Genomic DNA, 144179 nt, shown 5'->3' with positions numbered 1-144179 from the left:
TGGTAATGGAGCACCCAAAATCCCCATCCTTTTAAGACAACAGCCCTTTATTAGTAACAATGAACTTTCCTCTGTCAAACCTTTCAAATTAACATTAGTCACAATTATGTCGATTATTTATTAGCAATGCACTGGGAACCAGAGATTGTTGCATTATAATTTATCAACAGCTACTTCTGCTAGAGAAAGGGAAGAATCACTTATAGAGCTGGACACTGTGACATCTGGGCTGGCAGGGGACAGTCTGGCTGCCTCTTGCTTAAGGTTGAGCTGACTGATCAAGTGTCACAGCCAAGGTGACCCTGCAAACCCATGGCTTAGGAGGGATTACAGCACAGCAAGATCCTTAGCGATAGTCGCTCTTGCCCTCTGAACCCTAGACCCTATGGCTCCTCATCAAAATGTGACCTGCTTAGATAAAAATATCCAGTATTTTTTCACTCTGGAGCAACTGGCTTAAAAAATTACTAGAGCCTGGTCTTGTTCTGTTTCCAGTGAGCAGCACAATTTTCCTCCTCTGCCTGTGTTACTTTCAACATGCTGCTACTGTTAAAACTAAATAGCTAACTTGCTAGCCAAGGCCACTGGAAATGAGAATGTGCCCAATCAGCACATAGTGACATGAGCACATATCATCATACAATCAGCACATTTGGCAAAACCAAACCAGTCAGTCCCTTAAGCTGCATCCAGAAAAATCACCCTCTCCCTGAGAGCATAGTAGGAGCAGGCAGCACACCGGGCTCACCAGAGCCAGTGTCTCTCAAAAAGTACTGCCTGTGCATCACAACCCACGTGCACGTGTGGTGAACAAACCAAGGTTTGTGAGCAAGCAGCTCAAGGGTTCAGACACACAGCTTGCGTGCGGGACTTACGGAGTTGCTATATGTCAGTCAAACCTTTGTAATTGTCCATGTCTGTGTTTTCAATTTGTTTCAGTTCAAGCTTCTTTCAGCAAGTTTTCAGCCAAACTATATTACCTCACATCTAGGGCAGACCAAAACCATCCATGGCAAACAGCTACCAAGTTTGCCACAGCTCAGCTGACACATGGCTTGTGTACAAGGGCACTACGCAGAGGAGGCTCACACGATCAGGTGAAAACAAAGAATGGTGGTGGTGAAGAGTACCTCAGTACTTTAACATTTTCTTTCTGAAATCCAGAAGACTCAGGAGGTTGCATGATTAATCTGATGCCACTGAGACATATTCTCAATATGAAGTCTTTCACCGGAAGTTTTGGTGCCCGGAACTAGAGAAACCTAGGAGCTGGGCATGGAGTAGTAAAGTATTCTCTGCTTCAAAGCAACGCACTGTTTGTGGAGTCCTTAATGATGTAGTCGGCAATCCTTACTATGAAATCATAAACCTGACACCACTGAATGCTGGGGCTGCACAGGATCTGAGTTCTCAAGATGTACCCATGGTGATTACGAAAAAGAGCTGATGTCATAACATTTCCAAATTTCTCAATAAGATGTTGAATATGCTCAGTTTTGATTAAGGCTGTAATACAACCTATGCATCATCAGTGACTTCCTGCACGTGAGGAATATTCATGGCAATTCAAAGCTAAAAAAAAAAAGCCCATCACTCTGCCAAGAGGAATTGCATAGGGAAATACTGCTATCTGAGGACAACGGAGCTGAGAGATCCCATTTAAGCTGGAAGGAGATTGACCACATTTCCACCATGAAATGCCTAGGGCACCCAGACTTGGAAGTCTGTTTCAGTTTCACTTCCCATCAGAGATCACTGCAATCACAACTCCACACCGCAACTTTAAGCATTTTACTTTCTTTCTGTATCTTGACATCCTTTCTCTAAAGAAAAGAAGTAACTCTAGAATTCCTCACTGGAGGTCTGCTGAAATTTGTTTCATGCCTGCTCAGCAACATAAGGCCCTCAGAAGGAAGGTGAAAAGAAATGCAAGGGAGGATTAACAAGGATTGTCCGTGGAGTGAGAGTATCTCTTGCTACAAAAAAAAATCTCTGCACTTTCCAGCTGTTACTTGAACTTGTGACGTAGAGTGGAGCTGCTGGCTTTCTCAGCAATTAAAGCTCAGCTGTTATTAAGGATGTTTCCCAACACATTTCCACAATGGGAAGACAAACACAAATACTCAGTATCTTACCAGCAGCAAAGGAAGAATTTGCAAGCAAAGCTTAGCACACCAGGCTGAAAGTCTACTTGATTACACCAATACATAGTGGTGTGATAAAGGCAGTCCTGTGCTCTTCAGTAATTGAAACAAAAGGGGTTTTCCTATCCAGATCGTTGCAGTCAGCAACCTCAGGATCTTGTCCAGAGAAGCTGCAGGATTCTGGGGACCAGCATGAAACACCAACGAGCCGCGCTCCCGGTTCATGAAACCATTCATTCAGCACGGGAACAAACTCAAGTCCAGAACAGAGACCCCCAAACAGAGGCACCGCAGGGGTTTTTGAGAGACAGAACTTTTGAGCGTTTCTACCCTTGAGGGTGGAGTTCAGGGTCAGGGACCATTAGAAACACACCAAGGGAGAACCCCCCAGGGACTCAAACCCAATCAGAACTCCTGGGCCGCCCTTCACACTGGGTTTGGGGCGGGACAATGTAACTCTTTGCCTCCCCTGAGGCATGCAGCCACACCAGATCTGCCCATTCCAGTGACAATTAAGTCATCTGGGGTGAAAAGTGTCATAACTGGGCCTTCATTAGCTTTGGGTTGCTGACAGAACTTCCCTCTTTCATGTTCTATCACTCTTACTCTTCCCTAAGAGAGCAGTGGGGAACCACTGCAGACAAAAAGCAATCCTTCATCAAAGCACCTGGTTAGCAGACAGGTGAACTACTTTAATTCCTCAAAAAAGAGCACTTGAACACTGACTCAAGTTATCCAAAAGTAGGTTTCTGTTTGGAAATGAGATCACAGTTTCTTTATATCTCATCAAAAAACTGGCCTCGTGCCACCAACACTGTCAACCACCCCTATCACTTTGACCAGGATGGGCTAAAGTATGCAAGGAACCTCTATTCAGCTACTCTCTCTGCCTCTCTCTGCAGTGGTCACCCACCTTTTCAAGCATTTCAGGAACACATTAAGTCATTCTAGACAAGCTTTGCTATGCAGCTAAACAAATGACCCTTTCTGAGCATCAAGCAAAATAAGAGCTTGGGAACAATTGGAGGAAGTGAACCAAGCAGACGCTCCTGCAGTAATTATCATCATTCACTTAGGAAAGAGGGGGAGCAGGGGAGCACCCTAGCTAGGACCACCCTCTCCTCTGAGCCTGGGGTCTGCTCCCATTGTTCTCACCAGGAGCCATACCACCGCCTCCAGCGGGAGCAGGACCAGGTCCTTTAATCCCCATTTCCTCTTGGCCGAATGAACCGCAGTGTATGCCAGTGACAGCTAAATGAAGGATTCCTTTTTCCAGAGGACCGGCAACAGCTCTTAACTCATAAACTCAAGGTAATTGACATTACAAACAAGCCTTACCCAGAGGGACCCCAAAGCAGTCAACAATTGTGCTTTAATGAGTAGGAAGGGAGAAGGGGGGAAGTCTTTATATGCTGCAGTAGGACATTCTAAGAAAAGCTCTTTCCCTTTTCCAGGCAAGGCAATGATTAAAGTCTGTGCATGAAACCCAGCAAGGAGAGAGGCCTTGCTGAAAACGCCTTTCTTCCTGGCTTTCCTGTGGAAAAACAAGGGGGTTGAAAAATGGTTGTTGGGACTTGAGAAGGACAACAGCAGCCAGTTAACAAACCCAAACAATAAAAGAGGAAGCCAAGCTCAGACGAACAAAGTTGAAGATCCCAGCACTCTGGAGTTTTGCACATAAACAGAATTCAAATACTAGTATAAACTGCCATAGAAGGGCAGAGTGGGGTGGAAGTAGCTGAGGCTGATGTAACACCACTACCTTGCTGGCATTGTTCTTTAAATACTGTAAACCTGTGCAAGGCAAACCAGAGGCAAATTCACAGCGTGCAGACTGTTGTATACAATTGACTGTGAATTTCCTAGAACAGTAATATCATTTTGCTTGAGACCTCAAACTGAACCCAAACCACGTTCCCAACTTTGAAAGGCCAGTGCATTATCTGCTAAGCCATCCATCCTACTGGAAAATCTTCTCCATGTTCATACAAAAGGAAAATAAAACCCAGGCTGCTCTGGGCTCTAAGCCAAGTCTGAACACAACATACAGACTCCCCAACAGGCAGGGAAAGTGTTGCACCAGGGTTTGGCAATTATGAACTGGCACCAATATTTGCAAACTAGGCTTTGCCACAGAAGTCTTCATGCTGACAGCCTTGACTATGCTATACCAGTTGTTTGTATGCTGCAGGTATATTTCTTTGCTAGTGCTATTGCATTCCTCCTGGAAGGGAAGGCAAAGCTGGGGTATGCTAACCCTCAGTAGAGGAGAGCTATGTACAAAGAGACTCTTGAAATGCAGGGCATCATCTTGTTTGTTCTTTTCTTCTGTGCCCTTCTAGACTGTGCCTTTATTTTACCAGGGCAGGTGCAGAGGCACTCAGAACAACATTTTCTCCTATCTTGTTCTTTGCTTTGAAATCTCTGGTCACTGCAGTCTCCTGTGAAACCTATGTCCTACATTCCACGGTGGAAGCTTTCACCTAGCTGGCACGCAGTTATTCTTCAAGAACATACACCATGTGAGGCTCTGTCACAGTATAGGTCTATTGCTACTTACATTTTAACAATTTATTGGTTTGTTCCATATCAAAGCAAGGCACTGTTTATTACTCTTTATCTACATGCCAAACTCCCCTTGAGGTGACTGACAATGTGCCCATATTCAGCTGTTATATTGCAAATAAGATGCAGCACCAATGGTTTATGGTTTGGTTATTGGTTAATAGTGCTCGGCTGGCACTCACAGTTTCCACGAGAACAGTGACAGCTTGCCAGCAGATGTGAGAAAGCCCACTTCCAGGGGATACTACTGGACATTAATAAGTGATTTCTCCAACTTCTGCTCCAGAAAAACCAGCCCTGTTGCTCTTTCTAGTGTTACGTTCAAGGAAAACCACCGCAGTGCTGAGGGGTGGTAACACTCCTGCAGGACTCTGCAGTGTGTGGCACTAGGCTGAAGGCAGAGCTCTGCAAATGAACATCTCCACTGGCACTAGGGAATACTCTCTTCAAGGTCACACAACTACTTCTGGAATATTTTTATGGTGGAAAGGATTTTCAAAAAAAGTAAGTGAGATGTATACGCAGTGCTGGAAGTGACCTGACAGCATTACAAAAGACAGGACAGAGGGGTTATTTTTGAATATATGAATAAAGTCCAATAGAGACATGGAAAGAGCAGGAGCTATCCATGTCTTTGAAAAAAAGTGTAAGGGGAAAAAAGTGTAAGGCTATTTTGAATTTATTGTATTTATACAGCACAGGCATCTTGTGCTGCTTGAAAATTCATGTACAACATTGCACATTGCATATCAAGAAAGCTAAGGAGCTGAAGTGTGTGCAGCCAGCAAGCCTGATTCAGAGAAAAGGAAATTTATTCAGAGTCCTTCTGAGTAAACCCCTACTTTTATAAGAAACACCATGAACTGCATGGCTTAGCCACTTCTGCATAACAAACTGTTTATCAGTTTCAAAGTGGCTTAAGGCAGTATCAGTTTTACCTAGATTTGTATCTACAGTTCCAAAGTACAGAGATAAAATAATCTTATGTTTAGACCACAAAGTCAAAACCCCTACTCCCTCAGTAGGGTTCTTTTTATGGATCTTTTACTGTTTAGGTATTGCATGAAAGAGATAAATGGATACTAGTTCACAGAATCACAGAGTGGGTCAGGTTGGAAGGCACCACAGGAGATCATCTGGCCCAACCTCCCCACTCGAGCACGGTCATTCTAGAGCACCTGGCGCAGGATTGTGTCCAGACAGTTCTTGAATATATCCAGTGAAGGACACTCCACAAACACAATGGTTCAGAGGCCATTAAAATTCACATTAGTAAACATTAGTGAGCATTATCACTGAGGCCTTAATTGTGGACTCCTTGGTGATATCCCCACACAATGTGGTGCTTTAAAACTTGTCAGGTGATGTGAAGTGTTTTCCAGCCACCAGTGCCTGAAAGGAGAATGAGTCTGCATTTGACAGTGAAAACCTTCCTAAGCTTTGGCATTTGGAAACACTGACCCCTAACCAGATTTTTGCTACTCACTGAAAATCATTCCTAGCCATGGGAAATGCCACAAAATTCTGCCCTGAAGCTCAGTTACCATGGGGAATGACTTCAAGTACTAACTTATTTGAATTTCTTGCCTCCTTGGAGACAAAATGTCCTATGAATGAAACTCACCTGGCTTTCCTCGAGCTACCAAATCTGCTTGGGCTGGGCACAGGTCCAACATGGATGCCCCTGGAGTTTGAAAGAGCCTAAAGCCCTTTGCCCTTGCCAAATCCCCAGTCAGTGCCTCCCTCTGATGCCTGGAGAAGGCTGACCTAGAACAGAGGCTACACAGAGTTAAGAATAAATTAGGTATTTATTGAAAGGCCCTAAAGGACACACCTTGGGCACTACAAGAGCCTGGCCAGGGCTACATCCAAGATGAACCCAAAAAGGTCACAAAATGGATGGCTGGTCACGAGGTCTAACACTTTTACAAGTTTTTATTCATCCGCATATTGGAATTAATTGTCCAGTTACAGCTTCAGGTTACAAAGTGCCATCCTCCTTGTTTTCTCTCTTCAGTCCACCATTGTTTATGCTTTTGGGCCTGAAACTTGTAACAATTGTCCTTGGTATTAAGCTGGAAAGGGAATTGCTTTGTCTACCTACTCTGTGAAGAGAGCTCACTAACACTTAATATGAAACTCAGAACTACACACCCAGGCAGTGCAGAATCTGAAAAATATAAAAGCTAAAACTTAAGGCATCAGCTCAGCTGGGCCAAGCTGCCATCCTGATCCTGCAGGAAACAGCAAGTGTTGCAAGCTGCTATGCCACTTGCATGTGCCTCCAGCCAGGCTTGCAAACAGTCCCAACCCTACTGTGATGGAGCAACAGACTGCTTTAGATGGACATGCCTGCAAGAGAGGGTTCCCCTCTTTCTCCAAAATACGGCTTGTTCCATGAGACCACAGACAGGCTCACAAGACCACACATGAGACCACAAAGCAAGTTCCTCATCTTCCTAAGTGATTCTGTGGCTTCGTTTTCCCAGACCCACTGAATAGGTCCAGTGTCTGCTCCGAGTAATGGGAGTTGTAGGCACTCAGCATCTGAAACACGTGGATTTAGGAACCTTTATTTCTCATGATCAATCATTTTAAACCCTCCACAGTGTTCGGAGACTTAGCTGGAGGTGCACAGAGCAACCAGGGATCAGACTTCTGGGGACTGTAACCACGTAAAGGTCTCATCAGCAAGGCAGCTGTATAAAACTGATAGAGGCATCTGCAGAGAAAGAGAGCTGTTTGGAAAGAGCCTCTTGCACCCGCCCGGCTGGCCCAGCGCAGCGCCAGTGCGCAGCCCAGCAGCCACGAGACGCACACGCCGCCCGCAGCAGCAACTGCTATTCACAGAGATGGAAGGAGCCATTTTTTTGTCATTAACAAAAGGCAGTGTCTATTAAAAAATAAAAGGCATCACAAAACAAACAAAATGATTCATTGGGATTTTAGAACTCACCTCCAGACACAGCGGGAGGGGAAGAGCTTGCCATTACCCATTCTGGCTGCAGAATGGGATCAGCCCAAGAAAAAGCATGTTCCCACAGTAGACAGTTTGAGCTTGTTTTGTCAGACACTGAGGTTCAAATGACCTTTCTTTTTTGGCACAAGGATTTTGGCAGCCTGGAGAATGGTGGTGCTAAATAACAGTAACACCAGCTTTTTCCTGGTACCACACAGAGTAAACAATGCAAACAGTGTTTCAGGGACTTGGTGGGGCTGAGCTGCTGATTCGGATGCAGAGACGGATCAAACTTTGGTTAGAGAATGAATAGCTCTTATTTAGTTGTAATCTCCACCTTGGTAGGAGACACAGACGTGCATGTGAGAGAAACTCCTTCTTCAAAAAGATTTTTCACCTTTCTTGTCTCTGTGCTCTGCTTCTTCTAGTGTCTTCTTGGATGTCATCTTGTCAGCTAATGTGTCATGCATGAAAAGTGCGTGGTACCCGGTCACAGGAACATTATTGAGAAGCAAATGTACAGCATTCACAGCTACAGAAAATGAAAACATAATCCTGCACTGTGAGTTTTCTACCTCAAGTTACCTTTTAATTCACCTAGTTGTGACTTTATGTCTATTTTTTGTTTAAAAGCTTTTGAATTCATAGGAAAATTTCAATGAATTTTGTCAGAGGGATATTTTGTACTTCAGCTTCTCAAAAGGTTTGTGAAAGGCTTTGTGAGAAAAGAGTCCCTCTTAAGCTCTGATACAGAAAGACACTGCTCCCTGGAGTCTCTCAGTCATTATTAGACATCAAAGAATCCAAGCAGAAGCCAGATTCCTTCTCCAGACCTGTTTGGTCTGCATCTTGCTAAACTGCACTCCACTCTTAAATTGAGTATGCAGGCATCTACAGCTCCCTGCAGCTTTCTACCAGGAGCAGACTTCTCAGAAGGCCAATAGAAGGCATTTCAGTTGGGGAAAAAAAAACCAAAACAACACAATCCAAAAGGTAAGTGTCATTATCTTTTGATCGGTTTAGCTTTAGATTCACGCAAGGCAGCAGGGCAGAAGGCTTGCTGGGAACTCTCAAAGACACAAGACATTGCATGGCTCAGTATTACCTGGAAATGTTTGATTTATGTCCTGAAGACATTGACCTTCTTGAATGCTCCAACAGCTTTACTTTCTGTCCAGCTGTTTTTCCACTGTTCCACTCTTGACCTCGCTGCTAAAATTCCAGTTCTTCCAAATTAGGCATTTTACACATTATTACAACATTGAAATTAATCCAGGTGGTAGTTTTCAAAGGAGCTGAAGGTAGAAAGTCAGCACCTCACTTCCTTTTAGAACCTTTGACAATCCCATCTTCAATCCCAGCTCCCTGCAGCAGTGGGCACAGCAGTTCACGCAGGAAGGACAGGCAGGGAGGATGCAGTCAACCACCACTCAAAAGAAGGAGGTCATCAGTCTCTTGGAAGGAGCTCAGCTGTGGTACCCACTTGGCAGGGAGCAGTGCAGGAAAGGATGCGGTGGTGCAGACTAAGCTCCCACAAAAACACAAAGCTGTCCAGGTCTCAGGCTGCAGGGAGTGCCAGAGCCTGGCACTGGATGACAGCAGAGACAACAGCTGTGTGAAATGTGACCAGGCAGATGATCTGCTCATCATGGTGGCAGCACTTAGGGAGGAGGTGGAAAGGTTAAGAAGCATCAGGGACCCTGAGGAGGAGATTGGCTGGTGGAGCCACTCTACACCATCGCTGTGGCAAATGCACCAGCTGCTGCATCACGAGAAGCAGAGGATCCCCTACTGTGTCACCACATCAGGCAGAAGAAGGGGACCTCATAGATGGGGGGCAGGATGGAAATAGATCTCTGCTAGAGGCAGCAGGTGAATCCCCTCCCACAGGGAAATCTGGTGTAAAAGTTCTTTGAAAGTGAAATTGCTTTTTGTATTGACCTCAAATATACTGAAAAACATCAGGAGGTATTTTTCTTCCTCTGGAAACTGATAATACTATTATTTTTTTTTCACAGAAAGAACGTAAATGTCTTACTGCTTTTGCTCTGTTCAAGTATAACAAATACTTTACTAACATTATGGCAGCAAAAAAGTTAAGACTGAATGAAGAAATCTTTGCACAGAAACAAACCCTACTACAGGCCAATTAACATCTACTCCTAAGGAAGGTACTTATCTTGCAATATTAAACCATTGCTCCTTTATGTAACAAAAACTTATTTTTCTGAAAATAGTGGGTACTTCTTTCTAATCTGACCATAGATTATTCTTCTGTATATCTTTCTGTCTGTCCATCTACTTCTGTTCTCCCCACAGAGTTACCTGTAATACCTCAAATGTAAAGAAGTTCAGACTCCAGAAAGGTGAGAACAACTCAAGTTTTTTGTGAGGAATACCCCTTTCTCATCAAGGAGGTGAGGTGGAACACTGAGCAGAAGCATCCAGGGGTCCCACTGTCAGTAGGAAGAAGAGAGCTACATTAAAGGAAATAATTACATGTTTTCCTATTTGTCCAAAAGAATGCAGGAAAAGGAAAGGCCAGAGGGTATCTACAGGAGCAGCATGGATCAATACTGCTAACAACAGGAATCTGATCACCTTAAGTAGAAATAAATCATTCATATTTAGAAACATATGCAATGTTCCAAAAAGTCCACACATATGTCAGTGGCACAAATTCTGTTTGCTTGCGTCTGGTCAGATTAGTCAGAAGTATAAACAGCAGATTTTCAGGACCAAAGGCATCTTGAAGGTGGATTGATCAGCAACCTGGGTATTAAGCCACAGCCCATCCAAATGCCAAGAGAGCTGTTAAATATTTCTTCCATTAAACTCAACCAATGCTACCTCTGCTTTCCCCATGGGCAGATGGCCCAAACCCAGCCTGATTCCTCCTGCAGCCATTATACTGAGCCCTGTCCCCAGATCCCAGGCCTTGCCTTCCCTCCAAAATTAGGATTCTGTCTCTCTGCTTCAGCCTCTGCCTGAGGCACACTGCCTGGCTGCTGCCAGTGAAGCTCTGAAACTGGAGTGGATGGCAACCAGAGCTCCCTTCTGCTTCTGCACTCCTGGGATGAAATGCCCCATTTTCAAACTCAGACAATGAAGTTCAGCACCCTGACCCTGCAACACATTCCTCAAGTGTCTTTTAGATTAGTAAAACAGGTATTTAGGGACCAGTGCACTCATTTGAATGTTCAGACACAGTAATTTAGCACCTGGTCCTGATTTGGAAACTGGGTCAACTGTTATTTTCTCCTCTGATCTGCCTCCTTTCACCGGTGACAGTCAGCAAAAACTACTTTTCTAATCCGAGTCAGTCTTGCAGATTAATATGGCAGAACATCAGCACTTTTATCAGAGAATTACTATGAGGCAACAAAACTATGTGGTTCATCCTATTGAAAAGGTAGTATCTCAGCAGCCTTTGCAGAATTACATCCTGAGACATACGACAATTCTCCCAACAAACAGATGTGTCCAGTGTGAGAGAGCTTTAATATGTCCCTGAAAAACCTTCATAGGCTGGTGTTGTGAATGTGGTCAACAGGCATAATTTGCCGTGTCCCCTGAGCAGATGCTCAGGTAAAAAAACTATACAGAGGGCAGGTGGAAAGACTGAAAAGGGGATTGATTGTGAAAAACATATTCTATAGTCTGAATGCATATTGAGTTTATATCGGTTTCACTTCTGGTCATCTGTGTGCTGACACAGTGGCTTGCTGCCTACTTCTCAGTTTTATTATTTTTTTGTGTCAATCCTGTACACAGAACTGCCCACAACCAGAAAGTTTGGGGTGCTACCCATTTTGATTTAGAAACTGCCAAATGGAGAGCTGTTGACCTCAAGCTTTCTGTTCACTAGAACAAAACCAAAAGTCTGCAAATCCATGTTAACTCACCTTGATCAACTACACAGAAAAACCATGATCAGGCTGGGCTCAGTGCTTGACTAGGATGTGCCAATTCTGAACCCCAGCCCACTCCATGGAGCCTGTGAGAAGGGACAACTGAGGCAGGAAAGCAAATCACAGAATCAGAATCTCAATGCCTTTGCACTGGAGAGACCTTGGTACCCCCAACCCAGCTTGTCTCACCTGAAGGTGCCACAGTCCTGGGTGAACACACAAACACCATCACTAAGCCCAAGTGAGGTTTTCAACACAGAGACTACTTGGGAACTCAAGAGGCAGCCTAGTATCATCTTTTTAGCCTGATTCACAAATCACAGCTTCCTATACATAATTGGTGGGAGTGATATAATTGTACCCAGCCCCTCTGGATACAATTACAGGTTGCTGTCTCTAGCCAATCATTCCCTCTGTGTCATCCTGTGTGAACTTCTGCCAGCTGACCTTCATCCCAGCCCAAACCTTCTGTAAATATGAGATCGTCTTTTCCACCACACCATCAACACCAACTGTGGTGAAAACATCCCACTAGGTTTCAGAACCATGCTGCAGACACCACTCTTGGTGTTTGCTGGTTCACCCTCAGGAACTGGACACTTGAAGCCTCTGGGATCTCCCAAAGGAAAATGATGGAGGTGACCGGCACTTGACTGGCTTGATTGTAGCTTTGGGTGTTGCCATGATCTGCTTGCAGTGCCCTTGCCCTGGCCTCTGTTACTCTCAGCATGCTGGACACACTTTAATTCAGATTTTCATTTATGCCTGGTGTTTCAGTATAACCCTGCAAAATTCAAGTTCCTGTTTTGAGCAGCACGCTGCATGTTTATGGTGATAAGTCCCAAGACACTCATCAACAGATGCTTGTTGCTTAGGCTGACAAGTGATGTCTGAGATCATATACTGTGTTTTGGCTGTGGTTTTTTTTAAGTCTCAATTCAAGACAATTTTTTTGCCAATTTCAAAGCACAGCTGAACTACCAGAAGCACTCATGCTTGGCTTGGATGTATTTACTATAAAGTGTATTATTACAGCTCTCCTTTTTCTAAATTGACTGACCTTGCGCATTTCCATTGCAACTATTTTGGAAAGAGATGCTCAGGCGAACAGGAGTTCCTCAGTGCTCTCGTAAGACTGATCCATCTCCAAGCCCTATTTAAGAAAAGTTACCTGAAGACTCATGGTATTGGCAGAGGCTGTGTCCAGCAGTGTGTCATCCCAGCCATCCTCTCCCAATGACAGGGCCAAAGCAGGGAGCTGTGACGGCCAGCTGCATGGCCAAGGACTTTCAGCTAGTCACATCAGGATTTCTCCAGCCACACACAACTGGAAAAGCAACAAAACACTGTGTCAGCATAGCGAATGTTTAAGTCTTCCAGAAGGTTTGTTTAATTTTATGATTCTGCTAATAAAACATGGGGAGGTGACCTATTTCACATTGTTTCTTCTTTTCTTTACTGCTTCTTCTATATTTTTCTTATCAGCTGTTCTTCCCATAAACACTTTTGCTGTGAAGCAGTGAAGTTTTTCCATTAAAAAAAAAAAGAAAAAAAATCATTATAATTTCTATCATTGACCAGGCTCTTGTTTGTTATGCTGTGCTCTACTAGGAACTGGGAGGATGAGCTCCATGGCCAGACCCCCACTTTGAAAGCACCGGGATGCGCGTGTGCATGAGCATGTGCGTGTGTACAGAAAGGGAATGCAAGAGGGATAGAATGTGTGTGTCCCCAGTTTAATTAGAAAATTTAATTGGATGGAGTTTGGGTCATTTTTTCCTCCCCCTTTAGAGCTGGCTGCAATAAACAGACTTTTCTCTTTCCCTTTCATCCTTCAGTGGTTTGTAGTTCTGCATCTGCTCTGCTGGCATTGTCTCTGCTAACGGCCATACCGATCAGGAAGCCAGAGCCAGGAGGCAAATGAAGGGACTGCATTGATACCGCTGATCACTGAGCCCCACATAACTGGCAACTGTTTCTGTCTTTTACCTCTGGAGATGAGCTGAACAGATTGTGCAAAATTTGGTGGCTTCCAAAAAAGAAAGGGGGGTGGGGGAAAGAGGGACATCTTACTGCCCTCGGCCCTCTTGCTACCTGGTACCCAGGGGTCTGTTCAAACAACATCCTCAGCACAGGAAGCAAAAGTGAAAAATTCGTGGAAGTGAGCAAATCCGCTGATTTCAGGGAATGTTTGTACAAAAGAGTGGGAGACTAAACACACTGCTCCTTTTTCTCTGGGGATGGGTGCTAGAGGCTTAGGTCCTGCCACAGAACCCTCCACCTCTCAGCTTTGGCTCTGCTGTGGCAAGAGAGCAGGCAAAGCCTTGGACCACACGCTTGGGAAAGTGCTGAGCTCAGACATGGAAGAACCAGTGCCAGGAACAGTGACTAACATTCAAGAGTCTGAGCATGTGGGACACTTCTCACAGATGCTGTTTTCCATTTCTCAGCAGCATCTCATCACACAGGATATGGGCCACAGTCATACGGTGAGATGGATATTTGTCATCTCTACCCAGAAAATATAACCAAGTGGTGGCTTTCTTGTTTTCTTCAGTTTGACTTCCAAGCAAGATAGCAAAGATCTTCTCCCTCACCATGTTCTGACACCTTTCTGCACATGTTAGCAGCTCTCCTGATGTTTGCTGTGTGTTTGAGAATGCGGATGATTTACATGGAAGTGTCTAGCACAGACAAGGATTATGACAAAATAAACCTCTAATAGAGGACAAATTTTGATGCACACAGTTCCTTTCTCCGAATTTTAAGACAAAAGGGACAAGGTGGGCCCCTACCATATCATCCTGCTGGTTCCTCAGGTGGATCAAGTTCAAACACAAGCATTATATGGTCCACACACCCCATAATCTCTCTCTCTTTTTTGTCTTGCTTTCCCTGCCCCACCCCCTACCCCCCCAACCACATTACACAGTCAAGCTGGGATCAAATTCAGCTTACTTGAATGTATATCATTTCCAAGTTGAAGTCTAATCTGCAGCCTTGTCCCCAGTGAGATACTCAATTTACCACTCCTGTAACTAAAGCTCATTGTTACGGCTATAATAATCAAATGTATCACTTTCCTAAAGGATACTTCTGGTCAACATTTTGCATTTTTTAGAAAGTTCTCTATAAAACTCTTCTCTTTGTTATGGCACACACAGGCTTCCTGCTCCATTCAAACTTTTTCTTTCTGGGTCCTATTCATTACACCAATCTAGAGGCAAAAAAAAAAAAAAAAAAAAAATTATATTTCCCTTGGAAGAATCAAAACCGTTCATGTCTACGAAAGAATAATAGCATGATCAGGGGACTACAGATCAATGTTATCCAGATCAGCACTTAAATGGAAATCACTCTGCATGAAAAATTCACGATGCCCTCTATCCTCTACGTGGATAATGGGGACATCTGGTTACAGCAGACAGAATCATTTTACTTATATATATGTGATATACAGAACTGTGGGCTTTCAGCGTAATTCAGACAATGATTGACATTGCCAGAATTAGTTATTTTGTAACTATTTTGAGGGCACTGATACACCTTCCTCTAATGAAGACAAGTTCCTACTACTAGTATTATCAAGATAGGAGAATGGGCTAGATAAGATCACTGATGAGATCCTATGATACCTGCAGGTTTTACTTGCTTCTATTTTTTAACTGAAATTTTTCATACTGATAAAAGGAATGGTGGCCAATCTTCTCATTCATTCATTTCTCCTTCTTTGGCCTCAGCCCCAATGAGGTTTCTGCAGCCCTTGGATTATTGGCAATACCTGCATTAAGAAGGAGGTAGAGCCCCTTCAGAGCTCCCCACACCCCAGGCACTTCGCACACTTTTTGCCCACAGGTGTCCGAAATTTATTTAGATTATGCCATGATGGACTCATAGAGCAGCTAGGGAAAAACTGTGCCTTAAATCTCTGACCACAGTACTGAGGATTGCACAAACCACACACTTACCTACCACCCTGCCCTCCTAAAGACTAATGCCTCAATGCTTTATGTCCCAGGACTGAACAGGACCTTCTTACCCTTTAAACACAGCTGGAGGATAAATGTCAGCAGCTCCTCTGGCCTTCTGATGTGGTGTACTTGGGCTAGGAACATCCCTCAAGAAAGTGGAAAACCCAGCTTGTTCCCTTCCCTGCTCCCACAGGATTTGATCCCATGCTCTCAGTAGTCTGAGGAGAGAAAGCCTTGAAGAAGAGGCTGGGCAAAGAGGCAATGCCTCCACCTTTCCTCCCACAAGAGGCCACTGCATGAAGGCTTCAAGGGCTAGAAGGAGAAGCAGTGTCAAACAGAGCCCTGTGCTGCAGTCTTCACATTTAAAGGCATAAATGAGGTTCAGTTTCTCAGCCTTACCCCTCTGTGGATTTATACTTAACATGATCCAGTCTTTGGACAGAAGTTGCTCGTTTTGATTTGTAATGGGGATATCCCTGTCTTTAGTTAGGCTTTTGAAAAGAACATTAAGCCTATATTGTATTTCCTCTCACAGAACTCTCACAGCTGCTTCAGTTTTGCCTGAAAACACATCACAAGTTTAAAGAAATTGGTGAGCTTCCCTCCTCTTTCTCAGGAAAGTCAAGGGTCAGTGTGCAGTGTTGCACAGCACGCCAGAGCCCACAGGGTGCATCTCCTGCCTTTGCCCACTGGCAGCCAAGAGCAGAGGACAGGAGGTCAAGTCTGGAGTTCAGGAAGGGACACAGCAGCACCTCATCAGTGTGCAGTAACATGGAGGGATGAAAAGTGGGCAGCAGTGGCACTTTTAACTGTTGAGCATGAAATGTAAAGGCAGAGGCCAGCATGGAGAGAAGACCAACCCAAATGGCTTCAGGATATATTATATATATAAAGGTGCACACATGTTAGCATTTGAGATTAATACTTGGAGATTAATACCTTGTCTTATACCTGGAGGAAAGACATCAACAAAAGATATACAAGTTCAGCAATCCAGACATAGAAATTATAACAGATGAATCAAGATTATCTCCCACCACAGAGGAAAATCAAATAGCATATTCGTTGTTCAAGTTAAGGCTATATCAGCATATGCTTTTATTATCTATATATATTTAGCTGTCTTGGACAATATAATCAGATTAGATCAACAGAAGAGGATCCCATACTACACACTTATGCCCAATAAATATGCACAAGAACTGCTTCACACGCTACTCAGGCCAGAAGGTGCTCTCTCCATTGCCATTAATATTGATTGGTGTTTAAGTGGAACTCACTGTCAGTCCATTGCACCAACTCTAATGTGACAGCCCTGGTTAGTGCAATTTCTGTTCCTAACACAGACTTTAACCTTCCTGCACTTCCTGATTCCCTCAGTATCCTCGGTCTCCTCAGGTGCTGCCTCGGTCAAACAAAGGCCCGAGATGTGGTTTACATAGAGGAGAATTTTTAATATATTAAGAGCATAAAATTTTTTCCCATCACTCACGCAATTTTAGACATTCAAATGAGGGAATTAGTGTTGAGTGGTACAGACTAGATCTAATCTCATTAATCCAGCAATAATTGAAATACAGGACTTCCCCTGAGGCCATGGATTAATGACCAGCTAGGTGGAGCTGCTGACATGAAGCACAGCCAAGTGCCATTAACCCCAGCCAGGCATTATTTAATCCCAGAGGAAATGTCCTGTGCAATATTTGTTAGCTCTTGGGTGAGAGGAAGAGGGAGGAGAAAGGTGCACGTGGGCTGGGTGCATGGAGGGCGCCCTTCCGGCTGTCCCGCACGGGGCATCCCTGCATACTCCCACGTGTCTCCCACGTCTGCCCCAACCCACGCTGACCAGTGGACACATAATTAAAATGAATTAATGATCTCAAGCAGAAACTGTGTTTAATGAAGCCCCACTCAGACTTGTGTGCTAATGCCAGCCCTGTTTGCAGACAAATATTTACTAACCCTCTGTGCATAAAGTGACAGGCCACCTGTTCTCCCCTCTCATTATGTCTCCCTAAGTCTAAAGGTAACACTGTCTGGTTAGACTACTACATTCAAGCCACCTCAGAGGCTCATAAACATCTTCAACAAAGCTGAGCCAGATCTGCCAAGCTCTATTTGTTTCAGCCTCCATCTTTTTTAACTCCACTTATTGTACACTCCCTTAGATGCAAACTCAACTAAATGCTGTTGCTTCTTTTATCATAAGAGATAATTTCCAGTATAGATTCTCACCAAATAATTCCTGTCTTCTCAACCAGAAATCCTTTAAGGTGCATAGGTTTCTCCCAGCCTTGACAGAGTTCCAAAGAAAAGCAATAGGCAATGACATATTATTAGTTGGAATAACAATACTAGCAATGTTAATAGTTATAAAAGACATCACAGTCATAGCAGTTGTATTTAGCATCATTGTAATGTAATTAATAGCAGTAATGGTTTAAGAGTCTACTCTTGTTTTCATTGAACTAGATGGGAGTTTTGGGATTTACTCCAGGGGAACAGCATCCGATCCTAAACAAGCAAGGATTATCCTACAAAAAAAAAAAAAAAAAAAAAAAAAAAAAAAGAAGCGGTATAGGATTAAGTCTCCCTCCCCTTCCCACTCCAAGCAAAAGAAAACCAGGAAAGATTAGAAAGCTGTCAGGGAGACAGAAAAGCAAGAGACAAGCAGAGGTTAAAAAACAAACAAAGCTGCATGCATAGCACTGGGTGATGCCCCTAATTCACACCAGCAGGGGAATGTCCACCTGAGCAGTCCCCTGTCTACAGGAATGAGGGACTCCATGCACAGGTCCTCTGGAGGAATTAAAATGTGCCTCACATTTCACCTCTCTGCTCAGTGGCTTATGCTTTCATACTTGCTGAGGTGTTAGGTGCTCCTACATGTTCGGGCTGCCCAGCACCAGAGCATGTGAGTGTGGGAAGTTCTAGGATCCATGGGAGGAGACAGTGTTCACACACAGGCAGGTAACTCTCCTCCTTTGGTACACGGGATGAGGGTTGCTGCACACAGACAAGCCAACACTCCGGGGTGAGCAACTTTAGCTTGGACATTCAAGTGACACCAAACACATGTTTTCTTTACAGCAGGCCAAGTCTGAGCTCACAAGAGCCAAAGCTGAACCAAAATGTACCCTGTCAAAGGCTGGGAAAAAGAGCCCTACAAGCAGCCCTGTTCACGCTGCACTGTGTTCAGCAGAGATTTTGGTAAGCTAGATCCAGAGGGGCAGCTGTGGCTCTGGAGGTAGAGTGAGTCATGCGCTCCTGGTGGCACAAGGAAGAGTGGTTGTGAGCTCAAATGAACTCGACAGCTTTTTTCCACCTCTGCCTCCTCTGATCTGCCATCAGCCATAAAACTTTCTGTTTCACATCTGTATTTTTCTGGGAATGGCACGACACAAAGCAAAGCCCCATGGTATTACAAGGTCATGAAAAAAAGGCAACCAAAAAAAAAAAAAATATATATATATATAAATAAAATAAAAAAGGTACAGCCTGCTTGCTTGTTCCTCCATCTCACCACAGCCAAACATTAACAACTGACTGTTCCTTTGTAGATAGTTGACTGCTTCCAGCCCTGACCATGTGCAATCACTTTCTGGTGTCCCACCCGACAAAGCACAGTGTGAAAGGATGTACACATGAAAGCTAGGGTAAATTCAAAAACATCAGTCCCAGGCTGCAAGGGAGCCGAATTCAATATCAGCAAAACATACAGGAAAGGACAATGTATAATGGAAGTGGAGGGGGACAGAAGGGAGGGCGTGCAGGGGGAGGGGATAACATAAACATTCACGCATGAAAATATTAGATGATTGTTGTTGCACAGTGACTTGAATTCAAAGTATTTATGTGGTCATTTCCATTTCTTTTCCCAAGAGGGTGCTGGGACTGGCATGGCTGTCAGAGGAGTGTGAGAAGATGCCAGCACAGGCAAGCAGTTTCCAAGGCAGAACTACAGCAATGCCTGATATTGTATTAATGTGAGTGCTGGCCATCTGGCCATTAGGGACAAGCTGCTGCCAGGGTGTCTCTCTTTTTCCATCTCATTTCAGAAGCTCTGGAGCCTGGGACTGAGACCCCTAGGGAGATTCTGGCTAAAGATCATTCCAGCATCCACTCAGATATTGTAGAGAAAGGGCCAGAGAGCTGATAAGGCAGGAGAATGTGCTCACACCCACACAGGAAAAAAAAACAAAAACAAAAAAAAAGCAAAAAAAACCCCAACAGAGAATAACACTGAATGGGGGGGGGGGGGGGGGGAGGTTAAAGGCAGAAAGAAAATGAGAGCAGATGAACAAGGGAATGGTTTAAACAAATAAGAGGGAGGAAGCAGGAAAAGGAAAAGAAAAATAAGAGGCACAGCACTTACTCAAAGGAGCCTTTAAAGGAGGAGAGAGGAACAGAGAAGAAAAGGAGTAGAAAGGGTTCAATAAGGAGAAATGGCTATCATTAAAGGCACAGGGACTATGAAAGGACTACTAACACAATGCACCTTTTTGGATTTTAACTACTCAGAACTAAAGTAAGGGCTTTCAGTCTGCCCTCTTGAATAGCACCTTGTCCCAGGAGCCTGCTGAAGCCAGTGCTCCGGTTAATGGATTAGGGAGTGTGGGTAAAGGTGCCAAAACTTTGTCTTGTCAAAAATAAATGCTCTTCCATATACTTCTTCATCTACTTTTTAACCATCCTTGGAAGTGCTTAGACTGGGAATTTTTTCAGTCTATAGAAAGACAAGCACAAAGTTGATAGTCACCATTTTATGTCAGTATGGAAGATTGCATTCCGGAAATGTCAGCGGCTTTACTTGATTGCTTCTAAATCAGAGAGACAGACAGAGAAAGAGAGAGAGACAGAGAGAAAGAGCGACAGAGAGTAAGACAGAGAGACAGAGAGAAAGAAAGAGAGAAAGAAAATAAAATTAAAGATGTGGGCACCCAATTCTTCTGTAAAGTAGAGCAAAACATCAGCCTACAAAATAAATCTTGGTTAATGGGTGAGAAAGTGTCATGAAAGATCAAGAGCACTAAAATGACAACCTGTGAAACCTCACTTCCTGCAAAAACTACTCAAGAACCAGTGTTGCAGTGTGATTTCCTGAGTAAATTACTGAAAAGTAGGCATCACGTGCAACTGTTACTTCTGTTGCTATTATTACTACATTATCATGATTTTTGGTCCAAGAGGATCTGCAGTCTGAAAGACTGAAGTCTGAAAACAGGATCCCTTCTGAGATTTCCCATGCTTCCTCATTTTACCTAACATCTGTCTGATCTGTCTCTGGCATTTAAAGTATCTTCTTCAAAAATATATTTCTGGCATGAAAACTGCAGCATTAACTCCACACAGAGGAGCCTAAGTCCATCTCTGGATCACGCCAAACTAGGAGGGCAATCTGAACTCCACTGTGACACAAAGGGCATAGGTGTCAGTGATGAGTCTAGTATGGGTCTCACAGTTTGGGGTTATCAGTAGCTCCAGAGGACATGTATTACAAGAGGGAGGAGCTGGGAAGAGAAGAATTTTCATTGACAGGGGGACTCCCACTGTAGGAGTGGTCAAAGAGGATACCAGCGTTCTGTAGGGCCTCTGGGTTAATCTGGCTTGGCAAAGCAAACCCAGAGCCCAACTATATGCTGCCTAGTGGAGTTAAAAGATGAGAAAGATCTCTCTCTGCAGATCATGTGGAGAAGTACAATTTTCCCCCACCTCTGAGAAGCCCGAGACCATCGCTGATTCCCCAGGGAGGTGACATGGGGCACAGCCTGTCCTGGAGCAGGAGAATAAGTGATCCCCTATTCAGAGGTAACACTCAGCAAAAGGCTTCCTCGGGGCACCACCTGTACAGCTTCACTCCTGGTACTTCTGCTCTTTCTGAGGCCAGGAGGCAGCCACCACTGCACTGTGGCAGCAGTCACGCAGCTGGGGCACAGATACAGCTACTGGTTTTGGCAGGAACACATGCTCTTGCAGCTGTGGAGATGCCTCGCCTCATCTGCTTGAGACAGCGAAGTAGCACAGGAATGAGAAGCGAGATGGAGACAAAACTGTGGGGAATCAGACCACGATACCACCAACACCTGCCAAAATAGGAGTTTGCAAAGGGCATTTCACAGAGCAACCTCAGAAATTATTGTCAAACTGTTATCAGTGTGGTTCTGTGATCTTGGCTGGACAGAGAAGCGATGACACAGAAATCAATGACAAAGTTTCCCACAGTGTCAGTTACATGAGGTTCACAGCACAGGAGAAAGCTGGAGATCATTCTGCAGGAAAGCACAAACCTCTACATCACAATTTCCAATGTCCAAAACACAATAGTGTTGAGGCCAGCTTTTCAATATTTACACCCTGCGATTGTTTATCCATATGGGTCTCTTAGGTAAGAGAAGAACTAGTGAGCAATAATGGATTACACATGTTGCTTGGGATTTGATTTTGTCCTGTCCTGTGAATGGAGAAAAACTATGAAGGACTTATTATTTGGAAATATTATAACTCACACTCCAGAAAAATCAAATCCTAACACAAACATTTAAAAATAAATATGACCTTTTTCATAATATGCATCTTAATATTGGAACCTAACCTTGGCATGTCCTGATAGACCCAAGTTCTTCCAAAACTAAAGGTTCTCATTACCTTTCAAGACCAGCCCTCGGTCTCTCCTTAATGTTCATATGGAACATTCTTCCCTTTTTAGGCTTATTTTTGTTTTTAACCAAGAGCCAATTAGACAGATTTTGAATAAGGTTGGAGGACTTTTTGTTCAAATGAGAAATTTTTAGTCCCTTGAAGTGTAATGGGTTTTCAATAGAAATCCTCTCCTGCTGTGCATTGATCAGCTATTGATTGGTGAGGGTTTAAACTAAATTATCACTGCCAAATAAAAGACTTTCAGGATGAAGGAACTGAGCTGAGCACAGTGTTATATGAAAAGTAAGCCAATCCTTTGTGATGGAATCGAATGGCCCTGGTCACTCTTGAAGAAAAAAAATGTTAATTGAAAAATTCCTTAAATAGGTAACAGCTCTGAAAGTCTGCTTTACATAAAAGATATGAAATCACAATCAGTCGACAGAGAGAAAAGGATCCTGCAGCTCAAGTGGTTTTTCTCTCTAAATGGTGCTGATTACTTTCCCATTCATGGATGACATGGAGTGATGGAAATTAGTCATTTCAGAAGAAAGGCCTAATGACAGCTGAACTTGTGGGCACTGAGGCAAGTTTGACAATTGGCTCCTCGAGACAGAAAGTTAAAACAAAAGAACTTCCTGTTGGGGGGAAAGATTTATCCCAAAATAAATAACAAATATACAAGTTTGATAAGGCTTCAAAAGATCTGGGTTTTAATTTTTGCTTTCACCAGCAATCACAGGAGTTTCAAACTTTGGGAAAAGAGCAAGGGAAAAGAATTGTGTTGACCACACAAAACTGACTATTAAAAAGTTCTCAAACAAGCCATTCTCTTTCAACTTGGAAACTAAAAGAATGGATCTTGCTGATCATCTGAGACAGGTGTGGGAGGTCAGAGCTTCATCCAGCTGTTAGAACTTCAATCAAAGGCATGATCTACAAAGGCACTAAAAAGCCTTTGGTAACCTCCGTATAAGTTAAAAGGGAGCTCAGTATTCTTAAGGACAGGCCAGATCTTTGAGGTAAATCTAGATACCTGTATCTCAATGGATTGCACTCTGCTGGAGTCACAGAGCATTGTAGTTGCCCCAAAGACTCCAAAGCTTCATCCCCATATTCCCGCTGGAGCATGGACATGTCTTGTCTTGCCCATATCCTTGACTACGTTAATCTCTGTCTCTATGCTGCAAAGCCCACCAGTATCGCACTAGGCATGGCTCTGCCTTTCTGCTGGGAAATGTCTTTGTTGCCAGTCCCCAGTATGTTTTTTTATGGGGCAGGTGGCAGTTACTTAATACTGAACATCTGTCCTACCCTATTAATGGGTAATATGGAATAGGATCGTTTAGCCAACGCATTTAAACATGTCATTTTATTACAAGCAAAGTTCTTTCAGAAGAACAAATCTATAACCCTGTTTGCAAGATTTCAGTACCTCAAAGTTCAGGATTCAGGACAATCTTTTTCCCATTTCTGAACGGCTGGCTCCACAACTCAATGTGGATTCCAAAACACCATCATTCAAATTCACATTTACAGGGATCTTGTAGTGTCTGATTTAGGGATTAGTTTAGTATGTTATCCATACCTCTGGAAAAAAAAGGTCTGGTTTAGACTCCACAAAAATTCACTTTCAGTCTGGCATTTAGTACAACAATATCACATGCATTTCAAAATTTCAAAGGTGTCAGAGCCAACATGGTTGATTGGTTTCCTTCAGACAGAGGAACCATAGCAAAAGCAGTCTTTTTGATTATGCTACTCTGTACACATTTAGCTGCTGGTAGTTGTAAACTTAGTGCTTGCCCAGATTGTGATACAAATATTTCCTCCAATAAGATCCAGTAGAATCCTGCTATATAGCAGGGTATCACAGCAGTAACAGAATAAATACTCCTCTCTCATAACTTTGCCAGTATCATAAATATATTGGTCAAAGCCAGAGGCTTCAAAAGAATAATAAAATGTGTCATAAACCTCTCAATATTGTAGCTGTGGATACCTTGAATGTTAATGTCCCAGAAGAGCCTTATCATTCATAATAAAAGACTGGATAGCATTCATGTAGGTAATCTTTTTATCCATACAGGTCTCTACTGCTTTTTTATTTATGTTATTTATTAATATCCCAAAGCTGTGAATTTCATTAAATAAGCACCTTTGCATCAGGAGAGCACAAGCTGTGCTTTAGGCAAGCGTGCACTGAACCGGGCTTGAGAGAAAGGTAACAAGAAAAAATGTAATCTTTTCTGATAAACATGAGGTCAAACTAAATTTTCTAGTTGTCCCATCTGGCCCACAGCTCTATGAAATAATTTAACATAAAAAAATCATTCACTTCTGCTCATTTTACACCCTCTGCTTTTTAATGGAGACAATTCATTTTTCATGTACTCTGTGTGCTACAGTAAGTAGGAAATAACATCTATCTCCAGTGCAATCTCTCATTGAAAACACAGATTTCCCCCATTTTTGGTTAAGTAATTACAACAGAAGATTATGTTGGATAATGAAAGCTCAGGTTTTTTACCCTACCAGTAGTGATGAGTCACCTGGCCTTAGAAGGAGTCAACCCTGAGGCAAATGAATTTGATGATGCAGAAGATAGCAGTCTGGGAGAAGGAAAACAAATGAAAAAGAGACTGCAAATATTTTCTTTCCCTGCTGGGAACAAAATATCTTCTTCATTATTGCACATCACAGCATATTTTTGCAACAGACAGAAAAATAAATTAAATAGTACCTTCCTAATCTCCAGTCTATCCCCAGCGTGGATAGGATGAATTTTAGAATTAGAAGAAAAACTTGTAATGAGGATGCAGAAGTGTATCATCCACATAGCAAATACTGACCAAATAATGTCAAGTTAAATCTGATGGTTTTACTGGAGGACCTGGTTTGACCCACAACCCATTGCCAGGTACCCTGTTATATCTCTAGGGAATCAATGTTTTGGGTGGCCAAGAAGGTCTACTGGCCTGGAAAGCCAGGGTGCTGGAGCAATGCTGGGTACCTTCCCAGAACACTCCACACAAGCCTAGGGCCAGGGTTTGAAAAAAGAGATTCAATAAAGGGAAGTCAAGTCTCACCTCTCCTGCACCTTGAATTTCAGAACCTACATTTTATGTGTCAAAGTTTCATATTACAAGTGCCTTACTGTCAGACTTTGGCATCTGACACAACATGCCTACTGGGCATGTTTTTCAGACTCCAGAAACTCGCTGGGCAAATGAAGAATAATTTGTTTAACCATCCACACTACTCCTTTGATGCGGGTATAATGAAAATGTCAATTTCACAACAGAGAAAACTGAGGAATGGAAAAAATATCACCTATCCAAGGTGAGGAAACCAGCATCACAGACAATGCTAGAATGCAGATCCTCTAATTACTGGACTGTGTTCTTCTAATTGCCAAATAAACCCACAACCCTAGCTCTGGAATGATTATACCGTCATCACCGTCCTGTTTACTCAACAATCCAGTAATAGAGCAATGAGTGGGAGAAAATACACTTTGGTTTTGTAAAATTATCTCAGAGGTTTGACAAGTCCTCACGCAGAGACCTGTAACAAGTTCAAACCACTCTTAAATCTGAAACAAGCTTCTGAAAAGGAATCTGTGTCACTTTCTGAAATGAACTGTTCATTTACATTCCTTTAATGATCTGACTGTATTGAACCCAATGCACTGAACAACCCATGCAAGAAAGCTCATTTACACTTCCAACTTTGTTTTTCCAAGGGAGCTGTATTATTTACCTCCTCATTTCCTTTGGAGCATTTACAACGGGAGCTATAAGCTAAATCTTTCGAGCAATACATGTAAGATGAAAGGTGACCAAATATACTCAAGCAGATAATAAACAGAGAGCATTTGTAGGTGAAAACAACCAGCCTGGCATGAGAGAGAGGGAGACGGAGTGAGAGAGAGAGAGAGAGAGAGAGAGGGAGAGATAATGCAGTGGGTTTAATAGGAGGCTTTTAACGTTTCCTGTTCAGGATTGGCTGGCTTATTAATGATTTAAGCACAAATTGAATTAACCAAATATTGAACATATGTTCTTTTAAACTCTCTTAAATCTACCAGAGCCTTGCACGAGAGAGCTGTGCGGCCATGCTGTTCAAGAGAGGGGAGGATGACAAGGGGGTATTGAGGGTGACTGGGTAAGTAAAACATAACCTGAAGGTGGTCAATTTAATGCTGTGTTAGTGGCCTGAACTTTCAGTTCCCAAAGGGAAAGGATGATTAATGCCACTACCAAATGTATACCCATACCTGACCCTGATCTCATCAAATCCTGCTGCCACCATCTGCTGTTTTTAATTCCTCTGCAATATTTGTATTTGCTACCTCCCTCCTACAAAGAGAGGGAGAAAAAAAAAATGTTCCCTGCTTATGAATGGTGTGATCTGGTTGTACTGGCTGAACGCTGGCCAGGAGGCATCTGTTGCTTATAGTCCTGACAGCATCTGCTACTATTTCTCACTTTTCCCAGCATGCTGTGAGATATGGTTTCTCCCAAAGGTGGCCTTTGTATGCACCATTGTCAATTCCATCATTGTCTGCCACAGCCTGTTCCCACGATGCAGTGGTAGTTATTACCACGCTGCAAAACCTTTTCTTGCAGGCTATCTGTAATCTAAGATATTGTGTGATTGAGTTATGCAGTTAACCCTTTTCCTATGCATCAAACCATTAAAATAAAAATAGGCTGGACCATTTTTGGTAGGAAAAGCTTCAGAGCTTGCAATGGATGGGAAAATGAAACTGATTTTTTTTTTTTTTTTTGATAGGTTGTTTTGGTTTGGGGTTTGTTGGTTTTTTTGCCTTTAAAATTGTGACAGTTTGGCATTAAGTCAAGGTTTAAAAACAAACGAAGATACAAAAAGCAAAAAATGCCCCAACTAGCAGTTTTAATTCCTTTAAAAATACTATAAAGGATACATTGTTTTTTCTCCTGATTCCTGATACGGCTATTAAGCATTGTAACCAAATGTGTGTGAATGCTATTATTTATGTGTCTGATCTTTAAATACCCTCTGCTAGTGGGATACAGACTGAGACTTCTGATGGACATAGGCGTCCCAAGCTGTCATCTTGCCTTGTCCTTCTGTCAAACAGTTAGTGTGTCAAGCACTTCTCCTGGGAACTTTTAGAGTACGAGACTGGAAGCGCAGAACGGTCCTGTCTCCAGAGAGCCACTTTTAACTCACGACAATATCCTTGGTGTCAGCTCAGAATAGCCCACTATGGGGCAAGGAGAAAGAAAGCGCAACAGATGTTACTACTAAAACCATGTTTACAATTCGGACAAGTTATTGCCCTTATGTACCTTCTGACCAAAACCCACTTAAAAGATGGCCAGGTTCCTAGCGGATGGATTTTTTAAGTCAATTCTGTTCACATAAATCTTCACGGAGAGATACGGTGCCATTAAAAGAGACATCACACCTCTCATATGTATGAGTCTCTCCCATTCCCCCCAAATCATCTCCAACACTGGGGACTTTCAAATAATATAGTTACAACCTACATACGTATTTATGGCAATTTCTATAGCCACATAAGCATTGTAAATATCTCTCCCTATAATACATAAATCACAAGTGATGTTTTATCTCCCCAAGTGCATTCATGTATCTCTTATCCTCTTTTTTTCCTCTTCAACTTTTCATTAATTTGGAGCTACTTACTACACATAAAATCACACTTAATCCCCTCAGAGGTACCTTTAAAATTTCATAGTAGTTAAAGTAACCAAAATGTATGACTCTGGGAGTAGTAATGATAATTAGATGAATTTTTAAATTCATTTTAGTGTTGACTAAAATACTGGAGAGAGGGAGGGGAATAAACAGCTATGGAATTTGTGAAGAAGGCTTTTAAAACTAAGCCCCCCACTCCCCAAATCAACATCTCTCCTTCTGCCTAGTCTCAAGGAACTGTCAGGCAGTGCAAGTTTTGCACATGGTGACAAAACAAATATCAGAGAATCATTTATAAGACTGCATTTTGCTACTGTTCCTCTTAGTCTCATTTGTATTATATTTTGCATCATCTCTATTACATTTTTGGGCAGAAAAATACCGAGGAAAGGAAAAATTGTGGCATTTAATATCTCTGTGATTCCTATTTTAAATGGGGACTAGGACCATTTTAACAGTGTTTTACACTGCCAGCTCCAATAAGGCCAAGTGCAGTATTAGCATGCAAGGAATTTGAAGAACAAGTATTGTATAGACATACTACTCTCTTTAGCACCTGATCACCTTGCCTTCACACATCTGCAAGTTATTAAAGGTCCATTTTCAGTTTTATCATAAATTTAAATGAGGACTTCTGATTTAAAACTGGCTTGTGCTCTCTCTGTGCATGTAACAAGTTTAGGAAGAATAAGGGCACTTTACAGGCTAAGCCAGGTATGATGTTAGACAACAGATTTGCTGAGTTGCTGCTGGTTAAGACCATTTAAAACACATTGCTGAATCCATGATCAAGGTTCTCTCTGCAGTCTGAAATCCTTTTTCCACATGCAAGAGATAACAGAAAAACATGTCTGGGTAACTCATTCACAGCTTTTCTCCCACTAAAATGAGATGAGCTTGGGGAAGTACAGGCCATCTACAGCTGGAACCCTGGACTTAATGTCTAGTCTCGACAATAGCTATAAAATCTGAAAAAGTTCATTTGCATGGAGAAATCAATTCTTTCTTTTTAAAAAATGAAGGATGAGAAAGCATGCATGTGAAGGAATTCACACATACAAACTGTGTATGATTCACTTTTATACAAATTTATATCCACAGGCAGAAAGCAATAAAATTATCTTAGCACCCAGAAAACACGACTTGTGTCATTGAGCAGGATTATAAAATACAAATGCTCTGAACTATAGATTTGAAATTACCGACTTCTTCCTAGGTCAGCTAGGAGAGCTAAATTGCTGCAAACCTACCACCCACCATTCCTGAGTCTGTAGATCCCTGAGGCACCACTGTATCCTCTGCTATTGCCATGAAGAGACAGGATCCTTTACTGACAGCTTTTTTTGCAGGAGGACCTGTGTGTTTACTATTGCCTGTAACAAGGAGAACCAAGGTAAGACCTGTCATGAAGGGCACTATGACCTCCCCGAGACCTTCAGTAAAACACAGCAAACCCCAGATGTGACTTGGGGAGGCACGTAAGCGCTGCTTTCAACAGAAAGAGATTTGCACCCTAATGGCACGATATGGTTTCAGCGAGTCTCACTGGGTATTTTTCCCAGTTTCAGGCCAACCATCCAGACTCCGATGCTCTTCGTCTTCACCGCTCTCTGCTGGTGGCCTGGCTGAAGGCAGCGCATGGCTCCTGTGAGAGGTGCCAGCCAGGGGCACCAGCCCCACCTGAACCAGCGTCAGTCAGCCTGCCCGCAGCTGCCCTGAGTCAAGAGCAGCACTGGCACCTTTACAGAAAAGCCTGCGTATAAATGTTTTCGCGTGTCAGGAAATACTGCAGGGAGGCAACAGCGATTTTTTTTTTTTTTCCTTGTTGTTCCAGCAGCAGGAACAAGTATGGACAAAATTCCTTTTGGGATGGGTGTGCAGGGTATTTAGGTGAGGAGCTGTGGCCTCTCCTCCTGCCTGCAGCACTGCTGCCAGCAGATCCGTTCGCAAATAGAGAAGGGCCCCTGCTGTGTGCGGGCAGGTTCGAATGGCAGGGGGGAGCTGCTGCCTGCCCCTGCTCACCCATCTCTGCCTGGTGCGGGTTTAGCCAAGCGGCTCCAGCTCCCGCCCCGCCGAACAGAGCTGGAAACACAGCACAGCAGCGGCAGGAGAGGCCTGTGCTGGGATCGGGAAGGGGTCACAAGGGGAGCAGATCACGGGTGATCACCCACGCCACCTCGGCAGCGGCCTAGGGGCTCGCCCTGGGTCTCATGGCCATGAGCCACCTCCTTGCCATCGGCCATGAGGCGTCAGCCAGCGGCCTCCACCCGGCCACCGCAGCAGCGCCCAGCGGCGGGGCCGGCATCCTTCCTCCAGCCTCCTCTGGCCTTTCCCGGCCTTCCCTGGCCTCTCGGCGGCCTTCCTTCCCCGGCAACAGCGGGGCGGCAGCCAATGGGGCCATGGCGGGTCAGGGCGGCACGGTGGCGGCCGCGGCGGCGCGGGCCTTTGTGCGGGGTGGCAGGTGACCACGGCGGGGGAACAAAGCGGGGTCAGGGCGGGAGCCGGGTCCCTTTTCTCAGGCCCATGTTCTCCACTCCTCACAATCTGTCTGAATTTAACTTGCCATTGAGGGCCCTGCCTGTAGAAAACAGCTTTATGTCGACTAATCCAGGCAGAAGTAAGGGTAGACACAGAGACAGGTTTGAAGGCGGGGACGTGGTTATTCTGCTGCTTCTTTCTTCTTTTTTTTTTTTTTTTTTTTTTTTTTTTTTTTTTTTTTTTCCCCTAACTCCCCCTCCCTTTCCCGCTGCCTTCAGTGAAAAGTTTTCGGGGAAAAAAAAAAAAAAACAAAAATTAAAGGAAGAAAAAAAAAACACCCACAAAAAAAAATGGTGACAAGATTAATCAGCCCGTGGAGCTGAAACACATGCTTGACTTAAACAACCTCTTTGCTGTTATTAACAACTGCTCCAGCATTTCTCTTGTTATGCTAATGGTACAGATTAGAGTAAAATCTATTCCTTCTTTGCTGAACAGGCCAATTGATAGAGGCTGATCTATTTTCCTCCCCCGTTTTAATTCTTTTTTTCTCCAGGCACAAGTGTTTGCAGCAGCAAGAACAACAGAACATAAAAAAAATAATTCCTAAAAAGCAAAACTGCACACAAGAGTGACTAACCACCACATTCACTGCAATCATTAATAAATACAAATCTATATCATTCTCCACTACAGCCTGGAAATAATGTCTGAATGTTGTAAGATACTGACCACAAAAGACAGGAAATTCAACATTGTGTCTCATGTCCTGCCTTTAACTCATTCATTTTTTTTAACGTACAGACGAGTGCCTGCTAAAGGAGATGGCTTTGATTAGTTTTAATACATTCCTTGGATGAAATATGAAGGAGAAGGGAGTGTTGCTGGCTAGTCCTGGAGAGGGCAGCTTGGCTCAACACCACACCATGTGCTGGAGTGTCATTCGGATGGAAGGAAACAGTCCTGTTGCCAGCCTAAATTGTAAGGCCATTTGCTCTATGGCATCAAGGGGAGCAGGGAGGGGCCTGCGTGTCATTCTGGGCTTGGTGGTTTGTCCCTCCTGTCAGCTTGGGCCTGACCCTAAGTGCTCTTTAGTTTTGCAGCGTTTCCCCCCACATTTGTAATCAAAGCCTGGGCTCTGTGTCGCAGGTAACAGCAAAGATAACATTGCAATCTATGAGTCTACAGTACGGTAGATATTTAAAAGCCTAATATGTCTGACATGTCAGAGAGGAGCATTCGGCACATAATAGCTGCTGAATTAAAGTGACTGCACCATCAACTTTCATTCGCAGCATGTGTATGGTATTTATATTAAACCCTTTATCACTTCCTCTGGATTTGAATTGTTCCTATTTAAATAAGTGAAAAAATATCATCACCCTGGTTTGACATAATCCTAAATCAGATTAAATCAGTGACAACCCTCCCACTGATCTTGCTGATTTTCTAGATTTGGCCTACCACTGTATACAGTGTATCTGTATACAGTCACTGCCAAAAGGTAAACATCTGCTGCTGCCTACCTCCTTCTTCAACACAGCCAGACCCAGTCACAGCTGGTGGATACTGTAAACTTGCTCAGTTTCGACATTCCATTACTTCAAGAGTCCATTGACTTGTGATGCCTAAAGTATTACCAGGCTGATCTGCCTGGATCCAAAGACATAGAAGACAGTCCTGGGCTAAGCCTAGATTTGGAGGTCTGCACTTGGCTAGCACTAAATTTGATTAGACAGATTTCATAATTGCACAGAGTCAAAGACCACAGGGATTGTTAGATCATCTGCTCTGACTTTCTGCTTACCATATGCCATCATATTTTTCCCAGTTATTCCCATATTGAGCCTAATTACCTGTACTTGATTAAAACAGATCACCCATCCTGCTTTAATGAGTTGAAATTAAAAAGAAAAAAAAAAAAAAAGAAATGGCTACCTCCTGTGGTAGTTTGTGCCAGTATTTTAATGACTTTAAGTTTGAAAAACATGTACCTAATTTCTCATTTGAGTGGGCCTTGCTTCTGTTGCTCTATTGGGAATGGCGAGAAGAACAACATGGACTCTCTTGTGGAGTCGAACTGGAGAATTTCTCTTGGTTTATTACCTCAGATCTTTTTTATAGACTGATACGTGAAAGTACAGAGAAGAAAACTCTTATTGGTTAGTAAACTAACACATCACCATCATTGGTCAGTGGGGTTCACCACCCCTCTATCTTCTCTTGCAAGAAAACAAGGAACTGACAAACAGCACCTGCAAGGCTGTTTTCTATCTCTGAGGATTGTTTTAATTCCTCCTTATGATTTCCCAGGCCACTTTCTCAGGCAAGACTGAGAAAGTTATGTGGCCTGCTATTCCACAGGCACTGTGCTCCCTGCTTCAGAGTTAGCATTCATATTGCTACCATATCCATTTTTGCCTGCTTTGGCCTTCCTGAACCTGACATTTTCACCTTGTGAAAATATATAGATTTTTTTCACAAACTTGTATCTATACTTAATTTTTTGGGGCAATGTAAGCTGGTTGAACTCCTTAGGGTGTTCAGTGAAAGCCACTTCCTTGATCTTTCTTGACTATTAAGTGAGGATTGACTGCTGGCACTTGCAAATCCTGTGCAGGTGCCCAAGGACTGCTTTGACCCCTTTGCCATAGCTCAAGCAACTTGTCCACTGTGAGTGCCACCCCTTTTCAAAATGGTCATATTTCAGGAGGGAAACCCACTTCAACCAGGAGTGGCTCACCTATTTTGCTCCTAAGTGTGCACCATTTTGGAATTTTAAAGATGTTTTGTTTGCCTGACACACAATCACGTTGCTCCATATGAACTGCATGTATGTGTCCTCAAGCATTCCACTAATACTTTTATGTAAATTTATATTTAGAAGGGCAATTTTTTACTCCAAGATAAGCAGGATGAGGCTTGCATCTGGCTGGTGTCAAGTACGCTAGGAACAATCTCATTGAAAGATAATTACCCAGGGATACCTTCTTTTCCATACAGGCCAATGTCTAGCAATTGATCTGTTTATAACATTATTTATTGTGTTATTTTAATATATTTCAGTCTTATTTAGTGTTCCATAGCATCAATGCTGTATGAAGTATATTATATTTCTGTAGTGATCTTTAAAAGTTGAACTTCAAATCTCATTAAAGGAGTTATCTGGCAAGTTCAGCTTTCTTTGGTGTCATTAATCCAAAAAATATTTCTATTGTCTAATTCTTACTTGATTAAAATATTTACCAGTGTAAGCATTATTCCCCCTCAGATAAATGGTAGGCTAATTGGGTCACTATTTCTTGAATCATCCTACTTGCTCTCTTTTAATGTTTTGCATTCTTTACAGCTGGAGTATCTGACTCTCAGGTGAATTTAAACTGAATGTCAACAAACTGAGGATTTCGTCAGCCAGTGGTTTCCGAACTTCTGTATGTAAGTTACAGATCCCTGATGTTTCATAAATGACTGTCACTAAAAGATGTTGTCTTTTCTTCCAGTAGCCAGTGTCTGAAAGGTACTTCTATGAAAATAGGAGTACATCAAGAAAAGAAAAAAAAAAGATTGTGGAATACCTATTTTTCCACATCAGTTTTTGTAATCTTCATCTCTTAATATTTATCACATCAATAGTATTTCTTTTGTTCCTACTGTAAAGCTTAAAAATCCTTGTTCATTGTCTTTAGCAATTCCAGATACTAATTTACTGAACTTTGGCTTTCCCTTATCAGTTTTCTAAATTTTGTCCCTTATATCCTTTAGAGGAAGCTATTGGGTTTTAAGGAGAGTCACCACAGTGTTCAGCACTTATGCCTCTTGTATCAAGAAACTGCAACCCAGCATAGTATCATAAAAAGGGATGAAGACAGCTATTCTTGCAAATCAGTGAGGAAAGATCAAAACTGGCTACAGTTGTATATATTAGTTATATAATAATACTTGTTGTTATTATTACTATACATCATTTTTATTCCTAATGGTTCAGCCAGAGACAGTGAACTTCCTGAGACAGCAGATAGTCAGGAAAGCTGAACAAAACTACAGTTTCCATTTACCAGCATTCACACAATTTGCTTTGGTCAACATACCCTGCAATCCCTGGTTTACCCAGAAAATAGCTTGTAGACAGAATCTGTGCCTAAAAATAAGTCAGCAAGAGAACTAAACAAAATAATAAAGAGACTCCAATTGTGTCTGTACATTTTTTTAAAAATTGCACAATATCTAGCAATAAACACTTTTTCAAGCGTGAACTACTCCATCATTCGTTGTGTTGTGCACTGCCTCCTGTGTTGTTTATGTTTCTGTAGCATTACAGAGTCCTATTTGTGGACCCATTCTATTTAGGCATCAGCATTTTGCTGAACAATACCAGATTTTGTGGTCTTTCAAACCAGCTACTGGTTGGAGAAGAAGTAATGCAGAGTTGGGAGATTTTCTCAGTGTGGAAGAAATCAGGCTTTCTGGATTAGACTTGTGACAGCCATTCACATTTTATCTGTCATGAGGTAAACCTTAAACATTCACCTTTTAGTTCAATGCACTCCAATGGGAATATTGTTTCATAACCTAGCTCCTTGAACAGCTGATGGTATACTGGACTCAGGCTGGAAAACAACTGATTAGGCAATACTTCATAAAAGCTCCAGGGGACAGAGTTTAAGAAATGAATCAGAACATATTAAAGAAATGCCTAGACTCTGCATCACTGTTTTAGGGTTTGGCTGCAAAAACCTTTGTAGCCTGACACAAGCTCGCTCTGCCCACACTCCAGGCAAGCACAAACCCTTTCCACCCTAGTCAAAACCAAGGAAACTTTGTTCTAGCAGCTGTGCAGCTGTCTTAGTGTTGCATGGGTCCAAGGTGGTTTCTCTTGCATCTCTCAACAGGACTTCCCAGCAAACACTCAGCATCCCTTTAGCCACAGATTTCAGTTTGGAGCTGCCTTGGGTCCAGTTACTGCACTGAACAAGCAAATTATCACACAGCACCATACAAAAAGGTACTCTGCATAGTCTGTGTAAACAAGAGATGGGCAAAAACCACTTAAAAATCCATTGCATAAGACCTCTCAGCAAAAAATATTGCTGTACAATTCATAAGAAAAAAATCTTGTTTCTAGAATTTGTTGTAGTTAGAAAAAACCAGGCCAAAATCTTCTAATCTGGAGGTGACTTCTCCAGGAAAGATGCAAAAATATCTAGTCTAGCAGTTTTTCAAGGGCAGAATAGTGTTCTTCCCAAGAAAAACAACTGGTAAAGCCACAGGTACCAGCCCCATGCTGGGACTGTGCCAGACTGCAGTTGTTGTACACTCCGAATGAATGATGCCAGTGCTGTATTAATTTGGCTTGTACAAGAAGATGTTCTGTTTACTTTCATAAATATATATAATTATATAGTCTATCTTCTATGTTACACATATATATTGACTTTGCAGCAGGTATTGTCAGTGTGCAACAGTACTGAATTTAGCTCTTCATTGGTGCTCTGTGCAAATTGGAGTATAGCTGTTGAAGCAAGATGCACAGAAATTGGAAGAATCCCAAAGAAGATGAGAGAAGGCTGAATAATTTCAGGCAGTCACATTCAGAAAAGTCTGATTTGCACTAGGATTAGAGTCTTCAAATACACAAAAGGTCTCCAGTAAAGAAGAGAATAACCTGCTCTCCTAATCCACTAGTCAGAAGCTTATTCAGACATTAGAAAAACTTTCTGACAGTCATGACAGTGAAGCACCCAACTGGATCACTGGGAGTAGTTGCAGGATCTGTGTCACCAAAAGTTTGAGAGAAGAAGATAAAAAATATTTCTCAGGACGGGGGATGATCCTGCTTTGATGCAGTGCTATGGACTTGACGACTTCCCAGGGTACCTTTCAGGCCAGTTTTCTGTGTTTTCAGTATTACAACCTGAATGTGACGGGCTCACTCTCCATAAAAAAAATAAAGAATTCTTCTTCTAAAGGCCCAAAGAGCAGTGTGTTAGCAAGCTCCAGCTTGTAAATGCTAACAGCTATAGAATAAGGGCTAGTGCCAGCAGATTTCTGTGGGTTAAATGAAAGTGTCTGAAGGAATTAGCTGCTGCCCACTCCTGGTTCTCAACCATCACCCATGTGCTGGAAATGCAACTGCAGACATGATAAAGAAGCAATTATCCCAACAAAATCAGTTATTACCAGTGATTCATATGGTAATGATGGTGGTGAGGATGATGATGGTACTGCTGAACTGTAGTGAGGATGATAATAACCAGTGTTTTAGGGGACGGATTACAGGTTTAATCAAAATGAATAGTTTATCACAGATAATGAATTTTATGGGGGAACATGGTCCTAGAAAAATGCCTTATTCTGAATGCCTGAAAATTACATTGATTTAAGTAGCGGGCTACCATATTTGCACTATTCATTTAGGAGAAGACAGAATGTAGTATTTTCATCTAGATATTCTTTTCCATCCTTAAAAAATAGATATTAATGTCATGACCATGGCAAGGAGAACTGCTGCTGAGCTCCACATCTTTATTGGCATCACTCGTATAAGCTCTAAAATTTTACTTGAGTCCCATTATTTGTTTTGTTCCTGACATCAAAAGAAAAAAACTATAGATGTGCTAACATAAAACTAAAATTTGTGAGCATCTTGCGAGTTTCATAAGCAACAGTTCAGGAGAATATTGAGACTCCTATTATTACAGTGGGACTTAAGCACAGATGAGAGGGAAGTTCTCTCTGACAAGGAATAAATGCAGAAGGTCCCGAACGGTATATTATCACAAAAGAATTTGTTAAGCATATTCATTTCCCAGCATATGTTCTTTTTTCAAACAAGAAAAAGGTTAGAAGTTTCATTTATATGTTGTAGGGGGAAACTAAGGAACAAAAATGAGAGAGAATGGGGTGATGAAATTAAAGAGTTGTCCATATTTTAAAAATGGATGGAAACATTTCAGATCCAAGAGAGTTGCTTTATTCACCAGAAGAAGCAACTCTGGGGTACTAGCATATCTCCTGTCCCATTCATTTAACTTTTCCATCTGTAGTTTGCATGTTGAAGTCTCTGTAAGACTGGTTCTTGTTCATGATTTTTTGCTACCATTGTTGATTTCAACCTATGCTATGCTTTACTTCACCAAGTACCCTCCAAAATCAAACAAGCTGCAGCAATGCTGAAATCAATACATGCCTCTTGAAGGATAGATCTTTTGTAACACAAAGGGGAGAATGACTAATAGATTACTAAAGCCTTAACAAAACCTCAACAGATCCCCATATGGTGCATTGCAATTAAAAAAGTAGAGGATGGGTTTCTAATTTTTTGGATGGAGAAAATAAAAAGAAAAGAAAGCATTTTGGACAAGAAAATGAGTGAGATGGAGACAGAAGTGATGTGTGACCAGATAGAAACCCTTCTTTCTGAGCCTTTCATCTCCGGGTCACTGGTTCCAATCGAGCCCAGGTCGATAGCGAACAAAAATCATTTTAATCTGATGGCTGTTTGCTGACCTATGTGAAATGAACTGGTTGTGTCAGTCCACTTCCCAGCTGACAGCTCTCCCCATCATCAAGGCCATTGCTACAGGTGGCAGTAATTGGTGCTTTTTTGAGGCCAGCTCAGCTAAAAGGCTGAAGAATGGAAAAATCAGTAGGGCTGAACCACCTCCTCCTCTTGTTCAGCTGCTCCCTCCAGGTGAGTGCTGGGGGAAGCTGGTACTGCTGTTGCCTGCACCACATCTGCTCTTTGAGCCAACAAAAGACTTCAGGGCAAAGGGGAGTCCTCTGAAGTGGTAAAGACCTCTTGTCAACACAGATCTTGGGAAGGCTGAGGGGTAGTAAGGCCCCAGGCCAGCAGTGCCCTGCCAGTGGATACCATTGTTTGTTGGTGGCCCCAGGAGACTGTTGGTGTGAGCATGGGGCTCTGAAAGGACCCATCAGGCTATCAAGCCCAGTCCCTGGGGCCTAAGGGTCTATAGTTAAAATTCTGCCTGCAAAACAGGACCAAGGCCTAAGCCCAGGTTTCACTGATGTCAGTGGAGGGACATTGGGGATCGCATGCAGGTTGTCCAAAGAACTTTAATAAGCTTATGTGAGGGGGAACCTGACAAAGTGAGCTCAGTCTAAGATGTTAAAATAATACAGGAAGAAATAAAAGGTGAACTTTGAGAGCTTAATAAAAAGTAATGCCCTGGAGAGGATACCTTTAATCTTTGATTTGATCAGTGATTCTCTGAGCAGCTGATACCCTGTTGTGAGAAGATGAAGTATTAGGAAGAGGATATTGTGAGGAGGACTTCCAATTACACTGTAAGCCACAGCCACCTACCTTGTGTCCTTCAGATGCCTCCTGGGAATGTTGAGTTTGCCATGTCACATAAGAGATGCCAGAATGGTCTGGCTAACGGGAGCACCAACAGGTCCTCCAAAGCCTGCCCACATGGTGCTGGCCAGTGATGTTTTCCACAAGGTAAATCTGTGCCTCCCCCACTGCAGACAAGAAGAAAAGCAGTGTGAAGGGTGTCAGAACTGCCAGCAAAGCTGTCAAGACAAACCTCAAAAAGTGGAAAATGCACCTTGTGTCTGCTTTCCCTTTCACGGACACATCCAGAAGTATTAAGAGGGTGAGTTCCCATCAGGCAGTCTCCAAGTGGAAGGATCCATGCCGCTTGTGGATTATCTGACATCTGAATGAGCACTCCACTTCACAAGAAGATTGTGTGCTAGTGCAGCTGTGAGGCATGAATGCATGTGATATGGACAAGGAATGAAAGAGGCCTTAAAAAATTAGGAGGAATCTGTCTTTTGCACTCTGTGCCTTGTGCAAGTCTTTAGCATACGTGCTCCTCTCACATTTACACAAATGTCCTTTTCAGCACCTACATCAAGCACCACTGGTAACTGGCAGACTAGGTACTGAGGACAGCAGCACCTCAATTCTCAAAGTAGACTCAAAAAAAGATGTGGTTGTCCCTCATGTGGTGCCCTCCTGAGATCCCACAATTCCCTTTCCATCATCAGATGGACTGTGTCTAGAGGCAATCCGTGTGGAAGGCTGGAAGTGGTCCTCACTGGCATATATAATCTCTACTGTATTTCTCTAGAGCTGGAGAAAAATAAGTGATACATCTGCATGGAAGATATTCCTTTTCAGTGGTGATCCCCCACCACTTTTTCTGTCAAGAAAACTCCTCGAAACTTTGAGCAGCTTCAGTCTGGACACTAATGAACATGGTCCACAAGTGAAGCTGTCCATGCACACAGAATTCCTTTGTAACTTCAGACTTTGTAACGGTCTGAAGAGTGGGAATTCTCAGAGTGTTCTCAAAATCTAAAAGAAAGCTGTTGCTTGCCTGCCAGCTGAAAGTATTCAGAAGGTCATAGGAAGAGGTAATGGTTTAGTAGGCATTGGTCCTACCTGAGCCTGAGTTCATCTCTAGGCAGGAGGATGAAGAGCAAGCACTTAAAGGACTGCAAGTCAGAGGTCCCTGTGATGACAACTGAGCTATCTGGGCTTTGACTGAAGTCTTTTACTTTCTAGGATCCTTTCTCTGCTCAAATAAAATTAAGCTTACTTTGCTCAGTGGCTTGCCAGTAGGCTAGGTGCAAGATTAATTTTGCTGCCATGGATGAAGAGTTGGAATGAATGTCCTGCCATGGTAAAGGAAGTTAAATGGCACAGCCAGGATGTAGAGTGTGTGGGATGAGCCCATCTCCACAGTATGCTGTGGGATATAAGGTCTGTAATTCACCAAAGGGTGAGTATTTATATTAAGAGGAATGTCATTCAGATATCATAAAATGGATAAACTAAAACATGCATTGTGTGTTATTTGCTAGTCTTCATCTCTTAGACTATAAACCATAAAAAAAGTTTAGAGGCAGATGGAAGTATGATCTAGAGGTGAACTGCACCTCTGAGGTTTCTGACATTTGTCTGAATAATTTGATCTATTCATAACTTAAATCAGTACTGGAATAAATAGGCTGTGAATGGCAGAATGCTGTTTCAGTTGGAAACAGAGAAAATTCCACAGTGGTTCAAACCTCTGGTCCATTTAATTCAGTATCCTAGTGGAGTCACCAGCACATGCTTCTTCAGAAGATGTTATGTGCCTGTAATGGACTGTTCTCTGAAGATACACCTGTTTTGGCAATTTATATCTAAATATTACAATATTGTCAGCTCTTCAGAATTTGGGTGAGCCTCAGTGAATATTCATAACTTGTAAGCTAGGGGGTTTAGGGCACTGGAGTTTTACGGTAATTGGGAATTACATGAGACCACCTACATCATTAAAACAAAATGAAAGGCAGAGTCAAAGCCAGGCTGCAAAGGTAAACAGTGCATGAATTCACTGCCTCCATATTTAAAGCCTTCAAAGCCTTTCAGTTAAAATCCTTTTCCGCTCTGGATCTCAGCATGAGTCTGGCTGCAGGGAGGTTTTGTGTGGTGGCCTGTCAGCTTCCATCTCCAACACAGTGAAATTCAACTAATTGTAAGTGCACATTGCTTCAGGCATACACTGCACACTGCCACTCGGGCCATGCACACGCACCGTGACCCCATCCACCTACTGCAGAATGTGGTATTCTCTCCCCACACGCACACACACTTTTCTTTTTTGTTACTTGCAATCACTGAAAAGATGACAGGCCAGAGCAAGGAGCAGAGATCCCTGTTGTGTTTCTGCAAAAACTAGTATGGAGGGATTTAAACACACAACTACATATGTACCAAGAATTGCAGAAATCTTTGGATTGTGCCTCCATTAATGAAAATGGGTTGGCCAGAGAGCACAGTGTGAAGCTGTGCCTGCCTGTGGGCTTTGATCTTACCTGCTGAAGCTGACCTCACTGCCATGTCAGGCTCTGCAGTGCAGCTGAGGATCAGAAAGCATCAAGAGAAAAAGAGGAATAGAAAAATCAGAAATACCTCACAGTTGAAAACCCTCTGTGACCCAAAATAGCCTCTATTAGTGCTAATTCTGAGTTGCTTGTAAAGTTCTGCAAGGTTCATAGGAATAGTGTAGTCACAGATTACTAGCAAACTGTCCCCAGCAGGCTTTTTTTCAGCACATTCGTATTCCTCAGAATTTTCCATCTGAACTTCACAGAAGTTGTCTATGTTTGTTTTCTATTTCTAGTTTGGACAGACCAGTCTTTAGTTCTGTCAAAGCAGGATTTCTTCTCTCACTCCTTAAACAAGAATATTTTTCAGCTATTTAATTTGGCTATCAGCTTGACCATTGCAGGTTATGAGTGATGAACTGCTTGCACGAATGCCATTATCTTCAACTGGACTCTCTTCTGGGGGGCCACAATGTAGGACTACATTTGTCTTCCTCCCCACTAAATTTCCTAATTCTTCAACTGAGAGGATCATTTGCATCATTGCTGCTGCTGCCAGTTTATCAGCAAACTACAATGTCTGAAAACCATACATTTTATCCTCATATGTTCAAATTTTGTCTTTCTTTGAGTGCACAGGGAGTTAAGCAATCACCAACTCCACCCCACCTAGCATCCTTTATACAGGCCTCCATGTCTTGAGGCGCATTAGGATCCAGACACACTGTGAGGCCAGCCCTGTTAGGGTTCTCAGGATGTCTCCAAAGTTCAGTGAGCTCAGCCTGGAGGCAAGTGCTTGTCCCCAGAATCGTAAAGCTCCTGTAGCAATAGGGGAATTTTAGGGAACAATGTGATCCAAATCTCAGAAGCTGAATTGTACCAAGATTCTCCCCAGCAAAGGGGAACTGGGCTTCTGAATCAATCTCTTTGTGGCTCAGTTTTGTTTTGCTCCTGCATAAGGTCCTGGAAGGGGTAATTTCAATCCCACCCTATGCCTTTATTGTGTGTTAGTACCTGATCCTTCACTGCTGACTCAAGGTGCTACAGTTGAATGAATCATGTAAATAAGATTAATATTTGGTTATTTGTTATCACAACTTTCAGACTGATCCTCATAAAGTTAAGCTCAGTTGTGAGCAACCTTCCTGATGTGACTAGCTTTTATTTTTTCTGTTACTCTACTGCAGAAATGTTTTTTATCAGTCAGATCATCTGATAGTTCTGCTCTCATATTTGACCTGTGGTACTCTGTAATTCAATGCTGCTTCAGTGACAAAAACATTGAAAATCAACCACATAAGATCAACAGTTTAAATAAATATAACTCCTCTAAAAGAACCTGTAATCCAAAAGGCTGTCACTGCTGCTCACCATTGAACCTCACCACTTCTGCTCACCTAATTATGCAACACTTTTCTTCCCAAGCCATTGCACCTGAAGTGCTGCTTATACTGTACTTGGAGTGCTCTGAAGGGCTATTTGCCATCTTTATGAGGCTGCTACTTCCTGACAGAAGTGATCCCACTGCTATTTCTACTTTGTTTTGGGGGGAATAACTGAAGTGCTAATGTTCAGAGGCGCTTCTACAACACTACAAGAAGTACAAGTGCAACAATTCCATTTTTGGAGATAGGAAATTGGAGCACAGCAGTTAGCCCAATATCTTGTCCTCAATTCAGTGTGAGAACTATGATCCAGAAGTACTAGACCTCTCTCCTGACTTTGAGAACAGCTTTGTCCAAAAATATAATCTAGTCATGGGAGCTCTGAGGAAGATAATAGCTGCCACTAGCTCGGCCAGAAATTCATTGAAGATAAGACAGTCTCAAAAATATTTGAAGGAACAGTTCAATTTCATTAAATAAATTTTAAAATCTCTGAGAAGTTCATAGAAAGAAACAGAATATGGTGATATGTGTGGTGTATGTGTGCATGTATGTCAGAGATACAGATACAGATAAAGATACACATGTGTAGAAAAAAAATATATATATAGTCTCTCCCTAACTATTCTCACTAGTTTTATGGCTTCGTTTCTTTATTTCTAGGTGCTTGATAAATTAATTTAAAAGAAGTAAATAATTCTAAGTATTAGAGTCAAGAATGACTTTTCTTGAACCATTTGATGTTGATATGGAATATATTGGATTTTTCTTACAGAGCAAAGACAGTCTCTGAACATATGGACAGAAGGAACTAGTGTACCAGTGAATTCTTGTTTTCAAGGGCTTAAATGCTAGGAACCTATAGATTTTTACTGATATTCTGCAAGACATGCATTCCATGCACAAGGCTTCACAAGGTAAAAAGTGGCACCACAGCAAACTGGAGACACAAGTATTCCTCTTCTCACTTAGCCTGAAATGTCTCACCCATTTAAGCTCACATTTCCAAGAAAAGATTACAATTAGGAAGAAGCAGATTAGATAGAATTGAGTGGCTCATCTGATCTTCACATGTGTTCTGATAGGTTTTGTGTTTCTGGAGGTAGCTATCCAAGAGAGGGCTCCCTCCTTTAAAGGAGACTCCAGGTCTGTCATAATAAATGGGTTCTGTCAGAACACCTCACCCACCTTGTGGGTAGAAAGCTAGTTTCTAACACCAAAGTGTAGAGGGAAATGGAGGAAGCAGAGCTCAAAAGAATGACAAAGATAAATCATGTGTCCTCACATGCCCTTCTTTACAGGTTCTCAAGAGCCAGACCCACCGTTTCTACAAATTTCTCAGAGCCCTGACTCTTATCTCCTGCCTTAACATTGTTTTTTTGCAAAAGGCTATTAAATTTTTCCAACCAGGAAACTCTCGATGGACATCTTCTGGCTCAACTGTGTTGAGCCAGAGCACTTGCAGAGCAAATGACTTTCCACACTTTAAATTCACAGATCATCTGCCTATTGTCAAATTTGGATTGGATTTTTCCTTGAGCATTCTGGATATGAAAGCAAAGCTTTTTCTCACAACAGGATAAATTCACTTGCCTGTTCTCCCCTGCAATTGCCCTATGGTTTCTCTGAGAAGCCAGAAATGGCTAGAGTTATTGCTAGTATGAGTGATTTTTGCCATGTTGACAGTATATCATAGTCATTAGCAATCAAATACTGAATTTCCCCTGTTGTATCTTTTTCTTGCAGCTAAAGACATTTTTCATCTCTCTTGTCATGCTTCTAAGATATCCATAGGGTGCAAAACTCATGATTAGCCTTCCACTCTTCTAATCTTGATAAGCAATATTTTTAAAGAGTTACTGAGAAGTCAGGAGGAGCTGTTGGTTTGAGGTGCAGCAGAAAATCATTAACCTTCAGCTAGTCAATAATTCCCAGGAAATGTCCACTGTACAGACATTACTGCTCTGATGATGAAAAGCGTTATATAAAAACAGACTATAATTATGAGGTGGGAAGCAGAGGAAAAAGTTGTTTTTCTGAGAGTATGTGCCCTCCAAATTTTATTTGATTTTGATTTCCTTTTCCTAACAGTATTAAACGTATGCAGAATGAGCAGTGTGTTGCTTTAAACCATTGCTTCCCTCATATGTAAGCCAGTTTGTACAGACAAGTGGGGAGATTTGGGCATTTGGGGTTTGGGGGTGGGTTTTTTGGGAGGGATTGATTTTTTTTGTTGGTTTGGTTTTGTTTTGTTTGGGAGGTTTTTGGGGTTGTTTTTTTGTGTGTTTGGGGGTTTTTTTGTAGGTTTTTTTTTTCTTGTTGTTTTTTTGTTGTTTTTTTTTTTCTCTGAATACTGTTTATTTAAGTGATTGTTGGCTCTTTTCCTGTCCTTTGTTGACCCCAGGAAACAACTTTTTTTTTATGCGTTTCCATTCTGGGATTTCTATTATCTACTGACTTGTGCTGGGTGTACCTCAGTGAACAGGCCCAAAAGAGAAGGAGAGAACTGAGGTTCCTATTGAACTGAAGCCAACTTGTCCTTTGGTTTGAGGCCCAAGAAAACCATCACTTGAATCAAAGCACTTTAGAAGGTAGTTTACAAGTCTGCTTCCCAAGAAGAAACCAGGATGCAGTGTTATCACCTTCATGAAGTTAAAGGAGGTGGTTTTACGATTTAGTGGAGAGAAGCCATGCTGTTAATTAGTCACATTTATTAGACAAAAAAGTGGGGGAGGGTGAAAAGGGGAAAGGAAGTTGGGAAAGAAAAACAGAATAGAAAGGAAAAAATCTATGATGAGGTGCTTGGCAGGATGAAGGAACAAAAGGAAGGTTTTCTGCCTGTCTCCTGATATTTTCCAACTCAGCAAAAAAATCCATTGTGTAGCTTAAGGGGAAAAAAAAAGTTAAAGTTGAAAGCTTAGTGTGTGAAAGCAACTGCTCAACCATTGTGTAATATGGGCTAATGTAATGTCACTGTTTCCCAATGATGTAAGTTGCAATTTTTGTTCCAGTTGCTGTGGTCAATGTTATCGCTTTCATTTTCAAAAGAGGGCAAGGAGGTGCATGGAGATGGTATTTCTCTTTACCCCCACCACCCCTTCCCCACTCCCAAACAAATACTTCTGTTAGGACATATCAGTGCTGACCAGATGTCACTGATTTTCTTTTTTTTTTTTTTTTTCTTTTTTTGCATGTGTCCCTTAACAGCTGGCAAGAATATCAGCTCAAATTATTCACCACAAGCACACTCTTTCTGTTTGTCTCCAGATAAAGGGATTTGAAATTCTGGTTGTCAGAGAGGGATGCTGAAAACTGTGGAATGGATTTCTTTGGGGAGAGGGAATACTTCTTGAAGAACTTTAAACCATTTGGGGATGGTCATGACTAGAATGCACATCCAAAGACATCTCTTAGGGTTGGTACTTCATGTTTTTGGAACTGTTTTAAGCCCAGGATGTTTTTTTGGAACCACCGTGAATTGTGCATAGCAATCAGTAATTCTAAATGTAGAGACTCTTCTTGTTTTGGTCATGGCAGCTAAAAAAAAAAAGTCTTGGATGTGGTTACAGGTGAGAAATGCAGTGGGTGGATGGCAAATGGACACCACTGTGAAAGATGTTCTAGAATTGCTTGGCACCATATCCATGTGTCTTTGTTCCATCAACCTGCAATCTCTACATTTTGCAAATGGGCTTGCAGTGTGGGTTTGCAGTGGGACCAAACACAGCCCTGGTGTCACAGCACCTGGGATATGGCCGTGGGGACGTAGCAAGTGGCATTACACCGGGAACCACATTTGGTAGGTGCCATGGTGCACAGCACACAGCAGGGGCTGATTTATCCTCATAGATAATGAGCTACTGGCCCTTGCCATCCATGTCATTACCTTCTGCCTAGCCATAACCTTCTCCTTCTCCCCTAATATTTACAGTTCTATCTGCTTTTCTCTTCAGAACTGTCACAACTAACTGGTGTTGTATAGAATAGTGCAGTGTTCTCCCCAGTTATGGCTCTGTTGCAAAAAAGTGTGTTTTCCTTATGTGAGCAAAGATAATCAAGTGGGTCTGTATATGGAAGTCATGGCTTGACAGCATTTTTAACGTTATCTTCAGATGAGTGAAAATACAAGATCAGAAGAAGATAACTCAGAGTTTCTGCCTGCTCATACAGAGTCAGGATACAAATCAAAACTTCAGCTCTGTCTCTAAATGGAAAAAAATCATTGTGTTTATTTCATACTGCATCTTGTCTTTGGTGATGTTTTTAAATAACCACTTTAAAAGAAAGAGAAAAATAATTTTAATGAACAGTAAGCACAGAAACTCACCTAAGAAGAGTATGTAACACATGACATGGCCCAGGTGTGGTATAGTTAAACTTCACCATATTAAGGCTTGTATTCTATTACTTATTGTCTCTGCTGTTGCCTCACAGTTCATAAGAACAGGAATGCTTTTCTAAAGCATGCTAAGCTCTTGAAATTGTTGTTGTTCATATTTACCTACACTTTAGTGAGGAAACTCTAACATTTTGACATGGAAGCCTTTCCACATGCCCCACCACCTCCACCAGTCTGTGAAATCCATCCAGTTATGAGGCCACCTGCTTTAAAAGGCAGAGATGGGTATAGACAGTTGATTCTGTCCATTTTAGGATGCAGGGAGATGGGGCTGTAGGCCACTGGAAAGACAGTCTTGAGTGACATAGATTTCTGTAAGAAATTCTGTCTCCATCTGAGCGAATACCAGCCTTGCCATTGACTTCAAAGGGGCCAGGATACCAGCCCCTGTGCCATTTTTGCTAAAACTGAGATATTTCTGAAGTGCTTTTATATACATATAAAATAAAATTATTAAATAAGAATTAACTCTAATTATTACTGTATTTTCCATATTTTTTTCCATCACCCTGTTTTGTTTGTTTCCCTGATGGCCCTTAGGCACAGAGCAGATGTTTTCACTGAGCTGTCCTCAGTGACTTTTAAATTACTTCATCATTAAGAAATGGCAACAGTGGCAGCCTTTCTTCTGGCATTCAATCTCATCATCCTTCATACGCTTACAAAAAAACCAACTTCAGGGCCAAATACAACCAGCATGGGAACCACCATCTCCAGATACCTCAGGTGAAAAGAAAGAGGGGCATGGAGAGGTAAAGCGGAGGAGAGAAAGGGGAGGAGAGAGAGGGGGGAAAAAAAGAGCGAGAGAAAACAAAAAGGAAATTAGCAGAAAAAAATAAAGCAAGTAATTTGTGTAATTGAGAAGCATTATGGCTTGAATCCTCCTGAATTATTGATGGCTTGAAATTCAAATATTAATTTAGATTAAATCTTGAATCTGTTTAGCCTTAGAAATAATTGGGGAGCACATTATTAGAAAAAGGGAAAAAAAAACCATTCCTCCAATGTCTTACAATGGAGTATTACTGAAAACTTCTGATTCCCCCAACAGAAAACCTATTTAAAAAAAGACAAGTCATTAATCAGTAACAGCTGCTCCCAGCACCTGTTATTTATTCCTGTCATTAACACTTCCTTCAGCATTTCTGACAGAAATGGGTATCTTTTCTAACTGATAGAAAAGCGATCTTTGGAACATCCCCAGAATTCGGTGGCTACATTTGATCTACAACGTGTGTTTACATCTTATCATAGCTTTTCTTTTTCACTTGTGGTCTCCTTCTTTTTTTAAAACATAGATTCTAAAAGCACTGAATATACCATACCTTTTGTTGAGTATTTGTGGAGCCTCTAATTTTTAGTGTGCCTTGGTTAACTGGTCACAGAGGCAGGGGCACACAGTGCCTGTGGGGTGTGTACAAGTGCCAAAGTATTCCCAACCAATGTGGCCCCCATAGTGCCTAATTCTCATTGAGGTAAATGGAAATGCAGAGCATACAAGCTGGGGTTTCAGTGCTACAGGTGCTGCACTGTTCCTGTATCAGTTTTGCCTTCTGTCAGAGCCTACCTGCTCAGATCAAGCATAGCCAGGGTACCCCACAGAGTTGCAGAAGAGGTTCCTCACCTGGCTTTCCCCACCCTGACACTGTTTAGAGGAGCAGGGTTCCCCAGGTGAAACCATGTCCTGTCTTACCTCTTCTGCAAACAACCCTCGGCTGCCTCCTGCCCTTTCTCTTCCCAATGCAGGAGGCATCTAAACCAGGAGAAAACATAAAATCAAACAGCAACCACCATTGTTTAGAGACACTTTCCTTTATGTCCATTACCTGTAGACTTCCAGCAGCAAAGCTAATTTGGGACAGCTGCATTCCACAATACTCCTGTGCATGTGCAGAGGTAAGGCCTAAAAGGCAAGCATGATTTGAAAACCTTATTGTAAACAGTAATTTATAGTATAAAATAACATATAAAAGATGTGTTGATGTGGCATTTGGGGACATGGTTTAGTGGCATATTTGGCAGTGCTGGGTTAACAGTTGGACTTGATATTAAGGATCTTTTCCGATCTATGACTCTATGACTCTATGATTCTCTGTTTCTGTACGTAGTTAAACACAGCACCAGTAAAGAAATGTAAGCATACGTGTAATGCTGCTGCTCTTTGTCACCATTTTCTTTTTCTAGGTCTCTCTTTTTGCTTTATAAATATCTATGAAATCTGTTTCATGCTTATTCATAGTTAAAACATCGAGATTTGTAGTGGTTTCCTACCACCTTTAGATAATGCTTTTCATCTGAAAGCCACTGTTTTCATTTCAGACTGTTGAAGTTGTGACATTTCTGTTAGTCTTGGGGTTTATAATGTTGTTTTAGTAAAAAGTATGCATGGGGCTGGATTTAGGAGAACATTGTTTCTTTAATACACATAGATAAAGAAAGCAGTGTATTGTATTTATCAAAAGGAAATGTCAGCAGAACTTTATAGTCTGGTAATTAGATAACACAGATAAGTTTGCTGAGCTTGTGTGCTCACAACTGCCATTCCAGATAACACTTCCTGAAGTCAATTAGAAGAACTTACACAACATCATACATTTTTCACAGTTCCTTTCTTTAAATTGATACAGAAAGCAAGAGAGAAAGAAAGAAAATTAAGATACAGGCTAAGACAAGCAGGACATGTCGTTTACTCTGAACAATCCTGCTTGCTTTGAGTGAGAGTAACGGGCATCCAACTTTTCCAAAGACGCCCACAGTCACAGAAGCAGCAGCTGTGCCAAACCATCACCACTGCAGGGCTGTGGAGAATTCCAGGGCCCTTTGATTCATGCTAAGGTAAAACCAGACTGAAGTGAGAGTTACATTTACATTTTTCAGACAGGTGGCCTTGGTAAAGACCCCTGTTTGCATGTATGGAAAACCTTGTAAAATAAAATCTCTTAGTGCCTTAAAAAAGGAAATCACACAACTAATAGCCAAATTATCTTGGTTGCAGGACTTGGATCATGCAGAAGGCCTGATTCTCTTCCATGCAATTTTTATTTTAAATGTCGATGAGTGTCATGGTTTGACATAGCTTGGTTTTTAGTTAAAGTATTTTCACTCTGTGGCTGTTGAAAACTTTCTGAATTGTTCAGACTAATGGTAAATGACTATGGTAAAGTTCATACCTCATAGCACTTTTTGCCTCATGTAATTAGTTGTTCTTGAGAATACCAGTTTTTTCCTTATCCAGGCTACCATTAAAAGTATTTTCCAATATCTGGCCAAAAATGCAGTTTGCTTATACTAAATACAACCCTCCTCAGGACACTGAATTGCTACTTAGGGCCAGAAAATGGGATAAGGGGGAGAACTTATCTTTAAAAATGCTCACATTCTACAGCAAAATCAAAAGTAAAATATACAATGTTTTAATGAGACAAAATTCCCAGATGAGTTCTATTTTTATGGGAAAAAAAAAAAAAAAAGAAGAAAAAGGAAGTTTCCAGATAATTTGTTGTTTGCTGGGAAACATTTGTCATTTTGCTATCTTACTTCACAAAGAAAATGAAACTCATAAGATGTTTTCAAGAGGGTATTTCAGTTTACCATTGTTGAAAAACAGTTTCCCCACTGAAAGTCTCCATTGTAAAAGCATTGACTTGTAAGTGTTATGGAAAAACATGGTTTTCTGGTAGGTAAAAATTCTGATTAGAAATGACCGTCAGCTGCCTCCAGCATGAATGTCTTGACAATGGTGAGAGCAGAAATGGCTTTGCAGCACATCCTTGCTGCAATAAGGGCTGGTCAGATTTGTCTATCTGCTGGGCTTTCCCACAGAAAAGTGCTGTCTTCACAAAGTTCCAGTTTCATGTTATGAAAAACACCGGTCAGCCCGGTTCTGATCCTTTCTCCTGCTCTGCCTTCAGCACCCTGGGAAATTACCATGTGAAGATACAGTAACTTGCTGTAAGCGCTCAAACCTTATCCGAACAGCCGTGTATTTTTTTTTAATGATACTTGCTTCTTTATAGCTGCACAGCCATGCTGTGGTACAAACTTGCCTTTATTAGCACACTTTAGATAAATAAACAAGGGAAGGGTAGGTATCTGCACTGAGGTACATGACTTTTTCAATATAGCTTCATCCACACTTCAGATGGTATTATTGTATTCCATTAAAAGAAAAATTTCCCTGTTCCTATGTTACACATGCATAAGGCAGGCTTGAAAGTCAGCAATGCCAGTTGATATAGTTGCCCTAGCAGGTGAAATGGATCTGCACTGACCCTCAGAGTTACTTCCACAGCTGACACACACCATTCCTCATCTGTGCCAAGGAGTAAGGCATTCCTGAACATGTTACTATGATACTCTGGATACACCTGTCCTGGAAAACTTAGCAGCTTCTGGTCTCTAAAATGCAATCATCTGTAGGGTTGCACAGCTATGGTGGTCCCTGCCAAACTTTTGCCCCCACAGTTATCAGAGTCCCAGGCTGTTCTGTGGCACGAAACAGGAGCCATCCCTCACAGGCAGGGTGGATGCAAGCAGTTGATTTGGTGGAGTAAGGCAGTTTAACACTGTGGGTGCAGAGTGATCCAAACTGACTGGCTGCAGGGCTAGAGAGCAGCCCCAGTAGTGCTGAATTTATTGGTGCAGGAGACAAGGCTGCAGCAGCAGGAGAAAAGACTAAGGATATTTCTTCCTAAGGAAAAAAGCCTACATGTCATGGGGATGCTGTGACCTTCAGCCCCACCTCTGTGATGCCCTGCCCCACTTACTGGGCAGCAAACCCCCACATGACACTGGGTCTGTCATCCACCTCTGCTTCACCGAGAGCAGCAGGAGCAGCTGTCCTGTTGTCACAACAGTAGGCTCCAGGTTTCATCTGAAAAGCTGCCTCATGGTACGTGTTGGGTCTTTTTTGGCCAGGCTCTTGATTTCTCTGATTTGCATGGCAGGTAACACAGACACAGGCAGAAAGCCAGGTCTTAACAGCCAGGTGAAAAATGTACCTCCCAAGGAGGGAAGGGGAGGGAACAAAGAGGCTCCTCATTCTTCTGAAGTAGATGTCAGGTGACAGAAGAGATTGCTTCTCAGGTTGGGATTTGGGCTAGGAATAGTTCCCAGGTAATTTTATTTGGAGTACATGACTTTGGATGTTAGGCTGTAACAATAGGGAAGTTTCCCAAAGTCTGTCAGTAAAAAATTCCCATCTGTATAATTTCTGCAGCTTTCCTCCTTGACCCTCATTGTTACAAGCTGAGTTTAATCTGTATCTCTACCTGCAAAATTGTTTTGCTGTAAGAGAACCTACCCCAGCAGAGGCAACTACAGACCTTGATTGCAGATGCCAATCTGCAAGAGGAGGCTGATGGCACTGTGGCCATCCATGTCAACGCTGTGATGTGTGACATTCTCTCTGGGCCATGGACACACAGCTGTATCACATTCCCCCTGTGCACACTGTGCACACACATAGTGTCACAGCTGCCTCCCTCTCCCTTCCAGTTTGTCTCCTTGCTGCCAGTGCAGGGTTTGCATATCCTCTCTGAGATGATGGATGTTTCAATTGTGAGAGGGGTCTCTATGCCATGCAAGTGACTGAAAGTGCTTTGCAAAAATAGCTCACCACCTCACAGACAAGCGCAGAGTCTGATGAGCAGAAATAGGAAATAGCCGTACTTGCCTAGAAGGGTGTTTTAACATTCCCCACCACCACAGTATCCTTTCACAAGCACAAATGACCTTCTCCCTATTAGAGCAACCAGGAGGCCCCCATTTTCCTAAGGTCCTGGAAAGATTAAGTGACACAGGTCCAAGGTTGCACAGGAAGTCTGGAGGGAGTGCTGGAAATAGAAGGGGGCCCTCCTGAGTCCCTCTGCAGTGCCTTGACCACAAGACCATCCTTCCTCTCCCAAGGTTAGATGTCAGGTCTGTGGTGGAGCCAGGAATAGCACCCAAGTTTCCTGACACACTAACTGTCCTGCACTGTGTACAAAGTAAGCACAAAAATAAATTTAAATCCATTTATAAAGCTGTGTCTTGCAATTAAACCTAAGACTGCTGTCTGAACCTTAAGTTTTCTATGTATTGAAAGATGTGACAGTCTCAAGAAATGTCTGTCCACTACCTGGGCAGCTAATACCTCCCAGCAGCTAATCTCTCCTGCTTCTTCGGTGTTTCTAATTTCTTGACATGTCCTGTCTGTGCCAACAATGCAAATGCCACTTGCCACACAGACACAGGCTGGCAGAGGTGTGGGCTGAGGAGTGCCTTCTCTGGCCACCCTGTTGAGAACTGGCCGCAAACAAGGAGGCCAAGTCCTCCCTGGCTGCTGCAGGACAGAGAGAAGGAGACGTTGCAGGTTGAGGTATGCACAGGAATTTACAGTGCCACAGTGATAGCTTGAGGAGAGACCCCAGGTCCCCAAAGTCCTGGCTCCAGGGGGATGAGTGTCCAGGGCACACACCTGGCTAGGCCAGCCACAGGTTTTTCATATCCAGCACCCGGAGGGCCACACGCTGCATCGGTGTGTGCAGCTTCCCTGGGCAGAGGTGGAGATGTGCTGTGCCAGGAGGGGCACGGTTCCATGTGTCCCTGCAGTTTGCTGGAACCTTTCCATTAATTTAATGGGCTTTGGATTGGGCCCTGAATTCTCAGCTGTCCCAGCTAAAAGGACTCCCCAGACAGGCTCTCCTCTCATTTTAGAATGAGGAGGCCTTTCAGAAACCCTGCTGACCAGGAGGTTCCTGCTATTTTTTGGCAGCAGAGCTCCCATCCTGGAGTGAGCACAGCCCCATCACTGCCCCTTGGCCGCAATGTGCACCACCTGCACACATGGCTCCACACCTGCATCTGCCATCCTCTCTCTCAAGCAAGACATGCTCCACTTCCATCCCCTGCCCAGATCATCCATTTTTTCATCCCAATAAGGCCCAAGTACTACATGTAAGGAGAACCAGTGCTCCACACTGCATTCCTCAACCTGCTCTGGTCACTGAGAATCACTGTATATACACATACTCAGGACTGGGAGAATTGGTAGGAGAAATAAATCCCATGTGTGACTGTAGCCCTAACCCTGCTCAAGACAGAAATAGGAGCCACAGGGCTGGTCTATGTAGACATCATTTCAGGTGCTTCAGAAGAACGGGACCATGCCCTTCTCCTTGTCTGTAGTTTTCTGTCACTCACCAAACTCAGCACTGCTGATAGTTGGCACACTTGGACAAGCTTATCTTTCCAAAGCTGTTTTATTTTTAAGCAAAAATAGGTAGATGCCAATTCTGTGCATTTTCACAAGAGCAGGGAGGTGTGTGCTTTTCCAGACCTTTACCTGACAGTAAATTAAAGTAGATCTTTCTGTAGCACTGAAGACCTGATGCTACAGAGGTACTCAACCACTGATGGCCTTCCTTTTGTTATGGCTGTTTCCACAGAAGTAGCATTAAGAAGGCCTAGCCAGGACCATGGCACTGACTGCAAAGTGCAGTGCATTGTAAGAGATGAGCCTGCTCCATAAAGCTTGGAAAGAAGAGGAAATACAGAGAAATGAAGTGCTTTGGCCAAGGTTGAAAAACAAATGAGCAATGAAGATAGCAACTACACCTTCCAAGACTCACTTTTCTGTCCATTCTGTAAGATTATGTTGCACTGAGCACCTGCTGCCATACACACCATCATGCCTCATTTGATATATGATGCATTGATTGATTATTGGCAGGTTGTTATGTCACTGCTCAAATTGAAACTGCTGTTCACACCATCACTGACAGGCTGGTTTTCAATACCTCACATCCCTCCCCTAACCAAAACTTTCCTTAAAAGGATACTTTGGGATAGATGAGGTTGATAACCATGTCAGGACAGTTTGTGAGAAATGAGCCTGTATGCCTTGTCTAAGGTTTTGCTTAGCAAAAAGCTAAGCTTATAAACAGACAAGCCTCTGCAGTCATTGTGAGTTTTCCACTGACCTCACACAAAAGTGGAGTTCCAGTGGTTCATGTACTTACGCGTACTAAAATAAGGGGAATACGTACAGATCACCAGCTGCAATAATTGCTTGATAATAGCTGCTATCCCACTGGCTGTGTTTAGAATATCATCCCCCTCCCTTGAAGTGAATGGGAACAGGTTTCAGCATCTTCACAAAGCTGCAGAAGGTGCCCCACAATGATTTGGGTTCGGCTTTAATGGAGTAAAAATTAGATGATTCTCTAGATTTTCTTTATGCTCCTGAAGTGGAAGAACTCTTCGCCTGTTTCTGAAGGATCTCTGCTGATTAACATGCAGCACAATGTGAAGGAGAGCTTGTTGCAGCAAACTAAATTGGGGAAATTGCCTGAGCATTCTGAGCCAAGCCAGGGGATGGGATCACACTCTGTCCCACTTATGAAGGCAGCAGGTGCCAGGGGCAGAGCAGAAACCACAGACGCAACTGGTACTCCAGTAGGTGTTGTAGTCAGGGGATTGTGGCCACTGGTCAGTTCACTGTTATCATTTCCTGGAGAGGGAAGTCTGGGGCAGCTCATGGCCCATGGGAGCGCATCAAGGACATGAGCTAGGGGCCCTCCCTCGCTGCTGTGTCCCAAACTCCCAAGGATTCCAGGCAAGTGTTTGAGCTTGCAAAAAATGAGGAGTTGAGTCACAACAAGCCCCATGTCTGGATTGCAATGGAGTGCATTCAACTCTTGCTCTTCCTCAGGAAGTGACTCCATATGTGTTTATATAAACACACAGCCCAACGTGACTGGGCAAATATTACTCAAGGTTTTGCCGTTTGCCTTTGGGGTAAGACTGAGCACAACCACGGGGTCAACAGGTCAGAAGGTTAGGAGGGGAAAGATGGAGGGTCTACACAGAGCAAGTTGTTCCCCAGTCTTTGTAACAATCTCAGTCCTACTCAATGCCCCCATGAGTCCACAGACTGTCAGATACCTGGTTGCAAAGTTCATCATCAGATATGGAATAAACATAGCACTCTGGTTATCATTAATAATATTTATTTTGGAAAAATATTTTAAAAATGAATTTCTTCATTAACAAAACGGTAAAAAAAATCAAATAACATTTGCACAATATTCCATAAATACATTTATATACAAAAAAATATAGTCACATAGACCCGAAGTGCCTTTGTACATATTTACCAAAAAATTTAAATTATAAAAAAATGAACATCACAAAATACTCAAGCTTTACAATTATCATGAAAATATTTTTACAGATTCAAAAAAATAACACACTTTTTCTCACCTAGTAAAAACACATTTTAGTATCAAAAAAGACAATAAAGGCAGTGTTTGTGTCTCTAATTCAAGAAAAGACTGGCTCATAATAATCCAAAATATACACTTCAGGCAGTGCATGCTTCTTATGTAGTAATTAAGTCCATTCATTTAAATATATATAGAAAAGCAACTGACCATAGTGCAATGATAAAATTCATAAAAGGCAGTGCAACAGTAATCCTTGAACACAGACCCTTGCCTGGTGTCCATCTTGTTTCTTTATTTTGCAGTCACTTTGCTAACTTCAGTAGAGAACCAGCTCAAGCCTGAATTTAGTTTCTCAGCAGCAGTCAGTGAAGGAATCTATCTCCCATTCCTCTTTCAGCAGCATTCATCGGGGCATGTCTCCTCTGAAATTGTTCTGAACAACCACCTCGCCATATCACCTCTGGTTTACACCTGGAAAGAGAAAACACAAGCAGAGATCAGGAGAGGTTAATGAAACATATGAAGAGTGCTGTAAGGCTGCAGAGGGTCAGGACTCTGCATGATGCACACAAGCGGTGTGTTAGCACCCTGCTACCATTGTACCCTAGTCTACACAACTTGTCAAACCCACAACAGCCACAGCAGCAAGTCACTGAGCTTGTCTTCACAACATCCACAGCACCCCAAACTCAAGCTGGCTGGATTTCAACAGGTACAAACCACTGTGGCATTATGGAAATGAGTTTATCTGTATGTATTGGATGGGAGCTGCGGACCAAGACTTTTCTCTGCTGTTCCAACCCTACTAACCTCAGTTGCTATGATGCACTCGTCTTTCTCTTCTGATATGACATACACCGACTGGTACTTTGTGTCCTTTGAAGTGGAATATACTGAATCTGGTCGCTTCCTTTCAGAAGTATCACTATTGAAGGCAAAAAGAGAAAGAACAAGTGAGATGGCTGTTGCTTAATGCTACCTATGGAATATACACTCCCCCTTCAAAGCCAAGCTTCCCCCTGCACTCAGATCTGAGATACCTCTTTAGTTGTACTGCACTTTTCTCCTCTGCCTCTGAATCATACGTTTCACACTTGGCTTCACATTTGCCGTGCTCCTCCTTAACCGAGTCCTCATTCTTAAGTTCATGCACCAAATTGTAATCCACTGATGGGTATCTGACTTTGTAGCCATTTTTATCAGAGTTATCGCTGTGAAAGTCTACTTTCTTATTTGTGTTTTTAATCTGAGTGGCACCAATGACACTTATGGAAATGTCCTTCTCACGCTGGCAGTTTGCCAGGTTATTCATAGTCTCTGTCTCACTCCTGCAGGCATCAGGCTGGTGGTGCCTCTTCTGCACCCTGAGCCTGACACAGACGACCACAGCAGCACACCCCAGCAGCAGCATGAGGACCAGAATAATCCCAGCGCAGACGGCAATCCAGGGGAACTGGGAGTTCTGGCCTTCCGTGTACTTTTCAGTGAAGTCAACGATGACGGGTCCCTGAGGTGGCTCAGGGAGCAGGAACTGGCAGTTGAGCCCGCCGTAGCCCCGGGCACACTCACAGACATAGCGGTTGTTTCTTTCGTGGCAGGTGGCCCCATTGTGGCAAGGGTTGTGCTCACATCTGCTCACCGGGGTGCTGCAGTTCTTCCCGTTGTATCCTGGGGGGCAGGTGCAGGAATAGTCATTGATGCCATCCTGGCAGGTCCCTCCATTGACACAGGGGAAGGAGGCGCAGTCGTCCACGTTGTCATCGCAGTGTCTCCCAGTGAAGCCAGCCTGGCACTGGCAGATATAGGAGTTCCCCAGATCGACACACTGGGCTCCTGCAAGACAGGAAGGGGGACGAGCTGAGTGGTGGGCAGCCAGACACAACAACTCGCTGCTCTCGGAGCAAAAGGCACAACCAGCAGCTGAGGAAAGCTTTCTTTCTGAGAGGTTAGCTCAACCTTTGCCAAATCTAATCCAACCTAAAAAGCACATATTTTTTAAGAAATATTTTTGTTAATCAGATTTATTTTTCATTCTCGATCTTATTCCTTTTTCAAGATTTCATTCAGCTCAAACCAGAACACCAGTCCAGGTCAGGTTAACACCACATCTCATGTTACAGAGTTTGAGTGGCAATGAATAAGGAGGAGTACAGTACAGAAAGTCTTCACTAGTTTAATCAGAAGAGGAAAATTACTGTTACCAGATTCAAAGTAATAATGTTTAGCACTCATGTGGTATGTGCATCTACAGACCTCTAAGACTCTTTGTAAAGGATTGGAAAGTAAAATCTTCCATGTTTTCATGCATGAAGCTTCAGACCAAGTCACTTGGCCACAGCCATCCCATCAGAAAATGCAATCTGCAGCAGTGGCCCAAGCCACACCATTGCTTTCTTAGTACAGATTCTTCTCCACCAAGTCAACTATTGACATGACTTTTTTATAAGAGAATGTAGAGATAGGGCAAAGCATAATGGCTTCAAACTGAAAGAGAGCAGGTTCAGATAAGATAGTATGAAAAAATTCTTTACTGTGAGGGAACAAGCTGCTCAGAGAAGTGGTGGGTGTTGCATTCCTGACAGTGTTCAAGGCCAAGCTTTGAACAGCCTGGTCTAGTGAAAGGTGTCCTTGCCCATGGCAGGGGCTTGGAACTAGATGACCTTTAAGGTACCTTCCAACCCAGACCATTCTATGATTCTATGATTGATCAGTGTGCGTTATTATGAACTCCAGACCAGAAGCCAAAGTAAGTCTACAGTCTCCTTCCAGAAGACCACTGTAGTATGTTTGGCCTTACCATTAGCACAAGGGCTGGAACTGCAGTAATCAATTTTCTTTTCACAGTTGAACCCAGAATAGCCCAGTGGGCAGCGGCAGCTGTAGCCCCCGTCAGGGTTGTCGGTGCAGCGCCCACCATTGAAGCATGGTCCATCAGCACAAGTCATTGCACTCAGCTCACAGTTCTTCCCATAGAAGCCTGGGGGGCAGGTACAGGAATAGCTGTTCTCGAGATCCTGGGGGGGGAAGAAATGAGAAACTATCAAATCATCTGTCTGAACTTGCTCTGAAATGCAAAAAGGGATTTTGAAAATTAGTAAATCTGGTATTAACTCCTCCCTTGGAGTTTCAGATGATACAAACAACTCAAACTTACAGTGCAGCTTCCACCATTCTTGCAAGGGTTGGCATCACATTCATTGATTTCAATCTCACAGTTGGAGCCTGTATAGCCAGGTCGGCAGGAACAAGTGTAGCTCCCCTGACCAGTATTGGTGCACGTGGCACCATTCTTGCAGGGCTTGTGGTGGGTGCAGTAGTTCAGATCTGTAAAAGATACATTTTCTTTTTTTAAAGAGAGCAGCCAAGATGCTTGCTACTTTGCAAGGCTAGCAGGGGGTTGGATGAGCTGAAAATAGTTGCCTGCTTTCTGCATTTTAAATCAGATGCTGAGGCCAGGACTGAGAACTCACCCTGGTTGCAGAAAAGGCCACCCCAGCCTTCCTGACAGTTGCACTGCCAAGGCTGTTGACAGGTACCATGAAGGCAGCCTGGGTATCGGATGCACTCATCACAATATCGCCCCTGCCAGCCCACTCTGCATCTGAAAAAAAGATGACAACGAAGTCTCATCAGATTTAGACTTCTCACAGTTGGAAACCCTATCACAAACTCTGCAAGCACACTGATGCCAGGGATCAAGTTTCCTAAAAGCCCTCGGTGATCCTTCATGTGAGAAAGTCACCAAGTCAAACCATAGCATCAGCTTTCATCGGTCCTAGCTGTTTCTTCCACTTCCTTATATAGACCCATGGCTCCAGATAGTTAATTTGTTTACTCTAATAACAAAGAGCCAAACCTTACACACAGCACTGTAAACCCATTAGGTTAATATTAATACCACTGAAGTTTGACTTATGGAATATTCTGATCTGGCATCAACTGGGTATCTCAAATTTTCACCTGATATGAAGAAAGGCCTTTAAACCAACCCTTCAAATGTCCAATGGCTTCTTTAACACCAGAGCATCAACACTGAAAGACAAAGAAGGAAGCAGGAAGGGAGTGGAAAACTTACTTGCATTCCCCAGGCTTGTCGCAAAAGCCGTGTTGCTCGTCACATCCAGGCAAACAAATCGCTGTAAACAAACCAAGCAGGGAAAGACATCAGCACTGGTGCCAAAACAACTCTCTTTTACAAGTCTGAGTCTGAGAGCACCTTGCGGGTGGGGAGTGAGTCCCTTTTACTAGTTCGGGGCAGTTAAGCGTAGCTGAATTAATCTCTGGAGTCTGCAGGAGTATTGATCTTGCCCCATAACTGGGCACTTCGCTTATCACCAGGGATGAGCATTCTTCTTAATACAGTTGCACACAGACAAAAGAGGGCTCACAATTGCTCCCTTACCCACAGCCCCTCACCCCCCTTCCCTTCCCAGTGAGGGTCAGAAGTCCTTTTTTCCAATTCTATGCACACAGCTCCACCTCTTAATATCCCCCGAAAGTGTGTGTGCAGATAAGAGTGGACAGCTGGTGTGCAGGGTGCCAGTGCAAGACAGCTGCTCTATTGTCTATTCTCTCCCAGCAGCTGCCCCACTGCAACAATACCCCGGCCCCGGAGCCAATGGGGCCGGCGGCCGGCGACCGGGCAGCCTATCCCTGCCCACAGCTAATCTATGGCACGCGCGTGATTTCGCTGCAAAAAAACTTTTTTTTTTTTTTTTTCTTATTCAAATAAATAAGTCTAAAGTTCTTCCTCCCTCCTTCCCCCACCCTCCGCCCTGCTCCCAAAAGGGGCGGGCGGGTGGATGCAGCCCTGGTAAAAGAGGTAAGCGGGCCAGCAGGAGGGAGGATGAGAGAAGGGAAAAAAGGGACTTCTGCTCATTACTTCGCCTGGTTATGGAACTCATTAAGCAGGCACTGCAAAGTTTTAATTCAACAAAGCCAGCCGGAGACAATGGCATGAGAGGGGAAGGAGGGGGGAAGAAAAAGAAAGAAAGAATCAGTGCTGATAATCAGATCGCCTCCAAGTTGGAAAGAATGGAGCTGGGGGCAAGGCAACGGGAAGCAATCTGCAACTGGCAACTCCACTCACTAACGGCAAAACATTCTTTTTGCATGCACACATAAACACATCTCCCCTGCCTAGTAGGTTTGTGTCAGTGTTATAAGCTGTTTTTTTTCTGAGAGGGAAAACACAGCAAAGAACGTACGTAATGAGTCAAGAAAGATGGACAGCCTTCTGCTTCGCTGTGGGAATAGCAGAGATGTACAGGCATTCAAAAGTGCTGACAGCCCCAAAAGAGCTCATTATCAAAATGCTTCCTTTTTCCCCACCCCTTGACACAGCTGGGCTAGGCACTTTTGATCATAGGAAAGGTTGTAGCTCTTATTTAAAACACTATCAAAGAAAATGTGAGCCCCTTTGCCTGCTGTTTATTGTGCAACATCGTACCGTGAGCTGCTAAAAGCATCCTAGCAGTCACTAACAGTGTGAATAATCAATCAGGAATGGTTTGATAGCAGCTCAGCTGAGACCACAGTGTAGGTGGGTTTAAAGAGAAACAAAAACACAACAAGAAGAAAGCTGCTTTACAGCCTGGAACTGTCTTCTTCCTGCCTGCCTGGCCCTTTGATGACTGCAGAGGAGCGCTGGCCCAGTACGTCATCTGCCAGCATATTTCAGATGCGTGTGTACACACAAACAGAGAATGCCATCACAGGCTGCAGCAGGGGCTCTGTGTGCACGTTTGGGTGTACACTGCTATGGATCTACAAAGGGCGGAATCTCGTACAACCGGAAAATATCTGACATCCTGGACTATCCTGTCTGGGATCTGCTTACTGTCCCAGCTTTTCCTGCTGTATCAACACATGACATTCCTCAAAAACTTCAAGCTCTGGGGTATGTTGCATGTCCCTCACTACTTTATTAATATCAATTATTATGGCAATGGCACAGAAGAGAGCTGGGGAAGAAGCTGAACGTTTTGTGGCCCCATGTGTAGCAATTTCTGTTAGTGGCAGCATATGAATACCCCAAATGAGAAATGTACAGTCTAAAAGCCATAGAGAACGTCTTGGACTTCCCGATATTTTTCTTAGTACAAGCTCGCAGAGGATCAGACCATTGCTTGCCTACCCATAAGCCTGTCACATAGATGCTGCCAATGTCTAGTTCCCTCCCCTGAACTTATGTACCCTGTAGGTGATGACATCAAAGTTGCGTGGTTGGAGGGTAGATAGGTGAAAAAAGTGGTCCTGATATATTTTAATAAATCCTCAAGCAACTGCTCAACATTTTGCCTCCTGATTAAATGGTCTAAAGCAAATGAGCAAGAGTGTTGGCACTGACATTTTGTTGGCTTAAGAAGGGGCTGTCTGCATTAACTTCCTGTGGGAATGCTGAGGATCTCCCATCCCTCACCCTGGTAAGGCTTGAGCACAGAACCAGACATCCACCCACCATAGCTTAGTTGTCCTTCCCCATGGGGCCTGATGTCAGAGAAACACCCCTCTGCCAACCCCAACAGCTCAGGAGACACTGCTGCAAGGGGCACCCAAGGAGCCAAGGAGCTGGATACTCACGCTCAGTGCAGTACTGGCCCTTCCAGCCCGGGTTGCAGACTTTCTCGCCACGCTCTCCACAGGTGAAGTGGCCAAAGGCGTCGTCCCGGGGGCGGCAGAAGACAGAGCAGCCTTCTCCGTAGTAGTGCTCGTCACACACAAAGCGATAGGAATACTTGAGGTCAGTGCGGCCGCTGCTGTGCAGGTCCTGGGACCACTCCTCTCCCACTGCCAAGTGTCTCTGGGTGGCCAGGCGGCTGATGAGGCGCTCAGGGTTTTCTGTGTGAAAGTGGAGAGTGGTTAGAGAGCCCAAAGCAGGCAAGGCATAGAGAGGTCTCTGGTGGGAGAGGAACTGCAGAGGCAGGATGACATGGCTGCATGCCAACAGGTTGGCCTCTCTTGCCATAGGTCTACTGTAGAGGAGAATGTGCTACACACTGCAGAGAAAGGGGCCAAATAGGGCTGCAGGGCTGGGATTATTACGGGGAAAAGCGTGTTTCAGGACACTTACCCGTGGTGAGGTCATCGGGTGAGTCTGTATGCAGAGCTTCAATGATGAGCGAGAAGGTGCCCTGTGGAAAGAAGGAGCAGAGAAAACCCACCAGGAGAGCATGAGAGCAGGTAGGCCCAAGGGGCAGTGCCACCAGTCCCCAGGAGTCATCAGTCGCTGTCCCCCTCCCGTCTTGACACTTCAAGGGGATTGGTGGCCTCTTGGAACGGCACGGGGTGGGACGGGATGGGCATGTGCCTCCCCCTCCAGCATCGCCCCCCACTTACGGGCCAGGTGAAGCCGAAGGGGAAGCGGATGGGATTGCTGAAGGCGGGGTCGGCGCCGCCCGCGCCGTCGGGGACGCTGAAGGAGTTGGCGCCGAGGACGGGGGTGATGGCGCTGCCGTAGGTGCAGGGCGGCTCAGGGGACACGCTGGCCTGGTAGTGCTTGAGGCAGACGCGGAAGAAGGTCTTGCAGTCGCACTGCTGGAGCCCGCCGGCGCCGGGGCCGCCCCCGCGGCAGCAGTTGCGGTTGCTGAGCAGCCCCTTCTTATTGACAAACTCCTGCAGCTTCAGCTCGAAGACGCCGGAGGAGCCGACCTGCGGGGCGGGGACAGCGGCCGTCAGCCACCGAGCAGCCCGCTCCGCAGCCCGGCCCCGGCGGCACTGGCGCCCGCTCCCCGCTCCTCACGGCTGCAACAGGCAGCGACGGTCCCCGCATCCCCCGCGGCACTCCCCGCTGCCGGGACGCCCCGGTGCTGGCGCTCCTGTCCCCCACCCCGCGGGCACTTACCTGGCAGCGGCTCAGCAGCACCGAGAGGACGGCGAGCGTCAGCAGGAACCGACCTCCCATTTTGGAGGTACAGCTCTGGTGCCCTCGCTTTGCTCCCCCTTATCTTCTCGTCGGAGGAAAAAGGGGAAAGTGTCTTTCGGGGTAAAGGAAAAAAACACAGCGGCCAAAGCCGCTCGTCCCAGCAGAGCTGGAAGAGTTAGTGTCACGGTCTCCTTCTTTCAGGAGTGTCTCTGACTTTTTTTTCCCTTTTGTCGATACCTCTAGATGTAGCCTGTCGGCAACTGACAGCTCTTTCGGATGGCAAAAGAAAAAGAGAGGAAAAAAAGACGGGGAAAAAAAAAGTTAATATTTATCTGTCAAACTCTTTTTCTTTCGCAATCCACGATGCTCCTCCTTTTCTCCAGGAAGGAAAAAAATAAAATTAATAAAATAAAAGCAACTTAATTCCCAACAGAGGCAGAGAAAAAGCTTCCCAAGGAAGATTAAAAATTGGCGATCTGGAAATCCCTGCAGAGGCAGCGGCGGAGGCAGCGGCGATAATTCCCGGGGCGGTGCGATTCGGGAGCGGCTCTGCGCGGCTGCGCTCGCCCTGCGCACGTCGGGGCTGGTGGGTGTCAAACAGCAGCGGTGGCGGGCAGGTCACGTCGGAGCCTTGATCCCCTTTTTTTTCTTTTATTCTCTTTTCCTTTTTTTTTTTTTTTTTTTTTTTTTTTTTTTCAGAGGAAGCGAAGCTCTCTTTCCTTGTTGTGGGTTTACTTTTGTTTTTAGAGGAATCCCAGCCAACAAAAATAAGCTCGTGTCTCAACAGCAGCGAACAGAGCGTGTCCGGGTGTGCTCCTACGGGGGAGGGGGGTGCCTGCTCTGCTCTGCTCCGCTCCGCTCCGTGCCGCGGCTCGGCTCGGCTCGGCGGCTCTCTCCGAGGGTGAAGCGCTAAGGATCTGCCTCTCCTTGGGCGCCTGCCGCCCTTATATCCCGCCGGCCGACTGCATGCCTAATGAGATGCAAATGAGCAGCCCCCCAATCTGGCTAGAGCTGTCACAAAGGAGCCACTTTTCCAACCCTCCTCTCAATGGATCGCCAAATGGTCAGTGAGCTGTAAAATGTGCAACCCTCCTCCCCCTCCCCTTCGCGCTCACAAAACGTGTTCATTTACATTCCTGCAAATTTGGTAACCGCAAGAATCCCCCTTCTGCTCCGGGGACAGGGTAACACCCCCTCTGCACCGGGGAGAGGCAGTGCTACACGCTCCGGCCAGAGAGCAGCCCCAGGGACGGCGGGCTGTAATTGCCTCTTGGAACGTGCAGAGCAGCCGCCGTGACCCCAAAAAGTGACTCGGTGATCGTGACCGCTCCAAGGGGCATCTCCGGCGTTAAAGGGACGAGGGAGGTGGGAGCCAGCGAGCCACGACGAGGGGAGTCCCATCCCATGAAATTCACACTGCATTTACCCTGACATAAGCGGGGTAATTGGGGAGGGGGAGAACGAACGCGGACGAAGGGACCCGGGGCTCGCTCTTCCCTTGGCTCCGCTGACGGCGCGCATCCCGCCGGCGGAGGCACGGGAGATCCCCGGGGGTCCGGCGGCGAGGGAGGACGCGGGCCGGTTCGCGGCGGGGACTCGTGGAAGGGACCCGTTTGCGGGGCTCCGCGGGTCCCGTGCCCGCCACCACCGCTGCCGGAGAGAGCCACTCGCTGCGCCCGGGTCCCGCACCCCTCTATGATTATTATCATCACCAGCAAACTCTCCCTCTCTCTCCGTCTCTCTCTCTCTCTCTCCCTCTCTTTTTTCGTCCTTCAGCTTAGTAAAAAGTGAGTTTGGTGTGTGTCGTTCGCGTGGCTGTCATTAAGGCCGTTTGTTATTGTGTGAGGGCTGAATCAGTTAGCTCTTTGTGCTCTCAGCTGTATGGTAATGTAGACAGCACCTGCTCCCTGCACAATGCGAGGGAGAGAAAGAGCTCCCCTCGGCGCACGCTACTGCCTCTACAACAATGTCCGCACATTTTTTAAAGAAATCCCTTCCAGCACTTCCCCCCTCCGCAACACACACACACAGACACACACACACACACACACACACGCGCACACAAAATAAACTAGCCGAATTTACGCCAGTCGTCACCTTTATAATTTTTTTTACGTATCCATCAGGCAGTACAACTTTTGTTTTGACCTTTAAAACATGGAAAGCAGTTTACTGGTGCGGTGAAAAGGGGATAGAAACTATTACCATTTGAGCAGTTTCTTAATGATGGATGGAAGCAGGGGATAAAAGTTGGAGGGCGACTCTGGCATGTCACTCGAAGCAGGGTTTTCCACTTTGTTTAGGCCCTCTGTTTAAACACCTTTGGTAGGCGCAGGCGGATTCATTAGGATGCAAGGTGTAACTGTCTCTGTAAATGTCATTTTAATTGTAACAGATCATTTCAGCACAGATTAAGCTTGTGTGCGAAAGGAGAGGATTTGGCTACAATAACCTCACTGTAGGTATGCCGTGCTAAAAGCCTTATTATGGCGACTTTATTGGGTTGAAACGTGCATTTGCATGGCAAAATGTGACTTCCATTGAAGCAGATGTCTTGATCACAAATTATCTTACAATGCGCTAGGAAAAAAAAAAAATCTTAAAGACTTCTTAAAGTAAAAGCATTGAGTAATACCAATTAAAAGAAAATCACTAATGAGTTCATTCAGCCCAGCTCTTCTTGACTGTTCCAGGACTGTAGCTGCTCACATTCATTTACTAAGGGTTTGTGGCACCTACCCCAAACCCAGGCCACCTACCCCAACCCTTGGTACAAGCATCCAGATCTTTGCAACATTTTGCCACTCAGCGTGTCCTTTACATCTAATTGTAGTCGAACGAGCCATCTACATCCAGGTGCTCTTCCTGTCCCCTCTCCCCGCCCTCTGACGCATAAGTAAAAGTTTAAAATGTACAGGAATGTTTTGGGGTTTTTTTATTTATTTTTATTTTTTAGTGATTTTTTTTAGGTTTTTTTTTTTTTTTTTTTTTCACTCTGGGCAGAGAGGGGACCAGCGATCCCGCAGGCACCGTGCGTGGAGCGGAGCGGGCGGCGGATCCCCGGAGGCCCTGACCGCCCGCCCCCGCCGTGCCCAGCCTCAGCAGCGGGGAGCGGGGGGGCGCATCCCGCAGCAGCGCCGCTTTTCACTGCACATTACTTTTGCCACCTAGCGTCAACATCTTCTCAAGTGGCTTGTCGCTGCTTCGCAAACTTTGCTGCGGCGCTATCCCGGTAAAATGAGAGGGGGGAAAACATCACTTCATATGAGGTTTACTAAGCGAGTGGGGCGGGGGGGCGGGCGGGGGTGAGCAGCAATATCTGTCTTGAAATTTGGGTGGTGGCCCGTCTGTAGAGGCGAGAAGTGATATATCAACGCGGATCTTTTAATCTACGAGAGATAGAAAGTTGGTTCATCAGCATCCCCTTGCTTAAAAAACTGGAAATAAAAAGTTACACGCGCGAGGGCTTTAACCTAGCGATAGAAAAAAAAAAAAAAAAACCGAAAAAACTTGCCCCCAAATCCTTAACAACCCCCCTTCGGTACCGGGTATTTGTTAAATTGACGTGGCACAGATTTCTCGATTACCGCTGCTGAGCGTGACTGAAAGGCGCCGTGAGAGCCGGCAGGATCCTGCCCACGGCGCTCATTCTTCTCTGGCTTAATTTATGCCACGCGATTCTGTATTGGGGAAATCAAGCAGAAAGCTCCTTTTTCTGCTTTTTTCCCCCCTCTCCCTCTCTCTTTCAGATGCTGGACTAACGGGGAGACTGTTTAACTTAAGTGTTTCTATAGGAGGCTGTTGTAGTTTAACTCCTGCCCACCAGTAGCTGAGGCGAACAAAGGAGGGACTCGAGGTCTAACTATTCATCCATTCTCTGCACTTTAATTTTCATTGATTTCGAAGACAAGGGGAGCCCTTAGGGATTCTCGCTGAAGGGGGATGACACGCCTTTAGACGCGATCAGCCCCCCAGCCAGCCATCTGCTCCCAACCAAATGGCGCTTTTTCGCTCCCAACCGCGTGTCTCCGCACCGCGCTCGCCCGCCGCCCCCCGCCGCCCCCGCGCTGTTAGCCGTGCCCGCGCACCGCCACCGGCCCCCGCTGCCGGGCACGGCCGGTCCCGTCCCGTCCCGTCCCGCCCCGCCCGACGCCGTGCGCGGCCGCAGCCGCCCCGCCGGGGTGAGCCGGCGGCGGGACCCCCGGGGGCGGGCGCGGGGCCCGGGGCCCCGCCAGGGCGCGGTGACCCCGCACGGCCGGGACGCGGCGGGCCCGGCCCCGCCTGCCAGCGGCTCGCTGGGGCTGGTGGGGTATTGTGCTCTCCCTCCCTGCCCCTAATTGATACCCTTCCCGCAACGCCGGCCCCCCTCTCCTGCTCCGGCGAGTATTTACGGTCGCTCTGCGCACCAGCGCGGCCGAGAGCTCCCCATCAGCCACAGCTTTTATTTCCAAGCGAGCCAGATTATGGGAAAAGTCACTTAAAAAGGGGGGTGGGTGTGATATGTACGTGTGTTAATTAGGGCGACGCGCTGCCATCGCTGGCGTGCAACCCTGATTTTTCCCGGGACGGAGGGCTCCGGACATATGGCGAACGGTGCGTCGGCGGAGGGACGTGTACGTGTGGAGCTATGTGTAGCCGAGTGTGCATAATATTTTAATTAGGTCTGTAGTCCCTACGGAGGTATGTGTGCGCGGCTGCCCCTCCGCCGCACGCTCCCTTCACCTGTTCCTCCGGGCCGGGCCGGCCGGGCGGGAGGGGATGGGAAGCGGGGGGAGGACAGGCAGGGTACCGCCGCATAGGGGCTCTGGATCGCCCGCCGGCCCCAGGCTCGGCGGCGTGAGAGGGGTGCTGGCGCTGCCCCGGGCCCCGCCGCCGGGCACCCCGACCCGAAGCGGGTGCGTGACGGGCGCGGAGGGGCCGGAGGGGCGCTCCGCCGCCCTTGCCGTGTGCGGGGAGGAGGATTAAGAAGTTTAGCGTGTAGGTTAGCCCAAAGTTGCAAAGGCATGTGCTGATTAGAATAAGAAAGGGCAGTCGCGTGGCTCAGCTGGCACACAGCGAGGCCAGATGATAGATAAGCAGCTCTGGGTCTTCCCTTCCCCCCAGCCCCCTTTTTGAAATCGCAAATCATCTGCTCCGGCCCTATCCTAGCCCCTCATTTTCATCACAATGGTTGTGTGTTTACCTGTGATCCTGGGACGGGGCATTCCTTTGTCTCCCGAGGAGATTACCGCAGCCAGCTGCTCTCCAACCCTTCCCTGGGCAAATCCCGAAGTGGCCCCTATATGTGTTTTACTGATTGCACACGAGGAGAAAGCCAGATACCCCCTCCTCCCCCCCGCCCCGGCCCCGTTTCCCTGCGCTACTTGTTTGTTTGGGTTTGCTCCCTGGCTCGCTTCCGACGGGATTTTGCTTGTGGGAAACTAAGAGGGATAAAATTGGTCACTCGTGTGCGTAAGCTGTCATTGCTCCCTAAGTCGGAAGGGTGAAGGGCTGCCTACGTCCGCCCGAGGGGGCAGAACCACGGGACCCCCCAGGGAACGACGGGACAAAAGGGGTTCGGGGAAAGAAGGTTTCCCCCTGCCTTTCCCTCCCTCAGCCCTCGGGTTCTCCCCCGGTCTGGCACGTAATTTTTCCCAAAACCTCCCGTGGATGCCCTGAGCTGGGCAGGTCCCATTCCTTCCCCTGGTCCCTGCTCTAGGACATGCACTTTCAAATGCTCTTCCTGCCCGTGTCCCTCTTGGGGGCACCTCGGCCTTGCATTTGGAGTACTGGCATCTTCCCCTGCCTTTAAATTCAAGGATACTCGAGATCTTCACCACACCAGAAGCCACACACCGCGTTGGAACTAAAGAACCTTCTGAAGTGCCTTACCACATGAAATATCCCTTGATCCTGGTGTTTATCCTGCACCCCAGCACCCCATTTGCCTGGTCAAGCAAGCCCAGTGTAACCCCATGCAGCGGTGAGGCCTGGCTTGTCTTGGCAGGGGTGTCACACAGAGGGAGGGTGAACAACGGGATTCAGATCATGTACAGGTGAAAAAAAATGTGGTGGCACTCCTTAAAAAAATGATCTGCATTGCAGCTATGAGATTGTGCTGGGTGGCTGGAAAGATCCTCTTCCACTACCAACTTCAGTAGCAATATTCACTGCCTCTGCCAGCTCTTGTAGGAAAACTCCCTCTTTTGCCCAGCATTGTTAATCATCATCTTAAGCCACAACTTTAAACAGTAGCTTCAAACTACCACTCCAGCGCAGGTTGCTCTCTAGAGCCCTGTGACAGCACAGGGTGCTGCTGTACTGCGCTGCATTACATGCATGAAGGGTTTTTGTGTTCCCCGTATTTGCACAGTGTGTGCCCCTTGTGCATTGTATGCTGGCTGCAGTGTAAAAAACTTGCTGCTAATAAACTTCGGGGGAGGAGAGGGTGCAACAGTTTGATTATATGGTTCCAGAGCTTTCCAAGCTGCTTCCAGTTTGCGCAGTTTTTATTTCTCTCTGCATCTCTCCACATTCAGGGTAGGCAGTGGTTGGGAGAAGGTGGGGGCAAAAACTCCTCTGCAGAAGGTGATTATGAGAAAGAGGATGGGTATGGATGGGGCGGGCCTGAGCTTTTGGAAATGCTCTCCCCTTTTCTGAGAGCATCTGCCCGGAGACGAACAGATGTGGGCACCTGCGGTGACAGGCCACATATGCTCCATCCTATTCACAGGCATTCAGACACCGCTACAATGGTGAGGCTTTGTGCACTCGGAGTCACCAAATATATTAATCTGCGCTCCCCAGAGCACCGCTCTCTTTAATTTTTCACCGGCAATAGCATCTGATCTAATCTTCCCATGGGCTCCCCCGTGTCCCTCTTCCCCCTCCCGGAAAGATGTGAAGTTATTCAGGTCCCCACCTGTTGCCGGCGGGCTGCGAGCGGGTCTCGCTCCCGGCCCGCACCCAGGGCGTTATCCCGGCCTGTGCGGCCCGGAGGAAAACGGGGGTTCCCTGACGCTGGCAATGGCCGGGCACCACAAAGCGAACCCACCACCCGCCCCCCTGCCCAAGGTCGCGCTGCCAGGGGGGGAACATAAATCTCCCAAGTGCGACTCGGGGGCGTTTAAAGCGATTTCGGTGCGCGACGCTTTCATGTCCCCCGCCCCGTCCCACCGTGCCGGCCGGGTTTCTTCGGAGGCACAATGGCCCCTCCGGCCCCATTGGGGCCGTACACAGCCGAGGGACCGCAACCCGGGGGCGGCGACAGCCCCTCACGGCCGGGGACAGCCCCTCACGGGCGCGGCCCGGCCCCTCACGGGCGCAGGCGCGGCCCCGCCCTGCGGGAAGCGGAAGCGGCGCTCGGGTCAGTGCCGGGCTGTGGGGCCGGACGGTGGGGCTGCGGCCCGGGGGCTGCGGCCCGGGGGCTTCCCGGGCCCGGCCGGGCCGGGCTGGGGCGGCCGCAGCCCCGGTGTGCGCACGGACCCTGGGGCGGGGGGCTCGGCCTTTCCGGGGCTGCGCGCAGCGGCCCCCGCACTTGCGAAAGGGCCTGAAAGGCCCCTTCCAAACCAAACTATGATTTAAGAGGGTGGTATTCAGAACTGTGTCTTTAACTGATAGGTTTCGGGAATGCTTTTAAAAGCTGTCTGTTCACAATTCTTTGTAAGCTCACTTTTTTTCCTTTTTGAATACCATAGGCATGTATATTTCTTAATAAAAAAAAAAACCTATCATTGTTTTTCTAGTATTTTGTATTTTTCTATACACTATTAACCTGGAATCTCCCTCACTGGAGATACTCAAGAGCTGTCCGAACGCAATCCTGTGCCATGTGCTGGAGCAGGGAGGTTGGACCCTGTGGTTCCTTCCAGCCTTATTCAATGATTCTGTGAGTTTTGTTTGGTCATATTTATAAGAATCTTTTGATATTTATATTTTTCACTGATATAAAAACCGGAAGTGGAAGGGAAGATGAATGAGTACTTATGTCTGGTTTGCTGAGGGGAAGTAAACTGTTTCAAATTGTGAAAAGCCAAGATACGGCAATGAGCTATCAGCAAAAGCAGAGAAATAACAGTTCTGTTTCCAAGCAGGTTTTTTATTATTATTATTGTAGTATTTCATTGTTTCTCAGTATTGCATTTTAGAACATTGTTTTTATTTTTCTTCTTTCAGACTGCTGTGAGTTTCGGAGATCAGCCATGGGTGTTAGAGGCTTGCAGGGATTTGTGGCAAGCGTTTGCCCCGATGCGTGCCAAACGGTAGATCTGAGAGAAATGGCAGAAAAACATCGCATTGATCATCCTGATTCCCCACCTGTTATCGTAGTAGATGCCATGAGTTGCGTTAGACGCTGGTACACACCAGAATCCTGGGTGTGCGGTGGCCAGTGGCGGGAGTACCTTGCCATTTTAGAGGATTTTATCAATGCTTTTATGGCAGCTGGCATCAAGTTGGTGTTTTATTTCGATGGGGTGGTAGAAGAGAAAAAGAGAGATGAGTGGATCAAACGGAGGATGAAGAATACTCAGGAAATAGCCAGATTATTTCAGTTTGTCAAGACTCACAGGAAACAGCCAGGGAGGGAAATGTTTGTTCTTCCTTCAGCTCTGCCTACTTTTACACGTTATGCCCTGAAGTCACTTGGTCAAAAAACAGTCTGCACGTTGCAAGAGGCAGACTTTGAGGTGGCTGCATATGGTTTGCAGCACAACTGTATAGGAATTCTGGGGCAAGATAGTGACTACCTCATCTATAATACATGTCCCTACTTTTCCATTGAGAACCTCCGTTTGGACAAACTGGTCACTGTTATGTACTCTCGAGAAGTTCTTTGCCGTGTGCTGGGTATTAGTTTGACACACCTTCCTCTCTTTGCCTGCTTGCTCGGCAATGATGTTGTTCCAGAAAGCATGTTGGAAGGCTTTTGGCACAAATGTTTAACCACCAGTCCCCGCAGGAATAACAGCTACAACAGAAGAACAAACATACTGCTGTCTGTAGCAAATTACATCTCAAAAATTCCATGCTCGTACAGCAGCCTGAAACACTTGGAAGAGATTCTACCTCTGGGATCAGACAAGACATTGCTTTGCAGAGGAGTGAACTCCTATCTTTTGCCTGGGCAGCAGTCTCCATGGATTCCTCCCAACGTAACAAATTGTCAAATGTTATCCCTTCAACAACAATCAGCTCTCTGTCAAGATAAAGAAATCTTTCAGGTAATTTGTTTTTTAAAGCTTAATGATCATTTTATTGTTATGACTAGTTAGCGGAAGTTAGTAATGGATACATCAATCCTATTGATTTGAATTTGCTTGTGCAAAAATCTTGTCTGTTAAGTAGAGCCCCAGTTAGGACTATTGCATGCATTAATATTAGCACAGATGCAGCACATTTGATAAAAAGTAATTTCTCTCTTTTGAAGTGTCAAGTAGGTCAAATAATGGGCAGCAGCTCCTGTATAGGCCAGCAGCTGGGAACAGAAATATACTTCCCATGTATTATATGATTTCACGTGTTTATATGATTTTCAAATTGACTTGGTTTTTACTTTGAGAACCCCCAGGTCAGCTGTAAGCTGGTCAGTGATCTGCTTGGCTGTGCCTCGCAGTGGAGGTATCAAAGGTAGCTGTACTAGGAATGCAGAAGTTGAAATTGCTCATGGTGGAGACATGGAAACTCCTACAGAATCATGTGATAGATTCATAGAATGGTTTGGGTTGGGACCTTAAAGATCACCTAGTTCCAAACCCCTGTCCTGAGCAGGGAGTCTTCCACTAGACCAGGTTACTCAGAGCCCCATCCAGCCTGCCCTTGAATACTTCCAGCAATGATCCAACTCCTCTCTTGTCAACTTGAGCCAGTGCCTCACCACCTTCACAGCCAAGGGCTTCTTTCGAATATCTAATCTAAACCCACTTTCTGTCAGTTTAAATCCATTTCCCCTCATCCTGTCACTGCTCACCCTTGTGAAAAGTCCCTCCCCAGCTCTTTTGTAGCCCCCTTTAAGTATTTGAAGGCTGCTCAAAGGTGTTTCCAGAGCCTTATCTTCTCCAGTTGTAGAACCCCATCTCTCTCAGCCTGTCTTCATAGTAGAGGTGCTCCAGCCCTCTGATCATCTTTGCAGCCCTCTGGACTCACTCCCTTCAGGTTGGAGTCCTTCCTGTGCTGGGGATGTCAGTGCTGGGCACAGCACTCCAGACAGGGTCTCACCAGAGCAGAGTAGACAGGGAGAATCCCCTCCCTTGCTCTGTTGGTGACGCTCCTCTGGATGCAGCCCAGGGTTCAGTTGGCTTTCTGGGCTACGAGTGCACATTGCTGGTCAAGCTCATAGGTCAGGCTGCTTTTTCATCAGCACCCTAAAGCCCTTCTTAAAGCTGCTCTCAGTCCATTCTCCATCCAGCCTGTATTTGTGGTCAGGATTGCTCCGACCCAAGTGCAGGATCTTGTATCTGCACTGTTGAAATAGATGAGGTTTGTGCAGGCCCGCCTCTCAAACCTGTCCAGATTCCTCTGGATGGATCCCTTCCCTCCTTCGTGTCGATGGCACCACACAGCCTAGTGTCACCAGCAGACTTGCCAGGGGAGCACTCAATCCCACTGTCCATGCTCCTGACAAAGATGTTAAACAGTGCTGGTCCCAGTACCGACCCCTGAGGACACCACTTGTCGAAGGCCTCCTCTTGCACAACCCTTTCAGTGAGACCATCCAACCAGTTCCTCATCTGCCAAAAGATCTATCTGTGAAATCCATCCTCTCCAGTTCAGGGACAAAGATGTTGAGCAGAATGGTGTCAAACGCAGTAAGTCTGTATTTTGTCATTTTTGGTTCAGGTTAAATTACCCTTGTTTTCATTGTCCCTGAATGACCCAAAAACATTTCAATGGGTTTATTAATTCCCAAAGGGCAGGGGCGTAGTAGGAAGTTTTAGATATGGCATCCCACATGGGCACAGATGCACTGGTGTTGGGGTGAGATATGGTATGTCAGATGGAGTCACTCTGGGAAATTGGATATATTAGCTTAGGGTGGCATACCTGGCTAATGGAAAATGTGCTACCTTGCATCAGAGTTTATGGAATAGTAGTAAGTCTAGAGTTCAATTCTGTAAATTAGTGGCAATTAAGATAGCATATTGAGATTTTTAAAAAATCTATACAAGGAAGTGTATTTTAGACCCTGTATTAGCCATCTGTTACTCCCTATTTTATTAGGTCCTTATAGACTTCAAATACAGAACTTTTTTTCTTTCTCTTGCTTATCTTGAGCATTTTCTTTAAAACTTTTTCTGTTTCCTCATATTACTCTAAAGTAATGATATAATTTACTTTTTCCCTTCTAAATTTCTATTATTTCTATTTCTATTTTATAACAACATTGTAACCAATGTAATGCTTATTTCAGTGAAACTGTACATATATTTGGGCTTTTATATTAGCCACACAGATACAATACATATCACTTTTGACTGTTGTAGTTAAATAGAAGATATTTTAAAAAATCAGCAGCCATATATGTTGAACAGCCATAAGGTGTTGAAAAATATTCTTTCTGCTTGAAGTGCAAGCTAAAAATAGCCAGAATGCAATTATCTAGGTTGGATTATGGCCAGGACAATAGTGGCAATATCCTTATTCCTTAAGAGAATGTACCACGTGGTCTTTATGACAAGTGTCATTATTTCTTGGCTTGATCTTTAATTTGAAGGGTTGAAGTTCTGAAGCATCATGCTGAGCTACTGCTCTAATAAAATAATAATGTTTATAAACTCCATTGAAGAATGTCTCACTGTTGCTGCATGAATCCTACATGAAACCAGTCCCTGGGCCAAGGAAATTATAGTCAAAATCCTAGACATATTAACTTCTCCTTCTCTTTTGTTTTTGTTAGAAATGTTCAAATATTTGTATATGTACTATGTGTGCTCTTTGCTTTGTATTTTGAAACCTGTATGTAGTTCTGCTTACCTTGCACATTGTCTGAACTGCACGTAAATGGCACACAAAGCTCAATTCCAATCATGAGGCCATAGCCTCATGTTGCTGTTTCTCTCAGAAGAACATAACCTTCTAGCTGATTGTAGGTATGAATCAGAAATATTTTTCAAGAGACATTGAATACAGCAATACTTTTGAAATCAGTGTGTTGATTTTTCAGTACGTAAGGATGTGAAGATTATTGGCAAATTGCAATAAACTAGTGTTGTTGATGATCTCATATCTGTGGCTGGTTTCTGTGAAATAGTTCAGTGCTTCATTAAAATCATGCTTAGAAATATTTGATGCTCATACAAAAGTATACTTGGGGGATTATATTGTTTACACATATTAGGAATACTGAAGTATTTCTTGCAGGGAAACATTTTTTTTATTGTATAAGAGCTCTGTTGAGTGGCACTGTACACAGAAAGTGTGACATTTTAGTAGAATTGGTTTCGATCAGTAATGACCCAATGAATGACTGCAGCTTTGACCTGCTGAGCTGCCAGGTTTGCAGATACTGGCATTCTGCAGAAATGGTGAATTTGTTTCCAGCTAGTGGTCCAGTAACTCCCAGTGAAAGAATCTGTGATAGCTGTGGCGAGATGGCACAACCTAAATAGTGCAGATAGCACGGCACATGCAGGGAATGCAGAGCATTCCCTGCTCACCATATGACATGGGTCCTGGAGAATTTATTAGTGGCACCCCATGGAAGTATTCGCTCTGCTCAGCTGTTGGGACACCCCCAGAGTTTTGGTCTGGGGTTCTGAAGTAGAAAGTCTGCCTGGCTGTGCACTTGGCCAATCCAGATTGCCAGTGGCTGGAATTCTGTGCTGCCTGAGAGCATCTTGGTTGCTTTCTCACCTAGGCTGTTGCAGAGCAGCAGACCCTGCTGGTGCTGTGGCTGCTTGTAGCCAGCTGCTGTGGCCAAGTGTATCTGCATCCAGTGTGTGGTTAACGTGCAGCCTGGGTGATGCTGTTAATTCTGCTTCTCGGCAGCATGCCTGCAGGCCTGGTTTTCCTCACTAGAGTAGATGGCATTTCTTTTCACGGTGGAGAGCTATTGCTAAGTAAAAGTGTGGTGAAGTTAAGTATTCCAATTTTACCAGAATGTAATCTACACCAAGTCAGGTCGGGGAAAAAAAACCAGCTGTCTTATATGGTTCATCTTGTAATAAAATTTAAAGTTTGCATTTTGTTGTGCCTTCACTCACTATTTAAAGAAAGAAGATACATTTTCAGGTGACCAAAGGAGGGAAACTGCTGGAATTCAGAATTAATTTTAAGAATAATTACTTTCTAGAAAACTGTTGTTCAAGCTCCCAAGTTTTAAGAATTAAAGGAGGGGCTAAGAAGGGCAATGATGGTTTTCTTGGGGATTCCTGTCCACAAAAAGATGGATGTCTGAAAATATACTATAGTGGTGTTATTTGAAAAAGCACTTGTTCCTGGCTATTCCCTCCATTTCTACTGATAGAGAAATATCTATTTCCTCAAACAGTGAATACATTTTGTTGCTTTTTGATTCTTCTTAATTTTGGAGATAATGCCTTCTTCCTTCTTTGAACAAACAGTTAGCTAAAGAACAGCATATCCAATCTGAAAATTATTTGATCTTCAATATCCTGAGTCATGGAGAGATTGAGTGCAGCAACTCCTTGGAAGATGATTATGATACAGAGATTCCTGGACAGGCACTTATCTACCGCCCTGCTCGTCAGCATATTTATTCTATCTTGTTGGAATCTGGAAAAGGTAAGGATTAAACTACTTACACCATTATTCAAGTATACTTTCAATTTTCGAATATGAAATCTTGAATTCATTGCTTCAGTGACTCTATCAGCATTTAGGATAGAAAATGCATTTAGGATAAAAACTTTGAGCAGCTGAAATGGAACTTCTTATGGAAGTAAGAGAAAATGTGAGTGAAATTGTGGGGCTTTTTCTACATGCTGTTCCATTTCAGTGCTTTTAAAGTGATTTTTAAAATTTGGAGCATTTTCCTTGCTAAATGGGAAGTTGTGAAAGTTGTTAATGATCAAAAGATTGGGCAAAACAATGGTCTTTAGGAAATTTTTGAAAGTTTGAGAGTGTATGAAACCTAATGTTGCTTGGATAAGTGTGGCTCTGGATGAATTAGTGAGTTGTAATACACTTTTACAGAACAATAATGCACTGTTAAAGTTTTACCTTCTGTTGATTTTAAGTATGCAATTTTCAGAACAGTCAAATAGAGTTACTGTAATAATTCAAATGCAAGTAGTCATGCCAGCGATTATTAGTTCTTTCATCCAAGTGCTTGAAAATATGATTTCCTTATCCAGTGGTATAAACAGATTTGGTAGCAGGTACTTATATCTGTGCTTGCATTCATCTCCTTGAAGACAGAGAGTTCTTTATTCACATCCTTGGACCAATTTCATGTTCTATGACTTCCATTAGTTAAGTGTTATCTTTACAGTGTCTTTCAGCCAGTGAGTTGAAAATTAAAAGTGTATCGAACTTCCATTCTTTTGAATGGGCTGATTTTTCCGTGGCAATCACTTTACATTTTATTGATGAAAGTGCACCGCCATCAAACCTAATATTCAAACTATTTGCTTAGAAAGGCACAAAAAGGTAATTAAGTACATGACTTCCCTCAGCAGCCAGAGGTTGAAGTTGTGCCATAATAGGAAAATCTGAATCAGAGTTTACATAGCAATTTGGAGAGAATAACAAAAATCTCAGCAGTAATCATGCACATCTGTCATTTTTCATTTTTTGGTGTACTGCCTCCAAATTTTGTAGATAATTATAACTTGGTTGGGATTTACTTATTCGTCTAAACAGCAGGATATTCATTGATGTTTTCAGAAACACCCAGACCAAAATTCCTAATTAACAATTGTTTCTACAAGATGGCAGGGTAGTAGGCAGGTTAGCTTTTGTGTTACAGTGGTTTTAGTACTCAAAGATTAGAATTAAAATACAGAAATGTTTATTTATAGTCATATTGAAAATGAAATTTTAATGTGAAAGTTGTCTTCTTTTAAGGAAGTGATTTTAGAATAAAACCACAGATAGCATGTGTTATTTAGTCTCAGTTCAGGCTTCCAATTCCAGAGATAATTTTCTAAAGTAAGTCATAGTACACCCTCAATTCTTAACCCTTCCAGAAAGGTAGGTAGATTGTGTGTGCATGGGTGCCTCTATTAAATCTACATTTTCAGTGCATTTATCTACCTCTGACTGCTTTAACAGTGTCAATTCCTAGTAGTTCATGGGTTGCTTTTTAATTCCAGTGTGTAGTTGCTTCTAAGTCAAGAGTGTAGATCATTAATCACAGTCTGTCTTGGAATGCATAGGTATGTGTAAGCATTACTTTTTTATGGATTCATTGCTAGACCTACAAAGTTTTGTTCTTTACAAAATAAGTAGAATCCTTTGCCAGTTTCCCTCAGATGAGGTCAAGGTGACTGTTTTTTTTGTAATTTGATGAGGGGTAGGATGGGAAGAAGTAGTCTACACTGTTTGTAGGTTGTAGTATAATGTAGAATTACATTGGATTATCATTAAAAAAGAGCTTACTGGAAGAAGACAATGAATTAAATTAGTCCATGTGGAGTCTGCCACCATTATATGTCTGCTGATGTAGCACATTTGAAGCTAACTCGACTAACTCTACACAGTGTTCCAGTTTGCAGTGGTGATGTATGTGTTAGTGATCCTCTTTTTTACTCCTTAATATAGTCAATTAAAATATGGTGGAAACTGACCTCTTTGCAGTTTGGAGATCTACTTACTTACTGTTAATTGGCAAAGCAGACAAAATTTAGTAAAAGCAGTGGTTACAGTTTTAGTAAGAACAGGTTAAAGCTAGCATCAAATGTTTGCCCTACTCTGAAACAAGAGACTTAGTTTTGACTGTCTAGGCAATGATTTCCAAGGGTGCCTAAGAGACCCACAAATCCATAGGAGCAGGATGTCATATCCTTTGAAACCACCAGCCCATACTGTGCCACTTTGCCTGAAGCCAGTAGTGGGATAAGTATCTCTTTTGCTATCAGTGCCACTTTAAATAATTCTCTTGCACAGCCACTCGTTTCAATCCCCATGCATCGTCTCCATTGTGCTGGTGCAGCTGTTTGTGCAGCTGTGTGGTGGCCTAGTTTGGGAAACTGAAAATAGCCTCTGTCTCTCTTCCCTGCCTTTCTTGTAGTCAGGTAACTAACCTGGTTGTTTCCCTATCTGGCTCTGTGTAGCCACAAACAGCTGTGGTGAAACACCCTCAGGGAATGGCAGGGAGTGGGAATGAGCAAATGAGTGCCTGCCTGTAAAAGGTAGCAGTGCTGCTGGAAGAATTGCTTATATAACATCGCCTTTGGTATAGTTTGGTGTATGGTAAGCATGTGTGTACTTTTACTCATGGAAATGTTGGAGAATCACAGCCTTATTTTTGACCCTACAGAAATAAATAAGGGGCTGATGGTGCTTCTGACAACATGGCATTTGTTGCCTGTGTATTTCAAAAATACATTTATAATTAATTGAGCCATTTCTGATCAATATGTGAAATATTGAATACAGTGATAGAATTTGTCAATGCCTTAGCATCTTTCCAAGAAAAAGTACTTTTGAGAAAATTCAAGTAGAAGGGGAAAATAACAGTAAATAATGCATCCTGATAGGCCAGTCAAGCTTTCTTATGTGTGCAAAGAGTTCAGAACAGAGCCAGCAGGTTTTGGCGCTAGCACAGTCCATGGAAATACCTGCACCTTCATGTCCATTGCCAATTAGGAGGTTATGTAATACAGCCTGAGCCCGTGGCCAGCTCCTGGAAGTCCTGGCATCACTCCCAGTTCTAACATTAGCAGGCCAGACTGATCCTTGCTTTGACACTGTAAAAAACAGTCCATTAGCAGAATTTTTGCCAGTTGTCACCAGTGACTACTCACGAGAGTTGGCATTGTTGCAGGTGTAGAGGAACACACATAACAACGTTTTCCAACTGTCTTGATCTGCACACAGTTGAAGCTTTCCTTAGGCTGCCTGAGAAGTGCTTTCACAGGTTGTTCAGAATCTATTTAAACAAAGGAACTGCTATTTTTTTTCCATTTCATTGGTGATATTCTTTATATGCATTATGGGGAAAAAGAGTTTGAAAAATTAGTGATTTTTTCCCCAAGACATTTCCATGCAGAGAGAGTTGACATTTAGTAATCATATCTCTGTTTTGTTCTTGGTATGTTAATGTGCTGTCAGGTTGCAGGACCTTGCTTTCAGCTTTATTTATTTGGCGGTTGATATGAGCAGTGATACACTTTTGTTACTAATGGAGTATAGTAACATAGCACTTAGCTGATGTGGTGCTATGTCGTCCTGTACTTACATTCACAAACATGAGAAGAATGACACTGTAGACTTCTTACTGACTTCGCTTTTTACTGTGCATGAGTTCAATGGGTGATGTAAAAAAAAATAATCTCTCACTGGTATTTAGAATCGAGACACATTTTGGTAAGTTTTTCTGTGAGTTGTGGAGCTCATAAAGAGCAATGCTCCCCACCAGCAAAGTTTTTCTATTTCAATGCTTCTTTATACCATATTAACTTCTCATGACCTTGACAACTCCCTCCTGCAGTATATGGTGTTCCTAAGCGTGTTTCCTATTGCATCCTGCCCTTCCCATCTACTGTTTTTCTCAGCTCTAGCTCTTCTACAGCTATTTGTGTATTGATTTGCCAGTCAGTCTGTTTGGATACAACAGGTAAGTTGACTTTCCTGCCTTTCTTTCTTTTGGTGCCCTAATGGGATCCCTCTGCCAGCTGAGTCTCCAGTTTCACAAAATCTTTAGGACTTCAATCCATTTGAAATCACTTCTCCTTTGTCAGATTTGGTTGAAACAGAGCACTACATCCAGGAATTAATTATAAGACAGATGTCCTAATTGTATTAGGTTTGCCTCCTTAAGAAAGCAGGCTAAAATTTAGGAGTCTGAGTGACCTGAATAAATTGGATAAAGCAGAATAATCTACACAGTAAATCTTAAAACCAAATGCTAAAGCAACAGAATGTTTCTGAAAGTGACTTTGGATTATTTAATTGGAGGGTTTTGTTCATGAAGTAGCATTATCATAGACAATGATTTATAATCAAGATGTAAGACTATTCAGCTACTGGAATGTACAGTTTAAGGCTTTCCCCCCAGTGTAGGTATTTTTCATTTTATTTTTAATGTAATTTGTTTTTGAACAGATAAGCATGGCACGCCAAATATAATACTGTCCCTCATAGTCTATATGTTTGTTCTTCAGTCCCTCACCTTTATTTTGGGAATTTGCTGCAGGTTGGGAGGGAGGAAGGGGAGGGAGGGAGGAAGGCAGGAAGGAAGGCAGGCAGGAAGGCAGGCAGGAAGGAAGGAGGGAAGGCGGGAAGGCAGGAAGGAAGGCAGGAAGGCGGGAAGGCAGGAAGGAAGGAAGGCAGGAAGGAAGGAAGGCAGGAAGGAAGGAAGGAAGGCAGGAAGGCAGGCAGGAAGGCAGGAAGGCAGGCAGGAAGGCAGGAAGGAAGGCAGGAAGGAAGGCAGGAAGGCAGGAAGGCAGGAAGGCAGGAAGGAAGGAAGGCAGGAAGGCAGGAAGGAAGGAAGGAAGGAAGGAAGGAAGGAAGGAAGGAAGGAAGGAAGGAAGGAAGGAAGGAAGGAAGGAAGGAAGGAAGGAAGGAAGGAAGGAAGGAAGGAAGGAAGGAAGGAAGGAAGGAAGGAAGGAAGGAAGGAAGGAAGGAAGGAAGGAAGGAAGGAAGGAAGGAAGGAAGGAAGGGAGGGAGGGAGGGAGGGAGGGAGGGAGGGAGGGAGGGAGGGAGGGAGGGAGGGAGGGAGGAAGGGAGGGAGGGAGGGAGGAAGGAAGGGAGGAAGGAAGGGGTATTCTTTTCCCCCTCTCTTACCCCATCACTAGAAATATATCCAAGGAATTTTTGCCCTTGCACTGTAGCACACTACTTGTTTAGTCATGCCAAGAGTTATCTCCAGCTTTGAGCTATAAGTAAGATCAGGAAATTAATGTGACAAAACCTTTTTGGGTGGACAAAGAAAGGACAGTGTTGGAAAGATTTGTTTGGAAAGGTTTGTTTTAATCTAGTGGAAGTTTTTTATTAAGGTTCACAAAGTGGCATCAGAAATACTTTTGCAGTAAATTTCAGAGAGATTGGAATTGGTGATAAAAGGCAGGAACTTTTAAGAATAGTGGCTTCAGTACTGGTTGAGAGCTTGAAGAAATCAGAGATTCAATTCTGTGAATCTGAAAAGGAAGGAAAAAAAGAAAATATTTGAAAACACTACTCCAAGTGCCCAGGACTAGCTAAACCTCTTTAATTCATTCTATTTATCAGACTACAGAGAGCAGGGCACTATGACATAGCTACCATAAGCAAAAATCTGGACAGAATGCAAAACACCATTGATAGTAACAGTGATTCTATGTTTGTTTGGGTTTTTTTTTCAAATGAAGACTTGCATTGGAATGATTTTGAGATTACTATTATAAATTGGATAGTCTGCTTTCAAAAACCGTTAAATGCGTGATTTTTTTTTTTTTTTTGAGAGTTTGTTTGGATTTTTTTAAGCATCAAGTAGTTGGATGTACAATTCCTGTAGTGAAATTTTTAATTTAAGGGGCATCTTTATGGAGGGCTGTGCAGGGCTGAGGTTAGAGACTAGGAAAGTCACTTGGAGTATTATGTATAAACAATTTATTTTTGCTTGATAAAAGATCTGGAACAATGGCCTGTAAAAGCTCTGCATCTGATGGTAGGATGACTCCACTGCTGTCAGCTTTCAAATAGCCATCAAGGCCTCCCTATGAAGATTTTGGCTCAAACCCTGACATAGGAAATGTCAGAGCAAGTTGGGAGGTGAATCCTATTGAGCACTGCCTGGATATGTGGCAGTGTGACAGTGCTGAGAGACAGGTAGGTCATGCAGGTCCCTGAGCTACACCACATGCCTCCAGAGCTTCCTGAGCTGCCTTGGAGTGGGAAGGCCTAAGCGTGTTTGAGAATATTATCCACAGACTCCTGTTCTTACATTTTTCATTGCAGTTTCCCAGTCCAAACTCATGTTTATAGTACGTAATTGAAACTCTCTATTTGTTCTGATGATTTGTCATAAAGATACTAAACCTATTTTTTCTTGGTTTGTTTCTAAAGCTGAGCAAACAAGTCATCAAGAAATGCCTTCTGTTAGTTTAGAATCCTGATCACAGCTGATTCCAGCTGTTACACTAGTGTCAATACTTGCATTTGACTTACTGATCCAATTCTGTCTTTTTTAGGTGGAAACTGCCCTTTGGTAAAAGAGTGGTTTGTCTATTTTGGAAATCCTCTCAAGCAGCCGGACCTCGTACAACCTGTACAACCTTCTGTTACAGGTAGAATAAAAACATATATAAATCTAAACTGAAAGAATCACTTCACTAAAATGAGCTTGGGCAATCCATCATGTGTTTGATATAGAATCCAGGATGACTGTGGAGAACAAGGAGCTAAAGAGCTGCACACTTGTAGTTGCTTTTAATCACCCTTTGTAATTACATAGGATTTAGCTTTGAGATACATATTATTGCTGGGTCTTGTTAAACCCAGTGCTAATTCAAACATCAGTTTGAGAATGCAGACGATACCTTAGAAGTTCTAAATAGTGCTCTGAGGCCAAGATACATGGTGTGTAGGGCAATATTAAAACTCATCCATTAAACTGTTTGACATATTGTGTTAATGAGAATAGTGGAGAATGTAAAAAAGAGCCATTTTTAGATCATCTGTGACAACCCAGAGAGAGATTCCAGCTTTTAATAAAAAAAAAAAAAATTTGGGCTATCGGCTTCTGTGACGCTGTTTCTACTCTCCTAAGCCTTATATATTTTGTGTTTTTACCTCCTTCCCTTTGGTAAAAGAGCACATTAATGAACACTCTTAGTGAAATTAGAGATGATAAATGTGTTACATTTAGGAGGAAGTATCATACATTTCAGTGAAAAGATTGAGCACTGCATATATATAATTACATATTATATATATATATATATATACACAATTGTATTATGCAGTATCAGTTTAGCATGGGAAGTAAACAATTTTGTTATGTCAGGGGGAAAATTGTTCTAAGTGTTCATCTGTCCTGCTGTTGTAGTCATCTTTGTTCTCACATCTCTCTCTCTCTGTCATCTGTTATCAAGTGGATCAGCAGCTCTGAGGTTTTTCTCATCTTTCACATGAAATGTGTTTGTTCCACTGATATACAATACCATTGGTATCTTGTTAAGAAAGGTTACTATCCACTCAACCTTTGGAGACTAATTACCAGCGAATCTTCCCTCAGCATCCAGAGCCTTCTGTAGTAGTCCTTGTGCTGATCTGGTCTAAATCCAAACTGAGAAGCTGAAATGCAGGCACTTCTTTGTAAATTTATAGTAAATTTTATTTTTAGGTATCCAGAGATTGCACATTTATCTTCATATCTGAAACTCATGTATTTAATGAAAGTCTTTGAATTCAAAGATGAGGGAAAGCCAGTTGCTTTTTAGATATCAGACTTTTCAAAATCCTTTTTAAAGGACTGTTTGGAAAGAAGTAGGTTATATAGACAAAGTACAAATGAATTTTTATTTGATATATGGTACCTTCACTGTCACAATATCAGGACACTTTGTCACAGTGTCACATGTCACAATGTCAGGACAATTCCCTGACACAATATCAGGAGAGTGATTATCTAATTGGCTTTATGATAGCTTGAAATTGCTGAGAAATTTTCCAAATGGAATATGAATATCCAGAGTAAAAATTGGTGAATCCGTCCTGTGCAACTGTTTTATTTCAGCATACAGTGGTCTGGGTACATGCTGAAAAACAAGGAAACAAAACTCAACAAAGTATAAACCATACCTATGTAGTTACATTTCAAGTTATCTGGCAAATATACTGTATTTATTGTTGTGAAATTTTCCATCCCAGATAGTATATTTCCTTCCTCCCTTTCTGGAGAGGAGTCCACTTAATCTCATGTACTCTGGCTCTGTATCTCTGCAAACATACAACACATAGAGCCCACCTTCATGTTGACAATAAACAGGATTTCAAGTGTGTTTGTTTATAGCAACCACATAAGTGGAGTTTATAAAACCAGAATCTTCTCAGATACCATCTTTACTAACTCAGTAATGAAAGGCTGTTCAAGCAGACTATTAGAAAATGGGAGGAGGACTTTTAGTGTTTATTTTTAGTGCTCTGTTGTCATTCCTTCAGCAGACAAATATTTTTCTAAAATTTTTGCAGTCCATATTTGTATGCCTTACATTCGCTCATGCATCTTTGATTTTCCACAGCATGACTTTTTATTCACCAAATAAGGTTCTCAACAGCACATCACATTTTTCAGACAGGGATCATATTTAGAGCTAAATTTAAAATTGTTTTAGGAAGTTAGAGTTCAAAGCTGTCAATCAAGATCAGGTTACTCAAAAAGACCAAAAAAATTACCAAAAATCTATTTGAAACATCAGAAGTTCAATTGATTTGGGAAGGCTCTTTATCTTTTTGGAAAAAACTGATAACCTGATCATCAGAAGTACTTTAGAGCTGTACTGAGAATATATGGAAAATCCTGACTCTTTTCCAGTTTGTTTTAGATTAAAAACTCTAAAGAAACTATGAACTTTAAGCTGTAGTATACATAATGATAAATACTTTAAATTTTGAATTGATCTTAAAAAAGTAGAATTCCTACTAATTTTTGTATGTGTATAAAACAGCAGAAGTATCTTTTAATCTGGAAAGGTTGGAGGTGATAGATTGAATGTTAGCTTTTTTTAAAAATGAAATATTGAATCCTAAAGATAGGATGGTAAGTAAGATGATAAAATATATTTAAAATACAATATGTATTAGCTATATTTTTGATTTTTGAGAGACAGTCTTCTGAATTATCATCTCTGCTTCCTTGCATTGTCTGTGTCTCTTTCTTCCTTCTAGAATAGTTCTTTTCAGCTGGATGGATATGATCATGATTTATACACATTGACAGAGCAGCACTTATATTGATAAAATGTGTCACTGGCAAATCAGTTTTGTTAGAAGATCCATGATCTAAGAAATTACTGTTTCACATCCATATCTTGTGAACATAACAGGTCTATTTGATATGTGTGCAGTTTATGTGGAACAAAAGAAGTTCTAGAATCTTTCATTTTATTCTGAGTTTATTTCTTAGTTATTAAGAACTATATTCTTAGTTAATTTTATTTCTGAAAATGCATAAGATATTGTAGCTTCATACCACAGAGTTCGGATGTACTTTCACTATTCTAATCATTGCATCCTTCAAGAATGTGTCATGAATATGTTTAAGTTCTTTAATGGTCAGATTTAATTGGCATTTTTGGTTTTTGGCCACAGCTGTTGAGAAGTTACTGTTGAGTGTTCCTAGCAAGTACATTTTTATAAACATCTTTTCATTGGTCAGTATTTACATGAGCATGTAAAAATGAGGAAATATTGAAGTTCTATTACTGATGTTATAAAATAAAATTTCAGTAGTCATTACTTCAAATATACATGAATATTTACTCTTATAGATTTGCATCTCTATACACAGTAATGATGTGTTTAAAGTTGGTACAAATGTGAGGATCACCTTTGTTTAAGTGTTGAGTTAAATGATATCATAGAATTAATGCATTCCACATCCATCTTTTGCATGTATTGCATATCCATAAATCGATTATTGAAATTCAAACAGATGAAATAAATATTTATGTATTCCTGTGAGGTGCTTTTGTTTCTCATGCTGCTTTCTGTATGGTAATGGTATTAAATGTGTGAGTATAAGGAAAAAGGTAAAAAGTGATTTGTCCATGTTTTTTTTTTTTGTTTTTTTTTTTTTGTTGTTGTTCTTAAACTTGTGGGTTGTCTGTTTTTGTGTTTAGGCAAGTAGTATCTCACCTTCATGGAGGTCTTTTTACATCTCCTCTTCTTGAGGTTCCTGAGGACTTCAGTTCACATAATGCTGAATATGATTTTCACACAGTTTTGTGCATGTTGAGAGTAATTATGTTTGCATATGTTTGTGCAATTCATGGGACATTGTGGTTCCTATCCCAGCAGATAGTTTTATCATTACTAGTCTTTATAGTAAAGATGTTTCAATTAGGTACATATAATATGTTTTGGTGTGTTTTCCTTTCATTACTCAGTTTTGGTTGTTTTTTAGGTTAATTTAGTAAATATATAGACATGTTCAGAAAATAAAATATTTTTCCTGCATATCCAAGTAAATTTCTATTTCAGAAATGTTTTTTAATTACTGTAAATAATGTAGTAAAGATGTACCTAAAGAAGAGAACTTTTTGAGGATCTACTGTAGATGAATCTTAGATCTGCTGTGGACTGCATGTATGACTGCCAGTCATTAAATTTTAGGATATTTGTTTCTTTGTTTTACTTATCTTTTATTTGATATAATAGATTAGTTTTGGGTATTACATGGAATTTTATTATTTGAAGAAGAGAGCCCTTCAGGAAAAAAGTGCCTGTTATTGGTGTGTTCCAAAAGGAGACAGTATCAAGTTTTCTTTCCCAGAGTAAATAACTCATAATTTATCAATACCTTTCTTTCCCAGGCACAAGTAGATGTTTCTGAAAGTGTAAGAAACTGTTTATGGGAGAGAGGTCTTGAATTTTTTGTTGAGCTCTTTCAATGTAGATCTATAATCTTGAATATTGACATAGTTAATGGTTTTACTCTGAAGAAAGAAGGATTTCTGCTATTAGGTATGCCCCTGGATGCAAAAGAGAACTTTCCTTTTAAATTATTCTTAGTGTATCTCTTTGTATGCAGAAGCCATCAAAACTATTTGAGTTTACTCATGTACAGATTGTCTCACACATCAGGGTTGCTTAGGCTAGGTAGGAAAAGTTGGCATTGTTTTGGTTTTATGCATGTTATATTTGATTTTCTTCCTGGAAGTTGGACTCTGCTGTTGTTTTTTTTCTTAAGGCACCAATTGCCAATATCAAAACCAGTAATGTGAGTCTTATTATGCTGTCTTTACCACACCACTCACTGCCACTATTTGTGTTTTCTCTTACTGCATTTCTACCTCCAATCAGGCAACTGCTTTTTTTTTCCTTAATAATACATTTCCCTTAGAAATAAGGTTAGAAACTTACAGATTATGTGATAGTAGTTCTTTTTATGGTTAAAACTTTTGACAGGAGAGTTAGCCTTAAAAATAGTAAAGGAAACTTCCATCAGGGAGATAAAGAAAATACTAACTTTTCTTCTAGTTTCCCCTTCTCCAAAGAATTAGTACCATTTGGTTAATGGGCTTCCCTGGCTAAATAAACATCATCTATGTAGATTTCAGCACCTTGTCACTTTAACCATTTATTATCACCAAGTGTTCCTAACTGGTCTGCAGCTGCTGCATGTCACATGAAAAAAGGAAGAGGTGTTACCAAATGTGGCTTAATTAGTTCACATTTAAGATTCACACCTCATTTTGTTTAACTACAGAAGCAGCCGTACTTTATGGTATGATTCTGTCTTTTATTGAGATTCTCAGGCATAACCGGTTAGCTGTTCTGTTATTTCACGTGCATTAGTGTTTATTTTGATACCAGATTAAATGTAATTTAAACGAGGAGCAAATTTTGCATTAGCCCACACATGCCACAAGCTGGGAGATGGCAGCATGGGGTAAATATTAAGGATTTAGAGACAAGTGTGAATGATACTAGAGAAAGTCTGCAAAGATCCATTATTCATAACTGATGACAGTTCTTTTGTGTGTATTTGCAACAGTGTTTCATACAGTAGCCTAGGAAGTGAAAAATACCAGATCTCCTTGGTTTTGTTCCCAAACTGGAATGTGCTGCAGAGGAGTCAAACCCCCACAGTGCCTTGTGGAGAATGCCTGCTCACCACCAAGTGGCATAGGTGTTCATTAGAACAGGTGATCATGAGGGAGACAATGTGAGCATCCCTCGGGGGACCCCTGATATGTTAACTCTAGCAGAGAGAGAGAGAAACACAGATCTGGTTGTTCTCTGCTGAATCACTGTTTATGATGAAGGGAGCCTCATTTAATGCTGTGCATCTCCAAGGCAAAGAACGCACTTGCAGGCAAACTTTGCCCTTGCATAGGTTAAATGCTTGCTGTCTCAAAGTTGTCTGTGTTATTGTAAGGGTTGAATTCAGTCCACTCTGCTTAAACATGCCTGTATTCAATAAATTTTGTTTAAATTACAGGCCTTTTTTTTTTTTTTTTTAGTTTTTTTTTTCAAATGCAAGTTTTGTCAAATACATTTTATTTTTGACTCTGCGGTCCTCGCTAATGCCAAGAGCATTTAATTTCCTTTCCTGCCAGAGAAGTCATTTCCTTTCTGATTGTAATGAGGTAGACATGTTTTATCTTGTTGCTGCCAAAATAAAGTAATGGATTTCTTTTGTAGGTGGAACACCTAATTTGAAAACACTGTGGCTTGCCAAAGGGCCTGACGTGGAGAAGCAACGGTATAGTACATTTCTGGCATGCTTTAACCTTCAAGATGAGATGGAAGAACTCCAAGCTCTGGAAGCACCTGTTGCAGGATTCTGCTGCTTGCTGGCCTATCTTATGATGCAGGTAAGAGGGACGGTTGCTTTTTCCTCATCTGTCAGCCCAGATAAGTGTGAAGGACAGACAAATAAACTGTTTTTTGCTAGCCTGTGCTGGGCATTTCTCTTAATCCTTACTGTAGGCATAGCTGATCAAATATAATAGTACTGCATTACAGTATTTTTAATTACTCCACTTAACCTGCACCATCCTGTTCAAGAAATACCTGGGGTTTTTAGTAGCTAATCATAGCTCTCACGTGCCCATGACAAAACCCCTCGGGCAGTCTAGCCAGAGAGTATAAACTGAGGGATTTCCCCTGCTCTTTGGGTCCTGTTTGCAAATTAAAGTCGCTCCTTTTGTGTTTCCTTTGTGTCATCATTCCCTCAGGTGACTTTGCAGACTGTGCAAACAGACAATATAAATATTTAGTCAGCTCTCACTATTTTTTCATGCCCTCTTGTCAGTCTGCTAATTTTTAGGCCAGAATTGAGGCTATGGCACTTCTCATTAAATTTTGAGTAATAGGGGATCATTAGGTAACACTTATGTTATAACTCCAAATACTTGGCAGCCTGCAGACTACCTTAATTGTAATAAAAAGGGACACGAGATTAAATACAATATTGCTTCATTATTTACTTTTCTCTTAGGTATTTAATGTATTGCCTGTACTTGCCACATTTCAAAGGGTGATCTCACAAGCAGATTTTCCTCTCTGAGGATGAGCAAATGATGCATTTATCTCATCTGATATGCTCATCTTCACTTGTGCTTAAACTGAACTTTGTCTTTTGTTTTGCTTTTTTAGACTTCAGTTTCCTCAATAACAGATTTGTACTGATGTGTGATACATGAGAACAAGTTCTCCCTGACTTTTCCTTTCATTTCTCTTCACGTGTTTATTGAAACTTAGATGACATATTGAGGAAGTACATATGGGAATTCCACAAATGGTCCATATAGTTTTTTTGTTTTATTTAATTTGTATATAATAGAATACAAATTGAATTTTTTTCAAAGATAATACTTACTAAACATCATTTCATGCCTTGCAGTTTCAATATCACTGTTTCACTTATTGAGTTATTCTGTGCACCCTTTCATAGCATGATAACTAAATTATTTGAGAAGGGTTTCTTTAGTAGGATTGAGAAGTAACAGCATGGAACACCTTTCAGAAATGTGGATTTACTGAACCTTGATCATAGGATATTAATAAAACAGAAAAACAAAAATGCTTGTCAGGGAAATGGTTTTCAGAACTTATCCAATGGCCACTGTTATAAACAGAGACTAAACCAGATTTACAGTTCTTTCTTTTAACAGGAGTAACAGCAGAGAGATCATGCAAAGGGCTCAGTGTGATGGAGGGCTTTTCATGCAGTGCCAGTTTCTCAAGAACTGCCCCATTTTCCAGATTCTCTTCTGCTCTCAGAGTTTCACTGATACAATCTACGCTGGGAACCAGACTGGGGAATTGATTTGAAGTAAAATGTTTTTCATTGCTAGGTTATTTTAAACTTCGGTTATTTCTCTGATATTGTCTGTTTGTTCTCTTGGGATGTTTGAGAGGAAAACATAAGGGCAAGAGTGTCAGTAGCCATGCTTTGAGCTGGCCATATTGCTTCCATTTGTTTTATAGCTGAGAAAACAAGGCTTGTCTAGCTGTGTTCTGACTCCTGCCCTTACACTTTAGTCTTAAATTTTTATTAGAGAAGAAAGGTGAATTGTTTTCCTTCCTTAAAGCAGGCTTGAAGTCTTCCTTCAGCTCATATGAGGGAAAATAAACTTTTTTAAAATGTCATTACTTATCATTTAATTTAAGCTAAAAATGAAGGTTTTGCCAGAACCAGCATACTGATCAACCCATCTGGCTTCCTTCAGAATGTATGTGGAAACATTTAATGAAAACTTCAGAAGGATTTTTTTTAAAGAAAAAAAAAAAATTCCAATGAACAAACCTTAACTATGTAAAAAAAGTGTTGATATGACAAATGTTTTTTTCAAGGGTTCCTTTCAAATATTCTCTAAATTAAGAAGAAAAATAGTGAAAAAAATACGAACTATTAGGTCTGCCTTTAAGGCTGGCTGAGAAGTGAATGAGTTCAAATCAAACACTGAAGCCTCCAGACAAAGGGGAATTTTCTCTTTCAGTCTCTAAAAGTTTTGGATTAAATCTGACAGTGGAATTATGATAACTCACCAAGTTTGAATACTGAAGAAAATTTCTATAAAGTGTTTTGACATTCATAAGCACTTTTGGATCACCTGCTCTGTTAGGGGCATTTTCTGGCTGTTGTACTTGTAAGCAATCTTTGATTTCCTTTTCTTAGGACAAAATTGTGCAAGTATTAAGAATTGTTTTGTAGATAAATATCACTTTTTCTGTTACTTCAGTATATAAAATGTGCAGGTTTAGTAAACCTCTTCCTGTTGCCATCTATACAAAGGTAACACCTGACTTGAGTTACAGGGTAAAGTAGGGCCATTATCAGATCTTAGCAGACAAGTGGAGTTAATGAATACTAAGGAGCATTTTGAAAGCTTAAAATGTTTCTGATATCCCTCAAATTCTTGTGCATTATGCAAGATTTAACAACATCAGAGGGGAAAATATTTTAAAGTGGGACAAGCAGTGGGGTCTGATTAAAAGAAAAAAAATAAATCTGAATAGTGCTTGAATGATTTTTATCCTGTTAAAAGAAAGGCAATGTAGAGTTTTAGGCAGGCTCTTAAGTGTTCTGTATGCCCACAATGCACATTTCCACATTTTGCAAGAGAAACCTTTCCTCAAGTTCCAATTGATAAGGAATTGTAATGCTTTATGGATCTCACTTTGGTGCTCTCTGTATATCCTCAACTGCTCTAACAGATCCATGGTCTTGGTGCACTTGTATGATACATAGCATTTTATAAGAAGAAGGAAAGGATTAGAGCACGACTGGTACTGTCAGGGAATCATGCCAGCTGCTCTTAAGATGTTGTCTTTCTTCTGAGACCATCATGTGCCTCTGCAAAATCTCAAAACACTTATTCACAGCAGAAAAAGTGCCCATTCCCCCTTTACTGATGGAAGTGAACTGTTACATCAATTTAGACTTGTCATTTCCGTTTCCCCACTTGAACATTTTAGGTTTTAGTTCTGAGTTTTCCCTGCTTCCATATGTAGCCTTAAAATCTGAAAGAAATGAAATATGTTTTGATAAATCCTGAAATTTAGGTTAAAATAGGTAATTGAAATATTTTAGAATATTTTTGAAAGTTCTAACAGATAAGTGTGTAAGCATTTTTAAAATTCCTAATGGTCGTCATATCTGTGGCTCATTGAGGTGGTTTTTATCCTATGTCTTGACTATAAAGGAATTTTTTTTACTAAGCTTGATCTTGCAGAGAGAGAAAAATTTCCTGTTATTATGAAATTCCAAGGGAAGTGGAGAAGGGAATAAATGAGGGTGAGCATTTTGTTTGATGTGTGGAAATCCATGTGTATACACTATACATAAGTGTTGGGGTATGTACTTCATTCAAGCTGTGAACGAAAGTATTTTATTCCCTGTGTGTTTTCCTAGATGATGCATTCATGGTGGTCATCATTACATGAGGTCAGTGTTCCAAGTTTGATGTGCTTGAGCAAGAGGATTCAATTTTCAGAAAGCTCCTCTTCAGAGCCTTCAGATAATGTGTCATTTTTTTTCATCTGTTTTAGGTCAGTAGCCTCTCTCTGGAGGATTTAAATGCATTTCTGGCACTCGTTCTCTGCCTAAAAGGGAAGTCAGCAGCTCAACTGACAAGCCTGCAGGTATGGACTGGAATAATTGTGTAGCATGAAATACTCATGTGATAAATACATTGTGATAAATGTTTTGGGGGTAAATCATTCTACATTGTTTTTTTTACAGGTATAGGAGCTAAGGGTCAGGGTAAATATATAGCCTTTTCATGTGCTATATTTTGTGTGAATACTTATATTTGCTAATCACAGAAAAAATTAAAATGGAAGGGACATTTTGTAGTGATCGCAGTTCCAGAGTGAGCAAATTATTCTCAGATTTCTTCCTTCCTTAGTTTCCAAACTTCCATCTGGTGAAAAATTGATAACAGTGAATTCTGTCTTACAACATTGCTTCTTTTTTTTTTACTGAGGAGGATTTTGGTCTTGGACATGGGTTGTTCAAAAATCTCTAGATTAAATTAAATTTTGGTATTTCTACTTGAGGGAGAATTTAAACAGTATAAACCAAACCAGAAAAAAGTTACATAATGTGAGTCACTGTGGCGAAAACCATTTGGATTACACTGTTCTGTAACTATCAGGAAGTTCTTTTAAATATTTAATATATCCTCCATGCAAATCTGTTCTTTCCTTTCTTATCCTCTGCCTTTCCATATGTGGATTGAAGATTCCTAGATGGTTATTGCAGAAGATCCATTTAAACAGTTCTTCCTGAATATGAAATTATGCAAGAGTATTTTTAATTTTGTAGTGTGAAATTGTAATCAGAGTATTAGCAGTGTATAGCACAAAGTCCACATGTCAATTGCTATTTGAGTTGTGGGTTTACATAAAGGTAAGTGGGAAAGGGTTAGAAATGGTTAGAACCTTAACACATCTTCATTCTGTAAATCTTGCTTGTATTTCCAATAAATTCCCTGTTTCTTTGAACAGTCCATGAGAGAATTTTGAAAGTACTTTTTGTTGATCTCAAGGTAACACTCCTGTTACTATCCATTTGTATCTAGTGCACACGTACCAAAATAACAAAACCAGTGCAAGTCCAGTTCCATTATTTGATTCCTTATAACTGACGAAGTCCAGGCTCCTGTAAGTTTCTTCAAACTCATCACAAATTTGATTTGCAGCTGACTGTGTAACAAAAAGGAAGCAATGAAAGGAAGGCAATATGGAATACAGCAGAAATGTAGGATTTATTTCTGTTGGATACATTACTGCACATAGTGTTGCACTCAACATTGGGAGGATCAGAACTTCATCAGGGCTGCGTGGCAGTCATTCAGCAACAGCATAAACGAAATCAAGCCTGAGCAGGAAATGTTGAAACAACTTGTTTATAGATGCAGTTACAGGGAATGTTACATAAGTTTCTAAAGTGCTTCAAAGTTTATTCTGCTTAAATTAGAGGTCTTTGTATGATTCATTTGTGTTGTAGCTCTTTGAAAATATAAATCTTCATCCAAACACATAACATTAATAAACGTATGCTACTTATCAGCATTGTGCTGACTGAAAGTTGTTAACAAAGTTTTGTTAGTTACCCACAAACCTTATGGCAGACCAGCTGTGCACACAGAAGTGCATGAAGTGTGAAGCTGGTCTTACGCTGTGTCATGCTTCACTTTATGAAGTGGACAGAATGTTGTTGGAATTAACTTCTGCGTGCCATTGGCAAGTCCTTTCCAAAGTTATGTCACTCTGCTGCTTATATAAGCACTGCATGCACTGTCCCACAAAGCCTTCTGCTGTGCTAGCAACCAACACAAGATTCATGCAAAGTAGCTGAAATTTTTTATATCAGGCCACTTTGTAGATCAGCTTTTTGTCTTATTCTAAAATTCACGATAGTGCCTTTGGTAATAGTTTGAGCCAGAACAAATCCTTCTGAAGGAGACAGTGAGACAGGATTTTGGTCTCTTTCTCTTCTGAGGTTGTGAATACGTAAATAAGAGTTTGAAAACTTTCCCTCACTGCCTTCAAATTAACCTCTTTTCCTGTGTTTTGATGACCTGAATTTCCCTATGGAAAAAAGTTACTGTTTTCAGTTGTGTGTGTATCTGTATCTTGTCAAGCTGTATTAAGAATAGAGAATTTAATAATGTCCTGGGAATTCTCTCTTGAAAGGGCAGGAGACTAAATAGAATGTCTTATACAAATATTCTAAGAATAATGATCAATAAAGCAAGCTTTCTGAGAATTACCATTGAAGCATCTAATTTTCAAGATCCCATCTCAGAATAGCTTAAACTGTTTTACTAATTACTGTGCTTATTGAGTCATTTTACAAAATTGAGCTGTGCTCAATAGAGTTACTGAGTTATTTTAATAGTTGGTGAATAAGGTATCAATAGGTATTTAACAGCTTAAATTTCTAGATATTTGTGTTTAAAATCAAAGGATCCAAGTGCATGTAGTTGAATAATAAATTGAGTTTATAGTAAGAAGTAAGGAACAGAGTTTAGTCTGTTTACCATACTTTTTATTTTCCATTGAAAAGTTAAAAGTAATACCTAGAAACAGTTTAATCACAGAGCTTCCAAGAAAGTTATGGTAAAATTAGTCAGCATCTGCAAAATTTTATGAAGATATTTTCTCATTTGCCTTTTTGGACTTAACATTATAGTATTATTTAAATGTAGAAAAAAAATGTTTATTTATTGTAAACAGTTCTGTGAAGAACACTAATTTGATTTTTAAAAAAATAAAATTCTCTCTTTTTGTAAAGAAGTCTATTAGCAAATATGTTTTAGCAGAATACTTAACTTCCACTATGAAATATGAGAGAAAATATAAATGGAGCCTATTCTGATGGAATGAAGATAGTGTTTCAGCCTTCACTTTTAAATCTACTTTCTAATATGCTGTCCATATTTCATAGTTAATGAGATCCATAAACCCACAAGTCTATGAAACAGAAAAGTCTATGGTTTGAATAAAGTGGGTTAAAGCCATAAAAAATATAGTTTATCTCATGCTGAAAGAAAGTGGGCTGTGAACATGTAACTACATTGTACATTTAATATTACTTTCTGAGAATAACATAACGTTTATACATGAAGATTTGATTATTTTTCAAAATCGATGGTTTCAAAATACCAAAATGTGAACATGATAGAAAAGACATTTTTCTGGTTAGATTTTTTCAAGTTTTCTTGTGCTGCCCCCTTATATGGTAGATTAGCATTCTACTTTGCCTAAGCCTCCCATAGAGCTTATACATAAGGTCAGAATTAAATTTTGGACCCCAGGTTGTCTATTTCCCTTCTTTCTATTTTAATCTGGTGTGTGGTGCTGGCAAAAAGCCCAGAGAGCCATCAGTCTAACTTAGAGGCCATTGCAGTGAAAAACAGGCACAAGCAGTTGTGGTTCCAGACTTTTTTCTTGTATTGTGCTAGCCCTGGTTGTTTACAAGTGCAAAGTCAGCTTTCACCAGTAATGCATGTAAAATACTGCCCAAACAGGAAAAAAACATAATGACTTATAAACACAATTGCATTTTTTCTAAGATTTCTCTAAATATGTGTCTATATAAAAAATTTGTGTTGGAGGTGTAAAGCTGTGAATCACATATTTTCTTAAAGTTGTAACCAAACATGAGATGGAAAAAATTGGTTAAAAAGGAGCTGGAAATTGGTAATTAATTTTGGGTCCTGAAAAATTATTTTAAAAGTGAAATGTATGTCAGAAAATTGGAAATCAAAGTTTGGTTGTATGGGTGAGCATACACATCATTGCTGGAATTTAGGGCATTTGCAAACCCTTTATAGCTTTGGTTTAAAATGTCCCATTATGCCAGAATATCTGCTTAAGATTTGTACCACTTGTAAAAAGAGCAGTTTGGTTGTGTATGAGGTATAAGACAGTCAAGCACTGAAATATAGTCCTTCAATTTTTTAAGAGCTTTTTGTTATTTGAAATTGTTACTGATGTGAAATGAGCACAATCGTTTTAGATGAAATTACAAGATTCAGAAAGTCTTTGCAACTTGATTGCAAATGAACTTTCACACAATACGTATTAGGTATTACTTAGCTTTTGGAATAATAATAATAAAAAATACTCAGCAAACTATTAAGTAGCTTGAAAGCTGGAAATAGCTTTAGCAAGAATTTTAGTTGCACAGAACTTTTGAGTATTTTTCATAGAACAGTGTCATGGAAGCAAAATCACCTTAGTTTTATACCTTGTTTTACCGTGGTATTATACCAATATTACACAAAGTATTTTTCTCGGAGTATTTTCCTGAGGGATACTCTGCCACATCCATTTACAACAGCAGTAGGTTTTAGAGTCATAAGTAGTAGTGTAGGTGTCTTGGTTGGGATCCCTCAGATTTAAAGAAGGATGTTGCTCCATCTATTCTGTCATTTTTCTTCTATGCCATGCAGACAGAAAAGCGTAAATAATACCCAGATTCTGAACACCTGATAATTTCAATCTCCTGGTGTGCTGGCAAGCCAAGCTATGTTTGTCAACACCATTATGTGTGATATTTTTCAAACAGACGCCAAACAGCCTTTGTGAGCTACCTGTAGTTTTCAAAATATGATTGTTGAAAAAAATCCCTTTTTCCCCCAGGGAGTGTGTGTTTATTGTGTCAGTGTGACTGTTTCCTAATTAATATTTGCTTGAAGTCTATTTGGATTGGGTAAAACATAAAATACAAGTAAGAATATTGTAAAGATCTTAGGGATAAACCCTTCTTATATACAAAGGACCTGCTTCTGTGATGTACATTAGGATTAACTAAAATGGAATTTGAGTGCATTCCCAGATGCTTTACTGAATCAAGGTTTATATTCCCTCAAAATTTGCATCTGTCAAAAGTGTTTTAAAAACTATGGGCAAGATTGTAACTGGCAGGTGGTGGAGAACGGGGGGATTGAGGTGATTTGCTGATCTTGGCATTGCTTCCCAGCCTATTTTCCCATCTGTGGTCTTTAGGTTTCCTCAGTGTTCTGGGCTAATCTGGAGCTAAAGTGAAGCAGTATGGGATGTGATTTCAAGTTGGGGTTGGTTCAGTGTCTGTTCAAAATTAGAAATGTTCTTCTCATATACTCAAGATAGTATTAAATCAACCAGTCCACATAGAAGAGTTCCACTTAAACAGGTCAAGCATTAGTGCAAATACAATTATGTTTCAGGACCTGTAGTTACTCACTGCTTGCAGCACTTTTCAAAGACCCATCTCTAAATTTGTGGCTTTTTATAAGCATTTGTAATTTCTATAAGCATCTTTTGAAATTCTGAAGAAAGTTTTCTTAGTCCTCTGACAACTAGCTCTACCTTTTGTTGCTGCTTTTGGTTTATAAGCATATTAAAAAGAAATCTTGGGCTTAACAGCCTATTCAGCTTGCAGACAGGATTGGTGTTCTGCCCCACTCTCCCAATTTTCTTCTTGACAAAATTTGGTATTAGTATTATTAGTCTATTTCCCTGAATATTTTTTGCTGTTGATGTGAGCCCCGGTACCAGAATTCACATAGCTATGTAAATTCTGTTGTATAAAATTGGCACAAATACAAACCACAGCATAACTAGATCACAGAACTGTCAAGGTTGGAAGAGACCTCCAAGATCATCTAGTCCAACAATCAGCCCAGCACTGTTGTAATTCACCTCTAAACAGCATCCCCAAGTGCCACCTTCAGATGCTTCTTGAACACTTCCAGAGATGGCAAATTCACCATCCCCCTGGGCAACTTACTCCAGTGCCTAACCATTCTTGCAGTGAAAAAAATTTTCTATTATCTAATCTTTATCTCTCCTGGTGCAGCTTAAGGCCATTTTTCTCTTGTCCTTTCGCTCGAAGCATGGCAGAAGAGACCAACCCCCATCTCACTACAGCCTCCTTTCAGGTAGCTGTAGAGAGCTGAGTTGTGGTCATCTCTTCTACTTCATGAAAAAAATTCATTTGTTTAGATGGATTCAGTTTGCCCATGGAGAAAGTCTTGTACAAGGCTTTGAGCAAGGATGTTAAAAAGAGGATTTTTATTCCTTTGTGGAAGGTGTTCTTGCATTTTTCTGCATAATTGTGTAAGATTGCTGTGCGTATCTGTGAGTTTTCCCCTTTACTGTCCTGTAGCTCATAATTAGCAAGGTTTCAACAACATGGAAATAGCAGCAATGTTTCAGTTATAAATTGCTTTTAGACTATATATAGCTTGAAGAACTTTTCAGGATGCTTAAGGTAACAGACACTCTGGAATTTCAGATAACAGAATTGCTGTTAATTTTTAATCCATGCCAAATAATATTGCAGGAAGTGAAACATGGCTATTAGTAGTGAGGGTAATAAAGCTCTCCCAAAATATCAAGCAAACTGACAGCTTTGAAAAAGTCAGAGATAACTTATTATAGAGAGAGGAAAAATAAATATTTCTGGTATCAACTGGCATTTTCTTGCCAAGTTTGTGTTGGTCAAAGTGTACGTTTGCTTCTGAGTTCAATAGTTCTCACCTCCTCGCATATTGTATGCTGGAAGGAGTGAGCAGACCATGAGGGTTGGAGGTGGTGTTTGCAAGGCATAGGTGGGGTTGCTCCCCGCTGCCTTTGAGGGCTGACCTGTGTACCCCAGGGCAGGTGACATCCAGGGGCTGGAGCAGGGAGGGGATGGAGTTGTCGGGAAGCGGTGGCACGCGCGCACCTGCCCATCATCTGCTCGGGGCCGCCTGCACCTGCCCGCGCGCCTCTGTCACGCCTGAGCAGGAATGTGAGCTGCACATCTGTCCAGGCTTTCCCTGCAGAAGCAGATGGCTGTGCACAGCTTCAGAGAAGCCAAGTGTTTTCTGAAATGAGCCACTTAGAGGAGGATGCATTTATAGGCGTATGGTTACAGTGCTTTGGTGGATGTACTGGAAGTTTTCAAATTACTCCAGTAGAAACGTTCATCTGGATGATATCAGAAACAGCAAGGCTACCCAAGAACTGATTTGTTCCCTTTCTTTTCAAGTTTATTCTTGATTGACATGGCCACTGTCCAGGGGTTAAAAGTCAAGATAGTGTCCTGTTCCTATCTCTTGTTTCTTCGATGACTTTGGTCAAATTGTTCAGTTCTTCCTTGTATTTTAGTTCTTGCTTGTAAGTTATGCACCAGTAGTTTCAATAATATAAGTTTTTTGGCCAAAAGTGCTGTGTAAATGTGAACTTTTAATACGTTAACATTAATATTGAAGTCATACATATATTCTCCTCCCCTTCATCTTTGTTTTGGGGTTATTTCATTTGATGTTCACTAAGAAGCAACTGCGATATGGTTGAAGGAAGTTTTTATAAAGAAATGGAGCTGTGTTGAGAGAAAAGTGATAAAAGTACATTAGAATATCCCTTACCAGCATTATTTTTTAGCATCTCAAGACATCATCACTTGTTAAGACATTCTAATCCCAGTGTTACATGTGAGGAAAGAACATACAGGGACAATAAACACCAAATGTGTAAAAGTAGTTGTGTATTACCTCCAAAGAAAATTAGTAATTCATGGAGAGATTTAGTTAATCGTTTAGTAATCTCATCAGCATGTCTCGTGTCACACCAGCACTATGCACATTAACTAAAAAGGTGTATTACATTCATCTAGGCTGCTATATATTACCCTGATAGATTTAAAAGAAGGGATGTTCAGTTCCTTGCCAAGTACAAAGCTATATATGTATTGGTTTTAGCAAGGACAGATATGCATACCTAAGTGTCTTTTCCTGTTTAGCAATAGTTTTCTATATACTTTCTCTGTACTGAATACACAAACACATCTTGGCAGAAAATGTTACTATGCTAGGACTTAAGCTCTGTAAGTTCCTTAATGAGAGCATTACTTGTGAACGTAATAAAAGCAGAGCTATGCCAATACACTTTCAAAAATACATCCCTCAACTTGCTCAGTGCTTTTAACTTTCTAGCAAAATCATACAATTGTATGTTGTATTTGTACCCTGAGGCTTCAGTACAATAGAGGAATAGTTCAGGCTAGGAGCAATGGTAAGTAGTATTTTTCAAATACAGGAGGCTGAAAGCATGGTGGTGTTCTGCAGGAAGTTTATTTTGGCACAGCACCTTCTGCATTAAATAAAAAGGTATCCTTTGTTTTAAAATGGCTGCAGATCAGTTCCTGAGGCTGAAATGTTATCAGCAAAGTGCCTGCAGAGTCCAATGGTGGCTGAAGGGCTGCAATGCCAAAGTTTGGCTTATTACAGAGCATGCATTTTCTTTAAAACAGCATTCCTCTCTGTAGTCAGTAATTCTTTAAAAATGGCCAAGTTACTCTCACATAAACTCTTTCCCTGATTATTTTTAATTTGCTCTGACAAAGTGCTAATACAAGAAAATGTAGAATATTACCTGGAAATAATTTTATTTTCTTTAAAACCTAAATCTGTAGTCGGTTCTTGAATAGTTCAGAAGACCGTCGTTATGCAACAGCTGTCTGCACCAAAGAAGGATTCTCTAGTTTCTCTGTATGTATTCATCTAAACCATAACACAGGGTTAGCATTCTTGTGCCAAAAGACGGCAACTTTCAAGCTGTGTATGGCAATTTTCCATTTCAAAAGGAGTAGGTTTTCTGGAAATGAATACTCTATAGTAGCTTAGTTACAAATGAAATCCTGATATCTTGAACATACTTGACCGCAGGTTACAGTTTGTCAGTTCCCTTCACAGGTCATCTGAAATGCTGCTACATGACTCATTTGATTTGTCTTGGAGCTTGGGTTCGTCATGAAATAGAAGCAGACAAGCTCTTCTTTTCCTTTTCAACCTGTGGACTTAACACCTAGAAAATTCCTTAGCCAGAACTGTTTACTGTGGACCATATCACTTCAAAGGGTGAACCGCAGTATCAACAATCTTATTGTGCAGCTGCTTTGCAATACAAAGAAACCCAAGGAGAAAAAAAACCCAACAAAATCTATATTGCACTGGCAAACAATATTTGCTCTACTGGCATTCTCTACACGAGGTGTCTTGGTTCAATGACAGTTTTATTTGAAGAGCTTATGACATGGATAGCAATTGTGATAATGTTTCTAGAACCTGCAGTGCTTCAGATATGCTAAATTTTGCCTGATATAATTCTGCTGAAATTCATTGACCTTTCTGTTGGTTTCACTGGGAAATAAATCAGACCCCTAAGAAATATAAACTCAAACAGCTTAAGATAGGGGGTGGTCCTACATTAGGACAATTGTGTAAATCTTCAACTTCTGCTCTGAATCTAGGGAGGAAAATAAAGAATACAAATTTTTAAGCTTGGCTAATTAAGCCTGGGACAATTGCAGCAGTAAACTGAGCAGTTGCAGGCCTAACCAGCTGTCATTTGCCAGTAGAGGCAATCTGAGGCTGTGGAAGGACAGACTGCATTACAAAGGCAGCCAAGCACACTCTGCGGAGTAGTTCTGTTGATGGCAGAATTTTTACACCTAAAACTGTGTTCCCTGGACCAGTCCTATGATTAAACAAAGGGATAGCACTGGATTAAGGTGTGGATAAAGACCTTAGGTCAGGACCATGGTCAGGATGAGGCAGCAGCCAGTGAAGACCCTCATTTTGAAGATTTTGGTAATGGAGCTAGACAACATAGAGTAGAATACCGAAATACGTACTGAGTATTTACAAAAAGTAAAAGAGTGGAAGAAGTTCAGTATTTGAAGGCTTACAATGGAAAGTTACTGGGAGAGACATGACTTTTTCAATGCTTTCTAAATTTTTTATCTGTGCCCCCTAATAACTTTTGAATGTGTTGGCCAATTTCAGCTGCATTTGACAGAAATGTAGGAGTCTGGGAGAGCCATAGTTACTGCTGGTTGTTTCAAATAGGCAGCAGGGAAGATGGAGAAGGTGCTCTAAGTTGCCCAACAGGACAAAACTTTATTGTGGCATCACTTTTATTGGGGCATCCATGTGAAAGGGAGACATTGCTACAGGCGACAAGAATTTTCAGAGTCCCAAAAAAATAAAATGTATTTTCCTACCAACTAAATTCAATATTATGTATGTGATGGCAAGGTGAGGAGGTTCAAGGATAAGTATGTCACCAAAAACATGAGCAAATACTTAAGACACTAAAAATTGAAATCCACATGAATCCATTCACTTTTGTAGAAGGGACATGGCTGCTGGCTGGGCTACAGTCAGATGGTTAGCCTGATGACTATAATCTGAAATTGATGACAACATTCTCTAGATGTCACAGGTGTTGCAGACTGTCACTGGCACTTTAGACTGGAGTTGAGCAGTTGTGGCTAAAATAAGAGAAGTAATGTTATTTCAAATAAGCTGAGAGGACTAAACTTTTTAATTGTGGAATTCATTATCACAGAAGTGTCACTTATGCTGGGGTTTGTTGTGGGTATGATTAAGAGTTTTGATAAAGGCAACTGTTTCTGAAAATTAAACAAGAAATGAGATGTAATCTTTTTGGAACTGAAGGAAACTTTTTTCTAGTTGCAAATTGGTTAGCAGTAGTACTTTTGTGTTATTATTTGTAGAGTGCTTAATGGTAAAAGCAATTTTTTTTTTTTTTTTTAAGTTTACTTCAGTGGTGGTTTTGGCTTACTGTAAATATGAGTGTTATTCCACAGAGAGGTATCATTTTACATCAAAGTCCTGATAAAACCCAGTAAATAAACTTTCCTGAACATATAAATACTAAACAATTGGGTTGTTTACAGCTAAATATTTACTTCAAAGTCTTAGAAGTGTTTAAAAACTGGTTTTTCTAGTCTCTGTTGCAGCCAATGCCCTCATAGGATCTCTTCAATCCCCATTTTCCTTTGCACACACTTTGTTTAAGCAGGAAGAGCTTAATTTAAGCCATAATCTTTTTATCAGAATAAACCTTAGTCTGTTTTCAAAATACCGGTGCTCCTCTCCCCCCTCAGTTTGACAGGGCCCAGCAGTTTACGGTTTAAAGCTGACTGATGCCCAGTAAATGCTCCATTTCACCAGCCCACCTCTGCAGGGTGACATTTACCAGGGTGAATTTACCAGCGTTGCGCCAGTTCAGGTTATCTTTTTCTCAGGAGCAGAGAATAGAGCTCCAGTGTGCAGGGGCTTTAGCAAGCATCCTCTGCCAACTCCCACTGAGAATTTATACTAATGGCTGAAGGCAGGACAATCTGGTCTCTGTCTTTGGGTTGAGGTTGTTTAGTGATGCTTTCCGTTGCAATGACTTGTCATCAGCTGAGCCTTCATCTCTCTATATTTAGAACACAGTGTGCCTTAGTGCTCTCAGGCAAAGCTAAGCCTTACTGTTTTAGTGATAAGTTCCTGAGATAGGATCTACCTGCTGCCTTTATTGCTCAAGCACAAATTGCCTGTGGTTAAATATTTGATCATTTAAGATACAGGTGGCTGCTGGGGGAGTTAATGTAAGAAGCAGCAATACTGATGATATACCGGTTGAGTTCAAATGGATATAAAAGGAACTGGTTAAACTAGACAAGTACACAGATTTTGATCACTACCGCTTGAATTCCAGCGGTTTATTGCATGGGAAAAATTACACTGATTTGTAACTATTGTTATTTAATTGAGTAATTTTAACTAAAAATCATCAAATACTAACCTGTCCTGGAGTGTTATATTTTCCCTTTTATCACAAAAACAGGTATGTTCTTTTGTAGGTGAGTGGGGAAGGGAGAAGAGGGAGAAATGCCTTATGTAATTTTAAAGCTTTTTCTTTTTAAATTTCTGTATCAAAATGTTAGCCGTAGTCATATCTTCTGTATTCAGCTTCACCACAGGAAGAAGGCAACAGACCAGGAAAAAAGTGAGCTCTAACCTAAGTAACAATTATTAATACAGACTTTTTACATTGAAAAAGAGCATTCCCAGAATGTTGTTGAAAATCCTACTAAGAGAACCAGTTTTTAAATGAAATGTTGTATTTAGTACATCGAGATACAGAGGACATGTAAAGTAGCACAAGTAAAGAGTAGTGAAATTGTCGTAATATCTTTTCTCCTTGGTTTCAAGAAATTCGGATGGTAAGATGGCTTTGCTGTGTCTACTGACATCTGGCATGTTCAGATACCCTCATATTTCAACTGTCATAGAGCCTATTTATCATTTTGGCAGAATTTGAAGCCTTTAAACTCTAATGGGTTGAGGGGCAAACAATTTTTTTAGTGTACTCCTGGAAATAGTTTGTGCAGCTTTCAAAATGCATAGTATAAGGTTTATGCCTCTATCGAAAAATCCTTTGTGAATCTACAAAGAAGAGTCAGAGGACTAATAGTATTTCTTTAAAACATAAATGTATTTTTACATCCTGATTATTTTTTTGAGTTATTAGTTCATAAGGTGAAATTTGAACTGGAAATTTGAATTCCATATACAAGATCCATGCATTTTCTCTTCCTGTAAGTTAAAACTATTCATCAGGATGTGCAGTCTCCCAATGTAGGCTTGCAAAGTGCTGCTGTGAGCAAACACCTTCCACCCTGCCAAGCCTCTTTCTCTTGCCAGTGCACATGCACACAGCCACAGAGATCGGCCTGAACTCGTTGATATGAGATAAATCTATAACTATTCTAACAAAGAGATTTCTGAAATTGTTAGAAATACAATTTCTATACATAGTGTTGTGGATGCTGTAGCACTTCCTTTGCTCTTTTCAAGTAGCTTACCCGGTTCAGATCAAGCCTCTGATATCAGTAACTTCTGCTGCAATGATGCTAGAGGACTGTGAATTTTAGAGTTCTCAGTTAATGCTCTCTTCAGTTAATGCTGCCAAATAGGAAAAAGTAATCTTTCTCCCCAAGGGCTGGGAGGGTGGGGAGCTGCCATTGGTGGGCTCAGCATCAGGGTCGCAGCACAGGCAGCTGGTGCTGGAGGAGAGGTTCTCACACATTCCCTGTGCCTCTCACACAAATGTCATCAGCTGGTGGTAGGAGTAGCAGCAGCAAGATCACAGGGCTTTATCTCACATGGTTCACTGGGGTCCTGAGTTTATAGAAATGGTAAAAAGAACAGACACAATTTCCGGAAGGAAGTCATCTCTAGGGTGTAATGCCCTGCAAGACAAAACTTCTTTTCTTTTGGAATTTTCCACTTCTCATCATGATGTCTTAACATTGCAGACACCAGGCAGTTGTGAGCATTCCCATGGCAAGGCATCTCTCGGGTTTGCCATGTGCATAGCCTCATTGTTACAGACTCACTGTGCTTTCATTTTCTTTGGTTTTCATTGCCAGACATGGAAAATAGAAACTCCTTTAGTGAATGTATTTCCTGTCCTATTAAAATAAAGAAATCACTGTTGATAGCTGTTGCCTTGGTCTTGCTCATACTAATTTTCATTAAAATACCAAGCCTTACCTGATGTCTTCACATACACACAAACCCTCCACACCCCAATACTACAGTGCTTTAGGAGAACTCTGGACTGATATCTCTAGACAATGAAGTCTTCTAACTGTAGAGTCTGTCACCAGCAACATTATTTTATCTTTTCGGTCAATATGTCTCAAGTTTAACTGAAAAGACCACAGCTAGGGTTGTAAATTATGTGGACAGACTTCCTTAGCAGGTCTTAAGATTTGATTTGGTGATCGTAAACAATCTAGTAAATGCAATGTAAGAATCTCAGCTGCAACACAAGTGACTGTGTGCACTCTAGCAGTTTACTTTAGTACAAATAATGTTTCTCTTAAACCACATTCCTCTTTCAAGTACCCTTCAGCATTCTTAAACAGCTTGTAAACGCCTGCTTTAGTTGCCAGTGCAAAAGAGTTATGAGTGTGCATGTAGTTACTAGTTTCAGCTGGCAAAATGGTAGCTGACATTTGGAGGCAATAACTTCCTGAAACTCAATGTCCTGATCCCCTACTGGAAATACATTTGTTTTAAAGGGAGGGCAGAAGAGAGTCTCCTTACTCAAATATGAAGTGTCACAATCAGAAAAATATGGATGTTTCATTTTCTAAATTACTGCTCAAATTCTAGTGGGAGGTGTCCCTGCCCATGGCAGGAGGCTTGAAGCTGGATGAACTTTAAGGTTCCTTTCAACCTGAACCATTGTACAGTTCTGTGAAATTAACTTGTGTTGTCTGGATGTCAGTGGCTGTCTCCAGTTGTCTGCACTGGATGAATTTCAACTACTGAATATCATGTTGGGTCAGTGCCCTGGTGGCCAGCTTCATGCCTTTCCAGGAATCACTAGAGACAGAAGAAGTGCTTCCCAGAGGGCTCTGAATCTCCCTGCCTGGCATCTCCCTGCCTGCATCTTCATAGCTAGGTCCTCTTTGGCTTCTGCACTGTAGAGAAAGCAGCCCATGGAGATGCACCTCATATCTTCAAGTCAGCTTAACAGAACCCTCCTGCCCCTTGCCTGTGGTTAGGGGGAACCCCATCACAGAAGTCAGCTTCACCTGGGCAAATTGTGCAACAGAATTCAGCTCACTGCATAACAGTGCAGAAAACCTAACTCTTTCACCAGGGTCTGGTTACATTCTCCAAATGATTTATGATTTTCATTTTTGGAAGAAGCTTTGTAGCTCTTTGTTGCTAGCAAAGGTTTCCTGATTTTGTTCTGTGGACCTTAGGATTTATTAGTTCTGTGGACCACTGATTTATTAGTGGTACATTTCACAGATTTTGCTATTACTTGGAATTTTTTTAAGCATAAGGCATTGATGGTGTGTATCTGTACCTTTAAGTCTTTTGGAGATCTTTCAAGATGTAAGATGCAGTAATAATGATCAACCTTTTCCATTGCACTTCAGACAAACAGTTCACAGCCCTCCAGGAGCTAGGACTAAGACAATTTGAGTCACTTTTTGCGCATTCTGTTTGGCATTGTGTTGGATACTATTCAATTTCCGATATAATTTATACTGTAAGGGTATACCAGCTACCATAGATTACAGTATTGATGGCCACACTGTTGTGAATCTCTCCTGATCCTAACAGACTGTTTTGGTACAGACTGGAAAAGGCATTGCCCACTGAGGAGCTTTGTACTGTTTAAACAATACTTAAAATCAGAGTTTTCCCCATACTGGATTCAAGGTTTTATATTTTTCTGTCCTCTGCCACAACAGGATGTTAAATGTACCCATGGAGTTTATTTTGGCTGTGAGTTCTAATTGTCTTGTTGAGTTTCTCATTTTGCATTTTCTAAATGTTGTCACACAATTCAGTATTTCTTCTGGATACATCCAGGTTGAAGTGAAATAATTTGACTTTCAGATTACAGTCAAAGGAAATTCTAGAATGTTTAAAATAAAAGCTTGCATACAATAAACTTAATTCTGTCAAATCCTGCAATTTAAATGATCTCTAAACACTGTAACATTTCCGGGATAAGCAAACTCTGGAGGGTCAGTGGATCGCTGTACACATCAATTTGTACTCCCAGTTCATGCTTTGCATTCCACTACCAGAACTTTCTTTCCTGCAGAACTGCTAATACTTGAAAAATACTACAAAACCATTTATTTTGTCTTTCCATGTACATTTTGATATATTTGTCTTAAAAATTTGAATGGGATGCTGTGTTTGTTAAACTTCACTTCTTTCACTTTATTGAATAAAACTAGATGCAAAACCCCAAGACAAATTCTGCTGTGGAGTAGAGGGCCATCACTGTTACAACATCGGGACAGTTGATAATTTTCTCTGCTGTTTGCATGTTTATATGTGATGTTAAGGTGGCTCATATTTCCTGATTTGTGAGACCTGCCTTTGTGTATGTGTGTGTTCACAGCTTGCACAAGTAGACTCCAGGGCTGTACATCTGGGTGCTGTCCTTATCCGTGGCCTTACGACTTTGCTCACGGCCAACAGTGCCTGCGGCTTTCCGTTCAGGATGGATGATCTGATGCCTTGGGCAGTGTTTGATGGAAAACTTTTTCAAGAAAAATACCAGCAGTCACACCGAGGTTGCCCTGTGGAAGAACTTTTGGAAGGCAATGTAAGTAATCACTTCTTTTTAGTTCTGTGTTTTTTTGTAAAAATGTACCTGTCCATTTTGTTTGTTTTAATATTCACGTTTACACTGTTACCCTTTCTTTGTAGTTTTCTTCTCTTTCTTATTCCTTTCTCATTCTCTCCACAAAAAAATATTTAAAAAAAAAGTAGAAATACTGAGCTTATGAAGGAAGCTGTAACTTTACCTTCATTTTTGTACCCACTACTCAGAAAATAATACAAGGAAAATAGTTGTCAATTTCAAGAATGAAAATGCCCACAATAGTTTTCTAGAACTGAGATATTATTGAGATCTTTCTCCCATAACATTTTAAGCAACATATTAAGAGCACCTTTAAAAAAATCAAACGTTTAAGATTGATATTTTTAAAGGCATTAAGGAATCTAAATTTTGAGATGAAGGTTTAGCAAATTCAAAGAGGAACTGGAAATCAGAAGAGGGTACATTCTTTTAGAATAGGTAAATATGGGTATTTCTTTTAGAATCTCACTGAGTACCTTCCTATAGCTCTAAGTACTTATTTAGTTCCCAGTCCCACTCGGTCTTAGAAATCTGAGGATGTATAAGGTTTGCATGCTGTGTACCCAAAGACCAGTATGATTTCAAACATGTCTGGGCAGGGAGGTACCAGGCTCCTGCTGAGCACTGTGCATTGCAAAGGGGCATCATATCCAGGCTCAAAGGCAGGGTCTGCTAGGCTCAGTGCAAGACTGTACTGATGCGCTTGGTGAAGCCTCAAACCAGACCTGCCTCGTGCCCCACCAGCACAATATATGTGGAGAGATGCTTGGGCAGACCTGTACCCATCTGGGAAGGTAGCTCTAAAGATCTTCAATTAATGTGTCTTTTTCAAATAATGTGTCTAAAAATCCTGTATAATTTAATTACTTTTGAAAATCTTACCTTTGAAATGCTTTTACCTGCTACTGAATGTATCACTTCAGGTTAAAGTAAAGTAATTACAGATAAAAAAGGTTTCAGTTTTGATTTATTTTGATCTCATGCATTCAATGCCAGTTGTTTTTGTATGACTGGTTTTCTTTTGTGATTTTGTGTCCAGCTGCATACCATGCTGGTCTAGACTGAGAAGTACAGCTCTTGTGGGTGGGTGGAATGAACATGTTTTTAGCATGAAGGAGGAGAATAATCCTTCCCATATGTGTTCAATCATATGATTAGGACTATAACCTCTATCCAAATCTTGTGGTTCCTATTAATTGGTCTGTTGATTTCAGTAGATTTTGGATTGGGCTAATGGTTCATCCAGGAATTTCATGCAGGACTTTTGCAAAACAATAGAGGGTTTAAAGAATAAATGGGAAAATGTATCCAGATCTGTCTGAAATTGATACTTATTTTCCATTTGGGTAGAATTCAGTTTAGTGGATAACTTTGATAATACATATTTAAATCTGTAAAACTTTTATATTAATTGATACAGGTGTTTTTAAATGTGTTATGTAGTATGTTTTAGCTAACATTTTAAAATCTTGTGTTAGCATTGGAGTTCTAATTTACTCTGTTTTATAATGAAGATGAAGGAAGATCTTACTTTCCTAGAACAGAGTTAGAAATATGGTTGGTCAACTGAAATATCTAGGTTAAGGTTTTTAAAAGCCTGATTCTCTGTTTTAAACAAACCCCAGATAAACTATTCCATTGTGAGGAAAAATACTCCAGCTATGTGAACTTTTAGAGTAGTTTAAATATCTTTTTCTTTTTTAGGTACAATTTTATGGTACATATATGGCAGAGATATGTACCCAGACTAATAAAATAGCTTTTCAGCTTATCAGTTTGAGGCAAGAATCTGTTTGGGGGAGAATTGCCAAGACATGCCAATTTAGCTGGGAACACTGGCAAGGCAACAAGTATATGTGATTGGTTTCTCCTATTATTATAAGTTCAACTTTAATAAATAAAAGTGGTGCTTCATTCCTGGCAGAGCTTAATGCACTGCTGGAAGGCAAGATCTTTCAGCACTTGTTTGTTAACAATCTGACCTTGAACACCATAAATCTAATCTGGTGTTAGTGACAGTATTGTATTCAGAAAAAAAAAGTTATTCTACATGGGATGTTTTATTATGGAAAAGAAAAATAATAGGGAAAAGTTATTCCTTTGGTTGTTCAGTGCTTGTCTCCTAACTCCTGGGGTCCCTTCTCTATTATCTGAACAGTTGCATTACTTCAGGGACTTGAGGCAATTTCAGGATCAGTGTTGTTTTGAATACGATGGGCTAAAATACAGTTAATAGGTTTCTGACAATTACAGTGGAAATACAAACCTGGTTAAATATTTACATGTATATCAAAAATTTTGAACATTTTAGTATTTGCTTCCTACAGGTTCTTATACTAAAAGAAGAATATGTGTACAGTAAATACAATTGATATTTTTATGGGCAAGTTTTTGTGTAGCTCAGCTCTTTGTAGCCTAACAGCTGATAAAGATAAAAAAAATTGACAGCTTCTGATAAGAATAAAAATAGACTCATCTTGTTTTTTTAAAAAATTATGCTAAGCTCATATTATGCTAGTTCTGTTTTTCAAAACTGTAATCATATTAGTTTGTTTATCCACACAGAAAATTGCCTATAATAGTCTCATAAAGAAGTGAGGCAATGATATTATCACTTTATTAGCCTTTTTATTGTGCTTCTCACTAATGATTATGTTCATGATCAGTTTTGGTTTTTTTTTTAAATTAAAACCAAATTACATGATGGGGTCAACATAAATGATATGTTTTGTTTTATTCTGATCTTGCTTTCCATCCGACCTCCATACATTTTCCCAAGAATAAAATGGAAGGTATTTCTCATTAGAGGGTGTTCTTCACAGGCTGGACCCAGTTTGTGTGGTAAAACAAAATTTTAAAAAATCTCTGGGTTTTAGTTAAGTCTCTGTAAAAACTAAACTAAAAACTAAAGAGTTTTGTTAACTCAAAAAATGTATTATGCAAGTTCTCAGCAATGTTCAGGGAGTCAGACTCATTTAAGAAACCTCTCTAGTTACTGCAGTCTTGCTACCTATTAGATTTTTTAGCTTATCCTTTCATCTTCTTCTCTCCTTCCTGCTCCTAATAAAGGAAATGTCATCCTGTAAAATCAGTTCAATTTTATGGAAATCACAAATTATGCTATTGCTCTAAAATCTCTCTTTTCCTAATTCTCTTCATTGTGTAGTAAATCCCACATGCCCGGTACCAATCAGGAAAAAAAGAAGTACATTCTAATATCAGCCACTTTTTCAAAGCTCACAGACATCAGAGAAAGTTAAGGATGTATCACATCTCTAATATTGCATCTTTAAATAGGTTCAGCTTATCCTTTTGACACTAGAATTTTTCATCAGACCACAAGGTCAACACTTGAATTTAATTCCCTCATTTCTTTTTAGACTTAGTTATGTTTTATCAGTCAGGAGTTGGGGCAGATGTTGGGTTAAGTTTTGTTTCTAATGTATGAGATTAAGAGACCGATTTTAACTGGTGTATTTTCCATGAGTTCATCAGTCCTTTTCTGGACGCTTTAACCATCTCTGCCTGAGGTACTGCTGATGAAGTCTAGTTAAGTATATCTACAGGTGCAGGGTCATAGAATAGGACAGCAAGGGAGCTACAGATGTGAGCAAAGAAAGGAAAAAATACTTCACTGAGAAAGAGGAAATTATTTCTTCTGCACCCCTACTCATCCCTCCACGTATCCACATTTATTATTAAGTGTTCAAACTTCGTTTCCTGTAAAAGTGTGAACCAAATCTACCACCTTCATGCATGCACAAGTGTGGCTCAGTCAAGTCTTATTGTTGTTATGTGTATAATTTGTGCTACACCTGAAAAAAGAAGAGCAGAAGTCATTGATTTTTAACTGTGTTTTCTGCAGGAGTCTTTGTACACACCCTTCCAGAATCTGAAATCTCTCATTTGCAAGGTTTGCAAGACAAAGAACAGAACCATACAGAGCAGACCAAGAGGGAATGGATTTAACAAAGGTTGGCATTGTATGAATTTTCTCAATAAAGTTAATATATTGATGGGCTAAATTATCCTTCAACAGCAACAGCAATTACATAGGCAGTCCATCAAGCTAAATAAATTCTCTTTCTCCAAGAAGCAATGAATAGATCTAAGAAAATATTTCCCTTTTTAGCAATTTATGTGAATTTGATCACCCAAGTTTACATAGAATATGTATCTTCTATCTAGGCACATAGTGAGATATATGCAATAGGTATCATTCATTAAGAGAAACATCACTATTTATTCGGTGACTAAATATATCTTTATAGGAGAAATTTAATGACAGCTTTTTCTTTCATTCCCATGGGGGAACTATTTAACATTGATAGTTGAAGGTCTGAGTGAGGCATTGAAGGTGAAATACTTCTTATTGGACTTGCTGACATATTTCAATATAGAATAGAGCTTTTGGGCAATTTGAAGAACTGTGGTTTTTTGTTTAAGATCTTGCTCTTTTCCCCCAACTTTATGGATCAGTTTGCTAAAGAACTCAGTTTGCAAATTTGTTTTCCCTACCTGATCTGCCTAACTTTTGGGGAAAAAAAAACATCTAAAAGGTTTTTAACATCAGTCACAGATCAGCCTGAATGTTGAGGCTTTGAGACTTTGAAATAATTTACACTGAATCTCAGTGTTTATGCTCGTATTATATCTACTACTTGCTTAATACCTAATCAGTTATAATGTCTGTGAGGATAAAAATTACCCCTTCAGAATTTCTTGAGCAGATGACAAGACAGAATGGTTTTCTGTTAATCCAGTACTTTGCATTATGTGGCAGCAATACTTCTGATTTGGCTCTACAACAAGCTCATGCTGGACACTCAAAATTGAGGATATCTGTTGGTGATTTATAATACCAGACCTTGGTAGCATCTGCTTTTCCTTGAGAGCTATATTTAACCATTTTAATCATGATTTGTGATTCCAATTTGGAGAGAGATTTCTGTTTGTTTTAATGACTGCAGTCTCCAAATCTGTGTCATAAAATTTTGATCTGGTTTCTAAATACACTTGTTAACAGCTTGTAATCATGATGTGCATAGATGGAAATGAGGACAAGAACCATACTTGTTAGGCTGACTTTAGTTTGGAAAGACCGTAATTGTGCATGAGTATTTTGGCACAAAACTAAGAAATACTCTTTCCTGAAAAAGAATACACTGTCTCTCTTTTTCTTCATTTAATCTTACATACTGTCAGAATTGCTTAGTAAATACTGTTTTCCAGGAAGAGAACAAAGAGATTTTAATCCCAGGCTCCAACAGCCACACAGAAGTCATTTTGTTTCTCCATATCATAACCAGATGAGGGGGTTCACACAAAGACATCTGCAATCCCAAGGTAAAAAATGGGTACACGTTTGTGGGTTTGGAATTGCTCCTATCATCAGTATAACAGCTCTGTGTCTACCTACAGTTCATGTTTATGTGTGCAGTTACCCTACAGCAGTCAGCAACAAAACTTTCATCAGTTACACAGTTGTGTATTGCCATTTGCAAAAACTAACTCTGCAGGGTGAGGTGGAGTGTAGCCCTGTAATCTGCAGTCATCTTCTACTCACAGTATTCTGGGAAATAAGCTTTCATGTGGTATTTGTAATTTTCATGCTTGGTCTCAGCTGAGCTGTGTTTAAAATTGTAAAAGTTCTAAAACAAATTGGCACAGCTGCACAGAAATGTGTCTGAAGTCTTTAGCTGCAGATCTTCGTTCATACTTCAACAAAACACTCAAGCATATGAATAAAGTTAAACACATTCTTAAGTGGTTTTCTAGATCAGGGTCTCTGCTTCCAGGTCACTGCCTAAGTGATACCAATGCAAGTTCTGTCTTGCCTTGGGATTAATCTTAAGTCATTCACCAGTCTCACTTCTTGAACAGAACAGACATTTCAGTGAAAGCCACTGTGGATAACACTGTTGAGCTGACTTAATTCAGTTCTACTTCCTCGTTACTGTGAGTTGAAGCTCATGCATGTAGATTAAAGAAAATAAGCAAAAGGAAGAGAGGTATCTAAGAAACATCAGTTATTTTATTAAGTCTACAGAGCCTGAATTTCTTTCATGTTTCCAGGTGAGGTTTTCAAATAAGATTACTGATGTGATTAGGAAATATAAATAATAAATAGATACAGTGAAGTCTTTAATGTGTTTCAGCTGCCACTGTTGAATGCTTCAGAGTAAGATAATATCATTTGATTTACAAGTAAAATTCTTTGACCCTCTATGTAAAATATAAAACCAAATTATAGAGTATGTATGCTGACCATAGGCAAGACCCAGACTGGTCATTGTTACCAGTTCTTGACCATCTGAAGAAACCTGATATTCAGGGGTCACATAATCTCTGACTGGCTCCAGAGGTCTTATGGCTAGGTGTATTCCACCAAGTGTGTTCCACAGTAACTGTGCTGCTGTGTTATAAATGTCTTTCAGTAGCATTATTTAAACATCTTGGCTTCTACACTAGCCCTATTTCTTCCTCTCAGGATACTCTTAAAATGTGATCCCATAACTGCAGTTAAATCACGTGTGTTATAAGTAAAACAGGTTTACTGGAAAAATAAATTTGTCCTTATAAAAGGGCCCTGCAATGTTTTAGAGCTACTTTAAAAGTGATCTGCCAACATGACTCATTTTGACAAAATCCTATTCCTAAATTTGCTAATATTAGCAGCTATTTGGGTTACTTCTCTGTGTAGCTGTTGTCTCTGCTGTATGTGTGTCTCACCAAAGAGAGAGAAAAAAAGAACAAAAAAGTAGCCTTTTTCTGTTTGTGGTAGCTTATGTAATAAAACTCCTTAGTAATATTACTGGTATCTGTCTATCCCATCCTCTATGTACCTTTTCATGGTACGCTGTTATGGCTCCTGCTGTTGCTTATAATATATAAATCATTGGATTAAATGCAGTGAAAAATAATGGAACAGTAACCATGGGACCTATATCTTCTGTGTCAGGAGTGTACATAATGATTAGGCAGACTTTGCTCTCTCTTATCAGTTAATGTTTAAGAATTCTGTGACAATGTCTCAGCTTCACCAGTGGAGGAAAGAGTGCCTCCACCAAGAAAGCATCAGCCCAAGAAGCAGTGGTATTTCTCTGAGAGGATGGCTTGAATCCCCTCAGGCAGAACAAGAACTGGACTCAGACATCCTTCATTGTATGGTCAATAATAATAACCACCCAGATGCTATAATAAGAAGCTCATCCTCTAGCTGTATTTTAAGAACAGGGAATTCAGCTGTGGCTTTTTTTGTGTTTTGGGAGGGTTGGGGGGCTTTTTGTTTGGTTTTATTCATTAACTTTTCTCCATAAATTTCTTGGCTGTGTGTTACGAATTAATAAAAGCATATCCATGTTAATCAGAGCAGGACATCTAAGCCTCAGGAAGAAAGATTTTTCCCTTAATATTTCTTATTTGATAATTTATGCATTTCAGGTCTGTGGCTGCAACACCACACCATAGCCCATATACCCTATTGGTAGACAAATTTCATTAATTAGAAGTTAAGACCACTGATGTATGAGATTAAGAGACTGATTTTAACTGGTGTATTTTCCATGAGTTCATCAGTCCTGTTTTACATCACAATGTTAGCACATTCTATAAGAACCTAAAAATAAACTGAGCATGAAGAACTATGGAAAACACTGTTAATTATCTGTTTCTTCACAGAATGTAATTGCATCAAAAGGGTACATTCACTTCAGTCTTAGTGCACTGTAAAACACATAACTGCTGATAATACAAGCAGCCTCTCATTTGCAAGATACTTAGTCAGGTCTTCCACACTGGTGTTGCTTTCAAGCGTATTTCTGATTAATAGGATTTTGGTAGAAATGTAATGCTGATGGGGACCTGGTAGAACTTCCGTGCTGAGAAAAGATTTCATTTACATTGTGAGTGCTCCTGTGCTAATAGGACTCTCTAACTAAAGCAGTGTTGTGCACAGACACACTTAAACCAGAATGAAAATATTTGTAAATATAGTTTATGTCTGGTTCTAAACAGTATATTATCCTTACCTGCATTCATACAGTTAGATCTACCAGCCACAGATAAGATTCACTATCCCAACCCATTAATATGACTGGGTTTGAAAGTTATAGTCACCCAAGAGTTTTAAGAAGAGCCGCCGTGTACTTTATCCTCCAAGATCTCAGAATACTAGCCATAGTTACACACCAACTGGACAGGGACACATATTTTTTTTAACATATGTATAAATGTAACTTTTCTTGCAGGCTATCTTAATAAGCCCTTGTTTTCCTGTTTTAATATTCCTTGAATGTATTTAATTCCTCTCTTACTCTCTCCAGGTAGAGAATCAGGACATCCACACCGGAGGAGATATCCCCTTCCTCCTCAGTAAATAATTCATTTCTACAAGTGGCAAACTGAGATGGTGGAAGAGTTGCCACTGGGATAATTTTTGTTTATGAGAGCCTGTTTTTAAGAATTTTTCAGAGTAACTGAAAAATGTGACTGTGGAGGAAATCACACAAAGCTGTTCAGCTTGTTAATCACTTACCATGTTAGGTCTAAGCTTCTTACGAGACCAGAGTCACAAAACCTTAAATTACAGGTACCTGAGGGACAGTAGCATCCCAGTATAGATATGTCGTTTTGTCAGTTTGGCAAAGAAAAGTCTGAATTGTTTTTTATAACATTGTGAGATATTCCTGAGTGTAAATTTAAGACTTAAACTATAATTTTTGCATATTTTTGTAATAGTTGTTTATATTACAATACTTTCCTGACCATGAATAATGTGTCATGTCTATGCTGTATTGTGGTTTATGTCTTGATCGTGGATTATATCTGTATCTTAAGGGTTACATCATTACTGAAACCCTGAGAAGTTTGAAACCTGACATCACTGATGTAAGCATTATCTGCCAGTGAAACAATGTGACCTTCTTGTAAAATGTCACACTTTTTTTTACAAAGGAATAAAATTGCTTTTACATTTGATACTTTTAGTTAAGCAAATTTATACTTTTAGTTAAGCAGCTTCTTATAAGACATGATGTACTTCTATAATGAATAATACATAGGAGAACTCAATATTTCTTTTCTGACCAGAAGTCTAATTAAACACTTACCTTCAAAGTTATTTCTTAAAAATTGGTGTGTTTCACTTTGGGATTCAGTTTCAGTAATATATGTATTTGTTTATTTCAAAAATCAAGGGGGTGTCAAGAGAGGAGCCAGGCTTCTCTCAGTGGAGCCAAGCAATAAGATAAGAGGCAATGGACAGAAACTGATGCACAGGAAGTTCCACTTGGATATGAGAGAGAACTTCTTCACTGTGCAGGTGACTGAGCCCTGGAAGTGATTGTCCTGAGAGGTTATGGAGTCTCCCTTGCTGGAGAGAACCACCTGGCCTCAATCCTGTGCCAGGTGCTCTGGGATAACCATGACTGAACAGGGAGGTGGGAACCAGGTGACCCTCTGTGGTCCCTTCCAACCTGACCCATTCTGTGATTCTGTGATTAGTCAGGTAATATTGTTTCTTTGGCCTTGTGCAGGTAACTCCTTTGAGTTGACTGTGAGTGGAACTTCATTCCTGTTTAGTATCCATGTTATGTCAAAGTGAATAGCATTGTCAGACATCCACAACTCCAAACTCAATTTCCCTCCATGTATTTTTCTGGTTGTAACCCAATAAACATATTTTTCGTACTCTGTATATAGCAGCAATCCAGCTAAATAAATAAGCAATGAGGATTTCTGGTTTTATTCAACGTTTGACCAGACAGCATTTCACACAACACAGTGTCTTGATTTGCATTTCAGGAGATGCAGTGTCATCATAGGGGTATTCCTGCTTCCTTTTTCAATCGATTTGCCATTGACTGTAATTGTACTATCATTTTTTTACTATTGTTTTTATCCCTCCCCTCCAAACCTTTTGAAATAATGTGGTCTGAATTTTATGGAAACTTCTCTGGTTTCAGGGATCTCATAATGTATAATAGCGTATTTTAAAAGAATGTGATTGTGTGCCAGAATTTGTTCTAATTCCCTCTTCAGGCTTTGATATGAGAAAAGATGTCTGTTGTCCTCAATAAACAAAGTTAAATACAGTTAGAATGGGAGTTTTGCTGTGCTAGCTGTGGTATGAATTGTTGGTAATAATTACCCTGCCTACTGAAGAATTGATAGCGTCTCTGTGAGGTTGTTTTTCTTCCTAATGCTAGACCATAAGCAGAAGCTGCTTATTATTATTTCCAAGCCAAAAGATTTTTTTCCCACCAGGAATAGTAGAGGGAAAGCAGAAGCATGAAGTTGAAACATAGAGGTGCTGCTTTCCAGTCTCACAGAACTTTGAATTGTTCATAATATTTCAAAGCTTATGGACTCTAGAGAGAAATCATATCAGAGAACTTGACCATAAAGGTTCCAGTTTAATAGGGTTTCCTTCATATGTGGACTGCAGGGTTGTTTTGAATGGTTACAGAAGAGAGGAAAAACAGACATGCAGATTTGAAGTGAAGGAACGTATGTTTGTGAAGAAAAGCATTCTTATTCAGCTGAACTGCTTAGTGTTCTCTAGCCTGTGCAACTGCTGTCTCCCATATCCCTAAAAGCTACAAATACAAATATACAGCACCAAGCCTGACAGAGTTCAAGAGCATTTGGACAATGCTGTCAGGGGCCTGATGTGACTCTTGGGGGTGATGCTGGGCTGGAGTTGGACTCAATGGTCCAACTGGGCATATTCTGTGATTCTGTGAAATAGGGAGATAGGCATTTCTTTGGGGCAAAGAACTATTCTGAGTGCAGAATTTTGGTCACACCGTGTTGTATTCTGTACTGGGTGTTTGCACTTGATATCAAAATTGTATCTTGCATCACCAGAAGACTCTCCTCAGTGATGATATTTGTGACTACTGTTTGCCATTCCTTTGGAGATGAAGGACTTGATTTGGTGATCAGATACAAGCACAAACCTGACTGGCTGGGAAGCAAGGACAAGACAGAATGCAAAGGATGGGTGCACACAATCCATCAATTTAGTATTTTGAGACTTTTGTCTTTGCATTGTTTCTGATTTTCCTGGTTACACATTAGATCACTTATAAAATGACCTTTTATTAGTAATGGTCACATAGATATATGGGGATATATTAATTGTTAAAATAGCTAATCTAGGCATGATTTTTGTGTATTAATACATTGATATTGCAAATGTATTAAGCTTCTCTTATTCATGCCAAAAGACACAAGAAATACTAGGCACAGAAATCAATCCTGAATATAAGCTCTCTGAAAACGCTTGATAAGTGCAGGCTTTTTAATAGAAAATAGTGCCCCCTTCTCAAAAATTCGGTAGCCAGGTCTGCAGCTGGCTTTTGGACTCATGTTAAAGAGCAAAACTGTACTGTAAGAGCTGATCTGCTATCAGATGTGTTTCCTAAATATCCTTTAGGTGGCTTCAAAATTCATTATTCAGTGAAAGCAATTGTAGGTTTTAGAAAAGTGATGAGAAACTTGCATGGTATTTATAGCATTCGGAAAATTCAGGTCAAGGTAACCATTCAGGAGCTACCTTCATCACATTTAGCTTTGTTTTAGGCAAGAGGTTGGTTGTTAATAGCAGAAGATCAGCAGGCTCTGTATTTCCTGCCTGATAATACTTTAATTTTCACTTGTGATCATGATGCAGCTCATCTAAAAGGGATGTAAGTATATAATGTGCTGCCTTAGGATAATCATCTTTGTCCCCTACTTTAATTACCCATCAGGTCCTCCAGTCCTTCTGATCTACATTGTGTTGGAGCGTTTTCAATTCCAGTGAAGTTTAGGGAAGTCTGAGGCAGGGTGCTGGTGACAAAGCTGACCCTCTTGTTACATAATACACATATGAATGATCACCACATTTAAATGGGTTGATAAGGCTGCCCCCAAATCTTCACTATCTCTGTGCAACTTGCAACACTCCTCTCTTTAACAAAGCCTTCATTTTGTAGGTGTGATTTAATTTCTACTTCACCTTCCCTATGCAGGGGGGGGATTTCACAAAGGAGCAAATAGGAGAGTTTCAAACAAATCCATTACGAAATTGCATTTCCAAACAAAAGAGGGAGAGCAGCTATACAGTTGGTGTACAGTAGCACAGAGAATTTAGAAGCTGGCCAGTGCATCTGACCAAAACTTCTAGGTTTTAAAAACAAATCAGAAACCATATCAGAGCATACACTGATTTGGAATACACTCAATGCAGATTTGTTTGTGGTTTTTATTGACTATCTGCATATCTAGGCTCATCTTGTAACTGTGTGACACCAGTGCAAGTCTAGGCATTGACTGTGGTTTATGCTTTAAATAAAAATTAGATTTTAATGATTTCCTAAAGTTTTTTGAACAAAAGAAATACTAACCTACAAATTCAGCCTCCTTTTATTTTGAGGAAGGAATTCTTTTACTTCTTTGCATTGCTGATTACTATATTAGTTCTTGGCAACAAGTAGTGCTGTAAGAAACTTTTGCTTCAAGCAAGTTAAAAAATAGCATCAAAGAAAAAATATTAAGTGCTAACAGGAGCCAGTTTGCATGTCTTAACACTTCCTTGTTGGGAGCAGGAAAGAAATCCCAAATTTGTCACTCTGCATTTGTTTACACTAATGTGTTATTGCTTAATCACTTCACCATCCCTCTCCCTCCTGAACATCCCCATCTGCCTGTAGAAAGAGTCCAGCTTAACAAGGCTGTTTATGATGTTAGAAAATAGGAAGGAATGGGGGAGAGGAGAGGGCAAAAAGAAAAAAGAGAAATAAAGCTTTTCTTCTGTCCCTATGATCTAGGAGTGCAGTGTTTCAGGGGGTTGTTAACTGCTCTGTGCAATGCTCACTAGGAGTTACAGCTGGTGCCAGCTCAAGCATTAAGATTTTGAGGGGATGAGTGTCCAGCCTGCTGGAGGATGAGATGCCTCCCTGTGTGCTGGATATGATCTATCATTCAAGGGGAAACAGTTTCAGTCACAAAACAGTTATGCTTTTAGGTATGTGAGGGTAGCCTTTGTGAAGTTTTCTGTAGCATTTTTCTCCCATAGAAAAAGTTTTATTGCTCTTTCTTTGACTTCAGTAAAATCCCTGAAGGGCCAGAGGGAGGGTCTTTTTTTTTTCCTGAATTCTGTTGGTTTTAAGTTGGGACTACCAGAACAGAAGTTTAAAAGTAATTTTACAGAAGAATATTAAGCATATACGAGGCCAGGGTTGCTTGAAATACTAAAAATTAAAGGCTATGCTTTGTCTTAGACAGCTTGTGCAACTTACTTCATATGAGCTGTGTCCTTTTAGATGTGTTAGGCTGACAGTGCTGGGAAATTAGCCCAGGCCTTCTGACTTCTGGTAGTTTCCCTGACTGCTGGACTACAAACTGGCATGACAGATTGCATCCAGCACAGTAGGCTGCAGAAAGTAGTTAATGGAAAATAGACTGCTTTGATGTTCACTTCTGGTGGGCTGATCCTCTGGTTTAAAGGCTAAACATCTATTGTCCCCAGTAGGAGTTTTCTTTATGAAAAAACTTTCAGAAAATCTGTAATTTCCATTTTGTTTTCTGAGACTGTGGTTTGCTCTGTTTCTACATTCAGTAGCCAGCGAATATTTTCAAGAGTGATTTGTAATTTTTGCGTCTCTAACTTCAGAGGCCGCAGACATGGCCTTAGTTCTCAGAAATAAGCTAAGCATCTGTCCTCTTCTGCAAAAGCAGATGTCTCTAAAGCATTTCCATCAGAGCACCAGAAATGAAGGCACCTAAACACATTGCCTACTTTGCTGCAAAATGGGGTTAAGCACAGCAGAGATGCACCTTAGAAAACAGGCTCGGCTAGAATTAAAATGGGGGGGAGGGTGAGGAGAGTGAGAGCAAATACAGTAACAGCCTATGATTAGAAATCTTAACAATGACAGTGAGTTCTGTTTAATTCCTAACTGCTTAAAAGCAGGCCTGGGGAAATGCTCTGCTTAGAAATGTCATGGAAAGTGCAGCTGGTCCATAGGCTTTATCTTGAAAAGCAAAGGATCTTTCCCATTTTGCAGTAACACTGCCATTTACTGGGCCATACCACTAGCAATTTGCAACAATGGGAGGGGAAAAAAGCTGCCATTTGACCTAGAATGCAATTTTCAACTAATTAATAAAGTGACCATTAGTGCCCGAGGGGATAATAACAGGAATAAGAACAAATTACTGTGGGGTGCAAAGGAGGCTTGGGCATTGTATTGCAAATTTCTTATGGCACTATTCTTTTTTTTTTCCCCCCTCACTAATACTTTTAAAGTGCCCCCACTCAACACTTGCTCCTTGTAGGACCCTTGCAAACCACATAAGAATTAGCCCTTCAAAGATGAATCAGGATCTAATTGTTGTTAACAAAGTGCCACCTGGAGAGAAATGTTACAATATACCTTCATTACAAAGCATTCAATCTCTCTCAAGCTCACAAGTCCTGGCTACAGTACAGACAAAAAGAAGCAGTTGCTAGCATTAAGATCAGGCACCTGCAATTGCTTGTAAGACACTGCCAGTCCCTGCACAAATATGCTCCTAACATTGCGTGAGCCTGGTTAGAGCTGCTCTGTTTATGCTGCTTCAGAGCAAGTTTTGCTGGGATCTCTCTCTTTGCGGCTCTCTAACCTGTCACTGGAGCCCTCATGTTGGTGGGGACGTCAGGAGAAGGAGCTGCACCATTCGCCCTGCTGTTTCAGGACATGCTCTAGGATATGCCCTTAGTCAAGACCCTTCCGTATTTTATGGCACCTGCTCTCAGTGCCCCCAAGGCAAAGGTTCAGGAAGCCTCCAGTGAATTGACAATGCCCTGGTTTCATTTCGCTGCCCGAATGAGATTTTACGTGAGGGTGTAGCACACCCACTACAGGTGAACCTGTACAGACCACTGCCTGTGGTTGCACTTTGCAGCTTCAGTGGTTAGAACTGAGGACAAGACCCACCAGTGTCTGTCACTTAATGCTTGGACACATTTGTGGCTGCTTTGTTGTGAGCTTGAAGTCAAATGATATTACTCTTTTCTGTCCTGAAAATTTCCAGTGGACTGTTTTATAGCAAATTGGAAACTATTGTCCCCAGGCTTGCCTTGCTCATGCCTTGTTTACAAAGTCAGGGAGTTGGCTTGACTGAGAGCTAACCTCCTTGAGAAACTAACAGCTCTGGGTTTTGATCAGGAAATCTGTCTGTTTTGGCCAGCACAAAGGAGGGACAAGCACTGGTAGCTGGAAGCAGGTGAGGGAACACAGGACCTTCCCTTCCCTTAAGGAGAAGGACTTGCTCCACATTAAGGTGAAACCAGTCTCTCTTCCCAAAAGCATTTTGTAAAACTCATTTGGTTTTGGGGTTTTTTTAAAGCAGTGGGAGATACAGAATCATAGAAGTAGCCCATGTGAGATTATTTAGCACCCTATCTGATCATATCTTGAAAACCTTCAGTGATGAGGACCATACCACATCGCTGCAGAGTTCCAGTGAATGATTGTTCTCATTGTAAAGGATTTATTTACTATATTGAAATGAAACCTTTCCTGATGCAACTTGTGCCCCTTGCCCTTTGTCTTCTTATTTCAGTAAACATGAATAACCTGCTTATTCTGAGGATCAGGAAGTTGGAGAGTGAAGGAGAGGCAGAAGCAGTATCCCCTCTTTCTGTTCTCTGCTCAGATTACCCATCTGCTTATCCATCAGATTATCCATGCTGCTTCAGAGAATTGAGGGACTCACTAGAAGGGAATGCTCAGGTACCTTGGCCAGGTTGATTCCTTAATTAATAGACATAGGAACTTCTGGAGATCTAAACAATGTTAACGTCCTTTGGCTGCTGGTTTTCCCAGAAGAATTACCTCTGTCCAGAAATACACTCAGGGCCTGTTTGGTTGGATAAATAATCCCAATGCCCCACTTGCCTCATATTTTGGAACATGTGTAGTGCAAATAGAGATACAGAATTTATTTTTTTTTTACTCATAAGAAGCACATTATAATGAAACCAAACCAATCCTTCTTGAAGGAAGATCCTGAAAGACTTCATTTGTTAAATGTCATTCTAAACATTCTTAACTGGCAGATACTGGCTGTATGTGCTCACCCTGTAGATGTTTTGTAAACAGACAGCATTATTGCTGCAATTAAAACTCATGCTTTGGGTTTTTAATTTTGATTTTGGCTATCGTTGACCATCTCCAACTTCCACTTAAGAAGCCTGTTCACCCTAAAGGATCTGCACTGCTTTAACATCAGTGAAGATTTGCCAGAGGACTAAATGGTGAAGATGGAAATAGAGTCTTTGGCCTGACTGGGACAGTGAGGCTGCACCACACTAGTAAGTATGTACCAGCTTTGGTTGTACATGCGGTGGAGGAAAGGAGCAAAGCAACCCCTATGACAGGAACACCATTCCTCAAACAGCACTAAAAGAGGTGAACTTCCAAGAGCACAGTCCCAGACTTGCAGATTGCCTTTTTGATACTGAAAGTCATTGATGGCATAAAGCATGACACAGCCCAGAGCATAAAATGATGTCTCAGTCATTTGGCATCCTTGTGCTTGGAATTTCTCAAAAACTGCTCTGCTACTCAATCTCCTCAGGTTAAGAGTGTTCTTAAGTGGCTTTGCTAGAGTTGCAGTGCTTGCCTCTGGCAGCTAGCAGCGAGAGCACAATCTTGGGATGCCTTGCTCCTTATGCAGCGATCTGCAGACTGCGTGTGTATGTCTGTCCACTCATTGACACACATGGTTCATTAGGGAGTTCTCACTGAACACGTGTTCAGAGTTGATGAGTATCTCATTTGTTCTGCTGTAAGAGGATTCTGTCTAATCGTTAGGACGGGGGTCGGGAAGCCTGACTGATTCCCCTGCACCTTCCTAGATCTGTCATTTACTAACTCTGTGACCTTGCTCAAGATATACCAGTATCTTGTAGCACTCATTGTCATCAGCTGTAGCACAGATCCATCTTTAAAAGTTCCTAGGAAGCTGAGAGACATGGGAAGTGATTGCTGTGTGTGGAATATTACCCAAATAACTCTGTAATGCTGAGGCCAGATACTGAGCTGTGCAAAACTGGGAGCCACTTGAAAATATCAGCAGATAACTCCCTGTGCAGCTCTTTGCTAAGGAGCTGTATTCACCTCTCAGAGATATTGTAGCTTGAAGAAGGGCAGGAGATCCTTTGTGTGAATTGGGCTATACAACTGCAGAGCATCTGGGGAAAGCTCCAGAGAAGAAACTGTGAATAAACAGGAGGATGTACAGGGGGTTATCCAGGCTGCAAATCTGACCAAATTCATGCTCTCCAAAGAAAGGCACAAGGAACAGAGATGGAAGCATTTGCCATTTCCAAAACAGCTTGGCAGTCCCCCAGGACTGCAGACAGGCTTCACTGGAGGGTCTGTTCTGCTGACACAAGAGATGGATGTACATACAAGTCCCATTAGCATTGAAGGGAGGTGCCTGCTAAACTTTCCCACGCGCTAGCAGAGGAAAAGGCTTCTAAAGGTATCTCATGAGGTAACAGAAGGCTGTGGCTGCCTCTTTAATATCTGCCTGTGATACAGCTGTACACTTACATCATTTGGATGTATCTACTTGACATCTTGCTGTCTGTCACAAAGAGGCACTTTGGAGCCATGCAGCACGCATGCCCATTATCATCAGTGCAAGTCTGTAAATAAAAAACTTGCATGTAACCTGTTTGTATACTGATCCTCTAGGTCCCAGATCAATCTGTTGTTGATTCCAAGGACTACAGTCTCCTTTGAATCTTAGTTTTTATTGAATGTTCATCAGCAGGAATAGATTTTTTTTTTCCTTTTGTCGCTGTTTTTCTGTCTTTTGTAGCAAGCATTAAAGTTTATTTTGGGCTGAGGAAAGTTATGCCCTTTGTGACAATATGTTGTGGAGCTTTATTTAATCCTGTGGGGTATTTGGGTGCATTTTGTTGGGGGAGGGATGGAAGGAGTAAAAGAAAAAGCTGTAGAAATAGTGGAACTGGAGATCTAGACTCCTAGAAGGCGGCGATCTGTTAATTAGTGTTCTTGGGAAAACCTGTCTGTGATGAAAATAAAGCCCCATCGTTAAAACCCAGTGCATTTTCCTTTTCTGCCCCTGAATGTTGTTAACAATGTTGCACTCTGGTTAAGTAAAAATCTAAAACTGCAGTGAAGTGTTAGTAATCGGTTCCTGAGCAGATTCCCTAATGCTATTCACTTTTCCCTGCTAATCTTCCTGTGTGAGTTATAACAATGCAGCACCAAATGAGAAGGAAATGTCAGGTTATGTTTCAGGGCCAGCCTCCTGCCCACCCTCCATCTGTGCTGATGTCAGTGCTTATTGGAACATATGCTGCCTGTTGCTCACTGACCATCTGTTAGCTGAGCTGATGAAGTGTTCCCGTTGCTGGGACAACACGGCCCTTGATTGCCAGTGGCACCGCAAACATTTTCTGCTCAGGTTTCACTTTTATCTGTGCTCTGGAATGGCAGCTCCGCCATGGCAGGGGTTACCCCATCCCCGCGTCTTCCTCCGGCCCGGGCCGGGAGGCAAAACTCAAGGCACAAGTTTTGGGGCAACCTACGGAAAGGATGCAGCAGAGCTAATGTGCCCGTGAATTAACTGCTGGCATTACAGCTGGGACACAGGGCCAGGCGTGCTTTCCAGTGGGAACCCAGGTTAGAAAGTTTTTGTGATGAGACTCTGACTGGCATCATGTGGAAACACCCATAGCCCTGAAGACATGCAAGGCTACAGAGGGATTTTTGGAGAAAAGCAAAAGGCAAGGGATGAGTTATTTTTGGCTTGGTTAAGAGTCACTTGTTCTGAGACTTCTGCATGTTGTAGTTGTACCGGACAGCCACAGATCTTTTGGACATAACTGAATCCAAATGTAGCAATTTTTTTATTGTGTGGGCCTCACTTTAAGCCATGGCAGTGATAAAACCATTTGTCTGCACACAGCCTTTTAGCAGCTCTGTCTGGTGAGCTTTCCCCCTCTCTTAAAAATGTCTACAAACATTAATCAATCCTCATGAGAAGCCTGTGGGGCTGGCAGGTGGTATTCCCACTTTACAGAGGGAGAAGCAAATGTGAGAGCTGGCACAAGACGCGGCATGCCCACCTCCCAGCCTCGCCTGCTGGGATCACTAGACCAGATTGCCCCTCATTAGGCACCAAGAGCCCCAGCTCTGCCATGGTGCCAAGAGGAGCTGCATTCCAGACACCAGGGCTGAGAAGTCCTGTCCTGTAGTTCCTTCTGTCTCGTATATGAAGGGGATAGAGCCGCATCTGATAAATGAATGCTGTCGGTGAAGCTGGCCAGGACAGATAGGGTGAAATGTGACAGCCATTAGGATACAGAAAGTCTGGATGCTTGGGAATGTTAAACACTCTGAAGGTGTGAAATGTCTTGGTCTTTCTGTGTTGGTATTCCTCAGTGTTTTCCTCACTGACCCCGGGGTTTTGGTTCCTGATCTCTCAGCCCCAACTTTGAAACTGCAGACTATCCCGTCCTTCCATTTCTCTCTCTTTCCTTCCCCCCAGCTTTGCCTCTTTCAAATTTTCTGAAAATCTTTTCTCAGACATATTGTCCCTTTGCAGTCCCCAGCTTGCAGAAGCGAACTTTTTAGTCTTTCATCCAGTCTATCCTTTCTGTTTCCTACCTCAATTCAGTCATTCCTGTAGCCTGGCCAGTCAGCTGTACTCTGGCTGGCCTTTCTACCAGCTCCTCTTACTTCTCATACTTCTAAAATCCCCTTTTCTTCTGTTCCTAGCTCTTCTTCCCGTTTTGAAGAGAAAATCCTCTTCCCGTTTTTGTCAGGTAACTATATCATCTTTTCGTAAAGCTAAGTTGTAAGTTTTTCAGAAAAAAGGCTCTTTATTTTTCATCCTATGCATCAATTATTGTTTTAATTAAATGACTGAATAGTACAATAATGTGTGCTCAGCAACTACATGACGTGTGGTAGAGCTGGATAAGATATGATCCATTCTGATGTAATTCTAGGTGTTAATAATAATGTACAATTTCAGCAAATGTTGCTATTTCAGGACATTCTGGCAGAACAGGCTAGTTTTACTCACCCCTGGGACAAGCACATGAACAAATAACCACAAAGCCAGCAAGGGTGGGGATTTACATTGCTTCATCTGCTTTGTGGTGAGTGCCGGAGTGTTGGGTCTGATTCTGTGGCACGTGTGGGGTAGTGCCCCGTGCTTGTGCCGAGCTGCATGCCAGGTCTTTTACCTTGCCTTTATTGTGGTGATGATAAAAGCATTTATCTGCAGCTTATCACAACACAGCCTGAACTCTCTAAATTCAAACCCTCTCTTGTGGCAACTTGTTTCATGCCAGTCTGCTTTTAAATGCACTTTGGTGTCCTTGCTTGTTGCCAGAATGGTGAAAATGTGCCAGCATGTAGATGAAAATTGGGCCAATATTTTCTCCTCTCCAAGAATGTCATAGAGCTTGGGAGTTTTGGTGTCATTACAGACCAAGACACCTCTGCATTTGAACCAAAACAAAGCAGAATTTAACACTTTGCTTCAAGATTTGACAGCTTGATTTTCCATCAATCCAAAAATATGAAGGAAAACTGATATCATAAGTCATTGTAAGTCCATCCCCCAGCAGGATTTGTAGTTCCTAACTGAAAGTGCTGTTTTTACCCAGGGCAGGACTGCACATTTTGTACAGTCCATTTTTGGCCTAGATTAAATGGTGGCACTGCTTTCTACACGTGCTGAGAAGATAGATTACGCTGTGTCTTAACTGAGTGCTCTTTGAACAGAGGGGTCAATTCAAGAGCTTTGGAGCCTTGAGATGCTACTAACAAGGTGAGATGAGGCACATACATGTACTTCACCGGAAATGTGCAATCTTTGTGCATTTCTGGGGGAGTGTAGCGGCCAAGGGTCACATTGAAACTCCAGACAGAAATTCCCTTGCTGCCATCATGGGCACCTATGGAATGATTACTGTCGTTCCCTTGAGCAATGCCAGAGGTCCCTGGTGCTGAGCCTGTTTACAGCACTGGAAGGCAAAATGTAGATGTCTTACTGGAAGCACAGGTACAGGGATCTGGGGTGCACACACAGCCTGCAGAAAGCAGAGGGGTGGTTACAAATTGCCTGTCTGCTGTTGCTTAGGCAGGTGTACCAGAGCCAGCTACAGAAGCACTGCTGGGCTGCCAGGGAAGTTCATCAGCCGGGCAATGTTTATTGACACCATTAGAGAAAATACTGATTTTTGCTAGCCAAGAACCTGATCTCTGCAGTGACTGGAGTGTCAGGCATTCAGAGCTCTCCTTAATCACAGCTTTAACACATTTCCTGAGTCTGGATCCTGTAAGAACAATAAATGCTTGCACTTCTGTGCTCTAAGGTTGGCAACGAGGAGCTGTTGTGCATGCTTTTGTGAAAAAATCCCGTCCTCCCCTCAGTGCTGGGGGCGGGCTGCCACCGATACCAGTCGCACGAGGATTTCCCCTGCGCTGCCTGGGCTCTGGAGATCACTCTCTGCACAAATTAATTAAAAGATGCCTTAGGTAGGTGTCCAGCCGGCACAGAAGGAACCCAGCTCCGTTACTAGCCTGCAATCCCCAGTTTTCCAGCTGTCACTATGTAATACGGTCTCCCCCTCACGTAATTCCTTCCTGTAGTCCAATAGAAGTCCTTTAAAGAAGAAAAAAAGAAAGAAAGAGGAACAACAAGCAAGTAATCCTGTCATACGATCTGCCCCAGTAGTTTGGGGCCTGTTTCTCTTTCAGGGGCTGTGAGCATGCTTTGAGGTGCACAATAGAGATGCCTTCTCCATTGACTGGGGAGCTCAATGAGCCAAACTGGGCAGCGGCCCTGGGAACAGCAGCAGCAGCAGCAGTGGTGCAGCGCAGCAAAGGGCCCAACTGTTAACTGATTTAACACTCTGCCAGCTGCAGTCCCTGAGCTCTGAGAGGAGCGGCGGGCCTTTGAATATTACCTTTCAGCCAATTAGACATATGTCACTTGATAAAACCTCTCCTGCGCACTCCCGTCGAGGGCAGGATCTGCTGGGGACAAGGAGGGAACTGCGCTACCTGCCGCCCTCCTGGTTGCACCCTCCCTCCCTCCCTCCCCCCCCTAGCTGTTTCTGGTATTATTTTTAGCAGTGAAGCTAAATGAGTGTGCAGGTGTCAGGAGGACTGCAGGTGCTGAATGCAGAAGCTTGGCCTAACAATCAATTTCACCAAAAAACAATGTCCATAAAGTTGCTGGTAGCGAGCTGCAGCTCAGGGAGAGCACTGGGAGCTGTGTGCTTTGTCCAAAGGAGGTGCAGCAGCATCCACTGCACCACCAAGCCAGCCAGCACAGCCAGGGTCTGCAGGGGTGGGGAGTACTTGGGGCATGATGCTTTCATCCAGGATCAGTGTGGAAAGAAAAAGTGTTTCTCTAGGTCAAAGAAGAGACTTTTTGCTCTTTCAGATTGATTTAATGTCTTTAAGGCTGAAATTCTTATTTCAGTCATGTCAGTTTTTTTATGCTCCTTGTGTTAAAGCACTCCAAAATGCAATATTAAAAGGCATATTCATTCATGATAAAATATGGCAGAATATGGTGTTTTAAAAACAAAATATTTATTAAAATGTGTTTAAAATAATTTGATTACAAAAGCCAATTTACTTTAATAACAAGTGAATTGAAGCTAAGAAGTTGTGACAAAATTAATAAAATTAAAAGTATAAGGATTTGATATTTACAGCAATGTAGAAATCAATGCATCCTGGAGATGGGGGCTCTAATGGACAGAAAGACATTTACTTTAAAATCCTGACCTAAAGCTTTCAAGCTGGCACTTGCTGCTGACACTGTTAGTGAACAGAATAGTGAACAGTCAGCCAGAGCTGTGTGGATAATGTTTGTTTTTTCCCACTGAAGATGAGAGACCTTCATGGGGTTTGCACACTATCAGAGCTCAACAAGAAACTGTGTGTGGCATGCAAGAAAAGAGGGAAATAGGGGGATGGTTTTGCTTCCCTAACTTGGGAGAAAAGTGCTCAGGCTAAGTTAGGCTGGTCTCTGAATGAGTGTGAGCAATGTATTCAGCTTTGGCTTTTGGTTTTTGGTTTTCTTCCTCAGTCTCTTCAATCATCTTCACAGTAGGATGTTCTCTGCTTTAAACTTTCTGTGCTCAGTAATCAGGCAGTAGTGATTGTCAAGAGCAATGAGACAAAGTGGGTTTTGGGGTGATCCAAATGTGCAGGAATAGTCTTCAGGTATACCGTCCTTTTCACACATGAAGAAAGCCTCGAACTTAGTTCTTGAAAAGGAAACTTTCTTTTCCAAAAAACTCTTCCCTTGCAGTGTTTTGACCGGCTTCAGGCAGTGATGACAGAATTATGGAGTGGTAATATATAAGCTGGAATGAGAAGTTATTTGGAAGATCTCAGGATTGTAGTCAGACAAATAATTTAAGCTGGCATAAGTTGTCAGTATTGATAAAAGCAGTAGATCCACACTTCCTCTGCTTCTGACTGCTTGTTCTCACCCTGTGCTGTTCTCTTCCTTTCACAGTACTTTTGCCACTTTAATGGCAAACTGGAGCAGATCCAGCTGGAACTGGGAGAGGATGAGGTTGTACCTGAATCTTCTTTCCCCACTCCAATTCACTGCACGAACACAAGCCCATGTTTCAGTAGGCAGGACAAGGTGCCACCAGGATGGACAGTGACAGCCAGGACACAAAAAGAGCAGGGTCACTTTTTCCCTGTGCTAGCACTGTCTTATTGTCTCCACTGAAGTTTATTTCATTTCCATTTAACAAGGACAGTCTCCCATTCTTAGCAGCTTTGGCAGGATCACCTTTCAAAAGAAGAGAGTTGAGGAGATCTTACAAAGCACATGTGTCTTGTCCAGACAGCATCTGGTGAGCCAAGGTCAGGCATTCCTCTTGCTCATAGTTCCTGTGGTCAAGATTCTTCTGAAGCTCCTTGCAGTTGTTACTACCTCTAGACTTTGTTACTACCTCTAGACTTTGTTTAGATGTGCAAGCTTCCTCAGTGGGGTAGTTCAGAGCTGTTAAGCATGTTTTTGTTGACAACCTTCCCTTTATCTGAATACATAACATTACATAAATGTACACGACAGTACATTTTCATGGGTGAAAAAGAGACTCTGAACACAAGTAGGGAGCTGATAATTTTAAATATACCGTAATAAACCACATTATATTTTCCCCCCATGGAATCACGACAGATAGTTGCCTCACAGGTCTTGTATAACTTGATTACTCTCTTTTTAATCTTTCTCTGCCAAATCTTCACTGAAGTGATCTTGCAAAGTGTTCATTTCAGTCTTTTACTTGGTACAGCTTGGAACTTGCATATCTCTGTGCATTTGAATCCATTACTAATGCAGAAGCATTCATCAGTTTGGCAGGAATGGACACTACACATCTGTAATTCATAAGCTTCAAGACAGTTTTTGGTGATGATGATTCAGGCATCCACTGAATGTCCAAATTCCCTTTGGCATCAGTTGTCCAGCCATAACTTGCTGGATCCAGCAGAGCGGGTTCACATTGCAGGAATCATCTCCAAATGCCTGCTTAATGGTTTGCATGCAGTTCATGCTGGAATAAGCAATCTTTGCATGGGGGAAGCTGGCTGGAGTCGATTTCATCCCTTTTGGCAGAGAAGGATTGATAATGGCATCAGTTGTTGCACTTTTAGGGACAAACAGATGGCATGTGAATTCTTGTAATTTCTGAAAGAAGCCTGATGAAAGCTCCCAGGGCTGTCCAAACACTGAGAAGTTATATTGATAATGACATTTTCTTTGCATGAGTTCTAGGGCTCCCAGTTTTCCTTTGTCTGAAAAAAACACCAGCAGCATTGCATCCCCAGAAGACATGCAGGCCAATCAGTGCCCTGCATGCGTCAGTCCCGGGGGAGCACGCTATTATATTTCTGTCAGTGAGTGATGCTTTGTGGCTGTTTTCTGACTTTCTCATGCATTAGCCGAGATCTGTAATTCTGCTGGGCTGTGCCCATTGTTTGAGCGTGCAGTATAACACGCATCTTCCTCCTCTGAGAAGTCCTGTGCTCTTGCGGTGGTCTCTGACTAGGAAGAAAGAGAGGATCACAGTGGAATTGAGATGTATTTTACTGTTGTGATTTACATGCACACACTCACACAGACACACACACTCAGCATCTTTAAAGAAAGAATTTCATGAGGTTTGACTTGCTGATGGTACGAGAGAAAAGCTTTTCTTGAATTTGGATTTCATGTCCTGCATTTGTGTCCTTGAAATAATTGCTGGTTGTGGATCCTCTTGGATTGCTCAGTAGCTTTTGTTGTTATTGTCTGGTAAATGCTTAACAATGTTTTAACTTTATGACTTTCTGCACTTTCGTATAGTTCAAATGAGCAGAGATGCCTTGTTAACACCACTCAGCCTTCGGACAAGTCTTTGTTAATAACACAGACAGATGGGATAGTGATGGTTTCAGGGGGGCTTTGGTGGATTGCTTTTTTTTCCCCATCTGACTAAATAAACTAAGTCTTAGTCAAAGAGGTTTATCCGTTGCTCTGTTCTTGCTGATGGGCTTAAGTCTTCCTTCTATCCTGTTAGCATTGTATGAAGAAGCCATGTGCATTCGACTTAATTCAGTTCTGAGGACTGAAAAGGCCACAGCTCACTCTCACTGCGTACTTTGATGTCTGCTGTCCTCTGTAAAACTGCTCTACCCAGCACCACTTGGATGCCTATTGATTTTTACTTGGTTGCTTTCAGCTCTGTGTTCAGCACTAAATTATCTTTGGCAAGCATATCCATCAACAAGTTGTCTGGATACATGATTTGTTTTCCCTTTGTCACCCTGGCTGATACATACCTAGTGTCTTCTTCAAACCTGGTCTTTTAGGACCCAAAGGTTTTTTGTTATTGTTTCTGTTTTTTATCAGCTGAACTACTATTTATTGGTTTCTGGTTTTTCTTTTTCAACAGGATCACTCTTGCTTTGAGATAAAAGTTGCTATCATACCTGGATTGACAAAGACACTCCATGAAAAATGCAGAGAGAGTTTGGTATGCAAAAGGGTTTTTCCCTGTGAAATATCCAAAATTTGGGTTATCCATTTGGTATTTTTCAGTGCTGTTTTTTTAGTTGCCTTTGCTTGAAAGCAAAGTAGCAATACCACCAGAAATTAGTGAACTCTTGAAGCCAGAGTTTCTGTATTGAAAATGGCAAGGACCTGGTTCTTTGCAATGTTCCCTGTGCATCAGCACATGGTCTATTATATCTTACAGGCAATTGCTACTCCTCTGTCTTCTCTGTCTTCTCAAGTATTTCAGGTGGGGGGAATGCTTAGGGGGGATGTGGGTTTTAAGTTTTGTGCTTCTTTGCTTTTTGAAGACAAGTTCATACTACTTGAATGCTGGTTTTTTGGTTTTCTAGAAGTGTCTCCCTGTGCAGCCATTGCTGCTTTAACCCTTTGACCCAATGGCACCCCAAAAGATCTATTCTTGGCCATGGTTATTCATACTTTTCATAATTTTGAATATATGTTGGCTCACTTTTCTTCAAGCCTCAGGCAGCATCCCAAAACAGAACCTGGTTGCAGATTTATGCAGTCAAATGTGACTTTAGCTTAGAGCTTGGCATTCCAAAATTGTGTGTCGTGTCTGGACCCTCACACACTTTCTCTGCTCTTTCAGAAATGTTGACTCCTCCTCTCTCCACTGCTTACTTTCACTGATGTAACAGATTTTCAGTGAAAGATGTGTACAGGGGGCAGCATCAAAGCTCACCATCATGGAAACATATACAGAATGAGCACATGTATAATGAAAATGGATACAGAGGCATTCAGCTTTCATTTATTTGGCTACCATCTTGGAAAAGCTAACCAGACTGACAGCAGAAATTTGTCATCAAACTGCTAAAACACAGATAAATTCTGTAACAACAGCCAAACCAAAGAGATAATGAAAAGTCTGATGACCCATATAAAAATCAAATATAAAAAATCCATCCTAACTCAAAATTTGGTCCTTTGAATTATACCACTTAATTATCAGAGACATTGATTAAGAAGAAAAGTGCTCTATTTCCACCTCAGAGAATACTCAAACAGAAATAGGAGGATTCTTTACACTAATCCTGACTTCTCTTAATCACAGAGTGTGTGAAATCTTACCATAAAGGCAGAATTTGACAACTTCAATAAGATACGACAGCAAAATAATGCAAAGATGGATTTCTATCAGAACAAATTGCTTTCATTCAAATCTTTGCTTTATTCAACTCACATAAATTTCTGATATTGCTATTATTTTTCTGTCTCCCCTTTAGAACCAGATAGAGAACACCCCTGCTACTGGATTTTCATGTACATGGTCTTGAAAACTGAAGTCTTTCCATTAATTCTTTACTGTCTCTGTAATAAGAAGTGACTAGATGGATCTGGACCAGAAAATTGTTAAAATGTATATGTTCCTGGGAAGAATTTAATTTTTAATAAAACAATGTGTTTAGCAAAAATTTATGTGGTTGCAAATGCCCTCATTAGGCCCAGAGATCAGAATTTGGTAGTGTCATAAATGAAATAAATATTACCCTCAAAAAAGCATCATCCTGTGCAGAACACTGTTAGTAAAGTTCTCCCACTCACCATTCTTTGATCACCTGCATTTGGATGGTAGGTTTAATGGGTGGACAAACATGCAAGACTAAATAATCTGATTAATAAAGCAGATTGACTGCCTATATAATGTATTTTTGCTTAGATTTAGATGTTTCAAATGGCCTATAAGGAGCAAGGCAGGGAAACTTAAGATTCATCCACCTAAGCAAGTTAGTTAAAAAAATAAGTCAAGAATTTCATGGCAAGAGTAGAGGAGCTGGAGGAGCATAATGTCTGCAGGATTTCTCCTTTGTGTTTGTACTCTGATGTTTAATAAAATGTTGGCTCTCAGCAAAGTTTTTCCCCATGTCTGAGAAATTTTTAATGTTTCCCATACAGATTCCCTGCACCTACTAAGCTTTAGCATTTTATAGGGGCTTGTGTTCAATGAGGCCACAAACAGAACCAACTTCCTCAACCCAAGTGTCCATTTACATGAGACTTGTAGGAATTTAATAACTTGTAGTGTAATTTCAGCTTTCATCAAACCTGGTGGAAAGTGGCCAGTCAACTTGAAGGCCATTAAGGGAGCTGAGTGTACATGAATCTGGGCAAACATGAAGAAAAATTATTGAACAAACCTCTTTTTTAAGTAAACTTGGTTTAAAATGGTTGTTAAACATCAGGCTCTTATCTCTGTGTAATTACACTCCATCCTCCTAGTGCCTTTATTGCAGTTGTGAATCCTTGATGCTTTGGGCACTTTCTTACCTGCTGATGTGTCCATTTAGGAATCTGATGTGAAAGTCACTTTTTCTAACAGTTTGTCTCCTTTGAAAATTTAGGCATGTACAAGGAGCATAGACCCAGGTCTCCAAATGTGAGGTTTTGTCCTGTTTCAAACATGCTCCACTTGCTTGAAACTATTGGTCATTCTTGCCTTTTGTATTTCTTTTCCTTATGCTTTGGAAAACTTGAGAATCAAACACAGGTTTATCTATCTTAGAGCAGGACAATTAAGGTAATTAGCCAAAGCAACCACTCAGTCTATGTAAAGCAGAGGTGAGGAAAATAGGAGGGATTTCTCACCATGAAAGAAGTAATTGAAGTTACCTCCATACTCTCAGTAACTGCTGTCAGCTTGAGAATTCAGCCACATGCAAACCAAAAGGAACAATGCCCAAGCCAAAGGAAAAGGGAAAACAAGGCATTTAAGACCATCCCAGAGGAGATTAAGTGAAGATCCCACTATGGGAACTCTTGTCACTCCAGCCGAAAGCTTAAGAGACTGCCCTGACTCAGCCGTGTCAGAAAGCAGAGCTGACAAAAGGCCCCGTGCCCAGCAGGCTGGGCCGTGCTCCCCGGAGGCCTGGCTGCCCATCAGAAATCAGTCACTGGGACTGAGGAGGTGAAAGAAAGGGAGCCCTGCAAGCCAAGTGACCAACATGGGCAGGAGGTGTCCCTTGGGATTGCTGCAATAGCCCCCTTCAGAGCAGGGCTATGGGGTAGCTGCTGGCAATGGGGTGTGCACCAATGTTTGAGATCTGATCTGCCACAAAAAAATACAGATGTTACTGAAATAAATCAACCGAGGAGCTTAGAGATGATGGAATGAATGTCAAAATTGTTTGGCTGTAGAGAAGCACTATGGCAGGAGTGAAGAGTAACATTTTGCACTGGTCTTTTTTCAGCCCTTTGTTCCCACCATTGTGGTGGCCTTTGGACCATAGTGGGACAGGTTGGTGCCACTCATACTCGTCCCTTTCATGGCAGCCAGTGGCTGGTGAGACCTGGGAGTGATGGCTCTCTTGTCCCACAGCTGCTGCAGCTCAGGAAACACTTGGAGCAGGGTGTGCTGCAATTTGAGGGATGGTGGAAACACTGCTTTACATTTAGAGTTCAAGCTCAGGGCATTCCTGGAGAATTCCTTGCAGACAGTGTGCCATTACACTACTTGTAAACATACTTCCACCGGAGCTCACAGGAAGAAATGAGGAAATGGTTTAGAGATGTATCTTTTCTAAAAGCTCCAACTCTTGGCTCCTGAGGGAGGCTGTGTATGGGTAGCACTACGTGTTGCTGATTGATCAGTGTGTTCAGCTAGGAGATCTGTGCAGGGAGGCTGGGCAGGGCTCCTGCTAGCAGGGCTTGGAGAAACGTGGGACTCGGCAGGTGAGTGTCCCTCTGTCCAGCGGGATCTATCCTGCAGAATGCTTTGTGCCACTCCTCTCAGACACGCCCCGATGCAACACTCAGGAGCAGCTACCTCTTGTCATTAACTCCACCAGCTACTGGTTTTCTAACCCTTCCCTTCATCTGAGTGTCAGATTTTTCACTTGCAAATATCTCCAGAGAAAGCCTTCTCATCCAGAGGAAGCAGAAGGAAATTGCCCTCCTTAATGAGCACGGGTTAAAAGAGGAGGAATGCTTCCTGTCTTCTATGAACACGGTACATCATAGATACTGTTTGATGTGCCTGAACTTCTCCTTCAAACAGACAGCAAAGGCAGGGTCCTGACTCGTTCTTCTGTTACTTTTCACAGCTGGCAAGTGCCAACTTGCGCATTTCAGCTAAATTCCAGCTAAATTTGGAGTAACTGAACTTCTCCGTCTCATCCACATGGTTTCAGTTCTCTCTTGCAGGTGTCGCCCTGAACTGCTGGGTAGCACTTCATAGGCTAAACTGCTTCCTTGTGCCACACGTGTCAAGAGCAACCTCATTCCAGCAAAAAGTTTGCTTTGCACGGCATTACCTATAGGCTGAGTCCCATGGGGTTCTTACTCCAGCTGATGCTTCCCTTGCTTTCCACAGAAATGTTGTGAGGAGAAGGCTGAGGTAAGGACTGCAAAATGCCTCCAGCCCTAGGTCTACAGTCAAGCATACTCTGGTGCCAGTGTTGGACTTAATTCCTTCTCTCCAGCTCTGAGAGACTGAAAAGGCTGCTCTGTCACCAGCCAAGTGCAGCCGTGGGATCTGAGTCTGTATGTCCCTCACATATAACAGCGCTGTGGAAATCAGAGTTAAAATAGCCTGTGCATTGATGTTGTCATCATTGTATGATGCCTTTCATAGGCTAACAGAAAAGCTGATGGAAAAAATCCTGGTGGTTATTTTTTTTTTATTGGTGGTGGGGGTTTTTTTGTTTTGTTTTGTTTTTTAATGACCAAGAGGTCAGCTTTAAAAAAAAAAAAAAAAGTTTGACAGGTTTAAGTAAGAGCTCAAAAAGATCCTGGAAACAGAGGCACTTCTGAGAGCTCCAAGTGTGAAGTTGTAAAGTCTTCATATGCTAAAAAAAAGGGATCTTTAACACTTTAGCATTTGTCCTTTTTATTCAGCTATCCTGTGTTGTTGCAAATCCAGTAAGAGATGAAAACAGGCAGCCTCTTCACAGTGCCTTTTTTTTTTTTTTGGGCTGTTTAATAAACATACACTAGATACAAATTTAGCCAATAAAAGGTTCATGTAGTATGTATGTATGTATAATACATGCACAAAAGGGCTATTCAAAATGCATAGCAACCACTCTGCAGGGTTTAATTTTCCTTAACAGTTTTCCATTTTCCTTTAAATTTGAGATGGGAGTGGGGGGTAACAATCAGAATCCTTGGCATAAATAGGATAATAATAAGGAAGTTCCTGGTATTGTTGAAGTAACAGTTCTTAGCAAAGCATACAACTGAATTCAGATAAAAGAAAGTTTCTGATTAAAAGGGACTGCATGAATGAAAAATGTGAAAAGTTATTGGAAATTCCTCATGGCTGTAAAACACTGCTGTGTTAATCATATGAGAAATGAAAAACTAGCTGATATTTTTATAACATGTTTCTTGGTTTGGTTGACACTTTAAAAATATATTTTAAACACTATTAACATTCTGTATGATAGCACACATAAATTATGTCAGCCAAACAGTACAGCAGGTTACATCATTGCCTTCTGTGACATTTATGAAGCCAGCATCTGCTGTGCACCATGGGTTGGCTTTTTCCAAAGCCTGTCTAAGGGGTTTACAGCTGGCTTTCCAAATCTATGCCCTGCCATGTTCTTAAAGTGACACACACACACACACAAACACACACAAACCCCGCATCATTGGCAGGTTTAGATTTTCATCCACTTTTCTCACTTAGTGGAACCTGTCGGAGTGTCAGGTGTCTCATGTCCTGGTGGGGAAGACCCAGGTGTTAAACAGATGTTTCTGTTGCAGTAAATGCCCAGACTGAGGCCGTAATTCCTCAAGTGAATAGCACAAGTGAAGAAGTAGAAATTTTTAGTAGTTGTTTGTAGCACAGTGCAAAGGTTGAGACTGATGAGTGCAGTAAAACCTGATGAATACAGAGGCAGGGGTTGTCTTTAAGTTTTTGATGCCTGATGATAAAGATTTATTTTTTTTCCAGAAGAATCTAACCTTCTAGCTGCCGCTATAACCTGGTTGCTGGCTGCCTTCAGACGCTGAATGGCCCGGGGGCTGGGCTCTCCTTAGGCACCTAAACAATCTAGTTTTTGCATTGTGCTGGGGGAAAGGCTGGGAATGTGCCCGCAGGGCTTTGTGAATGCCAGGGAAATAGGGTTTTAAAGGATCTGGGATCTAGAAAGATGCAGAATGGAGAGTGGTGATAAAATAGCATCAGTTCTGACAGCCTCAGCATGACACTGCAAGTCAGACTGCCTGGTTTATTTGGACCTGTTAGGTTTTTTTTGGTTTGTTTTGTTTTCTGTATTGAACAGCACAAATCTCCTGTGATGTGTTGGTGAAGTAGGTGGAAGAACATCATCCGCTTCTCTTTGCTTCTTTATCTTCTTCTGCTACAAAAATAACATTTTCCTGTCCAGGCTGACAGAACAGCCTTGTGATACATGGGTGCAGATACATGCATACATGTGTGTGTGAGTCTGTATGCATGTATATGAAGCACTCCACCTGCAATCAAACAAAGCCTGAGACCCCTGGTGTGCACCAAATCCTCTCACATGGTATGTGCCTAATGTAGGCAGCACTTCTTCCTCAAAAGGTTTTCTTGCCTCTTTGTTTACCTGGTTTTCTGAGAATCAAGCAAGGTGAAAATCATGTTACCAAGAGGCATCCCGGCTCTCTCACCTGACTGAAGGAATCCGCTTCAGATTCCACTGCAAAGTGAAAAGCTGCTACTTTGCCCTTTTTTGTTGTTGTTGGGTTTTTTTGTTTGTTTGCTTTTTTACCCTTAAGGTCCTCAGTGGCTTGAGATACCTTTTTTTGGGGCAGCAGTTCTTGCAAAAATCCAGTCATTTCATCATAGCCCCAGACTCTGGAGAACATGGGCTGTGCCATCACAGGGCTGCTTTTCAAGGAGGCATCTGTGCTTAGCATATGGCAACTATTTATTATAGCTGTTGCATTGAGAAACAACAATTCCCATGATAATTGTTTCTCGTATATCAAGATGCTTCAATCTCTGTTTCCCACAACATTCTGCTTGTCTGGTATGTGTGTGCCAATGTCACCACAGTCCTAGCAGACAGTTGTCTACGTTTTGTCATTACTGAGGGTAAACAGACATGACTTGAGTGGGAAGGAGAGCGGGGGAAGTGGACTGCTAATTTAGTCTGTCTTTAGTACTGCTCTGTGAAAGCAGCACTGAATGATTTGCGGGCAATATTTACAAATCTCCCTTCCCTCAATACATCCATCCCTTTTCTTCAAGCACACATTGTTTCAGGGCACTAATGGTTATTATTTGCCAGCCTGCAGTATAGACGATGCTTGGTTTTGCAAGGGGATTTACACCCCCCCCCCCAATAATCTCTCATTATTCCAAAAGAAGCACTCCTGTGTCCCCTTGAAAATACACTGCATATATGGACACTTACACGTGTGTGTGTGTGTGTGTGCACTTTCAGCATTATGTACAATACACACCTTTTTCTCTTTTGTATACAGTGATCACATACACACCTTTCATCTGCTAGATGTCAAAACCCCTAAACATACACAGAATTTGTTTTAAAAAAAAAGAGAAAAAAAATAAAGAGGGAAAGAGGGAAGGGAAGGGAAGGGAAGGGAAGGGAAGGGAAGGGGAAGGGAAGGGAAGGGAAGGGAAGGGAAGGGAAGGGAAGGGAAGGAAGGGAAGGGAAGGGAAGGGAAGGGAAGGGAAGGGAGGAGGGAAGGGAAGGGAAGGGAAGGGAAGGAGGGAAGGGAAGGGAAGGGAAGGGAAGGAAGGGAA

At 41.9% G+C, this 144179-nt stretch overlaps 2 protein-coding genes across 4 annotated transcripts; one reads left to right on the top strand and one right to left on the bottom strand.

Annotated features, from left to right (window-relative positions):
• Nucleotides 1–56019: 56019 nt before the first annotated feature.
• DLL1 (delta like canonical Notch ligand 1) lies at nucleotides 56020–64990 on the bottom strand. The gene is made up of 11 exons (XM_058835069.1): nucleotides 64055–64990; nucleotides 63550–63861; nucleotides 63284–63344; nucleotides 62794–63051; nucleotides 60287–60347; nucleotides 59682–59812; nucleotides 59366–59535; nucleotides 59009–59225; nucleotides 57252–58044; nucleotides 57022–57136; nucleotides 56020–56682 (listed from the first exon to the last, which is right to left on the bottom strand). The coding sequence occupies exons 1-11, from the start codon at nucleotides 64112–64114 to the stop codon at nucleotides 56677–56679; spliced, it is 2184 nt and encodes a 727-aa protein (XP_058691052.1). The 5' UTR covers nucleotides 64115–64990; the 3' UTR covers nucleotides 56020–56676.
• Nucleotides 64991–71355: 6365 nt separating this feature from the next.
• Nucleotides 71356–120440, top strand: FAM120B (family with sequence similarity 120 member B). Of its 3 annotated transcripts, XM_058835070.1 has the most exons (11): nucleotides 71389–71716; nucleotides 71800–71942; nucleotides 72230–73275; nucleotides 77614–77794; nucleotides 84346–84441; nucleotides 90524–90696; nucleotides 94379–94471; nucleotides 110111–110317; nucleotides 114222–114330; nucleotides 115589–115702; nucleotides 118681–120440. In XM_058835070.1, exons 3-11 carry the CDS (start codon nucleotides 72256–72258, stop codon nucleotides 118731–118733), a joined length of 2046 nt encoding a protein of 681 aa, XP_058691053.1. In that variant the 5' UTR covers nucleotides 71389–71716; nucleotides 71800–71942; nucleotides 72230–72255; the 3' UTR covers nucleotides 118734–120440. The 3 variants fall into 3 exon arrangements, with proteins under 3 accessions (XP_058691054.1, XP_058691053.1, XP_058691055.1); XM_058835071.1 differs by lacking the exon at nucleotides 71800–71942 and having other exon boundaries at nucleotides 71356–71420; XM_058835072.1 differs by lacking the exon at nucleotides 71800–71942.
• The last annotated feature ends 23739 nt before the right edge of the window (nucleotides 120441–144179 follow it).

This window comes from Poecile atricapillus, chromosome 3 (genome assembly GCF_030490865.1).
Source record: "Poecile atricapillus isolate bPoeAtr1 chromosome 3, bPoeAtr1.hap1, whole genome shotgun sequence".
NCBI lineage: Eukaryota > Metazoa > Chordata > Aves > Passeriformes > Paridae > Poecile > Poecile atricapillus.
This window is presented reverse-complemented; position numbering and strand designations above follow the sequence as displayed.

Bases quoted from the DNA above. Each gene is read 5' to 3' on its own strand.
- DLL1 (XM_058835069.1), bottom strand. From the start codon at position 64,114: ATGGGAGGTCGGTTCCTGCTGACGCTCGCCGTCCTCTCGGTGCTGCTG. The intron at 63,052-63,283 runs GTAAGTGTCCTG...ACTTTCACACAG, and splicing joins ACCCGATGACCTCACCACGG to AAAACCCTGAGCGCCTCATC. The intron at 59,536-59,681 runs GTGAGTTCTCAG...TATCTTTTACAG, and splicing joins TGGCCTTTTCTGCAACCAGG to ATCTGAACTACTGCACCCAC.
- FAM120B (XM_058835071.1), top strand. From the start codon at position 72,256: ATGGGTGTTAGAGGCTTGCAGGGATTTGTGGCAAGCGTTTGCCCCGAT. The intron at 77,795-84,345 runs GTAAGGATTAAA...TGTCTTTTTTAG, and splicing joins CTTGTTGGAATCTGGAAAAG to GTGGAAACTGCCCTTTGGTA. The intron at 114,331-115,588 runs GTTGGCATTGTA...ACTGTTTTCCAG, and splicing joins AGGGAATGGATTTAACAAAG to GAAGAGAACAAAGAGATTTT.